The sequence below is a fragment of the Oncorhynchus tshawytscha genome, linkage group LG08, assembly GCF_018296145.1.
Source record: "Oncorhynchus tshawytscha isolate Ot180627B linkage group LG08, Otsh_v2.0, whole genome shotgun sequence".
NCBI classification, from domain to species: domain Eukaryota; kingdom Metazoa; phylum Chordata; class Actinopteri; order Salmoniformes; family Salmonidae; genus Oncorhynchus; species Oncorhynchus tshawytscha.
In genome coordinates, this window is record NC_056436.1 from 20,902,729 (window position 1) to 21,025,064 (window position 122,336).

At 43.3% G+C, this 122,336-nt stretch overlaps 6 protein-coding genes across 15 annotated transcripts; 2 read left to right on the forward strand and 4 right to left on the reverse strand.

Annotated features, from left to right (window-relative positions):
- Positions 1 to 57,521: 57,521 nt before the first annotated feature.
- pnn (pinin, desmosome associated protein) lies at positions 57,522 to 63,554 on the reverse strand. Its single transcript, XM_024430332.2, has 9 exons — positions 63,398 to 63,554; positions 62,684 to 62,752; positions 62,524 to 62,601; positions 60,545 to 60,620; positions 60,375 to 60,469; positions 60,038 to 60,113; positions 59,699 to 59,854; positions 59,384 to 59,522; positions 57,522 to 59,270 (listed from the first exon to the last, which is right to left on the reverse strand). The coding sequence occupies exons 1-9, from the start codon at positions 63,508 to 63,510 to the stop codon at positions 58,015 to 58,017; spliced, it is 2,058 nt and encodes a 685-aa protein (XP_024286100.1). The 5' UTR covers positions 63,511 to 63,554; the 3' UTR covers positions 57,522 to 58,014.
- Positions 63,555 to 64,319: 765 nt separating this feature from the next.
- gemin2 (gem (nuclear organelle) associated protein 2) lies at positions 64,320 to 68,463 on the reverse strand. 2 transcript variants are annotated; one of them, XM_024430330.2, is made up of 10 exons: positions 68,140 to 68,462; positions 67,949 to 68,033; positions 67,749 to 67,838; positions 67,596 to 67,655; positions 67,392 to 67,505; positions 65,537 to 65,581; positions 65,346 to 65,414; positions 64,979 to 65,089; positions 64,764 to 64,822; positions 64,320 to 64,589 (listed from the first exon to the last, which is right to left on the reverse strand). In XM_024430330.2, the coding sequence occupies exons 1-10, from the start codon at positions 68,259 to 68,261 to the stop codon at positions 64,550 to 64,552; spliced, it is 795 nt and encodes a 264-aa protein (XP_024286098.1). In that variant the 5' UTR covers positions 68,262 to 68,462; the 3' UTR covers positions 64,320 to 64,549. The 2 variants fall into 2 exon arrangements, with proteins under 2 accessions (XP_024286098.1, XP_024286099.1); XM_024430331.2 differs by lacking the exon at positions 67,596 to 67,655 and having other exon boundaries at positions 68,140 to 68,463.
- Positions 68,464 to 68,827: 364 nt separating this feature from the next.
- ctage5 (CTAGE family, member 5) lies at positions 68,828 to 98,032 on the forward strand. Of its 9 annotated transcripts, none has more exons than XM_024430323.2 (28): positions 68,828 to 69,088; positions 69,187 to 69,320; positions 69,419 to 69,505; positions 69,652 to 70,459; positions 74,610 to 74,741; positions 74,885 to 75,000; positions 76,591 to 76,722; positions 76,832 to 76,942; positions 77,089 to 77,160; positions 77,314 to 77,424; positions 77,574 to 77,645; positions 77,780 to 77,884; positions 78,147 to 78,269; positions 79,028 to 79,139; positions 81,554 to 81,600; positions 81,697 to 81,787; positions 82,418 to 82,556; positions 89,243 to 89,344; positions 89,573 to 89,633; positions 89,750 to 89,785; positions 89,868 to 89,935; positions 90,057 to 90,139; positions 92,406 to 92,543; positions 93,200 to 93,328; positions 94,566 to 94,688; positions 95,123 to 95,172; positions 95,323 to 95,497; positions 96,169 to 98,032. In XM_024430323.2, the coding sequence occupies exons 1-28, from the start codon at positions 68,980 to 68,982 to the stop codon at positions 96,348 to 96,350; spliced, it is 3,648 nt and encodes a 1,215-aa protein (XP_024286091.1). In that variant the 5' UTR covers positions 68,828 to 68,979; the 3' UTR covers positions 96,351 to 98,032. The 9 variants fall into 9 exon arrangements, with proteins under 9 accessions (XP_024286091.1, XP_024286092.1, XP_024286089.2 ...); XM_024430324.2 differs by having other exon boundaries at positions 74,613 to 74,741; XM_024430321.2 differs by lacking the exons at positions 68,828 to 69,088; positions 69,187 to 69,320; positions 69,419 to 69,505; positions 69,652 to 70,459 and adding an exon at positions 71,132 to 74,428 and having other exon boundaries at positions 74,936 to 75,000.
- A 190-nt stretch (positions 98,033 to 98,222) lies between these two features.
- On the reverse strand, positions 98,223 to 105,883 carry LOC112256809 (F-box only protein 33). Its single transcript, XM_024430329.2, has 4 exons — positions 105,335 to 105,883; positions 104,420 to 104,530; positions 103,347 to 104,014; positions 98,223 to 103,043 (listed from the first exon to the last, which is right to left on the reverse strand). The coding sequence occupies exons 1-4, from the start codon at positions 105,871 to 105,873 to the stop codon at positions 102,778 to 102,780; spliced, it is 1,584 nt and encodes a 527-aa protein (XP_024286097.1). The 5' UTR covers positions 105,874 to 105,883; the 3' UTR covers positions 98,223 to 102,777.
- Positions 105,884 to 110,653: 4,770 nt separating this feature from the next.
- Positions 110,654 to 113,141, forward strand: fam177a1 (family with sequence similarity 177 member A1). Its single transcript, XM_024430318.2, has 5 exons — positions 110,654 to 110,788; positions 111,227 to 111,409; positions 111,530 to 111,596; positions 111,703 to 111,800; positions 111,949 to 113,141. Exons 1-5 carry the CDS (start codon positions 110,720 to 110,722, stop codon positions 112,141 to 112,143), a joined length of 612 nt encoding a protein of 203 aa, XP_024286086.1. The 5' UTR covers positions 110,654 to 110,719; the 3' UTR covers positions 112,144 to 113,141.
- On the reverse strand, positions 112,999 to 121,482 carry ppp2r3c (protein phosphatase 2, regulatory subunit B'', gamma). The gene is made up of 12 exons (XM_024430317.2): positions 121,288 to 121,482; positions 120,946 to 121,067; positions 120,524 to 120,628; positions 120,271 to 120,383; positions 119,529 to 119,626; positions 118,879 to 118,949; positions 116,436 to 116,568; positions 116,149 to 116,280; positions 115,859 to 115,995; positions 115,395 to 115,532; positions 114,744 to 114,803; positions 112,999 to 113,465 (listed from the first exon to the last, which is right to left on the reverse strand). Exons 1-12 carry the CDS (start codon positions 121,352 to 121,354, stop codon positions 113,274 to 113,276), a joined length of 1,368 nt encoding a protein of 455 aa, XP_024286085.1. The 5' UTR covers positions 121,355 to 121,482; the 3' UTR covers positions 112,999 to 113,273.
- Positions 121,483 to 122,336: the final 854 nt, after the last annotated feature.

The window sequence follows — 122,336 nt, forward strand, 5'->3', positions numbered from 1 at the left end:
AGACTTCAGAAAAAAAATTGTAGACCTCCACAAGTCTGGTTCATCCTTGGGAGCAATTTCCAAACACCAGAAGGTACCACGTTCATCTGTACAAACAATAGTACGCAAGTATAAACACCATGGAACCACACACCCATCATACCGCTCAGGAAGGAGACGTGTTCTGTCTCCTAGATATGAGCGTACTTTGGTGCGAAAAATGCAAATCAAACCCAGAAGAACAGCAAAGCACATTATGAAGATGCTGGAGGAAACAGGTACAAAAGTATCTACAGTGAAAACGAGTCCTATATCGACATAACCTGAAAGGCCGCTCAGCAAGGAAGAAGGAACTGCTCCAAAACCACCATAAAAAGCCCAACTACAGTTTGCAACTGCACATGGGGACAAAGATTGTACTTTCTGGAGAAATGTCCTCTGGTCTGATGAAACAAATATAGAACTGTTTGGCCATAATGACCATTGTCATGTTTGGAGGAAAAAGGGGGAGGCTTGCAAGCCGAAGAACACCATCCCAACTGTGAAGCACGGGGGTGGCAGCATCATGTTGTGGGGGTGCTTTGCTTCAGGAGGGACTTGTGCACTTCACAAAATAGATGCCATCATGAGGCAGGAAAATTATGTGGATATATTCAAGCAACATCTCAAGACATCAGTCAGGAATTTAAAGCTTGGTCGCAAATACGTCTTCCAAATGGACAATGACCCCAAGCATACTTCCACATTTGTGGCAAAATGGCATTAGGACAACAAAGTCAAGGTATTGGAGTGGCCATCACAAAACCCTGACCTCAATCCTATAGAAAATATGTGTGCAGAACTGGAAAAAGTGTGTGTGAGCCTGACTCCACCAGCTCTGTCAGGAGGAAGGGGCCAAAATTCACCCAACTTATTGTGGGAACCTTGTGGAAGGCTACCCGAAACATTTGACCAAAGTTAAACAATTTACAGGCAATGCTACCAAATACTAATTGAGTGTATGTAAACTTCTGACCCACTGGGAATGTGATGAAAGAAATAGAAGCTGAAATAAATCATTCTCTCAACTATTATTCTGACATTTCACATTCTTAAAATAAAGTGTTGATCCTAACTGACCTAAGACAGGGCATTTTTACTAGGGTTAAATGTAAGGAATTGTAAAAAACTGAGTTTAAATGTATTTGGCTTAGGTGTATGTAAACTTCCGACTTCAACTGTAACTACACTGACCAAAAATATGAACACAACATGCAACAATTTCAAAGATTTTACTGAGTTACAATTCATATAAGGTAATTAGTCAATTTAAATAAATTCATTAGGCTCTAATCTATGTATTTCACATGACTGGGTATACAGAAATGCATCTGTTGGTCACAGATACCTTTAAAAAATAGTCCGTATCTGGTGTTACCTCCATTTGCCTCATGCAGCACGACACATCTCCTTCACCTAGAGTTGATTAGGCTGTTGATTGTGGCCTATGGAATGTTGTCCCATTCTTCAATTGCTCTGTGAAGTTGCTAGATAATGAGGGGAACTGGAACACAATGTCATACATGACAATCCAGCACATCCCAAACATGCTCAATGGGTGACATGTCTGTTGAGTATGCAGGCCAAGTAAGAATTGGGACATTTTTCAGCTTCCAGGAATTGTGTACATGTCCTTGTGACATGGGGCTGTGCTTTTTCATTTTTTTATTTTTTTTATTTCACCTTTATTTAACCAGGTAGGCCAGTTGAGAACAAGTTCTCATTTGCAACTGCGACCTGGCCAAGATAAAGCATAGCAGTGTGAGCAGACAACACAGAGTTACACATGGAATAAACAATTAACAAGTCAATAACACAGTAGAAAACAAAGGGGGGAGTCTATATACAATGTGTGCAAAAGGCATGAGGAGGTAGGCGAATAATTACAATTTTGCAGATTAACACTGGAGTGATAAATGATCAGATGGTCATGTACAGGTAGAGATATTGGTGTGCAAAAGAGCAAGTAAATAAATAAAAACAGTATGGGGATGAGGTAGGTGAAAATGGGTGGGCTATTTACCAATAGACTATGTACAGCAGCAGCGATCAGTTAGCTGCTCAGATAGCTGATGTTTGAAGTTGGTGAGGGAGATAAAAGTCTCCAACTTCAGCGATTTTTGCAATTCGTTCCAGTCACAGGCAGCAGAGTACTGGAACGAAAAGCGGCCAAATGAGGTGTTGGCTTTAGGGATGATCAGTGAGATACACCTGCTGGAGCGCGTGCTACGGATGGGTGTTGCCATCGTGACCAGTGAACTGAGATAAGGCGGAGCTTTACCTAGCATGGACTTGTAGATGACCTGGAGCCAGTGGGTCTGGCGACGAATATGTAATGAGGGCCAGCCGACTAGAGCATACAGGTCGCAGTGGTGGGTGGTATAAGGTGCTTTAGTGACAAAACGGATGGCACTGTGATAGACTGCATCCAGTTTGCTGAGTAGAGTGTTGGAAGCCATTTTGTAGATGACATCGCCGAAGTCGAGGATCGGAAGGATAGTCAGTTTTACTAGGGTAAGCTTGGCAGCGTGAGTGAAGGAGGCTTTGTTGCGGAATAGAAAGCCGACTCTTGATTTGATTTTCGATTGGAGATGTTTGATATGAGTCTGGAAGGAGAGTTTGCAGTCTAGCCAGACACCTAGGTACTTATAGATGTCCACATATTCAAGGTCGGAACCATCCAGGGTGGTGATGCTAGTCGGGCATGCGGGTGCAGACAGCGATCGGTTGAAAAGCATGCATTTGGTTTTACTAGCTTTTAAGAGCAGTTGGAGGCCACGGAAGGAGTGTTGTATGGCATTGAAGCTTGTTTGGAGGTTAGATAGCACAGTGTCCAATGACGGGCCGAAAGTATATAGAATGGTGTCGTCTGCGTAGAGGTGGATCAGGGAATCGCCTGCAGCAAGAGCAACGTCATTGATATATACAGAGAAAAGAGTCGGCCCGAGAATTGAACCCTGTGGCACCCCCATAGAGACTGCCAGAGGACCGGACAGCATGCCCTCCGATTTGACACACTGAACTCTGTCTGCAAAGTAATTGGTGAACCAGGCACGGCAGTCATCCGAAAAACCGAGGCTACTGAGTCTGCCGATAAGAATATGGTGATTGACAGAGTCGAAAGCCTTGGCAAGGTCAATGAAGACGGCTGCACAGTACTGTCTTTTATCAATGGCGGTTATGATATCGTTTAGTACCTTGAGTGTTGCTGAGGTGCACCCGTGACCGGCTCGGAAACCAGATTGCACAGCGGAGAAGGTACGGTGGGATTCGAGATGGTCAGTGACCTGTTTGTTGACTTGGCTTTCGAAGACCTTAGATAGGCAGGGCAGGATGGATATAGGTCTGTAACAGTTTGGGTCCAGGGTGTCCCCCTTTGAAGAGGGGGATGACTGCGGCAGCTTTCAATCCTTGGGGATCTCAGACGATATGAAAGAGAGGTTGAACAGGCTGGTAATAGGGGTTGCGACAATGGCGGCGGAAAGTTTCAGAAATAGGGGTCCAGATTGTCAAGCCCAGCTGATTTGTACGGGTCCAGGTTTTGCAGCTCTTTCAGAACATCTGCTATCTGGATTTGGGTAAAGGAGAACCTGGAGAGGCTTGGGCGAGGAGCTGCCGGGGGGCAGAGCTGTTGGCCGAGGTTGGAGTAGCCAGGCGGAAGGCATGGCCAGCCGTTGAGAAATGCTTATTGAAGTTTTCGATAATCATGGATTTATCGGTGGTGACCGTGTTACCTAGCCTCAGTGCAGTGGGCAGCTGGGAGGAGGTGCTCTTTTTCTCCATGGACTTCACAGTGTCCCAGAACTTTTTGGAGTTGGAGCTACATGATGCAAACTTCTGCCTGAAGAAGCTGGCCTTAGCTTTCCTGACTGACTGCGTGTATTGGTTCCGGACTTCCCTGAACAGTTGCATATCCCGGGGACTATTCAATGCTATTGCAGTCCGCCACAGGATGTTTTTGTGCTGGTCGAGGGCAGTCAGGTCTGGGGTGAACCAAGGACTGTATCTGTTCTTAGTTCTGCATTTTTGAACGGAGCATGCTTATCTAAAATGGTGAGGAAGTTACTTTTAAAGAATGACCAGGCATCCTCAACTGACGGGATGAGGTCAATGTCCTTCCAGGATACCCGGGCCAGGTCGATTAGAAAGGCCTGCTCACAGAAGTGTTTTAGGGAGCGTTTGACAGTGATGAGGGGTGGTCGTTTGACTGCGGATCCGTAGCGGATACAGGCAATGAGGCAGTGATCGCTGAGATCCTGGTTGAAGACAGCGGAGGTGTATTTGGAGGGCCAGTTGGTCAGGATGACGTCTATGAGGGTGCCCTTGTTTACAGAGTTAGGGTTGTACCTGGTGGGTTCCTTGATGATTTGTGTGAGATTGAGGGCATCTAGCTTAGATTGTAGGACTGGCGGGGTGTTGAGCATTTCCCAGTTTAGGTCACCTAACAGAACAAACTCTGAGGCTAGATGGGGGGCGATCAATTCACAAATGGTGTCCAGGGCACAGCTGGGGGCTGAGGGGGGTCGGTAGCAGGCGGCAACAGTGAGAGACTTATTTCTGGAGAGAGTAATTTTCAAAATTAGTAGTTCGAACTGTTTGGGTATGGACCTGGAAAGTATGACATTACTTTGCAGGCTATCTCTGCAGTAGACTGCAACTCCTCCCCCTTTAGCAGTTCTATCTTGACGGAAGATGTTATAGTTGGGTATGGAAATCTCTGAATTTTTGGTGGCCTTCCTGAGCCAGGATTCAGACACAGCAAGGACATCAGGGTTAGCAGAGTGTGCTAGAGCAGTGAGTAAAACAAACTTAGGGAGGAGGCTTCTGGTGTTGACATGCATGAAACCAAGGCTTTTTCGATCACAGAAGTCAACAAATGAGGGTGCCTGGGGACATGCAGGGCCTGGGTTTACCTCCACATCACCCGCGGAACAGAGAAGGAGTAGTATGAGGGTGCGGCTAAAGGCTATCAAAACTGGTCGCCTAGAGCGTTGGGGACAGAGAATAAGAGGAGCAGGTTTCTGTGCATGGTAGAATATATTCAGGGCATAATGCGCAGACAGGGGTATGGTGGGGTGCGGGTACAGCGGGGGTAAGCCCAGGCACTGGGTGATGATGAGAGAGGTTGTGTCTCTGGACATGCTGGTTGTAATGGGTGAGGTCACCGCATGTGTGGGAGGTGGGACAAAGGAGTTATCAGGGGTATGAAGAGTAGAACTAGGGGCTCCATTGTGAACTAGAACAATGATAACTAACCTGAGCAACAGTATACAAGGCATATTGACATTTGAGAGAGACATACAGCGAGGCATACAGTAATCACAGGTGTTGAATTGGGAAAGCTAGCTTAAACAGTAGGTGAGACAACAGCTAATCAGCTAGCACAACAACAGCAGGTAAAATGCCGTTGACTAGGCAACGGGGCCGACAGATAAAAGGAAGCGCTAGCCAGGAGTAAACATCCGGGGTTGCGGTTTAGCTAGATAGCTAGTTGTGAAGATCCAGCTGAAATGTTCCGTTTGCGGTGGGAGTCCAGGGATGAATCCGGGGATGAAAAATAAATAGGTCCGTTATGCTCTGGTTAGAGTTGCGTTGTTCGAGCTGGCGAGAGCTTTCCGAGCTAAAGGTTAGCTTAGCTGATGACCGGTTAGCTGAAGACCGCTAGCATAGCTGGTGGTTAGCCGGCTAGCTTCAGTTGAGGGGTTCCGGCTCCGAAGTAAATATAAATACTTTAGGAAAAATAGCTACATTGGGTGAGGCGGGTTGCAGGAGAGTATTTGGAAGTATTTGGAAGCTTAGGTTTAGCAAAATGTTTTTGAAGAAAAATATGTAAAAAACGAAAAATAGACGATATATACAAGGGACACGACGAGACAGGGCGACTTACTGCTACGCCATCTTGGACCATCCAGCTGAAACATGAGGTGATGGCAGCAGATGAATGGCACAACAATTTTTATTTGACCTTTCTTTAACTAGGCAAGTCAGTTAAGAACAAAATCTGATTTTCAATGACAGCCTAGGAACAGTGGGTTAACTGCCTTGTTCAGAACGACAGATTTGTTCCTTGTCAGCTTGGGGATTCAATCTTGCAACCTTTCGGTTACTAGTCCAACGCTCTAACCACTATGCTACCTGCCAACAATGGAACTCATGATCTTGTCACGGTATCTCTGTGCATTCAAATTGCCATCGATAAAATGCAATTGTGTTCGTTGTCTGTAGCTTATGCCTGCCTGTACCATAACTCCACCGCCAACATGGGTCACTCTGTTCACAACGCTGACATCAGCAAACCCGCTCGCTCACATGATGCCATACACGCTGTCTGCCCGGTACAGATCGAAGGAAAGCATTTTCCCACTGAAGTTGGTTACGACGCCGAACTGCAGTCATGGTGAGGAAGATAAGCATGCAGATGAGCTTCCCTGAGACTGACAGTTACTGACAGTTTGTGCAGAAATTATTTGGTTGTGCAAACCCACAGTTTTATCAGCTGTCCAGGTGGCTGGTCTGTGGAGGTCCTGGGCTGGCGTAGCTACACGTGGTCTGCGGTTGTGAGGGCGGTTATACGTACTGCCAAATTCTCTAAAACAATGTTGGAGGCAGCTTATGGTAGAGATATGAACATTCAGTTATCTGGCAACAGCTCTGGTGGACATTTCTGCAGTCAGCGTGCCAATTGCACGCTCCTTCAAAACATTAGACATCTGAGGCATTGTGTTGTGTGTTTAGAGTGGCCTTTTATTGTCCCCAGCACAAGGTGCACCTGTGTAATGATCATGCTGTTTAATCAGCTTCTTGACATGCCACACCGGTCAGGTGGATAGATTATCTTGGCAAGGGAGAAATGCTCACTAACAGGGATGTAAACAAATGTGTGCACAAAATTTGAGAGAAATACGCTTTTTGTGCATATGGAACATTTCTGGAATCTTTTATTTCAGCTCATGAAACATGGACCAACACTTTACATGTTGCATTTATATTGTCACGTATTCCTCCGATACTGCCAGCTCCAGAGGTCTACGTCACCGGCCACAACAAACCTACCAAGAGAGGGTCGCCCACCAAAACTCATGGACCAAGCAAGGAGGGCATTAATCAGAGAGGCAACAAAGAGACCAAAGATAACCCTGAAGGAGCTGCAAAGCTTCACAGCGGAGATTGGAGTATCTGTCCATAGGACCACTTTAAGGCGTACACTCCACAGAGTTGGGCTTTACGGAAGTGTGGCCAGAAAAAAAGCCCTTGCTTAAAGTAAAAATGTAACAAACACGTTTGGTGTTCACCAAAAGGTATGTGGGAAACTCCCCAAACATATGGAAGAAGGTACTCTGGATAGATGAGACTAAAATTGAGCTTTTTGGCCATCAAGGAAAACGCTATGTCTGGCGCAAACCCAGCACCTCTCATCACCCTGAGAACACCATCCACACAGTGAAACATGGTGGTGGCAGCATCATGCTGTGGGGATGTTTTCCATCGGCAGGGACTGGGAAACTGGTCAGAATTGAAGGAATGATGGATGGTGCTAAATACAGGAAAATTATTTTGGAAAACCTGTTTCAGTCTTCCAGAGATTTGAGACTGGGATGGAGGTTCACCTTCCAGCAGGACAATGACCCTAAGTATACTGCTAAAGCAACACTCGAGTGGTTTAAGGGGAAACATTTACATGTCTTGGAATGGCCTAGTCAAAGCCCAGACCTCAATCCAATTGAGAATCTGTGGTATGACTTATAGATTGCTGTACACCAGTGGAACCCATCCAACTTGAAGGAGCTGGAGCAGTTTTGCCTTGAAGAATGGGCAAACATCCCAGTGGCTAGATGTGCCAAGCTTATAGAGACGTAATTGCGGCAAAAAGTGGCTCTACAAAGTATTGACTTTGGGGGGGGTGAATAGTTATGCATACTCAAGTTTTTTTGTCTTATTTCTTGTTTGTTTCAAACCCCAAAATATTTTCCTTCTTCAAAGTGGTAGGCATGTCGTGTAAATCAAATGATACATACTCCACAAAAAATCAATTTTAATTCCAGGTTTTAAGGCAACAAAATAGGAAAATTGCCAAGGGGGGTGAATACTTTCGCAAGCCACTGTACGAACAGCATGATCACTTTGATCGTTGTTGCTATAATTCCTTCTCCAATCTTCATGCTCTCCTCCTCTCACCTTTTCCCTTCGCTTGTGGATTTCAATACACAACACATCAGCTGTCAGTGACCAGGCAAAATAATATTTCCAAGCCAAACCCTCGTATCATAATCACTTTGAATATCAATATCACAAAAACGTCTCCCCCCCCCAAAAAAAATAGCAAATATCCATTCTGAATTTAAAAGTAATCCTAGAAGTAATAATCTAGTAATCTGATTACAATATTTTTTTTGCTAGTAATGTACCTAACGGATTACACCATTGTGACATAGCTACACAGCTCTGAAGCATCATTCACATTACCCATACGCACTTAGTTACGTTGTGCCGGATGTTATGCATTTCAATGGGAACGTCCATAATGGAGTGGAATCGCAACATCCCCTTTAGTCCAGCCAGAGTCTGTGGAAGAACAGGAAGTTATCAAACCACAGACGAAGATGAAAATATGTGGTTTTCATTGATGGCTTTATGGGATTTGATTTGGATCTCTTTTAGTCCCCATTTGGACTAATCTTCCAAGAGTCCTTAAACATTCAAATACAATTTATAATACGAACACATTTTCACATTAACACACTATTACAAACATAATGACCTAAAAAATATTGATTCTTCATCTACTGTAGTCCCACAACATTTCTTTGTATTATATTTAAATGGTTTTAAAATAATGTTTAAATTTATATATTGAAAGATTTCTGGTTTACTCAGTTAATTTATTCAATTTCTTTATTGCTCTAAATCGAAATGTTACTTTGCCTATTTCTCTTTTCTGTCTGGATAACGCATAGATGGTGGACAATCTATTCCTAGTATTTACATAATGTCTGTCTCTTATCAACTGAATACCGTTGTGAATAGAACTTGGCCGTTTTAAATTATGTATATTATGAAATAAAATAAGCATGTTTTTTCCAATTATCTTGTCGATTGATGACCAACCAAGAACATTGCTCATGACTGCAACAGAAGAACCATAGCTCCACCTTAAAACAATCCTTGCTTCTTTGTTCTGTGCAATCTGCAGCCTCCGAACTTCACTTGATGATGCATTTCCCCAGACCACAGAACAGTAGTTCACCTGACTCTCAATTTTTCTTGGTAAATATTTAGCTATCCTCCTGATTATGCATGCTGTTTTAATAATTGTTTTACATAGATGAGTTATTTGAGAGGACCATGATAAGCAGTTGTCTGGCTGCACTCCCAATAGTTTGGTTTCTGCCCACTTCTTCAATTTGTACTCCTCCCATACTTAATCGTATCCCATGCTGTTTTGTCCTTTTCCTAGTGGAACAGACCAACATAACTTTGGTTTTCTTGGTGTTAAAAACAAGTTTGTTCTGGCAAACCCACTCCTTGATATTCTCCAAATCTCCTTGTAAAGCTTGCTGTACCTGTTGAACCGATTGTCTTGCTTCCTAAATTGTAGTATCATCTGCAAATATAGTAGCTTGAGTTTCAGCTAAGGCATAGGGAAGGTCGTTGGTATATGTTAAATAAAGAAGTGGCCCAAGGCAGCTGCCCTGCGGTATTCCACAGTTTAACACATGAGGGGTAGAAAATGAACCTTTGATATAGGTGGACTGTTTCCTGTCAGTTAGATATGACTGTACCCAATTCAATGCTACCTCCTTAAAACCATAATGATAGCTATCAACTGGTAAACAATTACCCATTCCTATAAATGAGTATTATGTTAATAGTAACAGCCAAAAGCACACCTCCCCAAAAACTGCAACCAACACATCTCCGGTATGCATTCTCAATTAATTTGAATGTGTTGACAGTTGGAGAAAATGCTTGTGCTGCACTCAGAATTCAAACAGATGAAATCCAACTGTCCAATATTCTAGAACACTGCTGTGTATTGAAAGGAAATACAAAATGCCACAAGACACCCAGAGAAACCGTTTCTCTTATCAGAACTCTGCCACATGCAATGATTGTATTCTAGATTAATGTTTTCCAACAGTGATTCTCAAGACATATTTCACAATCCAATGGGTGTTTTTGCAGACAAGTAAAAGTCTTTACCTAGAGTTTTTCGAAACGTTTCAACTAAGAAAATGTTTTAAAAGCAATGCTCTGGTAGAGTGTTCTGGAGGGCCTTCTCTACTGGGATTCAAGTCTTTTCTTCTTAAAAATTTTCCACCGCAGAGTGTGTTTTTAGAGCCAAACTGCACTACAAAGAGTATTTCCAGAGTCTCGCAGATTGCTTGGAGCCTGTGAAGGGTCTCTCCCCAAAGAGATTGGAGAGCGGCAAAATCTCTTCGGAGTTTATGACTGGGAGTTACAATGTTATGTGAAGGAAAGGCTGTCAAAAACACAGGATATGATGTAGCATGATCTGTGTGTTTGATGTGTGTCACAATGATCAGAAGTCATGTACGTGATGGACTCTCTCCTCTCCTCTCCTAGAGAGAGAACAAGAGAACGAGATCAAGTGTTGGACAGACAGACAGGCAGACAGACAGGTTGGAATTATCATCATCCATCTGTCTGAAGCCTCCCTCTTCCATTTTCCCTCCATCATCATTGAAGCATGTGTCATCTCAGATGCAGAATTCTGTACTTCAACTCTCTTCCTCTTTTCCTCCCCCTCTACCACATACTACCAACTTCACTCCCCCAATGCCTCCCTCCATCTACTCCTCTAGTTAATTGTACAGTCGTTCCCCCCATCTCTTCCCTTTCCCTATATCCACCTGTTTCCACTCGTAGAGATGCTATTCACACATTCATGATAAAACTGGCCTCTGAAAGAGCATGTCTGTGTCTCAAATGGCACCCTATTCCCTACATAGTGTGCTACTTTTGACCAGTCATATATGGGCCCTGGTCAAAAGTAGTGCACTATATAGCGAATAGGGTGTTATTTGGGATGCACCCATGTCTCTCTGCCAGGTTTTATGAACCAGTACCTGAGGGAGTTGGGTCTCATGTTCCAACCACTATTTAATGAGTTCATTAAAACAATCCTTCACTCAGTTCTGATACATAGCTTCTATCATTGTCAACACTTGTTGGTGTATGTTGGTGTATTTGTCATGTAGACTAGAGGTTTGTAATTATGTATCTTCTAGTAAATACACATACCTGCTTTTAGTCTGTTTAATTTTAATTAGTGTGGCAGATTTGACGTCCTTCACACAGGCACTGAAAGAGAACTGATTAACACAGCACCAGTTCCAGAATTCCATTTTCTTTTAAAGAACAGAGCAGAACCAGCAGGTTACTTCCTCCCAAAGTTGGAGAGAACTGGGAGGCTTGTTTGAATGCATGCATTGCATCCCCGCTGCCTGGCCCTATCCCGTATCTGCTACAAATAATATTTACTCAGTTATGATACGCTGCTTTGAAAATCCCCTCCATAAGTCACACTTGGCAGCACGTAGCTGTTTGCAGTGAGAGTCTGAATGGAGTTTATCGCTCGACTCATCAGCAGGCGTCCACTCTCCACTTTGCAGCTGGCATGGGACTGTTGTTGTGTGTGAGTGTGTCGGTCTGACTTGCTCTCTGGGGTTGGTGTCAAAAGCGTTACAATGTGTTCAAATTCATATAAGCATTTCTCTGGTACAGTTTCCAGACCGTGGATGTTTTGAATCAGTTTGACGATTTGTGTTCTTTCACGTTTCCATTTCTCAGGGTTTTGGGCAAGATGGAGAACGAGACCAGAGCTTGCAAAAGGTGTTTAAAGAGGCCTGGAAGCCAAAACATCACCCGAGAGAAAGTAGGTTCAGCCTAAGTATCGTTGCAAATAAATATTGTATCATTCTAATAAATCAGAAAGACTCTTATCTTTGTCTTTAGATTCAGTCTTTATCTTATCAGTCAAAACCAGTCTAAAAACCACCCGTCATAGAAATAAACGAGATCCCAGTGTGAAAGCATTCTTATGAACCATTTCCTTGGAATGTCTCATTTGGAATAGACATTCCACTGAGTACAGATGTCAATTCAACGTATATTCCACGTTGGTTCAACTTAATTTCATTGAAATGATGTGGAAACAACGTTGATTCAACCAGTGTGTGCTCGGTGGGAAGGTCCAACTGCCATAGTGGCAGTGGACAGATAGAGCAGTTTTGCTCTACTATGAAGAAATTACCCTTCTGATTGGTGCAGGGTTTTTTTTGTTGCTAATTACTTTCTATTTTATTTTTAGTCTGTTTCTCTTTTGCAAATGCAACAAATTGTCCATCCAATTGCCCATCCAACTACACTGAACAAATATATAAACGCAACATGCAACTGTTTCTAAGATTTTACTGAGATACAGTTCATATAAGGAAATCAGTTATTGAAATAAATAAATTAGGCCCTAATCTATAGATTTTGCATGACTGGGAATACAGATATAGATATGTTGGTCACAGATACCTTTAAAAAACAGTAGGGCGTGGATCAGAAAACCAGTCAATATCTGGTGTGATCACCGTTTCAAGCAGACCACCATAGTCCCTGTGCCTAAGAACACTAAGGCAACCTGCCTAAATGACTACAGACCCGTAGCACTCAAGTCTGTAGCCATGAAGTGCTTTGAAAGGTTGGTAATGGCTCATATCAACACCATTATTCCAGAAACCCTAGACCCACTCCAATTTGCATAACACCCACAGATGATGCAATCTCTATTGCACTCCACACTGCCCTTTCCCACCTGGACAAAAAGAACACTTATGTGAGAATGCTATTCATTGACTATAGTTCAGCGTTCAACACCATATTACCCTCAAAGCTCATCACTAAGCTAAGGATCCTAGGACTAAACACCTCCCTCTGCAACTGGATCCTGGACTTCCTGACGGGCCGCCCCCAGGTGGTGAGGGTAGGTAGCAACACATCTGCCACGCTGATCCTCAACACTGGAGCTCCCCAGGGGTGCGTGCTCAGTCCCCTCCTGTACTCCCTATTCACCCATAACTGCATGGCCTGGCATGACTCCAACACCATCATTAAGTTTGACGATGACACAACAGTGGAGGCCTGATCACTGACAACAACGAGACAGCCTATAGGGAGGTCAGAGACCTGGCCGGGTGGTGCCAGAATAACAACCTATCCCTCAATGTAACCAAGACTAAGGAGATGATTGTGGACTACAGGAAAAGGAGGACCGAGCACGCCCACATTCTCATCGACGAGGCTGTAGTGGAGCAGGTTGAGCGCTTCAAGTTCCTTGGTGTCCACATCAACAACAAACTAGAATGGTCCAAACACACCAAGACAGTCGTGAAGAGGGCACGACAAAGCCTATTCCCCCTCAGGAAACTAAAAAGATTTGGCATGGGTCCTGAGATCCTCAAAAGGTTCTACAGCTGCAACATCGAGAGCATCCTGACTTGTTGCATCACTGCCTGGTACAGCAATTGCTTGGCCTCTGACCGCAAGGCACTACAGAGGGTAGTGCGTACAGCCCAGTACATCACTGGAGCTAAGCTGCCTGCCATCCAGGACCTCTACACCAGGTGGTGTCAGAGGAAGACCCTAAAAATTGTCAAAGACCCCAGCCATAGACTGTTCTCTCTGCTACCACATGGCAAGCGCTACCGGAGTGCCAAGTCTAGGACAGAAAGGCTTCTCAACAGTTTATATCCCCAAGCAATAAGACATCTGAATGGCTACCTGTACTATTTGCATTGTGTGCCCCCCCAACCCCTCTTTTTACGCTGCTGCTACTCTCTGTTTATCATATATGCATAGTCACTTTAGCTATACATTCATGTACATACCACCTCAATTGGGCCGACCAACCAGTGCTCCCGCACATTGGCTAACCGGGCTATCTGCATTGTGTCCAACCCACCATCCGCCAACCCCTCTTCTACGCTATTGCTACTCTCTGTTCATCATATATGCATAGTCACTTTAACCATATCTACATGTACATACTACCTCAATCAGCCTGACTAACTGTATGTTAGTCATACGGTGTCTGTATGTAGCCTCGCTACTGTATATAGCCTGTCTTTTAACTGTTGTTTTATTTCTTTACTTACCTGTTGTTCACCTAATACCTTTTTTGCACTATTGGTTAGAGCTTGTAAGTAAGCATTTCACTGTTGTATTCAGCGCACGTGACAAATAAACTTTGATTTGATTTGATTTGCCTAATGCAGCGCGACACTCCTCTTTCACATAGAGTTGATCAGGCTGTTGATTGTGGCTTGTGTAATGTTGTCCCACTGTAAGGGATTTCTTCCATTGACGGAGAGGCGGACCAAAGCGCAGCGTGGTTATTTTGATTCATGTTTTAATAAATCACTTCACATGAACAAACTAACAAACTAACAAAAACAAGAAACGTGAAAACCCAAAACAGCCCTATCTGGTGCAAAACAGAGACAGGAACAATCACCCACAAACACACAGTGAAACCCAGGTTACCTAAGTATGATTTTCAATCAGAGACCACTAATGACACCTGCCTCTGATTGAGAACCATACTAGGCCGAAACATAGAAATACCCAAATCATAGAAAAACAAACATAGACTGCCCACCCCAACTCACGCCCTGACCATACTAAATAATGACAAAACAAAGGAAATAAAGGTCAGAACGTGACACCCACTCCTCTTCAATGGCTGTGCGAAGTTGCTGGATATTTGCAGGAACTGGAACACACTGTCGTACATGCCGCCCCAGAGTATCCCAAACATGCTCAATGGGTGACATATCATATCTGGTGCAGGCCATGGAAGAACTGGGACATTTTCAGCTTCCAGGAATTGTGCACAGATCCTTGCAACATGGGGCCATGCATTATCATGCTGAAACATGAGGTGATGGCGGTGGATGAATTGTACAACAATTGACCTCAGGATCCTGTCACGCTTTCTCTGTGCATCAAATTGCCATCGATAACTGCCCCACCTCCACCATGGGTAACTTTGTTCACAACGTTGACATCAGCAAACTGCTTGCCCACATGACGCCATACACACTGTCTGCCGGGTACAGTTGAAACCGGGATTCATCAGTGCCAGTGGCCATCGAAGGTAAGCATTTGCCCACTGAAGTCGGTTACAACACCGAACTGCAGTTAGGTCAAAACCCTGGTGAGGACGATGAGCACGCAGATGAGCTTCCCTGTGATGTTTTCTGACAGTTTGTGCAGAAATTCTTTGGTTGTGCAAACCCACAGCTTCAGCAGCTGTCCGGGTAGCCGGTCTCGGCCGATCCCACAGGTGAAGAAGCCAGATGTGCCAATTGCACGCTCCCTCAAAACTTGAGACATCTGTGGCATTGTGTTGACACAAAAATGCACATTTTAGAGTGGCCTTTTATTGTCCCCAGCATAAGGTGCACCTGTGTAATGACCATGCTGTTTAATCGGCTTCTTGATATGCCACACCTGTCAGGTGGATGGATTATTTTGGCAAAGGAGAAATGCTCACTAACAGGGATGTAAACAGCACACCAAATGTGAGAGAAATAAGCTTTAGGAGGTACTGGCTAATTGTAAGGCTGGAATGGAATGGATGCAATGGAGTCCATATCTTTGATGTGGTTGATACCGTTCCATTTTTTCCATTCCAGTCTTTACAATAAGCACATCCTCCTATAACTCCTCCCACCAGCCTCCATTGCCCCGTGTAATGGACGTTAAATTTTGCCTTCCTCTTTTTCCACATTTTGTTAAATTAACCTTATTTTGAAATGTATTTATTTTTTCCCCATCAATCTACACACAAAACCCAATAATGACAAAGCGAAAACAGTTATTTACTTATTTACATAAATATTCAGACCATTTTCTATGAGAATCGAAATTGAGCTCAGGTGCGTCCTGTTTCCATTGCTCATCCGTGAGACGTTTCTACAACTTAATTGGAGTCCACCTGTGGCAAATTCAATTGATTTGGAAAGGCACACACCTGTTTATAAGGTCCCACAGTTGACAGTGCATGTTAGCGCAATAACCAAGCCATGAGGTTGAAGGAATTGTCCGTAGAGCTCTGAGACAGGATTGCGTCAAGGCACAGATCTGGGAAAGGGTACCAAAACATTTCTGCAGCATTGAAGGTCCCCAAGAACACAGTGGCCTCCATCATTCTTAAATGGAAGAAGTTTGGATCCACCAAGACTCTTCCTAGAGCTTGCCGCCCGGCCAAACTGAGCAATCGGGGGAGAAGGGCCCGTTGGTCACTCTGACAGAGTTCCTCTGTGGAGATGGGATAAACTTCCAGAAGGACAACCATCTCTGCAGCACTCCACCAAGCAGGCCTTTATGGTAGAGTGGCAAGACTGAGCCCCTCCTCAGTAAAAGGCACATGACAGCCCGCTTGGAGTTTGCCAAAATAAACTTAAAGGACTCATAGACCATGAGAAACAAGATTCTCTGGTCTGTTGAAACCAAGATTGAACTCTTTGGCCTGAATGCCAAGCATCACGTCTGGAGGAATGCTGGCACCATCCCTACAGTGAAGCATAGTGGTGGCAGCATCATGCTGTGGGGATGGTTTTCAGCTGCAAGGAATGGGAGACTAGTCAAGATCGAGGGAAAGATGAACGGAGCAAAGTACAGAGAGATCCTTGATGAAAACCTGCTCCAGAATGCTTAGGATCTTGTAGCATCATACCCAAGAAGAGTCTAGGCTGTAATCGCTGCCAAAGGTGTTTCAACAAAGTACTGAGTAAATGGTCTGAATAGTTATGTAAATGTGATATTTCAGTTTTTTTATAAATTAGCACAAAAATCAAAACCTGTTTTTGCTTTCTCATTGTGGGTATTGTGTGTAGATCGATGAGGGATAAAAACCATTTGATCAATTTTAAAATAAGGCTGTAACGTCACAAAATATGGAAAAAGTCAAGGGGTTTGAATACTTTCTGAATGCACTGAATACAATGTGTATTCCATAAAGACGACTTTTAAAACTTCAAACATGTTGCCTCACTTTTTTTTTATTGTTGTTGAGGAGCTTTTTCCACTTTGAACACCTGCTCCATTACCTGTTAGGGAGGCTGTGAATTTTTGCAGCTTTCTGTTAAAAATCACGCAAAATTTCAACGTCCTGCTACTCATGCAAGGAATATAGTAAATGCATATGATTGGTATGTGTGGATAGAAAACACTCTGAAGTCTCTAAAACTGGTTAAGGTAGTTTGAAGTGTTTTGTCAAAGTTAATTTTAAAAAACGCTGTCCGGCGCTACACAAAACGCAGAAATAAAATATAAAACATTCATTACCTTTGACGAGCTTCTTTGTTGGCACTCCTATATGTCCCATAAACATCACAATTGGGTCTTTTTTTCCGATTAAATCCGTCCATGCTCCGTCCATGCCATCCGACCAAACTTTGACAAAACACTTCAAACTACCTTTGTAAACCAACTTTAGGTATTAATAAACGTTAATAATCGATCAAATTGATCACGGGACGATCTGTATTCGATAGCAGCAAGTCTTGAAATCATCGTCCATATTCTCCCTTTCATAACTTCCTTCGGTGGACCCCAAGACAGGAAGTGCCTATTCCTCATCCCACCAAGGATAAACTACAACTGAATTGCCAGTACTGGCGACATCGTGTGGAAGCTGTAGGCATTGTAAACGGGGCTCTATCTATTTTTCCTTGCCATAGACAATACAGAGACTGGCGGATGGATATTTTTTTTGTGTTTTTGGTGAACAGTTTTCCTTGGGATTTTGCCTCCTAAACACGTTCTGTTATAGCCACAGACATGATTTAACCAGTTTTAGAGACTTCAGAGTGTTTTCTATCCACACATACTAATCATATGCATTTACTATATTCCTTGCATGAGTAGCAGGACGTTGAAATTTTGCGCAATTTTTAACAAAAAGCTGCGAAAATTCACAGCCTCCCTATGGTCTGTGCATGGCTGTTACGAATCCCTTTTGGCCCGAGAGTCTAGGGGAGATGGTAACGAGACCCGTAACATAACTCATGCAAATTATAATAGTGAAAAAAGTAAAATAACCACAGACAACTAAATTACCGTCAAACACATGGTTTATTGGAAAACACACGGTAATGGGGGGGAGCAGGAAAAGGGGCTGAGCTGGACCCAAGGAAAGAAACAATAAGCATCCAAAACACCCCTAATCTAGTTCAACAACAGCTAACTAACTAATCAAAAATACAGTGGGTGGTCCGCCCAGTTCTAACTAGTGTTTTTAACAAAGTTTACCTACGGGTAGTGTATGCCCATGGGCGACTTGTCTTGGTTCCCCCTTTTCCCACCAGCAAACAAACACCATAACCAAAAACAATACTCACAGGTGAGGACAAAGTGATATGGAGGTGCTCAATACATAAAGAGCGATAGAGAGACATAATAGGAGAGGGTGAACCAGAGCGATCTACAGACATATGGCATTTACAGAGAGATTGAGCTCTAGAGCAAACAACTGACAGGGTTTTTAAACCAAGGGAAAGGAACTGTGATTGGGTAGGAAACAGGAGGAGGTGTATCTGGTGACTGATTGGGGAGTGATGATTTTCACCTGTGAGGGGAGAAGGAGAGAAAAGAACACAGGATACACACACACAGGATACCTGTATCCGTAACAATGGCCCTGCACAGTGATGACTCATGTAGTCATCTGCCTCACAACAGAGAGAGAGAGAGCGAGAGAGAGAGAGAGGACACATTGAAAATGTAAAGCCTCTAAGCCATCAAGAGTCCATAAAGCCATCAAGAGTCCATAAAGCCATCAAGAGTCCATAAAGCCATGCTTAGTATGGGGCATTAAAGTCAAGGCTCTCAAGGTTTTGTGTCAGTGACTCAAAGAGTGCTCTAACGTAACAGTTATTTAGTGCTCTAACCTAACTGTTATTTAGTGCTCTAACCTAACTGTTATTTAGTGCTCTAACCTAACTGTTAACTGTGCTCTAACCTAACTGTTATTCAATAGTAATTTGCTACTTTGTACTCAAACTTCACCTCCATTGGGTTCACTGTCACACCATTAATTCCATCCTCAGGCACTTTTACCATCTCTGAGAGCTGCATGATGCACATCCAGCATTATTACATTAGACTGCTGTTTCTGCTCTTCACTGAGCATGTGCATTCCCCTCTGGAACTCAATTACTGTCATTAACCATGTTTCCATCCACAGTTTTTACGTGAGAAAAGTGTCACGTTCTGACCTTAGTTCTTTGGTTCTGTCTTTGTTTAGTATGGTCAGGGTGTGAGTTGGGTGGGTTGTCTATGTTCCTTTTTCTATGTTTTGGGATTTCTGTGTTTGGCCTGGTATGGTTCTCAATCAGAGGCAGCTGTCAATCGTTGTCCCTGATTGAGAACCATACTTAGGTAGCCTGGTTTCACTTTTGAGTTGTGGGTGATTATTTTCTGTGTCAGTGTTTGCGCCACACGGGACTGTTTCGTTTGTTTTCGGTATTTCACGTTGTTATTTTGTAGTTTAGTGTTCATGTAAATAAAGGATTGTTATGGACACTTACCACGCTGTGCATTGGTACGATCTCTCCTACTCCTCCTCAGAGGAAGAAGACAAGCGTTACAGAATCACCCACCAACCAAGGACCAAGCAGCGTGGTAACGGGCAGCAGCAGCGATCTCCAGACTCCTGGACATGGGAGGAGATTTTGGACGGCAAAGGACCCTGGGCACAGACTGGGGAATATCGCCGCCCCAAGGCAGAGCTGGAGGCAGTGAAAGCGGAGGTATGAGGAGGCAGCACGGCAGCGCGGCTGGAAGCACGAGAGGCAACCCCAAAAATCTATTGGGGGGGGGGCACACGGGGAGTGTGGCTAAGTCAGGTAGGAAACCTGAGCCAACCCTCCGTGCTTACCGTGGAGAGAGGTGGACCGGGCAGGCACCATGTTATCAAATCAAATCAAATTTTATTTTATTTGTCACATACACATGGTTAGCAGATGTTAATGCGAGTGTAGCGAAATGCTTGTGCTTCTAGTTCCGACAATGCAGTAATAACAAACAAGTAATCTAGCTAACAATTCCAAAACGACTACCTTATAGACACAAGTGTAAGGGGATAAAGAATATGTACATAAAGATATATGAATGAGTGATGGTACAGAGCGGCATAGGCAAGATACAGTAGATGGTATTGAGTGCAGTATATACATATGAGATGAGTATGTAAACAAAGTGGCATAGTTACAGTGGCTAGTGATACATGTATTACATAAAGATACAGTAGATGATATAGAGTACAGTATATACATATACATATGAGATGAATAATGTAGGGTATGTAAACATTATATTAGGTAGCATTGTTTAAAGTGGCTAGTGATATATTTTACATCATTTCCCATCAATTCCCATTATTAAAGTGGCTGGAGTTGAGTCAATGTGTTGGCAGCAGCCACTCAATGTTAGTGGTGGCTGTTTAACAGTCTGATGGCCTTAAGATAGAAGCTGTTTTTCAGTCTCTCGGTCCCAGCTTTGATGCACCTGTACTGACCTCGCCTTCTGGATGATAGCGGGTGAACAGGCAGTGACTCGGGTGGTTGTTGTCCTTGATGATCTTTATGGCCTTCCTGTGACATCGGGTGGTGTAGGTGTCCTGGAGGGCAGGTAGTTTGCCCCCGGTGATGCGTTGTGCAGACCTCACTACCCTCTGGAGAGACTTCGATTGTGGGCGGAGCAGTTGCCATACCAGGCGGTGATACAGCCCGACAAGATGCTCTCGATTGTGCATCTGTAGAAGTTTGTGAGTGCTTTTGGTGACAAGCCGAATTTCTTCAGCCTCCTGAGGTTGAAGAGGCGCTGCTGCACCTTCTTCACGATGCTGTCTGTGTGGGTGGACCAATTCAGTTTGTCTGTGATGTGTACGCCGAGGAACTTAAAACTTACTACCCTCTCCACTAGTGTTCCATCAATGTGGATAAGGGGTGGGTGAACAGGGAGTACAGGAGAGGGCTCAGAACGCACCCTTGTGGGGCCCCAGTGTTGAGGATCAGCGGGGTGGAAATGTTGTTGCCTACCCTCACCACCTGGGGGCGGCCCGTCAGGAAGTCCAGTACCCAGTTGCACAGGGCGGGGTCGAGACCCAGGGTCTCGAGCTTGATGACGAGCTTGGAGGGCACTATGGTGTTAAATGCCGAGCTGTAGTCGATGAACAGCATTCTCACATAGGTATTCCTCTTGTCCAGATGGGTTAGGGCAGTGTGCAGTGTGGTTGAGATTGCATCGTCTCTGGACCTATTTGGGCGGTAAAGCAAATTGGAGTGGGTCTAGGGTGTCAGGTAGGGTGGAGGTGATATGGTCCTTGACTAGTCTCTCAAAGCACTTCATGATGACGGAAGTGAGTGCTACAGGGCGGTAGTCGTTTAGCTCAGTTACCTTAGCTTTCTTGGGAACAGGAACAATGGTGGCCCTCTTGAAGCATGTGGGAACAACAGACTGGGATAGGGATTGATTGAATATGTCCGTAAACACACCAGCCAGCTGATCTGCGCATGCTCTGAGGGCGCGGCTGGGGATGCCGTCTGGGCCTGCAGCCTTGCGAGGGTTGACACGTTTAAATGTTTTCCTCACGTCGGCTGCAGTGAAGGAGAGTCCGCATGTTTTAGTTGCGGGCCGTGTCAGTGGCACTGTATTGTCCTCAAAGCGGGCAAAAAAGTTATTTAGTCTGCCTGGGAGCAAGACATCCTGGTCCGTGATGGGGCTGGTTTTCTTTGTAATCCGTGATTGACTGTAGACCCTGCCACATACCTCTTGTGTCTGAGCCGTTGAATTGAGATTCTACTTTGTCTCTATACTGACGCTTAGCTCGTTTGATTGCCTTGCGGAGGGAATAGTTACACTGTTTGTATTCGGTCATGTTTCCGGTCACCTTGCCCTGATTAAAAGCAGTGGTTCGGGCTTTCAGTTTCATGCGAATGCTGCCATCAATCCACGGTTTCTGGTTTGGGAATGTTTTAATCGTTGCTATGGGAACGGCAGCTTCAATGCACGTTCTAATGAACTCGCTCACCGAATCAGCGTATTCGTCAATGTTGTTGTCTGACGCAATACGAAACATATCCCAGTCCACGTGATGGAAGCAGTCTTGGAGTGTGGAATCAGATTGGTCGGACCAGCGTTGGAACAGACCTCAGCGCGGGAGCTTCTTGTTTTAGTTTCTGTCTGTAGGCAGGGATCAACAAAATGGAGTCGTGGTCAGCTTTTCCGAAAGGAGGGCGGGGCAGGGCCTTATATGCGTCGCGGAAGTTAGAATAGCAGTGATCCAAGGTTTTTCCAGCCCTGGTTGCGCAATCGATATGCTGATAAAATTTAGGGAGTCTTGTTTTCAGATTAGCCTTGTTACAATCCCCAGCTACAATGAATGCAGCCTCCGGATAAATGGATTCCAGTTTGCAAAGAGTCAAATAAAGTTCGTTCAGAGCCATCGATGTGTCTGCTTGGGGGGGAATATATACGGCTGTGATTATAATCGAAGAGAATTCCCTTGGTAGATAATGCGGTTGACATTTGATTGTGAGGAATTCTAAATCAGGTGAACAGAAGGACTTGAGTACCTGTATGTTGTTATGATCACACCACGTCACGTTAACCATGAAGCATACGCCCCCGCCCCTCTTCTTACCAGAAAGATGTTTGTTTCTGTCTGCGCGATGCGCGGAGAAACCAGTTGGCTGCACCGACTCCGATAGCGTCTCTCCAGTGAGCCATGTTTCCGTGAAGCAAAGAACGTTACAGTCTCTGATGTCCCTCTGGAATGCTACCCTTGCTCGGATTTCATCAACCTTGTTGTCAAGAGACTGGACATTGGCGAGAAGAATGCTAGGGAGTGGTGCACGATGTGCCCGTCTCCGGAGTCTGACCAGAAGACCACTCCGTTTCCCCCTTTTACGAAGTCATTTTTTTGGGTCGCCGGCTGGGATCCATTCCGTTGTCCTGGGTGAAAGGCAGAACACAGGATCCGCTTCGCGAAAGTCAAATTCTTGGTCGTACTGATGGTGAGTTGACGCTGCTCTTATGTTCAGTAGTTCTTCTTGACTGTATGTAATGAAACCTAAGATGACCTGGGGTACCAATGTAAGAAATAACACGTAAAAAAAAAAAAAAAAAACTGCATAGTTTCCTAGGAACGCGAAGCGAGGCGGCCATCTCTGTCGGCGCCGGAAGTTATCCGTGAGGTGCACGGTGTCCCTAGTGCGCAGGCATAGCCCGGTGCGGTACATAGCAGCGCCTCGTATCGGCCGGGCTAGAGTGGGCATCGAGCCAGTTGCCATGAAGCCGGCTCAGCGCATCTGGTCTCCACTGCGTCTCCTCGGGCCGGGGTACATGGCACCAGCCCTATGCATGGTGTCCCCTGTTCGCCAGCACAGCCCAGTGCGGGCTATTCCACCTCGCCGCACTGGCCTGGCTACGGGGAGCATTCAGCCAGGTAGGGTTGGGCAGGCTCGGTGATTGAGACCTCCAGTGCGCCTTCACGGTCCGGTCTATCCAGTGCCACCTCCACGCACCAGCCCTCCGGTGGTAGCCTCCTGCACCAGGCTGGCTGTCTCCTCCCTACAGGTGCTCCCGCCTGTCCAGTGTTGCCAGAGTCTCCCATCTGTCCTGAGCTGCCAGAATCTCCCATCTGTCCTGAGCTGCCAGAGTCTCCCGTCTGTCCTGAGCTGCCGGAGTCTCCCGTCTGTCCTGAGCTGCCGGAGTCTCCCGTCTGTCCTGAGCTGCCGGAGTCTCCCGTCTGTCCTGAGCTGCCGGAGTCTCCCGTCTGTCCTGAGCTGCCGGAGTCTCCCGTCTGTCCTGAGCTGCCGGAGCCGCCCGTCAGCCAGGAGCTGCCGGAGCCGCCCGTTAGCCAGGAGCTGCCGGAAATCGCCCGTCACTCCTGCGCTGCCGGAGTCTCCCGCCTGAATTGTGGTTTATTAGGTAGCATTGCGTAATGTGACTGATTTTACTAATTGCATTACTACAGTACAAAGTTAGAGGTACGCTATTTGATAGATTCCCCCACTCACCCTACCTCGGTTTCCAGTGGGGAGACCTGAGGTCAATCTACCACTGCCCCCTCCCCATCTCGTACTTCTGAGTGGGAGACCTTCCCAGGCAGTAGTCTGCCTAGCGCAGAAACTAGAACCAGGGTGCCCACTCCGACAAGGTTAATTGACCCACAGTCCTACACAGTGACATGATATCATTGACGTAATGTGCAATAGAAAACCAATGCACAGATGTCACCATTCCGATATTTGTTGTGCAGGCGCCCTGTGCCGCCCCCAGCAATATGCCTCCCTGGGTGGCTACCCATGTTGCCAATACCTAAATCTGTCAATGTCGATGCTTGACTGCCATTTGACTAATGAAAATATTCTCGCTCTTATTCATAATAATCTCATCATGTAGACTAACCTACCCAGTACTCACTCAGCCTACCCGCAGAGTATCTGCTAGGTGTTTGCTAAAGCGCATGTGTCAAGACCAGAGTTTAGGAACATTTGCTATTACCTATAGGTAGAGTTGAACATACTGACTTTATGCGGATTTCAGAATATTGGCATGAAAATCGGTCCCCAATCGGATGGAAACCTAGCTACTGTAACAAACATCTTGTGTGTCTATGTGCTAGTGTGTCTATGTTGGGATATGTGCTAGTGTGTCGGGCTATGTGCTAGTGTGTCTAAGTGTGCGTGCATGTCCTTCTATCTAAACCAATCTGGTCCATTGAATTTGAAACATTCTATAATGAGAGAGAGAGAGAGAGAGAGAGAGAGAGAGAGAGAGAGAGAGAGAGAGAGAGAGAGAGAGAGAGAGAGAGAGAGAGAGAGAGAGAGAGAGAGAGAGAGAGAGAGAGAGAGAGAGAGAGAGAGAGAGAGAGAGAGAGAGAGAGAGAGAGAGAGAGAGAGAGAGAGAGAGAGAGAGAGAGAGAGAGAGAGAGAGAGAGAGAGAGAGAGAGAGAGAGAGAGAGAGAGAGAGAGAGAGAGAGAGAGAGAGAGAGAGAGAGAGAGAGAGAGAGAGAGAGAGAGAGAGAGAGAGAGAGAGAGAGAGAGAGAGAGAGAGAGAGAGAGAGAGAGAGAGAGAGAGAGAGAGAGAGAGACAGACAGACTTTGACTTTCTTTATTGAGACATTCTCAATTCATTTAAAACTCACCCCCACTCCTAAAATAAAAACCCTCTCCTACAACCGTATATCCAAAACATCTTCCCCAGCAATACAGACAGCCCCCCAACACACCATATCTCCTCAAACATCTCCACACATTTGATCATTTTATAGAACTCAAACTCAACCCTAAGGCGCGCAGAGACCATCCCATTAAACAGTAGTAAAGGGTCTGTTATCCCCCCCACCTTTGACCCTGTTCCTCCTTGTTAGCCAAATAGCTAACTTTGCCTGAGCAAACAGAAAATTCAACAAAACACATTTTTCTTTCTCCTTACTCGAATACCTGTATCCCATTATAAACATCCCAACAGCAAAAACCACCCCCAACCTGTCACACAGACATTCCAACAGAGACATTAATGGCATTAACCTGGTGCACACAGAAAACACATGAATTACAGTTTCTTTCATTTGACAGAAAGGACACCCCTGCCCAATTCCCGGATCAACCCGTGCCAACCAGCTGTTAGTGGCCAGGGCTCCATGAAGAACCCTCCACTGGAGGTCCCCTGACCTCTTTGGTACTGGGGTTTGTAGAGCACCCTCCATCTAAAACCCACCATACTCTCCGCCCCACATACCCCCTGCCACTGATGAGCCTTCACTCCTGTTAGGCTTCTAATGCTCCTAACCTTAACGCAGAGGTTGTAGAGGGCTTTACCTCCCACCCCCTCAAACTCCCCAGGCTCGGAGTGTTAAAATCTAACAAGTCCTCCAGACCCCCTTGCCAGTCTCCAGTCTCTGCAGTCACCTGCAGTGGCGGGAACATTGGTGGCCCCTCTCCCTTTGGCCTCTCAAACACCCCCCTTACCGGCTCAGACAGTGCCTCCTGGACCTCCTCCAGGAATCTCTCCAGCAGCCTAAGAGACGTTATTCCTGTTTGTTGCGCCAAGACCTCCGGGGTTTTCCACCCCTCTCCCAGCAGTCTCAGGTCACCCAGCCTTTGTAAACCCCCTGCCATCAGTTGCCTCTGCAGGGTGGCCGACTGAACCGATCTCAAAGGGATGGCTGGGTTGTGGAAGATAGGCTCCTCCCACACCCACTGCCCAGGCTCCACACCCCCTTCTCGTGTGGGCCTTAGCAGCTGCCAGGCCCTCAGCACCGCAGAGTAAAACTCTGAGAGACCTGCTGTACTCAGCCTCTCCAGCTTCATGAGGAACAGCTGCCGGTCCAACCCTAATCCGCCAGCTCTCCTCAGCAGCGCATGCTGGTTCTCTCCAGCCAACATCAGTGTGGTACAGCAGTCTCTGCACCGCCTTTAGTCGGAAAGCAGCCATCCTGCTCTCCAGTTCCACCAGGCCCTGTCCTCCTTCGTGGACGGTCATGTACAAAACTGCTGCCTTCAGCCAGTGATGTCCCGACCAAAAGAAGTCCACCAGCTTGCGTTGCAGGTCTGCAAGCAGACCGGCGGGGGGTTGAGGACAGCCAGTTTATGCCACAAGGAAGATGCCACCAGGTTGTTGATTATCAGCACCCTCCCTCTATATGACACTTGGGACAGGAGCCACCTCCACCTGGCCAGTCTTGACACCACTGCCTGTGACAGCCCCTCCCAGTTCTTGCTGACCCACCTCTCCGAGCCCAGGTACACCCCCAACACTTTAAGCCCTTCACAACCCCACTGCAAACCCCTGGAAGCAGAGGAGGAGCCCTATCCCCCATGCCCCACATAACAGAGCTTTGCTCTTTCCCCAGTTTACCTTAGCTGATGAAGCTCCCTCGTACACCTTCAGACTGGTCTCTAGTTCCTGCATATCTTGCCCATCCCTGACCATCACAGAAACATCATCTGCATATGCTGAGACTGCTATTCCTGTCACCACATCCATGCCTGTCCAGCACACTCCCCGCAGTCTCCTGCGTAGCAGTCCTAAAAAAGGCTCAATGGCTAGTGTGTACAGCTGCCCAGATAGAGGGCATCCTTGTCTAATGCCCCGTCTCACCCAGACTGGCCTACTGAGCCCCCTCCCACCTTAACCATACATGACGCCCCAGCATACAACAGCTTCACACAGGTCACAAAACTCTTCCCAAACCCAAACACAGACATCACATTAAACAGATACTCATGATCCACTCTATCAAAAGCCTTCTCTTGATCTAAAGAGACCAGTCCAAAGTTCACATTAGAACCTCTCGACAAGTCCAACATGTCCCTAATCAAGAACAAGTTGTCCGTGATTGAGCGTCCCGGTACACAATATGTCTGGTCCTTGTGTATTATAGAGTCCAGGTGGGACTTCAGTCTGTTAGAGAGGACCTTGGCAAAAATCTTGTAGTCCGCACAGAGTAATGCCACAGGCCTCCAATTCTTAAGTTCACACAAGTCCCCTTTTTTGGGCAGGAGAGTCAGAGCCGCCCGACGGCAGCTCATCGGCAACTCTCCTACCCCGACGCATTCACGCAACACGCAAAAGAAATCCTGTCCAATTGTTCCCCAGAATTTTTTGTAAAATTCCACTGGAAGTCCATCGACCCCGGGTGCACGACCGGGGGACATCTGGGTTACTGCCTCTGCCAGTTCATGTGACAACAGAGGAATGTCCATTTCATCCCTCTGTGCCCGAGAGAGCTTAGGGAGTCCTGCGAACAAGACCTGAGCACACATAGGATCACACATTTCTGCCCTATACAATTCAGTATAAAACTCCACAGTCCGCTCCCGCATCTCCCCCACCACAGAGATCACCCGCCCATCAGACAGCCGTAGACAATGCATACCCTTGGCTTCACTGCTCTGTCTTTCCAAACCAAAGAAGAAGGAGCTGGGAGCATCCATCTCCTTGAGCATGGAGAACCTAGCTCTTACAAGTGCTCCCTTTGCTTTAACCTGGAAAAAACTGCCCAGGTCCCTACGTAATTCGGCTAAGTTAGCCTGGAGGCCTACATTGCCTTGCCCCACCATCTCTACCTCCATCTCACTAATACACCGCTCTAGTTCCCCCAATACTCTCCTTGCCTCTGAGGATGAGAGAGCTGTGTACTGTTGACAGAAAAGCCGAATTTGCACTTTCCCCACATCCCACCATTGACTCAGAGACTCATACTCCTCTCTTCGCTGCCCCCATCTTTCCCAAAAAGTCTGGAAACCTGAGCAAAAAGTGGCATCTTGTAAGAGCTTTACATTAAACTTCCAATAAGATGCCTGCCGGGGCCCTGGTGAAATAGACAGCCGAGCCATGGTTATGTGGTGATCCGAAAACCCCACTGGGAGAATGGTAGCACCCAGCAGCCTATTGCTCTGATTCCTGGATATGTAAAAACGATCAAGTCGAGCTGCACTCACCCTAGCCCCAAAAACCTTCACCCACGTATACTGTCTTGTGTTTGGATGTTTTGTTCTCCAAACATCCACTAGGTCAAACTGATTAAAGATATCCCTTAACACACCCACTGACACTGAATGAGGCTCTTCCCCATTTCTGTCTTTTGTAAAATCCATTGTACAGTTCCAGTCACCTCCGATCACCAGCGTCTCCTCAGGCGCTACTTGTGAGAGTTCCTGTCTAAGACTCCCAAATAGAACCCCTTTCTCTCCCTGTGTTAGGCGCATACACATTTATAAAGACAAAACACATGTTGTTAATTTCTGCTTTAACAACAAGCAACCTACCCCTACACACCTCCTTTGAGGAGCAAATTTTACAGCCAGTCCCGGTGCAAAAAGGACTGCCACCCCTGCACTAAGATTTGTCCCATGGCTCAACACACTTGCCCCTTTCCACCAGAGCCCCCAATCAACTTCATTCACCACATCACTATGCGTCTCCTGCAGAAACAACACCTGTACTTTTTTTGTTTTACATATTCACCCAACACACTCCTCTTTCCCGCATCTCTGGCGCCATTTATATTAAGCGAGCCTACCCGAAGAGTCTCCATAAGAAGTGGGAGAAAAGCCAGCAGAGAAATAGACCAATAGCAAAGCTCAAAAAGCCCCAGTGTCAGTAAGAAATTAAACATTTAAAACGTGTCTGAAGGTAAACCTTTACGCACTGTTGTGACCCACTTCCTCAACCTAAACCGTTTCCTGGGTGAGAGGACACCATGCCCCTCATTTGTCATAGCATGTTGTACTGATCTTACAAACTTTCTAGGATCAGGAAAAAAAGCCTCAAGATTAACTTTTTCCCCTTAGTCTCATTCAGGAACCTTGTCAGTTCTCTCAACGTGTACTTAGACCCCTCTGTTTGACTGGCTGTCAGCTCCGGGCCAATTGAAGAGGAGTCTGAAAAAAATAACTCCTCATCCTCTTCCTCAGACTCACTTTCCTCCTCTTCTCTATCTCCCACCCTGACCACCTGCCCTTTCTCTCTGGTTAGGGCCTCACCCACAGCAACAGGCAACATTTCCATGGTGCCTTTGTCCACACCCTTTTTCCTTTTCCTCTTGACACCCTCCTCCTCCCCCTAATCTCTTACACTTCCCCACTATACTCTCCTCATCCACTAGAATAACCTGACTAGACGCAGTATCATCTGCACCACCCTCCATAGCATGACTAGGGCCAGCCTCAGCTACACCACCCTCCATAGCATGACTAGGGCCAGCCTCAGATACACCACCCTCCATAGCATGACTAGGGCCAGCCTCAGCTACACCACCCTCCATAGCATGACTCAGCCCAGCATCATCTGCACCACCCTCCATAGCATGTCTAGGCCCAGCCTCAGCTACCCCACCATCTCTAACCTGACTAGACCCAGCCTCTGCTTCTCCACCATCTCTAGCCTGACTAGACCCAGCCTCCACTACCCTACCATCTCTAGCCTGACTAGGCCCAGCCTCATCTACACCACCATCTCTAGACTGACTAGGCCCAGCCTCTGCTGTCTGCATCTCCTTACCCCCTGCATTTTGACCTCGATTTCCCCCACTTGCGCTTACACCCTCACCTTGTCTATGGCCTTTATGTGGACACGCAAAACTCTTGTGCCCCAAATCCCCACATTCAAAACACCGTAGACTATCTGTGCTGGCAAAACCTGCATAGAGCCCCTCCCCATGCCTCACTTTAAAATGCACATTTAGCTGTTGCTCATTATTGTTCAGAAACATAAACACTTGCCTCCTGAACGAAACAACGTGCTTAACGGCATCTGCCTGAAAACCTGCTGACAGTACACGGAAACCGCTAGCAAACTTACCAAAACGACTCAGCTCTTTCCTAATTTGATCATCCGTAATAAACGGAGGCAAATTTGCCACTACAACTCTTGTTGAAGGGGTAGAGAGAGGTGAAATTGACACCAACACATCCCTTACAAATATTCCGCTAGCAATTAGCCTACCGACCAAATTAGCCCTTTTCATGAACACAACCACAGCTTTGTTCATTCTAGAAGCAGAATGTATAAACTCAGCTCCTACCTGTTCACCGACCGCGAGCAGAACCTCCTCCACCTTAACTCCGTTCTCAGGAACACACCTGAATCCATGCTGTATCGACAGCGTCTCCTCCGCGCTAGGCTGAGAAGCCATTGCGCACACTACACCTTCCAACCCCCAGGAAAGTTACTCTGTCCTCTTCCACCCTAACTTTGAAAAAAAACTTTGGATACTGCTAAAAACAAATATTGCATTAACCCTCCACCATAGAAAATAACATGTAAAGAAAAGAATCAAGAAAGTTAGTTAGGATAGAGCTTTCCACACCAAACACTCAAACTCCAAAACTCCCAGCATGAGAGAGAGAGAGAGAGAGAGAGAGAGAGAGAGAGAGAGAGAGAGAGAGAGAGAGAGAGAGAGAGAGAGAGAGAGAGAGAGAGAGAGAGAGAGAGAGAGAGAGTCTGAGGAGAGAGGAGCTTTTTTCCTCAATCCTTTATACAATATTGATATTAGAGAGTAAAGTACATTGAAAAAATGTAAGTTCCACCTGAACTATTGAAAAAGCTTGGTAGAACTGGATCAGTGACAGTAAATCTGTCACTGCAGTTTCACAAGATGCAGATCAGGTCTGAGTTTTCATATAACAGATGCAGAATGAAACAAGCAGAGTTAAATCTGCAGTGGTGCAAACTGTGTGTAGACTATCTGTAATTAGTTTGTGGCATAGTAGTGCAATAATGAATGAGGTTCAGGTGTCCTCTCCACTCAAAACCCAGTTACATCCTAATCGAAACAAACCCAGTGTCCCACTTGCTTGGGGGTAACTTTGTTGGCTCCTGCCCTCCTGTCTGTGCTGATGTTGTCGTGAACAACATCTTCCAAAATCTGAATTATCCATTCATCTGCATGTTTTAATGCCCGACAACTAGCCTAGCGGGGACACACTAATGCAAACAAGCCTCCCCTCTGTTTCTGCTGGTTTATTTGGAACAGGATGCGATACGGTATTAATTCCTGACACACACACACACACACACACACACTCATAAACAGACATAGGGGGCCTGCACTGCAGCTGTGGAAATGAATTATGTATTTTTTGAGGTGGAAGGAATCAAAACTCTGAGACAAATGAATTCCACACACAACTTAATGACTGTGAACAGGAGGGAAGCAGGGAGAGCACATTCTCTCACTCAGTGTCACTTTCCTTACCCTTCCCTTCCAAAACACACACATTTACATAATGTACATATATTTACACACACACACACACAGTCAAAAACCTCCAGGGTCCCAGCTCTCCAGCAGTGATACTCATAAACTACTGTGTTAAGAGAGCTAACTGACAAGCAGTCCATCTCCCATCTCCCTCTTTCTCTCCATCCCTCCATTTCCATCTTGTTTTTTTCTCCATTCTTCCCTCCATCTCCCTGTGATCTGTGGGCTGTAGAGACTGAGGACTGGCCGCTCCGTTTGCTAGTCTTCTCTCCCTCCCAACCCACAATCTTTCTCTCCATCCCTCCCTCCAATCCGTGGGCTGTAGAGACTGAGTACTGGCCACTCCGTTTGCTAGTCTTCTCTCCCTCTCTCTCCCCTCCCACAATCTTTCTCTCTATCCCTCCCTCCAATCCGTGGGCTGTAGAGACTGAGGACTGGCTGCTCCATTTGCTAGTCTTCTCTCCCCTCCCACAATCTTTCTCTCCATCCCTCCATCCAATCCATGGGCTGTAGAGACTGAGTACTGGCCGCTCCATTTGCTAGTCTTCTCTTCCTCTCTCTCCCCTCCCACAATCTTTCTCTCCATCCCTCCCTCCAATCCGTGGGCTGTAGAGACTGAGGACTGGCCACTCTGCTTGCTACAGGCTTCTCTGTCTCTGTCTCTCCCTTCCCTCAATCTCTCTCCATCCCTCCATCTCCCCTGTGATCTGTGGAGAGGACTGGCCACTCTGCTTGCTACAGGCCTCTCTCTGTACTCTCCTCATTAATGAGAATCACTTCTCTCCTTCCCACAATCCCCCAGGAGTTTATCTATAAGAGCACAATTCATCCTGCAGCTTGTTACTGGACAGCCAGGATCTTAAAGCTACAGTCTGGGATTTGGGGAACTGTTCAAGGGTCTTTTCAATTCTTGATATTTACCCACTGATTCCTGAAGAACATGACTTAGCTGAGCACAAGTGTCTGTCTTTATCACAACCCAAAATATAAATTATTACTCCATTGTTTACAAACAGCAAGAATGTCAACAAACAACGTATACAATGTATAGCTTCAAAATATGATCAAAACAGCCTCTTAGATGTCATGAACTGTCCCTCATTGCACCTACAGTGCTGTATATGGATTTGAGAGAGGTTACATTTCCCTAGCCCCATCCTTCAGATGTATACCAAAAAAAAGTGTCAGGGACCCCATTTTGTTGTTTTTCGAATCTAGGACTGTAGCTTTAGTGTAACGGTTTTCTTCCGTTGAAGGAGAGGAGGACCAAAATGCAGCATGGTTAGTGTTCAACATGTTTAATAAGGACAATAAACATAAACACTACAAAATACAAAACAACAAATGTGAAGGGAAAAAAACAGTCCTATCTGGTGCATAGACAGAAGACAACCACCCACAAAATACCCAAAGAACATGGCTACCTAAATATGGTTCCCAATCAGAGACAACGATAAACACCTGCCTCTAATTGAGAACCAATCTAGGCAACCATAGCCTTACATAATCACCTAGACTAGAAAACACCCCATAAACATACAAAACCCCTAGACCAGACAAAACACATAAATCCCCCATGTCACACCCTGACCTAACCAAAATAATACAGAAAAAAAAGATAACTAAGGCCAGGGCGTGACATTTAGAGAAGGTCTTTTCACAAACCACCAAACAGAGCACTCAGCTCAGAGCACCACACAGACACTGTTGTCCACGGGGCTCCAGTTGTTCATTTCAGCCCTTCGGAGGTGCTCTTAGAGTGGGTCCAACGTCCATCTTAATGTCAACTGCAGAACAAAGCCATTGGAGAAGAAACATTTGACTGAGAATCAGCGACTGGGATTGGATCAATTGATCGGGCTAAACTAGATAATCTAATCAACTGGCAACTCCCTCTTGATAAAACCCACATGTTGTTGTGCTCCATTGCATCTCCAATGAGGACATGCATTTTGTCTTGCCTGCGAAAACAATAGTAGTTACAAAAGGGATTATATTTATTACTACAGCATCATCTGCAGACCGTATTGAGTAGTAAAGCACAATTTATAGTAGAGCGGCTCGGAGGCAGATTTTAGCGGAATTTCACACACAGCTAGGGTAAGCCTGACTAATATTTGGTATGTCAACAAGGACAATCTCTCAGACAAAAATGTTCAACCATACGAAGCAGTAAAGCCCCAGTGATTAGTCCTATTTAGCATGTTATTGAGTTATTTCGATTTTTTTTTAAGTAATAATGGTAAAGGAAGTCTCAAGTGGCGGTGCAGGAGGAGTGAGACAACATGATGGCTGTGAAGTGACAGAACAACCACCACGGGAAAATGACCAGCAACATGAACTTCACAGTGCATGCAGAAACACAAAAGAGGATCATTCGCTCTAATTATCCTACAGTCTTTAACAGGGGAGCTACATTTCATTCTCTACGCAACAATTCATTATCTACGCTACAACAGGCAGCACACTACTTTATATTACAACCCTCCTCCTCTGTCAGAGTCAGACCACCACATACTGTCTGGTGACCTTTATCTTAAAAAGAGGGCATGAAGTACTGTACTGTGGCTAAAACATCACAGCAGCTCAAGAAGCCAGCACTTAAAAAACAAAAAAATATATATATTTAACCTTTATTTAACCAAGTAGGCCAGTTGAGAACAAGTTCTCATTTACAACTGCGACCTGGCCAAGATAAAGCAAAGCAGTGCGACACAAACAACACAGAGTTACACATGGGATAAACAAACATACAGTCAATAACACAATAGAAAAATCTATATACAGTGTGTGCAAATGTAGTAAGATTAGGGAGGTAAGGCAATAAATACGCCATAGTGGCAAAATAATTACAATTTAGCAATTAATCACTGGAGTGATAGATGTGCAGAAGATGATTGTACAAGTTTATTTATTTATTTATTTTACCATTATTTAACTAGGCAAGTCAGTTAAGAACAAATTCTTATTTTCAATGATGGCCAAGGAACAGTGGGTTAACTGCCTGTTCAGGGGCAGAACGACAGATTTGTACCTTGTCAGCTCGGGTATTCGAACTTGCAACCTTTCGGTAAGAGTAGAACACTAGTACAAGTAGAACACATATGATTCTTGGTGATGGAATTCCCCCTTGTTTTAAATTCCGTTCATGCTGAATGTATATTAAAGTAGGAATATATTAAACAAACAGGGCTTAGGCCAAACAGTCACAGAGCACTCTGTATCCACCTTTATTCTATAGAAGTGGCACTACTTCTTTATGCAGTGCTACTGAAAGCAAAACACTCACAGCCCGGGCCAGACAACACACTCTGGATCCAAACATCTGCTGTTTGAATGTGGGGAGAGAAAGGGAGGAGCAAGACAGAGATAGAGAACATCACATCAGAAATCAGCTCAATGTAATTGAAGAATCCATAGACTAACCACTTCTGGGAAAATTGGAAAACACTAAACAAACAACAACACAAAGAATTATCTATCCAAAATGGAGATGTATGGGTAAACCACTTCTCCAATATTTTTGGCTCTATAACAAAGAACAAACAGCAAAAACATATACATGATCAAATACAAATCTTAGAATCAACTATTAAAGACTACCAGAGCCCATTGGATTCTCCAATTACATTGAATGAACTACAGGACAAAATAAATAAAAAAACAAAAAGGCCGGTGGTGTTGATGGTATCCTCAATGAAATTATAAAATATACAGACAACAAATTCCAATTGGCTATACTAAAACTCTTTAGCATCAGCCTTAGCATCTTCCCCAATATTTGGAACCAAGGACTGATCACCCCGATCTGCAAAAGTGGAGACAAATTTGACCCCAATAACTACCGTGGGATATGCGTCAACAGCAACCTTGGGAAAATCCTCTGCATTATTATTAACTGCAGACTCGTACATTTCCTCAGTGAAAACAATGTACTGAGCAAATGCCAAATTGACTTTTTACCAAATTATCATACGACAGACCACGTATTCACCCTGCACACCCTAATTGACAAACAAACAAACCGAAACAAAGGCAAAGTCTTCTCATGCTTTGTTGATTTCAAAAAAGTATGACGCAATTTGTCATTTGTCTGCTATACAAATTGATGGAAAGTGGTGTTGGGGGAAAAACATACGACATTCTAAAATTAATGTACACAAACAACCGGTGTGCAGTTAAAATAAGCAAAAACACACACATTTCTTCCCACAGGGCTGTGGTGTGAGACAGGGATGCAGCTTAAGCTCCACCCTCTTCAACATATATATCAACAAATTGGTGAGGGCACTAGAACAGTCTGCAGCACCCGGCCTCACCCTACTAGAATCTTAAGTCAAATGTCTACTGTTTGCTGATGATCTGGTGCTTCTGTCACCAACCAAGGAGGGCATACAGCAGCACCTAGATCTACTGCACAGATTCTGCCAGACCTGGGCCCTGACAGTAAATCTCAGTAAGACCAAAATAATGGTGTTCCAAAAAAGGTCCAGACGCCAGGACCACAAATACAAATTCCATCTAGACACCGTTGCCATAGAGCACACAAAAAACTATACATACCTTGGCCTAAACATCAGTGCCACAGGTAACTTCCACAAAGCTGTGAGACAATCTCAGAGACAAGGCAAGAAGGGTATTCTATGCCATCAAAAGGAACATAAAATTCGACATCCCAATTAGGATCTGGCTAAAAATACTTGAATCGGTTATAGAACCCATTGCCCTTTATGGTTGTGAGGTCTGGGGTCCGCTCACCAACCAAGAATTCACAAAATTGGACAAAAACCAAATTGAGACTCAGTGTACAAATATCCTCAGTGTACAACGTAAAACACCAAATAATGCATGCAGAGCAGAATTAGGCCAATACCCGCTAATTATCAAAATTCATAAAAGAGCCGTTAAATTCTACAACCACCTAAAAGGAAGCGATTCCCAAACCTTCCATAACAAAGCCATCACCTACAGAGAGATGAACGTAGAGAAGAGTCCCCTAAGCAAGCTGGTCCTGAGGCTCTGTTCACAAACACAAACAGACCCCACAGAGCACCAGGACGGACAGCAACACAATTAGCCCCAACCAAATCATGAGAAAACAAAAAGATAATTACTTGACACATTGGAAAGAATTAACAAAAAAACAGAGCAAACTAGAATGCTATTTGGCCCTAAACAGAGAGTACACAGTGGCAGAATACCTGACCACTGTGACGGACCCAAACTTAAGGAAAGCTTGGACTATGTTATGTACAGACTCAGTGAGCATAGCCTTGCTCTTGAGAAAGGCTGTCGTAGGCAGACCTGGCTCTCAAGAGAAGACAGGCTATGTGCACACTGCCCACAAAACGAGGTGGAAACTGAGCTGCACTTCCCAACCTCCTGCCAAATGTATGACCATATTAGAGACACATATTTCCCTCAGATTACACAGATCCACAAAGAATTTGAAAACAAACCCGATTTTGACAAACTCCAATATCTATTGGGTGAAATATCAGTGTGTCACGCCTGCTCCCGCTCTCTCCCGCCAGCGCTCCAGGGCGCCAGACTACCCTTCATTATACACACCTGTCACCATCATTACATGCAGCAGCGCTCATTGGATTCCTTCCCTTTGTTGATTGCCCCATCTATAACTGTCTGCTCCCCCGTTTGTTCCCTGTGTCTGCATTAATGTCGTTATGTGTTCATGTCGACACTGTTTTGTCCTGTTCCATGTCTGTTGGTAATTAAATGTTCACTCCCTGTACCTGCTTCTCGTCTTCCAGTGTCGATCCTTATACAGTGTGCAATCACAATCACAGTTGACCTGTTGCCACAAGAAAAAGGCAACCAGTGAAGAACAAACACCATTGTAAATACAACCCATATTTATGTTTATTTATTTTCCTTTTTGTACTTCAACTATATCCACATTGTTACAACACTGTATATAGACATAATATGACATTTAAAATGTCTTTATTCTTTTTGGAACTTTTGTGAGTGTAAATGTTTACTGTTCATTTTTTATTGTTTATTCAACTTTTGTTTATTATCTATTTCACTTGCTTTGGCAATGTTTCCCATGCTAATGAAGCCCCTTAAATTGAAATTGAGAGACAGAGAGAGAGAGCGACAGAGAGACAGAGAAAGAGCGAGAGACATGGAGAGAGAGAGACAGAGAGAAAAAGACAGAGAGAGAGCGAGAGAGAGACGGAGAGAGAGAGAGAGACAGCAGTACTCAAACAAATGAGTCGCACCAGACAGCAACTCAACTCGGTAGTGTTTTACATCAGGTTTATTAAAACATTATTAAACACACCAAACCAATTGGCATTCTGTGTGAATATCTGAATATCGTAGAGACAACAATGCACATAATTTCCATCACTACAAACAACTATAGATTGACTGTTTTCATTATCAGAAGAAAGAAAAAAATGCATAATTTTTTATTTTAGACTACCATTTTCATACAGTCAAAATGACCATATTTTTGTTATTTTGGCAGCTCAGACCAGAGGGACACACAACACAACAGATCCATCAAGTAACTCATAACACGAACTGTGTCTGAATCTCCCTACTTCGGCTAAGGTAAATGAACAGACTAGAACAGAACCCCCTGAATCAGCATAGGACTGTAATTAGGAAGGGAAGTTCATTTTTCACCAGGTGACAGTGGAGCGATTAAGGCTGCCAGATAGTGCTTGAGGTGGCTGGCTTGTCGACCCCCGGCTGAGGCCCTAATGGCTCTGAGAGCCTGGGAGCAGCCTGGGAGCAGCAAAGGTAGAGAGAGGATGAGGACAGTTATGTGATTCAGTGCCACAACAAGAGTCTTACCACCAGATCAAAGTCTCCCTCCATAGACTATGGGGCAAGAGTGATCAATTGGCCTGAAAGGACAAGGTAAACAAAGTGAAGGTTAAAGGTTTGGAAAGCAAAGGCACTTCCGTTCAATTACCGCTGTTGTTGGAGGAGCAGGGTGTTTTCAAGTGGTGATTTTTCACACGTTAACTAAATGCATGAACATAGTCATTTGGGTCTATTCTTCTATCTGGCTCTTTCTACAAACATTTTACTAGAGTGGCCTACAAACATTTTCCCAGCCTCACAGTTACTTCTTACTTCGCCTCGCAGTTTATAATAGGGGAACAGAGTACAGAGAACAGAGATCTATCCAAATCACATCATCTGCTTGTGGAGATCCATTCAAAAGCTATTTTATTTTATTTCACCTTTATTTTAACAAGGTAGAAGTTTTCATTTACAACTGCGAAACCTGGCCAAGACAAAGCAAAGCAGTGCGACAAAAACAACAACACAGAGTTACACATAAACAAACACAGTCAATAACACAATAGAAAAATCTATGTACAGAGTGTGCAAATGTAGAAGAGTAGGGAGGTAAGGCAATAAATAGGCCATAGAGGCGAAATAATTACAATTTACCATTAACACTGGAGTGATAGATGTGCAGATAATGATGTGCAAGTAGAGATACTGGGGTGCAAAAGAGCAAGAGATTAAGTAATACCATGGGGATGTGGTTGTTGGGTGTGCTATTTACAGATTGGTGGCTGTGTACAGGTACAGTGATTGGTGAGCTGCTCTGATAGCTGATGCTTAACTTTAGAGAAGGAGATATAAGACTTTTTGCAATTCGTTCCAGTCATTGGCAGCAGAGAACTGGAAGGAAAGGCAGCCAAAGGAAGTGTTGGCTTTGGGGATGACCAGTGAGATATACCTGCTGGAGCGCGTGCTACGGGTAGGTGCTGCGATGGTGACCAGTGAACTGAGATAAGGCGGGGCTTTACCTAGCAAAGACTTATAGATGACCTGGAGCCAGTGAGTTTGGCAACGAATATGAAGCGATGGCCAGCCAACGAGAGCATAGAGGTCGCAGGAGTGGGTAGTATATGGAGCTTTGGTGGCAAGACGGATGGCACTGTGATAGACTGCATCCAATTTGCTGAGTAGAGTGTTGGAGGCTATTTTGTAAATGACATTGCCGAAGTCAAGGATTTATTTATTTATTTCACCTTTATTTCACCAGGTAGGCTAGTTGAGAACAAGTTCTCATTTACGACTGCGACCTGGCCAAGATAAAGCATAGCAGTGTGAACAGACAACAACACAGAGTTACACATGGAGTAAACAATAAACAAGTCAATAACACAGTAGAAAAAAAGGCATGAGGAGGATCAGTAGATAGTCAGTTTTACAAGGGTATGTTAGGCAGCATTTTTTAAATTTTACCTTTATTTAACTAGGCAAGTCAGTTAAGAACAAATTCTTATTTTCAATGACGGCCTAGGAACAGTGGGTTAACTGCCTGTTCAGGGGCAGAACGACAGATTTGTACCTTGTCAGATCAGCGATTTGAACTTGCAACCTTCCGGTTACTAACCCAACACTCTAACCACTAGGCTACCCTGCCGCCCCAGCATGACTGAAGGAGGCTTTGTTTTGAAGTAGGAGGCCGATCCTAGATTTAATTTTGGATTGGAGATGCTTAATGTGAGTCTGGAAGGAGAGTTTACAGTCTAACCAGACACCTAGGTATTTGTAGTTGTCCACATATTCTAAGTCAGAACCGTCCAGAGTAGTGATGCTAGTTGGGCGGGAGAGTGCAGGCAGTAATCTCTATAGGGCTAGATTGAACAATTTACACAATCCACAAAACTGAAATAGGAAGCCGATTCTAGATTACATTTTGGATTGGAGATGCTTAACGTGAGTCTGGAAGGAGAGTTTACAGTCTAACCACACACCTAGGTATTTGTAGTTGACCACATATTCTAAGTCAGAACCGTCCAGAGTAATGATGCTAGTCGGGCAGGATGGTGCAGGTAGAACAATTGAACAATTTACACAATCCCCAAAACTGTACAAACAGATCATCAGTGACCTGCCCAGAACAAACAAGGAGAAAGAAAAAACAATGTAAATCCATTTTCAACCACTTAAAAAATCTCTAGAGTGGAGTGTGATGTATAACTTAACAGTGGTTTGGTTTCCAAGGCAACCAGCATTATCTGTCTCTTTGATAGGAGTTGGCTGGCTGGCTTCTGTCTATTTGGTACAGGAATGAAACTCACCTGAGGCTCTCGGATGTTTAAAAATAGAACGCCATTAGAAACCGTATGCAGAATCTGCCGCGCGGGCGGGAGGCACTCAGAAAATAAAAACTGACGGCGCCACAGTCAGAACACCTTATCAGATGTTAACGTCAATACACTAGAGTCTCAGCTAGAGAAATATGGTGAAGACTCAAAAAATAATGGTCACTTTCTTCAAGCAGCTGTGCTACTTTTCAGACCAAAAGGCAAAAGGCAGAAATAACAAAGTATAGGTATTATATCATATAAAACACAATTTAGACAGAAAAAGTCATGAGAGGTGCTGTACTGTATGAAAAACAATAGAAAAGTTATGTAGAACTAACACTCAACTTGCAGCAATAAGATAACAGGGATTTGTTTGCCACTCACGGTTCTGATATGAGCAGGAAGTATCTGATAGACTGCCAATAGACCAATAGTTGTTAAGAAAACACTCCCATTCCTCAGAGGAGACCTGAGCTCAAAAACTTTATCCCTGGCCAACATTCCACAACAGCCCTCACTTCCACAAATGTAAATCCTCACAAAATAACCCTTTCCTCTCTATATTTAAAATATTTTGCTTCACTGAAGAGAAGCATCATATTTTTCACCTGAAAGCCTTAACTCTCAAATTAAGATAAAGTAACCTGGGGAGTATGGTTACGTCCCAAATGGCACCCTATTCCCTCTGGCCAAAAGTAGTGCACTATATAGGGAATAGGTTGCCATTTGACACCCTATTTGGCACCCTATTCCATATGGACTCTGGTCAAAAGTAGTGCACTATATAGGGAATAGGTTGCCATTTGGATTCTTCATGCAGCCCTCTGAGGATGCCTGACATGAGACAGGGACATGGTCACAAGATTCAGATTAGAACCGCACAAAATGACTGTTCTTATCCTAATATTAATCCTGTAACTGGCTGTGACACAGCTCTGCCACGACACAAAATCCTTGCCCAAAATGAGTTAAGGAATAAGAAACTCAGTCATTTACAACTGGTAGATATTCTCTGTGACAAAACCCACAGACCCAACGAGACTTGCTAAACTCTATTCCAAGGTGAAAAGAGCACTTGGTCTGGCAGCTCATCTTTTAACACTTTATGTCTCTCCAGCTACAGCACTGTGCACAACGCAGCTGTCTCCATCACTCACTATAGGATATTACTCTTTGGCTGATGATGTAGATCCATCACACATTGTACATAGCATAATGTATGGATTCATTTTGTTAATATTTCAATGCACACTGAATGCAAACATGCAGATAGTGTTAAGAATTTGTAGCTTTCTCTGTCCTCCTCATTTCACATTGAGCACAGTGCTTTATTCATACAACTGTTATGTTTACACATAGACACAATGGTAAGCATTGGTATTACTAACTGCAAGATGGACATCAAATGGACATTGTTCTATGAAAAAGCTAGCAAAAACGATATCGCCAACTAGAGCTGAAAAAAAGCAGTGTAGTAGCACAAAAGTACACAAGGGTTTTTCATTCTAACATCCCTCCCTGATACTGTAAATCAAATGGTAGCTCAGATTATCCACACTTTTCTCTGCTATCCTACTGCCACTTTCCTGACTTGGTGTCTCAGCCCAAGTGGTCAGAGCAGAGGATAGGCTACAGTACCCCCGGATCACATGGCTCAGCCACAGGCTTTGATTCACATCCCACCAGACAGGCTCAGCCACTGGGTTGTAGGTGTGTTTGTATCCAGGCTGCTGGCTGCATGCGGGGACCAGTCAGGCCCAGGCTTTGTAGTAGGAACTGTCAGAAAGACAATGGGAACATGAGTAACTCCTACACTCTGCCTGTCTGGTGCTGCCCTTTGTGTAAAAGGGACAATACTGCCAACCTACTTCAGCTGGCCAACACTACAAATGGAATAGGATATTCATGTCTCTCTTCCTCTCTTGAGTAATTGAAGGCCTGTGTGTATGCATGTGTAATGCTAAGAGAGAGGTAATAGACACAATTGAGAGTGGTGTGTGTGTGTGTGTGTGCACGTGTTGCTGGGTGTAAGTTATGCATGGGGAAAATGCACATTTGGAATATTAATGGGTTATATAGATTCACTGCCAAAACGTGTGGCCCAGGAATCCATTTTACTAAATACAGATCGCTGCAGTGCTTCAATACAGCATCATATGATTGGTGCACTTCATTGGAATGTTTGCTTGGCAAATAACATTATTTCTGGAAACATTTTGATACTCACAGGCAACATAAGACCATAATAGTGTTCCATACCTTACATCCACACTCTCTGCTAACATGTTGGTGCTGTAGCACTTTTCCGCTAACAGCTATAAGTGGAGCTGATCTGAGTGCCTCCGCACGCAAGGGAAGCCGGTTAGGTATAGTAAGGATGGATGATAATGGGTGGTACAAGTCAAGGAAATGGTAGCCTTTTATAGTCACAATCCTGCTGTTGCCATGGCACTGTCTGCAGGTGATGTCTTCATCGTTCTGTAAGGTCTCCAGGAGTGTGTAGTGCAAATCTGTTTTTATCCTTTTAACCAGGGAAGTCACATTGATATTGATATATCCTTTCATGCTGAGCCCTAATTTGAAGTGTGACCTAACCCTATGGGCCCTGGTCAAAAGGAGTATGCTATAAAGGGAATAGGGCACAATATGGAACATAACAAAAATGAATGTGTGATGGGATCCACCAATTCCCCACTGGTCAGCATATACAGTGCATTCGGAAAGTATTCAGATCCCTTGACTTTTTCCCCATTTTGTTACGTTACAGCCTTATTCTAAAATGCATTAAATTGTTTTTTCCCCTTATCAATCTACAGTCGTGGCCAAAAGTTTTGAGAATGACACAAATATTAATTTTCACAAAGTCTGCAACCTCAGTTTGTATGATGGCAATTTGCATATACTCCAGAATGTTATGAAGAGTGATCAGATGAATTGCAATTAATTGCAGTCCCTCTTTGCCATGAAAATTAACTGAATCCCCAAAAAACATTTCCACTGCATTTCAGACCTGCCACAAAAGGACCGTCTCCTAAAGTTGATTCAGCTGCGGGATCGGGGCATCACCAGTACAGAGCTTGCTCAGGAATGGCAGCAGGCAGGTGTGAGTACATCTGCATGCACAGTGAGGCGAATACTTTTGGAGGATGGCCTGGTGTCAAGAAGGGCAGCAAAAAAGCCACTTCTCTACAGGAAAAGCATCAGGGACAGACCGATATTTTGCAAAAGGTACAGGGATTGGACTGCTGAGGGCTGGGGTAAAGTCACTTTCTCTGATGAATCCCCTTTCCAATTGTTTGGGTCACCCGGAAAAAAACTTGTCCTGAGAAGACAAGGTGAGCGCTACCATCAGTCCTGTGTCTTGCCAACATTAAAGCATCCTGAGACCATTTATGTGTGGGGTTGCTTTTCAGCCAAGGGAGTGGGCTCACTCACAATTTTGCCTAAGAACACAGCCATGAATAAAGAATGGTACCAACTCCTCCTCCGAGAGCAACGTCTCCCAACCATCAAGGAACAGTTTGGTGACAAACAATGCCTTTTCCAGCATGATGGAGCACCTTGCCATAAGCCAAAAGTGATAACTAAGTGGCTCGGGGAACAAAACATCGATATTTTGTGTCCATGGCCAGGAAACTCCCTAGACCTTAATCCTATTGAGAACTTGTGGTCAATCCTCAAGAGGTGGGTGGACAAACAAAACCCCACAAATTCTGACAAACTCCAAGCATTGATTATGCAAGAATGGGCTGCCATCAGTTAGGATGTGGCCCAGAAGTTAATTGCCAGCATGCCCGGGCGGACTACAGAGGTCTTGAAAAAGAAGGATCAACACTGCAAATATGGACTTTTTCTCAAAACTTTTGGCAACGACTGTACACACAATACCTCGTAATAACGAAACAAAAACAGGACTTTAGAAATGTTGGCTAACTTATTACAAATAAAAAACTGAAATATTACATTTACATAAGTATTCACACCCTTTACTCGGGACTTTGTTGAAGCCCCTTTGACAGTGATTACAGCCTCGAGTCTTCTTGGGTAAGACACTACAAGCGTGGCACACCTGTATTTGGGGAGTTTCTCCCATTCTTCTCTGCAGATCCTCTCAAGCTCTGTCAGGTTGGATGGGGAGCGTCGCTATTTTCAGGTCTCTCCAGAGATGTTCGATCGGGTTCAAGTCCAGGCTCTGGCTGGGCCACTCAAAGACATTCAGAGACTTGTACTGAAGCGACTCCTGTGTTGTCTTGGCTGTGTGCTTAGGGTCGTTGTCCTGTTGGAAGGTGAACCTTCACCCCAGTCTGAGGTCCTGAGTGACCTGGAGCAGGTTTTCATCAAGGATCTCTGTACTTTGCTCCATTCATCTTTCCCTTGATCCTGACTAGTCTCACAGTCCCTGGCGCTGAAAAACAACCCCAAAGTTTGATGAGGCCTTCACCATGCTTCACCATAGGGATAGTGCCAGGTTTCCTCCAGACATGATGCTTGACATTCAGGCCAAAGAGTTCAATCTTGTTTTCATCAGAACAGAGAATGTTCTCATGGTCTGATAGTCTTTAGGTGGCTTTTGGCAAACTCCAAGGAAGCTGTCATGTGCCTTTTACTGAGGAGTGGCTTCCGTCTGGCCACTCTACCATAAAGCCTGTTTTGTGGAGTGCTGCCAAGATGGTTGTCCTTCCGGAAGGTTCTCCCATCTCCACAGAACTCTAGAGCTCTGTCAGAGTGACCATCAGGTTCTTGGTCACCTCCCTAACCAAGGCCCTTTCCCCCGATTGCTCAGTTTGGTCGGGCGGCAAGCTCTAGGAAGAGTCTTGGTGGTTCCAAACTTCTTCCATTTAAGAATGATGAAGGCCACTGTGATTTTTTTTTTCTTCTGTGCCTCGACACAATCCTGTCTCTGAGCTCTACGGACAATTCCTTCGACCTCATGGCTTGGTTATTGCTCTGACATGCACTGTCAACTGTGGGGCCTTATATAGTTAGACATGTTCCTTTCCAAACAATGTGTAATCAATTGAATTTACCACAGGTGAACTCCAATCAAGTTGTAAAAACATCTCAAGGATGATCAATGGAAACAGGATGAACCTGAGGCCAATTTCGAGTCTCATAGCAATGGGTCTAAATACTTATGTAAATAAGGTATCTGGGTTTTTTTATGCATTTGCAAAAATTCTAAAAACCTGTTTTCACTGTCATTGTGGGGTATTGTGTGTAGATTGCTGAGGATTTTTATTTATTTAATCCATTTTAGAATAAGGATTTCCCAAAATGTGGGAAAAGTCAAGGGGTCTGAATACTTTCCAAAGGCACCGTATAGCTAGCAGCATATCTAGTGTGTTCCAGCTTCTTCGGGGTGGCTTTAAGGGACACGCAGCACCTTCTAAAGAGCCCTGTTGTCTCCTTAAGCCCAGCTCAACCCCACTGGCTTTGAAGCTTGAAGGGAAGAATCTCGCTATTGATCTGAAAATCGGACTACTCTCCCTAGAACAGCAAACCGCTGACCACTGAGAAAGTACTGCAGCGAAAAGTACACCTAAATGCAAGTCAGGAGGATTACATAATTACGTTCCTCTGCATATGACAAAGGGCCAAGAAGAGAAGTATCATAACTTATTATTAACCTCTGAAATTACTGTTGACATAGTTTTTCCAATACGCAGCATACAGTCATTAGCTTACATCTTTCACACAGTCACCTGAACATTTTGGCAAGTACTTGATTTTGTAGGAAGGCCGGGAACCAAATACATAAAGTAAGTCATCAAAAGAGTATGTCTAACATATATTGTATCTAATGTGGTGGAATGTATACATACTTGGCATAAGTTGATGGTAACAGGCTTCTCCTGTCACTCACTGCCTCTAGTTTCAAACGCAGTGTACGCACATCCAATAACTTGCAGTTGCTTGGAACAAAAAAGATCACTGTCCCTCCCTCCCTGGCCCTAGCACCTCTCCGCACCGATGGGCAGCCCTCCAAGAACTATCCGTAACCCACTCCTGTTCCTCCCTCACACAGCATTTCTCTGCCCCTCTTCCGCAACACCCATCTCCTCCAGTGGGCAGCACTCCCAGAACAAACCTGTTCCTTAGACTACTCTACTCCTGTACCATTCATACCTGGGTTCAACTACTATTTCAAATCTTTCAAATACTCTAGCCTGCCTGGAGTGGCGGGGTGCAGTTATTGGACTATTCTATTGGTTCCACTGTGCCAGGCAAGCTCAATCAAGCTTAGATAAAGTATTAGAAAAAATATCAAGTATTTGAACCCAGGTCTGGTAATGTTTATACAGCAGCTTTCCTCCGGTGGGTCAGTTGGTGGGCCGTTAGGTGGAGGGAGAGAGGGAGGATGAGGATCAATAGAAGGGCTTCCTCGTCCGGTCTCATCCGAGACGCAGGACGCTAATGAGCCGAGAGAAAGAACAGCTGACTACTCACTTTCCGTCCCGTATACACCCCGGTCGGACCACAGGGGACTCGGACTTACACACACATGCACACACTGTACTGGGACAAAGTGAAAGCAGATTGCAGGGTGATATGCAAATGAGTTGCTGCATGGATCATTGACTCATATCGGAGCGAACCATGGAGGAACAAAAAACATCATGCAGCCACATTCCTTTATTTAACCTCTCACTACCCCACTCCACAATGCATAGCAGTAGCCTAGGAATACTATAAAGGTTTTAAAACATTTAATGGAATGCAGGCCTCTCATTAAAATGAAAGTTAGAAGACAGTTATTGTAAGAGTGTTGTTAATAAATAGAATTGAAACGTGTGTCTCAGTATGGTAATTGGTGATATAATTATAGCCAGTTATAATTGTAATAGCAGATAATAAGAAAAGACTATAAGTATTTACCTGGCTAAAAGAGAAGGAATATAATATCTATTGTTTACAGGAAACTCATTCAACAATTTCAGATTAAGTTTTGTGGAAAAGGGACTGGGGGGGGTAATATATTTCTCCCATGGGTAAAGAAATTCAAAAGGGGTGATGATATTAATTAACAGTAATTTTGATCCAAATGTGCAAATTGTCCAAACAGATCTTCAAGGTAGACGGATTATTTTAAATATGTTATTGGACCATAAACAGACATGGCTTATTAACCTATATGGTCCAAATAATAATTGATCAACTCTACAAGCAACACAAGACTATATTATTATGGTGGGAGATTATAATATGGTTTTAAATACCTCTATGGACCATAGAGGAAATAAATGTCATGGATATATTGGAATTAGTGGATATATGGAGGCTTAAATACCCTGACCTAGTGAGATATACATGGAGGAGGCTTAATCAAGCTAGTCGTCTTGATTACTTTCTTATGTCATTCTCTCTGGCACCAAAAGTTTAAAAAGTGTTGATAGGGGACAGAAAGCAGTTGGACCATCACATAATTGGCATATATATTACTCTTACAGAATTTCCACGTGGGCGAGGATATTGGAAATGTAATCAAAGCCTACTGGATGATAACTTGTTTTTAACTAAGACAGAATAATTTATAACTGACTTTTCCAACATAACATAGGTACAGCAGATCCCCTTATTGTATGGGACACTTTTAAATGTGCCTTTAAAGGCCATGCAATTCAGTACTCATCTATAAAACAAAAGCAATTTAGGTCAAAAGAGTCCATATTAACAAAGGATATTGAAGGACTAACAGTACAGATAGATAGCAATAAAAACCTGTACTATAGAGGCTCAGAGTAAGTTAGAGGAAAAGCACAAATAAATGGAGGAACTTATTCAAGTAAAAATAAAGCGAACTGGATGGAATATGGGGAAAAATGCACCAAATTATTTTTTAATCTTCAATATGGAAATGCTACCCAAAAAAATGTATTGAAACTTCTTACAAATGATGGAGTCACTCATGATTCACCAAACTACACTGCTCAAAAAAATAAAGGGAACACTAAAATAACACATCCTAGATCTGAATGAATTAAATATTCTTATTAAATACTTTTTTCTTTACAAAGTTGAATGTGCTGACAACAAAATCACACAAAAATTATCAATGGAATTCAAATGTATCAACCCATGGAGGTCTGGATTTGGAGTCACACTCAAAATTAAAGTGGAAAACCACACTACAGGCTGATCCAACTTTGATGTAATGTCCTTAAAACAAGTCAAAATGAGGTGTGTGTGTGTGGCCTCCACGTGCCTGTATGACCTCCCTACAATGCCTGGGCATGCTCCTGGTGAGGTGGAGGATGGTCTCATGAGGGATCTCCTCCCAGACCTGGACTAAAGCATCCGCCAACTCCTGGACAGTCTGTGGTGCAATGTGGCGTTGGTGGATGGAGCGAGACATGATGTCCCAGATGTGCTCATTTGGATTCAGGTCTGGGGAACGGGCGGGCCAATCCATAGCATCAATGCCTTCCTCTTGCAGGAACTGCTGACACACTCCAGCCACATGAGGTCTATCATTGTCTTGCATTAGGAGGAACCCAGGGCCAACCGCACCAGCATATGGTCTCACAAGGGGTCTGAGGATCTCATCATGGTACTTAATGGCAGTCAGGCTACCTCTGGCGAGCACATGGAGGGCTGTGCGGCCCCCAAAGAAATGCCACCCCACACCATGACTGACCCACCGCCAAACCGGTCATGCTGGAGGATGTTGCAGGCAGCAGAACGTTCTCCACGGCGTCTCCAGACTCACGTCTGTCACATGTGCTCAGTGTGAACCTCCTTTCATCTGTGAAGAGTACAGGGCGCCAGTGGCGAATTTGCCAATCTTGGTGTTCTCTGGCAAATGCCAAACGTCGTGCACGGTGTTGGGCTGTAAGCACAACCCCCACCTGTGGACGTCGGGCCCTCATACCACCCTCATGGAGTCTGTTTCTGACCGTTTGAGCAGACACATGCACATTGTGGCCTGCTGGAAGTCATTTTGCAGGGCTCTGGCAGTGCTCCTCCTGCTCCCCCTTGCACAAAGGCAGAGGTAGCGGTCCTGCTGCTGGGTTGTTGCCCTCCTACGGCCTCCTTCACGTCTCCCGATGTACTGGCCTGTCTCCTGGTAGTGCCTCCATGCTCTGGACACTACGCTGACAGACACAGCAAACCTTCTTGCCACAGCTCGCATTGATGTGCCATCCTGGATGAGCTGCATTACCTGAGCCACTTGTGTGTGTTGTAGACTCCGTCTCATGCTACCACTAGAGTGAAAGCACCGCCAGCATTAAAAAGTGACCAAAACATCAGCCAGGAAGCATAGGAACTGAGAAGTGGTCTGTGGTCACCACCTGCAGAACCACTCCTTTATCGGGGGTGTCTTGCTAATTGCCTATAATTTCCACCTGTTGACTATTCCATTTGCACAACAGCATGTGACATTTATTTTCAATCAGTGTTGCTTCCTAAGTGGACATTTTGATTTCACAGAAGTGTGATTGACTTGGAGTTGTGTTGTTTGTGTTCCCTTTATTTTTTTGAGCAGTGTATATAGCAAATAGAAATCAAACTGGGTGGACATCAGAAATAGAGGAAGGCCAGGACTAAAACAAACAAAATATAACTATTGTAAAATAGATTGTGTCTGTAAAATGTGTATAGTATGTATACGCTGGAAGTAGAAGCCTAAGTGGTGCTGGTTATTAGTTTCCTCCAACTGGGGGAGGGGTGGTTGGGTTTGCAGGGAATACAAAAGGAATGTATATATTTTTATTGAAGTGTGTGTATTATGTATGTATGTATGTGTGTATATATATATATATATATGTATATGTATGTATGTGTGTATATATATATATATATATGTATGTATGTATGTATGTATGTATGTATGTATGTATTTATGTATATGTGGGTATGTGTATGATATATATATATATATATATATATATATATATATATCAATATATAGTTGAAGTCAGAAGTTTACATACACCTTAGCCAAATACATGTAAACTCAGTTTTTCACGATTCCTGACATTTAATCCTAGTAAATATTCCGTCAGAAGTCAGAAGTTTACATACACTCAATTAGTATTTGGTAGCATTGCCTGTAAATTGTTTAACTTGGGTCAAATGTTTTGGGTAGCCTTCCACAGCTTCCCCCTATTCCTCCTGACAGAGCTGGTGTAACTGAGTCAGGTTTGCAGGCCTCCTTGCTCACACACACTTTTCAGTTCTGCACACACATTTTCTGTAGGATTAAGGTCAGGGCTTTGTGATGGCCATTCCACTACCTTGACTTTGTTGACCTTAAGACATTTTGCCACAACTTTGGAAGTATGCTTGGGGTCATTGTCCATTTGGAAGACCCATTTGCGACCAAGCTTTAACTTCCTGACTGATGTCTTGATGTTGCTTCAATATATCCACATAATTTTCCTGCCTCATGATGCGATCTATTTTGTGAAGTGCACCAGTCCCTCCTGCAGCAAAGCACCCCCACAACATGACGCTGCCATCCCCGTGCTTCACGGTTGGGATGTTGTTCTTTGGCTTGCAAGCCTCCCCCTTTATCCTACAAACATAAAGATGGTCATTAAGGCCAAACAGTTCTATTTTGTTCTCAGACCAGAGGATATTTCTCCAAAAAGTATGATCTTTGTCCCCATGTGCAGCTGCAAACCGTAGTCTGGTTTTTTTATGGTGGTTTTGGAGCAGTGGCTTCTTCTTTGCTGAGCGGCTGGGTCTTTCAGCATGACAATGCTCCCAAACACACCGTCCGGGCAACGAAGGAGTGGCTTTGTAAGAAGCATTTCAAGGTCCTGGGGTGGCCTAGCCATTCTCCAGATCTCAACCCCATAGAAAATCTTTGGAGGGAGTTGAAAGTCCGTGTTACCCAGCAACAGCCCCAAAACATCACTGCTCTAGAGGAGATCTGCATGGAGGAATGGGCCAAAATACCAGCAACAGTGTGTGAAAACCTTGTGAAGACTTACAGAAAACGTTTGACCTCTGTCATTGCCAACAAAGGGTATATAACAGTATTGAGATAAGTATTTGGTCAATAACAAAAGTTTATTTTCCATCAGCATTTGCATATAAATTCATTACAAATCCTACAATGTGATTTTTTTCTTCTCATTTTGTCTGTCATAGTTGAAGTGTACCGATGATGAAAATTACAGGCCTCTCTTATCTTTTTAAGTGGGAGAACTTGCACAATTGGTGGCTGACTAAATACTTTTTTGCCCCACTGTACTTCCATATTTCCAAGACCTATTCTTGAAGTTCAAGGGGTATAACATTTATTGGAATTCTGAAAGACTTTCGTTTTTAATGTAAAGATATAATTTAATCGTATTATATGTAGTAGAAAGCGTTGGGTTAGAAGAAGCCGACAAAGTAAAATTTAACATCCATATATGGCCATGTAAACTTTATTTTATGTAAACTTGAACACTGATAACTCCTGCAATAGATGTTGTTCAATTGGTAACATACATTGTTCTCTACTCTAATGCCTTTTAAAGGGAAAGTATTCCAAAAGTAAACAGAATGTAATCAGATTACATTACTGAGTTTGGGTAATCCAAAAGTAATTACTGATTACAATTTTGGACAGGTAACTAGTAACAGATTACATTTAGAAAGTAACCTACCCAACCCTGAGACCTCACTCTCCATTTGTAGCCCCAGTAAACCATCTGTATCCTTGCACTGACCCCAAATCAAAAGTATATTTATTTTCTATACTATTAAAGATAATGAACAATGTTGCAGTTGGTTATACAGTCTAGCCTAGTGATTCTAGCAATAATATTGTTTGTCCATGAGTGCTTAGTGAGCAAGGAAAACGCAGATGGGGCTTTGGGTTTTATACCCCTGGGGCACTACTGTCACCAAGTGGACATTACAGCTACTGCACCTCTGGTATAATTCATCAAATCAAATTTAAATGGTCACATACACATGGTTAGCAGATGTTAATGCGAGTGTAGCGAAATGCTTGTGCTTCTATTTCCGAAGGACTACATAGAACCCTCAAACTCAACTCTGGACCTCGAAGCCAGTTCCACTGCATTTTTTTATTGTCCCGTGACACTAGGTGTGCAATTAATAATCAGGTAGAACAGAAAACCAGCAGGCTCCGGACCTCGTAGGGTAAGAGTTGAGTACCCCTGGCATAAAACATCCAAAACATCCGTCTTCGCATTCTTGAATTTGACATTGGAGAGAGACTGTGAAACCTTGTGTCCAATGTGATCAGCAGTAAAGGTTCATTACTTTTTAATCTAGTCACTGTCAAACTGTCCTGTTATCATGAGCTTCATTGTGCATCACCTGTATATTTAGTATCGGACTCGATCCAAGTCACTTGAGCAGAATAATATAATTAGCATTACCATTTGCAACAACATGACTCTTTGCCTGCAGCATGTTCAAAACCGGACTACCTTTAATCCAAGTCATTTTGCAGGACGCAGTATATAAGGGCTGGGCAGTATGGCAGTGAATGACATATTACAGGTTGAATGTGCAGTGCCTTCGGAATGTATCCAGACCCCTGGACTTTTTCCACATTTTGTTAGGTAAAAGCCTTATTCTAAAAATGTAATTATTTTCCCCATCAATCTACACACAATACCTCATAATGACAAAGCAAAAACTGTTTACACATTTTTGCAAAAGTATTAAAAATACAACTGAAATATTACATTCACATAAGTATTCAGACCCTTTACTCAGTACTTCATTGAAGCACCTTTGTCAGCGATTTCAGCCTAGAGTCTTCTTGGGTATGACGCGGCAAGCTTGGCACACCTGTATTTGGGGAGTTTCTCACATTCTTCTCTGCAGACCATATCAAGCTCTCTCAGGTTGGATGGGATCGTCGCTGCACAGCTATTTTCAGGTCTCTCCCCAGATGTTCGATCGGGTTCAAGTCCAGGCTCTGGCTGGGCCACTCAAGGACATTCAGAGACTTATCCCGAAGCCACTCCTGTGTTGTCTTGGATGTGTGCTTAGGGTTGTTGTCCTGTTGGAAGGTGAATCTTTGCCCCCCAACCTGCTCCAGGTTTTCAGCAAGGATCTTTGCTCTGTTCATCTTCGCCTCAATCCTGACTAATCTCCCAGTCCCTGCCGCTAAAAAACATCCCCACAGCATGATGCTGCCACCACAATGCTTCACCGTAAGGATGGTGCCAGGTTTCCTCCAAACGTGACACTTGGCATTCAGGACAGAGTTCAATCTGGTTTCTCATGTTCTGAGAGTCTTCAGGTGCCTTTTGGCAAAGTCCAAGTGGGCTGTCATGTGCCTGTTACTGAGGAGTGGCTTCCGTCTGGCCACTCTACCATAAAGGCCTAATTGGTGGAGTGCTGCAGACTGTTGTCCTTCTGGAAGATTCTCCCATCTCCACAGAAGAGCTCTGTCAGAGTGATCATCAGGTTTCTTGGTCAACTCCCTGACTAAGGGACTTCTCCCCCAATTGCTCAGTTTTGCCGGGCAGCCTGCTCAAGGAAGAGTCTTGATGGTTCCAAACTTCTTCCATTTAAGAATTGAAGCCAAACTGCAAGAATTTTTTGGCACCCTTTCCCATACCTGTGCCTGGACACAATCCTGTCTTGGAGCTCTATGGACAACTCCTTTGACCTCGTGGCATGCAGTCAACTGTGCGTCTTAAATAGACAGGTGTGTGCAAGCTTTTCCAAATCATGTCCAATCAATTGAATTTACCACAGGTGGACTCCAATCAAGTTGTAGAAAAGTCAAGGATAAATCGATGAAAACAGAATGCACCCGTGCTCAATTGAGTCTCATAGCAAAGGGTTTGAATAATTTGACGCATATCTTAAAATCAAACATTTGTCGTAAGAAAGACACCCAAATCTTGGAAATCAGCTTTTGTTTTTACCACTCAAGGGAGGTGATGGTAGTAAATTGGATAATTATCAGCCCATCTCTAAGCTCTCCTGTGCTGCCACCACAATAACTATTTTGCCCGCTTTGAGGACAATACAGTGCCACTGACACGGCCCGCAACTAAAACATGCGGACTCTCCTTCACTGCAGCCGACGTGAGGAAAACATTTAAATGTGTCAACCCTCGCAAGGCTGCAGGCCCAGACGGCATCCCCAGCCGCGCCCTCAGAGCATGCGCAGACCAGCTGGCTGGTGTGTTTACGGACATATTCAATCAATCCCTATCCCAGTCTGTTGTTCCCACATGCTTCAAGAGGGCCACCATTGTTCCTGTTCCCAAGAAAGCTAAGGTAACTGAGCTAAACGACTACAACCCCGTAGCACTCACTTCCGTCATCATGAAGTGCTTTGAGAGACTAGTCAAGGACCATATCACCTCCACCCTACCTGACACCCACTCCAATTTGCTTACCGCCCAAATAGGTCCACAAACGATGCAATCTCAACCACACTGCACACTGCCCTAACCCATCTGGACAAGAGGAATACCTGTGAGAATGCTGTTCATCGACTACAGCTCGGCATTTAACACCATAGTGCCCTCCAAGCTCGTCATCAAGCTCGAGACCCTGGGTCTCGACCCCGCCCTGTGCAACTGGGTACTGGACTTCCTGACGGGCCGCCCCCAGGTGGTGAGGGTAGGCAACAACATTTCCACCCCGCTGATCCTCAACACTGGGGCCCCACAAGGGTGCGTTCTGAGCCCTCTCCTGTACTCCCTGTTCACCCACGACTGCGTGGCCACGCACACCTCCAACTCAATCATCAAGTTTGCGGACGACACAACAGTGGTAGGCTTGATTACCAACAACGACGAGACGGCCTACAGGGAGGAGGTGAGGGCCCTCGGAGTGTGGTGTCAGGAAAATAACCTCACACTCAACGTCAACAAAACTAAGAAGATGATTGTGGACTTCAGGAAACAGCAGAGGGAACACCCCCCTATCCACATCGATGGAACAGTAGTGGAGAAGGTAGTAAGTTTTAAGTTCCTCGGCATACACAGACAAACTGAATTGGTCCACCCACACAGACAGCATCGTGAAGAAGGCGCAGCAGCACCTCTTCAACCTCAGGAGGCTGAAGAAATTCAGCTTGTCACCAAAAGCACTCACAAACTTCTACAGATGCACAATCGAGAGCATCCTGTCGGGCTGTATCACCGCCTGGTACGGCAACTGCTCCGCCCACAACCGTAAGGCTTTCTAGAAGGTAGTGAGGTCTGCACAACGCATCACTGGGGGCAAACTATCTGCCCTCCAGGACACCTACACCACCCGATGTCACAGGAAGGCCATAAAGATCATCAAGGACAACAACCACCCGAGCCACTGCCTGCTCACCCCGCTATCATCCAGAAGGCGAGGTCAGTACAGGTGCATCAATGCTGGGACCGAGAGACTGAAAAACAGCTTCTATCTCAAGGCCATCTCAAGGCTGCTGCCAACACACTGACTCAACTCCAGCCACTTTAATAATGGGAAATTATGTAAAATATCACTAGCCACTTTAAACAATGCTACCTAATATGTTTACATTATTCATCTCATATGTATATACTGTACCTTTATGTAATACATGTATCACTAGCCACTTTAACTATGCCACTTTGTTTACACTGCACTCAATACCATCTACTGTATCTTGCCTATGCCGCTCTGTACCATCACTCATTCATATCTTTATGTAGATATTCTTTATCCCCTTACACTTGTCTAAGGTAGTAGTTCTGGAATTGTTAGCTAGATTACTTGTTATTACTGCATTGTCGGAACTAGAAGCACAAGCATTTCGCTACACTCACATTATCTGCTAACCATGTGTATGTGACAAATAAAATTTGATTTGGCTAAAATTCTAGTCATTGGTGAAAAAGCAACTACAATCTTTAACTGTTAACACTTTAATAATCAATCTGGCTTCAGACCTAAACACAGTACTACTACGGCCACTGTACGTTGTAAATTACATTACTAATGCCCGAGATAAAGTACTGTGCTGCCTTGTTCATACTCATCGAAAGCTTGAGAGACTGTAGACCATGCCACTAAACTTAAGACTTGTCCATTTTAAATATTTAATCGATTTTTATTTTTGTAACGCTTGCAACTGTTTCGGGTAATGCAAGTTCTTGTGCTGTTAGGGCAATAACCCATGTGTAAATGTAATCTATTGCTGTATTATGTGATCGTTTTATTTGTCTTATGTAGTTTCTTAATCATTGTACCTAAATTGTATGCGTAAACATGTATATGCAGGGACCAGCTGTAAGAGACCCTGGTCTCAGTCTGTGTTCCTTGTTGAAATAGAAGTATAAAGTTAATATTTTTGCAAAAATTCATAACCTGTTTTTAATTTATCATGGGGTATTGTGTATAGATTGCTGATTAAAATCATTTTAGAATAAGGCTGTAATGTAACAAAGTGTGAAAAAAGTGAAGGGGCTGAACATTTTCCAAAGGCACTATGTCTGGAGCATCATGCGTCACGTATCCATTCTAAAAAGGGTACTGGTCTGCCAGAGGGTGTCCACCAATTATATAAAAACAGGCTTTTAAATCAGTTAACCTAAAACCATTTACATTGAATATGCATGTGGTTTAAGTAGTTCTGCATCATAACCAACAAGTAGCATTTAATTACCATTAGGCTATAAGAAATCATTCAGATGTGAGCCATTAATGACAAGAATATGACCGCTTTTTCTTTCTTTTAATTGATGCTTAGATTTCATTGGATTTTTTTTAATTTTTTACATTACTTTCAAAAACAAGTGTCATGCACAATGCAGAGCTAGACATTGCTTTGAGGCAATGGATGAAGGCTTTGGATGAATAAAAAAAGCTGCATGTTACACTTCAACATTACACTACTACCTTAACCTTAACACTGGAGTCAAAGAAAACGCATCCTCTTCACATTGCACCTGTTTAGGAACAATTAAAAACCAAACAATAAAATAAAATAAATCTAGGTAGAATAAGTCCAGACCCCGGCGCAGCAGGGCTGTCAACTGAATGGGGACTAGAGAAAGAAAGATTTGATTAAAAACCCACATTGTTCCAAGAAATACACTAAGGCAGTTAAGTTTCCCTACCCTGTGGAACTCCATTTATGGAAATCCACAACATTTCACTTATGAAAATGTATTTATCAAAAGGATAAACAAAATGACAGAAGAACCAACTTTAACGTCTTTTTTCCTTCCTATCAGACTTGCGATCCCGGTCACTGCGAGAGGACATCTTCCCTGACCGGCAGCCTTCAGAGCTGGTCCTCTTCCTGTCAGACTTAGAGCCCTTCTCTTTGGAACCTTTGGATTCACGACCACTGGCCATGGACGACTTCTGGCTCTTGTCACCACCTCCCTTCTTCCTCTCGGACGGCTTCCTCCTGTGCTTCCTGTCCTTCCTCCCCCGGCTGCGGCTCCTGCTAGAGGAGCTGGAAGAGGAGCTGCTCCTGCTGGAGGAGCTGCTCCTGCTGGAGGAGCCGCTAGAGGAGCCGGAGCTCCCGCTGGATGAGGAGCCAGAAGAGCTACTTGAGGAGCTACTGCTGCCACCACCATCTACCTTCTTGTCCTTTGACTTGGACTTTCCACGTCCCCTGCTTGATTCCCCGATCAGAGGCTCCAGCTCCTTGGGGGCAGCATCATACTGGGCAGGCTGGACATCAACAGTCTGCTTCATTGCACCTTGATCAGCCTCTTGGCTCTGCTCTGTTGTGAGAGGCTCTGTTCCAGCCTCCAGCAGGGGGATCTGAACCTCGGGGGCTATAGATGCTCCATCAGAGACTTCCAGACTAGGGTTGGGCTCTGAGAGCAGGGGTATGGACACTTCTGTATGTGGCTCTTCATCTTCAGTTGGTTGCATTTCAAAGCTTTTCTCCTGGTCGTCTGACACAGCTGTGGGGTCCTGATTCTGAAGCGGCTTATTTTCCTTTTCTACCTTAACCGGTTGCTGCTGTTCTGCTTCCTTCTCATTATCTACCTCTGCCCCACCTATCACCAAACTATCCTCCATCTTCTTATCCTGATCCCCGACCTGCCATTCAGCCTCCCTCACCACTGCAGTAACCTCCATCTGCTCTTCCACCTCTCTGAACTCTATTATTCTAATGTCTTGACCATTTTCCTCATTCTCCCCCTTCTTAGGTGCCTGCTCCCCCTTCTTAGGTGCCTGCTCCCTGACTTTCTCTCCTGGCTTTTTCTTTCTGTCCTCCTTACGCTTTGCACCCACATCCCCCTCTAGTATTGCCTCGTCCTCCATCTCCACATTAAACCGATTACCTGTCGCTTTGACTACCTGACCCGTGGGCTTACCCTCCTCTTGTTCTTCTTTCTTCAGGTCCTTACCCAGAGCGTTGTCCCTCAGAGACTGGCGTCGAGGCCGAGCCTCCATCTTATTCAGATACTCGGCAAACGCCTCGCATCTCTCCTCAAACATAACTGGAAACAGGGATAAAACAAAAACAGATTCAGTGACAGACAACGCAAACCAAGGACGTGTATTATTGCCACTTGTCGAGTGCAGAGGAATGGCTAAAGGCACAATTGCTTACCATTCATTTTTTTCTGCGACTCATCAAAGAGCTTCTGAGTGGCTGAGCACATCCTCCCAGGCAGATAGAATATGGGTGGCTTGGTCTTTGTGCGGATGTACTTGACAATTTTTGTATTGTGCTCATTCCACTCCTCTTGCTAGAATACAAAAAAGTTCATGAGCACAGAATCTCCTCATTGACATGTGGGGAAAACACATGAGGGTTTAATTTCATCTTACTGCAATGTTCCTACTGGTTTAACATTTCCTTAGTTTTTCTAAGGCTACACCATAACCAATAAGATTGAATATTGCTTTCAAGAAAGGTCCTTACCAAGTGAGCAAGCTCCACTTTCTGTTCCAACAGTTTTAGCTCTGTCTGCTTGGCACGCCTCTCATCAAAGAGCTCTCGTCTTTCGCCCTCTACTTTCTTGCGTTCTTGTTCAGCTTGAACTTCCAATTTCTGTTCAATCTCAATGCGTTTCTTTTGCTAAGATGAGATAAAACATTAAACAAAAATGAATTTCCCATTGGGAAATATTCCAAACTATAGCTTAATGGATGGAATCATTTTCACCAAGCATAAAGCTAAGGCCAATTTTTATGCATTTACAGTATTCGAACAGCAGTGATTAGTTTTGATGCACATATTGGAGTAAAGTGTTATCCCTACCCTATCTGTTGCCACATTAGATTCCTGCTTAAATTTCTGTAACGTTCCCATCAACAGGCCAAACATGCGTCGATTCCTATAGGGAAAAAGCAAAAGCAATGACTAGCATGATAACAGTTAGATGATTTATTGGAAATAGAAAAGTTCAATTTAGCACATGCTCTTACCCAGAGCAACTTAAGAGGCGGAATTAGGGTAAAGTGACTTACTCAAGGGCACAGATTAGCACCTAGTCGGCTAAGGGATTCGAACAAGCGACCTTTCGGTTACTGGCGCTCTTAATCACTAGGCTACCTGCCACCCACTTATTCCTTACGCATACGTAATGATGCATTACCTTTGTTTTCCCCTCTCATCCATGGTCTGATCCTGAATCAGGTCTCGACGCGTACGCTCCTTGGAGGTAGCTACTACTGATGACTGCAACGCTGGCTATGTATGGAGAATGGCAAGCAGGGAGTTAAAACATTGAGGGAAAGATTAGACATTCAGTGTACAATGATTTACCTTCTTGACATCGTCATCATCATCAGCGTCACTGTCACGGCGTGAATCTCTCCTCGCTCGCTGGTCACCGGCCAGCCTATACAATGAAGACACGCAAGAGGACAAATTCCACACAAAGCAAATATGATTGAGGATATTTATTTTCGGTGTATTTTCTGACAATTTCTTCTTATTGTAATTATTTAAAAATGAGCCAACGGCTGACTAAAGGAAACGCAACTACACTCCCTAAACAAATCACAATCAGAAACACCAAGCTCTAAGGCCAGGGAGAAAGCCCCCTGCAGTAATGGATAGCAGATTCATGCTGAAAACCAAACAAATTAGGCCTGGCTATATACCCTACATTGCATGTGATTTTTTGCTGTGAAGGTGTATCCAAGGCTGAAAAACATTGATGCAATTCTCTGTCAAGGGTGAGATCTGAACCGCAGTCTTCAGCTCAGGAAACCAACCAAAACAGTAGTAAAGGTATCACCCGATTTACTTAGAGGCACGTCAATAGAGCAACAATGATTTTGAAGTTGCAGGTAGAGACATCACTTGAGAACTCACTTCTGTCATCATGAAGTGCTTTGAGTAGCCAAGGATCATATGACCACCTTACCAGCCACCCTAGACCCACTTCCGTTTGCATGCCACCCCAACAGGTCCACAGATGATGCAATCGCCATCACACTGCTCTTACCCATCTGGACAAAAGGATTCAACACCATAGTATCCTCCAAATACATCAGCAAGCTGGGGGCCCTCGGTCTCAACCCCTCCCTGTGCAATCGAGTCCTGGAATTCCTGACGGGCCGCCCCCAGGTGGTGATGGTAGGAAACAGCATCTCCACTTCACTGATCCGCAACACTGGGGCCCCACCTGGGTGCGTGCTCAGCCCCCTCCTGTACTCCCTGTTCACCCATGACTGTGGCCATGCACGCATCCAACTTAATCCTCAAGTTTGCAGACGACACAACAGTAGTGGCCTTGATCACCAACAATGCGACAGCCTACAGGGAGGTGAGGGCACTCGGAGTGTGGTGTCAAGAAAACAACCTCTCACACAAAGTCAACAAAAAGGAGATGATCCTGGACTTCAGGAAACAGCAGAGGGAGCGCCCCCCCTAGCCACATCAAAGGGACAGCAGTGGTGAAGGTGGAAAGTTAAGTTCCTGGGCGTACACATCACAGACAAACTGAAATGGTCCACCCAACAGCACCTCAACCTCAAGAGGCTAAAGAAATTTGTCTCGTCACCTAAAACCCTGACTAACTTTTACAGATCCACTATCAAGAGCATCCTGTCAGGCTGTATCACAGCCTGGTACAGCAACTGCAAGGCTATCCAGAGAGTGGTGCGGTCTGTACAACGCATCATCTGGGGGCAAACTACCTACCCTCCATGACACCTTCAGCACCCAATGACAAAGGCTGAAAAGATCATCAAGAACAATAACCACCCAAGCCACTGCCTGTTCACCCCACTATCACCCAGAAGGCAAAGTCAGTACAGGTGCATCAAAGCTGGGGCCAAGAGACTAAAAAATAATCTCTCGACCATCAGACTGCTAAACAGCAATCACTAACAGAGGCTGCTGCCTACATTGAGACCAATCACTGGCCACTTTATTAAGTGGATCATTAATCACTTCATACAATGCACTTAAATGTATACGTATCTTACATTACTCATATCACATATTACTCATACCACACTATTTTATACCCTCTATTGCACTTGGCCTATGCCTCTCAGCCATTCCTCATCCATATACTTACATGTACATATTCACAACTTTAGATGGAGTAGTTGGGGGATTGTTTGATTACTTGTTACATATTACTGCACTGTCGGAACTAGAAGCACAAGCATCTCGTTACTCAAATTATCATCTGCTAACCATGTGACAAGTAATTTGATTTGAGCAGAGTGAGTACCACTTATTTTTACTGCAGCAGGAAAAGGGCCAGATCTATAGATTATTCTAACCTCAGAAGGGCCCCTTCAATGTCCCTCTGTTTAGCTGGGGGTCCTCCAGGTCCTCCACCAATGTCGGAGAGTCCACGTCTGTAGACAAGTATGAATGTTACATAAAGCTCTGACAGAGGTATTGACACCAACTGATGGAAAGTAAGGCAAAATGTTTTACCTCAACAAGTTGATTCCTCGTCCCCTACCTCCAACGCCTGGGATGGTTGGCCTTCTAGCTTGGCCAGGTCTGAAAGGAAGGTAGAGAGATTAGTTACTTCTTATGATTTAGCTGTAACATACATAGATGGACCAGAGCTGTAGTCATAGCTAGCGATAGATTTGAGAAAACCTAGCTAGCTGACGTTATATAGGGGTGTTAATCCATTTGGAATGGAGATAGACAATAAATCCGTGTGGAAAAGCTAACTACCGTTACTTCTACTCCGATAAATCTGGACATGAAACTGAATCGAAACTAGCCAACTCGTGGCTAGTAGTTATTAATTAGCAAGCTAACGTTAATGGGAGAATAAAACGTAACTGACAAGGACTGAGTAAATTAGCTTGCTAGCAGAAAAAAATATGATAATATTACTACTATCTCGCTAACGTTACTTCGCCAGTTCAACAATAATGAATGTGCAACCGCAACCACCCAGCTGTCACCTACCGGTAAGTAAAAACTCCAGTAAGCCATTTAAGTATATGTACTTCCATTTAACTAGACAACTACCACAAGGCCGACTCGATTATACAGCACGCACCCTGGTTGTCCACGAGAATGGGAGATGCCATTTTTTTCTTGGGACTGGCGTATTGCTAGATAACGTTAGACGAATAAAGGCTGACACATATAATACAATGTTGCGTTTCAAAATGCAGTATGTCTTACCTCAATTCATTAGGATCCCGGCCAGTTAATTTACGGATATTATCGTCTACATTTTTCAAACTCTCTTTAGCTTTCTCAAGCTGGGCTTGCAAAGAACCTACCGCCACCGCCATCTTAGCTAACTAACAAGCTTTCCTCTCACAGGTCACTCGCCGCAATGCATCATGGGGTGTGATAAACGCGTTTCACTACGTTGATTGACAACTCAAATGCCCAATTGGCAAATTCATTAGCGTAGTTAAACGCACACGTCCATAAATTGTGGGTTACTGTTTTCCGAAATCCTTGGGACATCCCTACCCCAACCATTTGCAATGTTTACTGCAATGGGGGTAAGGACGTCCCAAGGATTCCAGAAAGCAATCGCCACATGTCCAGTATTTTCTTGACGATAATCAAATATTTTCTTTGGGCGAAATCGTTTGCATGGCACGGTGCCCCGGGACCATTCCATTGGTCCTTAAGTGAAATCTCCACCCGGACACCGGTCCATGCAAAACGAACTCGCCCATTGATTCTGACTCGGTCCTGTATATTGTTTAATGAGGTCACATGACCTTGATTTGACGCTTTTTCATCTAACTGTCCTGTTTTCTTTTGGTCAGCAGCACCATCCTCAGACACTTACTTTTACTTTTGGTCCAATTCTCATTTTTGTAAAATACTTCAAATAAAGGCTATAATTCAGGTCATGTCACATTATTAACCAAAACACAGGGCCCTAATAATGACAAATAATAATAGTAATTTGGTTGTTTTGATCCTAAAGTTACACCACAGAAAAGTGGCATTTAAAACATCTGGTTACTAAAACACTCCTTCAGAACAATGGATTTATGTGTATGTCTGATGTCTGTATGGCATACAGTTTTTCTTTAAGGTACATAGCAGTGGTGGGCTTGTAAAGATGAAAACACAACAATTGTGAAAGCAAACATTTTATTTAATTCCAACAATAGCAGAAGTTGAATACTAACTATAATAGAAAAAAAGTCAAATTTCACCATTTATTGGGTACATTTTCTTCACAAATTACCACAGTGCAACTTCCCATGGATCCCAAATCTGAGCATGATGATGGGTTCATAGAGCTACAGTTCATGGTGTGATCAGTTTCAGCCTCAAATCGTGGATTTCACCACATTAACCCATTTAGTCCTCCTTATCGGCCAAGTCGTTCTGATCAAAGTACCTATGTAAAAAAATATATATATATATATATCAAACTTGTCGTTTGATAATCATATCAATATATATATATATATATATATTTGATAATCATATATATATATATATATATATATGATTATCAAACGACAAGTTTTCCTGGCTGTGAGTTTTTGTGAAGTCAAATAACGTAGCTTACCTAGCAACAAGGCAGATCATCAAGTTTAGAGGAGACAACCTTTCATCTTCCTGGCTTTCCTGTAATGGTAAAGAAAGAAAAAATTATACCCTGTTCATCCTTATCAAACATTTGAGCATCTGCTGTATTTGAACAGTTGAATTTTACCCATAAGGAAGTTGGTTTGTAACCTCTCATCTCAACATCCATTAATACCAGCCACTATATCATCCTACCAGATTGGCCCGCACTTCAGAACTCCGTCTGGCCAGCTGTCTTATTAGGGAATGTGCTTCAGGGAGAAGAGGTTTCTCAAGGCAAGCCAGCAGTGCATACAGCCATCTTCCCTAGAGAAGTTGAACACATATTAGCCATGAAAGCATCATGGTTGGGGTCAATTCCATTTAAAATTCCAGTCAATTCAGAAAGTAAACTGAAATTCGAAAGTCAATTCCAAATTCTCTTCAATGCTTTTTCATTAGAGGCCATTTGGAATTGGGTTTACTTTCTGAATTTACTGGAATAGATATGAAATTGACCCCAAACATGGAAAGTATTAAAAATGCCAAATTGTGTTGATGACATTAAAGAAACTGAACTTACCAACTGCGGGACAAACTCTCTCTCTTCAAACCAGTTTATCAAGTACTCCAAAACTGCAGAGATTGTGGCCTAGTAGGGAAGATATAATTGAGTGTCAAACACGAGTACCGTCATTGAAGTCATGATTAGAAGCATCAACTGATGAGGGAGGATTGCAGTGAGTGCCATGTCAATGCTGTGAAAACACTCACCTGATTTAATCTGCTCACTATACTAAGGAAAGGTGGAAAACCAACCTGGTGAAACAAGTGGTTAAATATCGCATGATTAATGGCAAACTCTTTATACAAAAATCTTACATGATGTATATTATCTATGGTCAGATATTTCCACTATAACAAGGGTTCTTAAAGGGGAACTCTCAATCCCAATTTCAGCATTTGCCCAAAACCTTCAAATAATAAAAAATAAAATGCATTCAGATGAGAAGTTGTGGGGGGGGGGGGTCAGTCAACCAAGCCATAGACTGTTCTCTCTGCTACCGCACAGCAAACGGTACCAGAGCACCAAGTCTAGGTCCAAAAGGCTCTTTAACAGCTTCTACCACCAAGCCATAAGACTGCTGAACAATTAATCAAATTATTTTACACTGCTGCTACTCACTGTTTATTATCTATGCATAGTCACTTTACCCCTACCTAAATGTACAAATTACCTCGACTAACCTGTACTCCTGCACATTGACTCAGTACCGGTACCCCCTGTATATAGGCTCCCGATGGCACAGCGGTCTAAGGCACTGCATCGCAGTGCAAGAGGTGCCACTATAGTACCTGGTTAGATTCCAGGCTGTATCACATCTGGCCGTGATTGGGAGTCCCATAGGGCGGCTCACAATTGGCTCAGTGTCGTCCGGATTTGGCCGGAGTAGGCCGTCATTGGAAATAAGAATTTGTTCTTAACTGACTTGCCTAGTTAAATAAAGGTTAAATATATATTTTTTATCTTTTAAAAAATATAGCCTCGGTATTGTTATTTTATTGTGTTACTTTGTATTTTATTTTTTACTTTAGTTTATTTAGTAAATACTTTCTTAACTATTTCTTGAACTGCATTGTTGGTTAATACCTGTTGTATTCGGCTCATGTGACAAATACAATTTGATTTGAACTGTTTCATAGGAGCACCACCAATCAGTCATCACAACTGAGGAAAAAAAACAAATACTTTGACATGACCACCACTGTCATCTATTTCTTGTTACGATGGATGTAGACACGAATATAAATGTATAATCCTCATAGCCTACATGTTTTTTTCTCGTAAAATCAGTGTATAAAATGGTAAGCAAAAACATTGAATTTGGTCATGTGCGGAAATGTGCCTTACTGCATTTTGAATTTAGTGTAAGGTCAGTAGTTTAGTCATGGAAGTACCATTCAAAATATATTGGCACACTCCACTTAGCAAGACCATTGCCAAATTAGTCAAACTTTCACCTGCTTTTATAGTAAGCCTTGAGGTGGAACCCCCCAGCACATCTTGAAGGGAGTGTATTTCATACCAACCCCTCCCTTGAGGTGGGACCACCCAGCACATCTAGAAGGGAGTGTATTTCATACCAACCCCTCCCTTGAGGTGGGACCACCCAGCACATCTAGAAGGGAATGTATGTCATACCAAACCCTCCCTTGACATGACGTAGAGGCACCTTCTCAAGGTGCCTCTACATCACGATTTCAATGGTAGAGTTGAACCACTATGGGGAAAGAGATAGATTTACTGCTAAACGATTTCACTTTTGCAACAAACAGTCAAAAATGAAGACAATAAATGACATATGACTATACTATACTCCAAAACATCTGGTTTAATTAAATACATGTTTTTTCATAAAAGTTACTCTTTAAACTTTTTCAGCTCGAGCCCCAAATGAGAAATGTACCATCCTCCCATGACCCAAATCGTCCTCCCATGACCAAAATTAAGAAAAAAATATTGTGAGACTATAGATGTATTCTCATAACTCGTGACCCACTGCTCACATGCCCAGGGCCCGCTTTGGGTCTGGACCCATAGTTTAAGAAACCTGGTCTAAAAGATTACCTTCACATAATCAAGGCCTTGATCTTCAGTACCAGGGTCAATGGGAGGGGAGTTCAAATAAACATTTTCACCCAGGCAGAACTTTTTCCATTGTTCCTCCGCGTCCTGTTTTGGCTGGAGATAGACAAAACACATAGTTAGAGAGTGTATGTTGTATTTTACAATTCACTTTTACCAATAACAACAACAAAAAATCATAATCACCATTAACACATTGTCATCCAATGCATGACCACTCCAGTGTTGTCTATGCTTACTGATACTCTGCAAGTAGTAAAACATGATCAGAATAACTCACTTCAACCCAACGTGACAAATAAATGGAAATGTATAGGGGATAATAAAATCTATAGTTACCTGTCTTATTTCTGAGAAGTTGCTGACTTGCTGTCGCTGCCATTTTAAACTCGGTGAAAATCCTTGAGGAGCAGCTTCGCAACCTGTGAGCTACCAAATAAAAGTTGACAAGAAATTATACATACATAGTCAGATAGACTGTCTGTCCCTCTAGTTACATTTTATTTGTGGCAGTGGCCTACCTACATGGTGAAACTTACCGACACGTTCACTGATTGTTTCTTTCTCAATTTCTTTGGATCAATCTTCGCCACCACAACATCAGGACAGAGAGACGCCTCTAATCTGAAAAAAAAAAGACAAAGGCAGCGTATTTTTTTTATTACATGAATGCGTGTTTCCTGGGAATATGCGTGAAAACTATGAAAAGACAGTGCTATGCGGGACTTACTGAACCTGTCTCAAATACTCCTGGGGATTTCTTGGAGGCTCGTTTAGATTGAAGTCTTCGCCAGTGTCGCATGTTTCCACAGGCAGAAGCCTGGGCATCAGTTCCTCCACATCGGATTTCATGCTGAAACTCCAAATTATTTGCTCAGTGTCGGATTGATATACTGTTAGATTAACAGGCAACTAATGACACTTGTATTTACTACTGTACTTCTGTTATCACGTTATAAAGGTTGTTTTGTTGGATAAGGACACAAGTCTCACATCAAATTAAACTTTGACGCCATTTTGTTTCAAGTGCGAATCATGACGCGTTTAGAATGTGCCCGTTGCCATGGTGATTTAAAGACAACGCTACATGTGTATTTTGGCATTCCAAATTCCACAGGTCAAGGTCTACAACATAATTTTCCACGCGTTGCTTTCCAACATAATGACCAATAACATATTGTTTTTACAACAAAATATACTACGTCATAATTACTGTACAAATAATTAAAATCACCTGAAGGGAGATACTTCTCCAATAAACATTGATTGTTTGTATTGCTTATAGATCAGCCCTTGCCTTGGTAAATAAAATCATTCTTGTTGCAAGCACTGTTGCCACGTTAATCATTACTCCTCAGTTACCTTGTATCTTGATTCCCTCCTCATTTAGCCATTGAAACATGTTTACTTGTTGAGATGTGACTGCAACAACTTGAAGGCCAATGTTCATTTGGCACAATGGAATTCAACGCAACATGACTATTCAACTTGGAACACCATTTCACCACAGTTTTTTAACTACCCAGTTTCACTGTGGACCATTCTACATGACTGGACTTCCAGGGTCGATATGGCTGCTTCACAGATATACATTTGGACATTTACTATTTTCCTTTTTCCAACTCTAACTTGGGGATTGCTGTCTGACTTCAAAATTTGTGGCGACTCTGAATGTGAAAGTAAGTAGATAACAAGAAAATAAATGGTTAGGCTATGTGCAGCACATATTACAAATTAATTATTCATACATTACCTTATGTGGCTTTTGTGTGTATAGGCTTGCTGAGTCGGGTCAGGGCCACAAGAGATCACAGAGGAAAGGATTGTAGATTCCTCAACTTCAAAAAAGGGGATGTGATATTTGTTTACCACAAACTCTCTGGCAAAAGAGATGATTTATGGGCAGGAAGTGTAAGTGTTTTTTTTGTCACTGAAATCCCATTGAATAACATATATTTTGTTGTATGTTTGTTATGCAATAATGTTTTGTGCCCTATGCTGTATTTCAGATTGACAGACGATTTGGTTATTTCTCAAAAGACGCTGTGGAAGTTGATGAAATTTATTCAAACACAGAGAAAGAAGTGGCCACACAGGTAATTTTTCCACTTTACTACTCTATGAATTTTAGGCCTATTTAATGTATGGTTATACATGTGTATTGAAGGGTGAATAAGCAGTGCTTTAAATTATTTTGTTAAACACATTCTGTTAATTAAAGGTACTCTTATGTTCCTTTTAGAAACAAGACTTCTTCTGCATAGATGAGTATGGCTCATTAATTGATAATGACTCCAGTGAGTGGGACAATGAAGAAAATCTAGTTTCAGAATTTCAGGAAATCGCAGCCAATGATGCTCAGGATTCTAAAACTTCCAAAGATGCCTTTCTGTCCCAAAGTTTTGCACAGAGCAGTGATGAAACAGGAAACAAAGATGCCATTCAGGTCGTAATGGAACACTTCTCTGATGATACCAAACCTGAACCTAGCGAACAAGAAGGGTCTCAGTGGATTGGCTCTACAGTAACTGGATGGCTTAGTTTAGGTGGTGAAAACCCAGATGATAATCCCAAAGAAGACAATCCAGAACAAGAGTCTTTCAGGAGCAGGAAACTTGCTTTGGACATTGATGTGAACCAATTGAAGGAAGAGAAGAAAAATGCTGAAAACTCTGGCTGGTTTGGAGATGGACTGACTAGCGCCTTTGGTTTTGGTCAAAAAGCTCCAGAGGAGGAGAAGCCCATTGAAAAGGAAGTGGAAGAGCAACCCCCACCCTCTAACTCCTGGCTGAATATTGGCATTAGAGATGTCTTACATTTTGGTCAATCTAATCAGGATAAGGTTGAAGAGATAATAGAAGCAGCAGGCAGAGACCCACAGGATCTTGGCACAAGTCAGTCTCATCATGATGCCACAGTGGAGCAAATAAAAGAAACAGAGCACCAGAGAGATGATACCACTGGTAAGAAGGCAGAGAGAACAGAGACACACCCCTCAAAACCTGTTAAGGATTATAACCAAGAGGACCGTCATAGTCAGGAAGAAGATGGTGAGTTAAGAAAAGAAGAAGATGCAGGGTGGTATGGTAGCATCTATAACAATATTGTAGGCCTTTATGGAGAACAGGGTTATGTTGAGGAGGAGGAGGATATACTTATAGCTGAGGATGAAGAGGATAAAGATATCAGCCTTCAGTCAGAAACAGAGTCACAGTCTGTGTTCTCATCCATGTTTGACACTCTGGTATCACCGTTTCAGGCCGATACAACTAACAATTATAAAAATGCCCAAAGTGATGAGGTAACAGGTATAAAACCGGCAGAAGCAGATGGAGATACAGAGACCTCCCTTACTTCTCAGACGGCTATCCCATATGATTCTACCGAGGCTTCTGTAGGTAGGAAGGATGATAATGATGGTAATGACAGCAATGAGGTTCCACATCCCCCTCCATTAGATATAGATACGGTTCAGAGTGCCAATAAAATACTTGAAACTAGCAAGTATATGTCTTTGTCCCACAACCCTCCATTACAAGACACAGCTGGAATAGTGAATCTTGAAGTTGATCCTGAAAAAGCTATAGCTGAGATGGAAGTTGTTGATCAAGAGGAATTTCCCTCCTCTGATCATTCCAAGAAGTGGCACGTTGAGACCGATCCCATAGATAACACAGGGTTTATAAACATTATCCTTGACCCAGTGTTAGACTCAACTATACTAAATGCTGACGCTACAAGTAACAATCTTCTGTCTGATAAAGGTAATGATGATGGGGGACGTTATATTGTGGACAAAGCATCTGAGAGAGAGGAAGCAGATTCAACTAATGAAGTTACTGAGACAGAGGGGATAGAACCAAAGGAAATAGTTGAAGTTGAGAGAGACCACGGGGATGAAGCTACTTTCTCTACAGATGTCTTTGAATATACACAGAGCAATTCCGGACCCAATGCTAAAATTGAAATGTATCCTGACAGCTCAGATCTAGTTCCCCCTGAGACAGTAACAGGAAATGAACAGAGACAGACAGAAATCCTTGAGGAGGCAGACACAGAAAACATGTTAGTGGAAGATTTCATTCATGTCCACTGGGTGTCCCATGAATCTCAAAAAGACAGTGACGAGAAAAACGTCCTGAATGATAGATCTGGGATGACGGATGACCAGACGACAGCAAATGAGGACAGTAATCTGCCGCTAAATGACAGAAATCATACAGATGACAGTAATGAAATGCTGGAGGCATTCAAACAGCTACTTGGAAATAGCAAGTATATGTCTTTGTCCCACAACCCTCAATTACAGGACACAACCGGAATAGTGAATCTTGAAGATGATCGTGAAAAATCTATAGCTGAGATCAATGAAAATGATGAGCACGATTCTGCAGGTAGATTAGAGATAGATGATGTCACTACTAATGAACCTGTCAGTTCCCAAGGAGGTGTAGAGCCAAAGCAATTAGTGTCGGACCCCAAACCAGACAATGAAGAGGATGTGAAAATATCAACTGTGCTCCCCGAAGCGCTTTTGCATGATAGTGATGAGAATGCCCTTAATCACCATCAAGAGAGTCCTGCTGCTGACCTTGCTGAAAATAGCCTGGATGATGTTGAGACTGATCATTCAGCTGGTCAGGATGCTTTAGAAGGATCAGGGATTCCAAATCTCTCTGATTCGATTCCTATTCAGACAAAAGCAGAAACACTGACAGAGGAGCTACCTAATGTATCAGAGGATACATCTGTAATGCATGCTGAGGTGGAGGACATTGACATTGACACTACAGGTATTGAAGTGGTATCCTCCAATCAGAAAGGAGATGACAGTATTCTAGTGCCTCAGAGCCCAGCAGAAGAGGACAATGGGGACAGAGTAGGGATGCTATATAGTCAGACAAGCATGCCAGGTACAGAGGATGCTTCAGTGCTGCAGGAGGTCACACAGACACCTGACCCCCATCTGCATAATGCCCAGGACCCTCACATAGCTGAACTTGTCCTGAACTTATCTTTAGTTGAACCTGTCAGAGTTGATCCAGTCATTGAAAATGTACCAGGAGAGGAAATACATCATTTGATTACCTCAAGTGGGGATGAGGAAAGTAAGGACAAGAATGAGAATACATTAGAGGTACCAGATAAGAATGTTCATTTTGGAGACATAGATTCAGTTTTGCTGAAAGACTGGTTATCTTCTAACTATGAGGAAAGTAATTCCAATGTAATGGAAGTTGTTGATCAAGAGGAATTTTCCTCCTCTGATCATTTCAAGGAGTGGCACGTTGAGGCCGATCCTGTAGGTAACATAGGGATGATAAACATTACCCTTGGCCCAGTGTTAGACTCAACTATACTAAATGCTGACACTACAAGTAACAATCTTCTATCTGATAAAGGTAATGATGATGGGGGACGTTATATTGTGGACAAAGCATCTGAGATAGAGGAAGCAGATTCAACTTTAGAAGTTACTGAGACAGAGGGGATAGAACCAGGGAAAATATTTGAAGTTGAGAGAGACCATGGGGATCAAGCAACTCTCCCTACACATGTCTTTGAAAATACACAGAGCAGTTCCGAACCTGATGCTAAAATTGAAATGTATCCTGACAGCTCAGAGCTAGTTCCCCCTGAGACAGAAATTGGAAATGAACAACGACAGACAGAAATCCTTGAGGAGGCAGACACAGAAAACATGTCAGTAGAAGATTTCATTCATGTCCACAGGGAGTCCCATGAATCTCAAAAAGACAGTGATGAGAAAAATGTCCCGAATGATAGATCTGGGATGACGAGTGACCAGACGACAGCAATTGAGGACAATAATCTGCCGCTAGATGACAGGAATCACATCTCATCAGTCAGTAGCCAGGAAGTATATTCAAAAGGGACCAAAGGATTGTATAATGAGATCACTCTAGAAAACGAGAGAGCACAGGAATTAGGCCTACAGGATAGGGAAACCAATGATGGACGAAATAGCTTTGATCAGTCACATGCAGTTAGTCAGCTTTCCCCCACTGATGAAGTTTATGATGTCATTACTCAATCAGAGAGAACAATAGACCATGATACATTGTATTCAGGTGAGAATTTCCTCTCAGACAGTTGGTCTAATGATCAAGAAGCAACAGATGTAAAGAGCACAATTAGTGATGAAGATAGGCAGCAGGATTTTGAAAACGTGGACGTGATTGAGAAGGTTGATTTTGAGAAAATCAGTTATAGGGATATTGAATCTATTCACAATGTTGAAAGAGAGGGTGAGACTTCCACTTCTCACAGTGAACCCCCTGAAAAGCAAGACATGCCATCAGATCAGATAGTAGGCCTAGACCCCACTCAAGAAGAACTTGTGAACAAATCAACTTCTCACAGTGAACCCCTTGAAAATCAAGACATGCCATCTGACCAGTATTCAGTAGGGTCCCATCAAGAGGAAATTACAGACACATCAGTCAACAAGGGTACTAGGAGTTTCTTTGAAAATGCAATGGACTTTTTGATCCCAAGCACTGACTCCAAAGACTTAGAAGACCCAGAACCAAAGGGGCAAGAAGAGGAGGAACAAGAACCCCCACCTGATCTTCCTTACCTGGACCTCCATGAACCAGAACCACAGTCTCAGTCAACCCCAGTAAAAGACTCGGTGAAAGCCACAGCATTTTTGAAAGAATACAAGAATATCCAAAAGCAAATCAGCACAGATGAAATAACTACTTTGTTGGACATGTTTGGGAAGCACAAATTCCTGTGGCTTGACTACAGCCTAGGAAGCTCAGAGACTTTTACTGATGGCCAAGATGGTGATAATGACCTAGCTATTATATCAGACTTTGAAAGGCTCCTGCAGTATCACATTGATGAGACAAAAACTCCATCTGGTGGAGTACTGGAGGATGAAGACCAATCCAGAAAATTTGTGTCATTACGAAAACTAGAAATACTCTTGTCAAACATAAAAAACAGATTCACCCAAGTGAAAGCACCTGTCAGTATAAAAGACAATCAAGGTACTACTCAAGTAGTATGAGAAACATTTATTGATTTTGGTTGCATGTCTCTTCCATGTCTTTTGCATGTCAATATTGAAAAGGTTAGCAGTTGTCAAAGTGTTATATCTGACAACCATTTATTGACAAGGTCTTACATGTTTTTTAAATGATTTGGTATCATAATGTCTATGTTATCCAGCAGAAACAGACAAGACAAACTGCATCAATGATGATTGTTTCACTCGCAATGAAAACGAAGACCTAACCAACCTGAAAGGAGAACATTTGTCTGGGGAGGGAGACATCCAAACCCCAACACTAACAGACAAATGTAATGCATTTATGTCCATTCTTAAAAATAACATACTAATTATATAGATGAAAATAGTTCCATCTGTGGCTGGTAAAAATATATGATCAATTATTATGACACTCACTATTGTGTTATGTATACCTTTTAAATACATTTAACAGATAAACCTGAGCCTGCAGTGATGGAATATCTTTTTTCTTCTGCACGTCAAGTCACTGGTGATGCTGTTGCTCATATGCTGACAGTTAAGGCTCTTCTAAAATGGCTCACTGTACAGGTAAGAAAGTTATATGACTACTATATCCCCCTTGTAATCTATTGAGATTAAATTAGCTAAACAGCCCATACATTTAAAATGATTGGACTGCGCTATTGATGTCTCCATCATCCTCAATAGAATGTCATATTTTTCCATGATAGGGAACTTCGGTTGTGGCATTGGACAGACAAATACAGCACAATACACATGACAATAATCATTGACTAGATAGCTGGAAAAGCTGGTCCTTTAAAACCTCTGGTATGTGTCTCTGGTATGCAACATGTCATCTGCACTACCCCTATGAGTCATCCAACACTTTGAGGAGTTGTAGTTGGCTCTGGCTTCGGTGACAAGGCTTTTCCCCGCACTATGGTAATGCAATAATAACATGACTTTAAATTGAGAATACAAATGGAGGTTCAGGATGTTGACCAGGTGAGTAAAGGGTAGTGTTTTGGACACTGGGGACAGCACTGAAAAGCTACAGGAAAGGTCAACACCCAACCAACAACAACAACTTGGCCTACTCTGATAGGGAAAGGCAGTTGACAGCAGAGGGACTTTGGTGACAATCTGTCTCAGCTGGAGAAAAAGGTCAATTTTTCCTTGACTATTTAAGAATAGCGATGGAGGTTGACGAATATGTGTTGTTTTCCCACAATTTGCATGTTTCGTCAGGTTCAGTGTTACTTTAAATACGCCTCAGTCTGCCAGTGTGGCGTTCTACGATTGGTGACGTTGAGAATATACCAACTCAACGTTAGGCAGGAAGTGGGAGTGTTGTAACAATTACAAATAACTCTTTTGATTGAAAAGTCAGATAACATATATTATTGTGTAGGATTACAATTATATAAATCAATAAATATTCGTTTTAGGGAAAAATAACCGAAAGTGAGTCGTTTAAGTGAATTTGGCGTGCATAAAATAGCAACAACCTCCACCGTACGTTTCAGCGTCATGACGTTACCCGCTACTACTATGAGGTCCAAGTAACAGCTGAGCATTCGTTTTTTTCAATGTTAGCTAACATAATCCTGAAAATAATATTTAAATGAAATATTCGACAAATGGAAGATCAAACAAGTGGCGAGACAGTCGCTACTCAAGTGACTGATTTCAAAATGACAGCAAGGACCTATTACACTATTGCCTTGGAGAAAGCGAACGATGTGAGTCACGTGTCATTATATCTTACGTTAACTTGGACCCATCACTGCTAAAAACATCAACTGGTGTTATCAAGCAAGCTAGCCAACTAACGTTACTACATCATTTAATTCGTCAGAAAAGGCTTATCTAGCCAATGTCTCGTGCCTTGTTGGCTATGAGAGCACTGTTGCCTGGTAAGCTAGCTAAATACTTAGCTAGATAACTAGCTAACGGTTGTAGTTAGCTATCTATCTAAGTAGCTGGCTAGCTAGTTAGCGTATTGAGGCTCCTAAAAGCATTGACAATCACTTTACGTTTGAACTGTCATGTATCCACAATCCAGGGCCTGAAACAAAAATCTATAGCAGATCTATAATGATTCTAAGTTATTTCTCTGATTTAGTTGATACTTTTTCAAAATTAGTATTATTATTATTATTTTTTCCTACCTAGGTCCTGTCATCCCTTCCTGATGACATAAAGCCAGGTCCTAACCTGTATGGACTGCCATGGGAAGCGGTCATCGTCACTGCCTTACTAGGGTTGGGCACCCTCCTATTGTTCAGCTGCAGGTTCTACCAATGTGTAAGTTGGCATATTATTATCAGCATGCAAGTATAGGGATGAACAACCACATTCTTAATTTTGATTGGAGAGTGACCAAGCTCACAAAATTGTTCCATTGTTTCCACAGATAAAGAGCAGACTGTATTCAAGCAAAGAGAGGCGGATGGGCCTGAAGGTGGCTGAACTATTAGATGAAAAGTGCAAAGTCCTTGAGACTTTGCGTGAGGTTCAACAAAATGTGAGGCCTATGTCAAATAATCCTGTGTGTGACAGACTAGATTTGCAAACTATTCAATGCAATTCCCTTTGAAATTACATGTTTTGTATGGATCTGTGTGTTATGAATGCCTTTGCTACTGTTTGTTTATTTCTGTACCTTTTTAGTATGAAGAACTGGAAACTGCCCTGCGGAATAGTGGTGTTTTGGCTCATGTCGCAGAGAGAGAGAATCTGGAGGTAAGACAGGGATACTACATGGTATGATTGTTCTCAATACTGAAGAGACATTCCCATATATCACAGCTAAATAACACTGCCAAGTAGTATAAAAGGACTCGGTGTGCGTGTGACTTTCAAGTCCCAGTAAAACTATAATGGTGTCCTCCTCAGGTGATGTCCCAGAGGCTGAAACAGTCAAATACACAGCTTGGAAATGATATAGAAAAGTTAAAGGAGGACCTGAATATCCAAAGAGCGAGGAGGTTGCAGCAGGAGGAGACAGTGAGTTTGACTTAGGACTTTTTTCTCATCCCCTTTTCCTGTGTTTTGATGTTTATGCTTTGACATGTTTCAGCTATTGTTATTATTTTCCTCTTTGCTCTCATATTTCAGTTTGTTTTTGAGATATGGTGTTGTGTGCAATTCTTCAGATTGCAGATATGCAGTTAACCTTGAAAACCTTAGAAGAAGAAACCAGGGACCTCAAGTCCCAGACAGAACAGGTAAAGTCTGATGTCCCCATTACAATGTTATATATTATGAACAAAATGTTAATTGTAATTCCTTCCCATAATGCATTTTAAATCTGACACAGTCAGAGCCAGGTTAGATGTAACTCATTCTGTTATCATTTCAGGCACAGACAACCCTGAAAATATTTGACATGAACAGTGAAAGGAATCAGAATAATCTGGAGGCAGCAAAAGAAGAGAAGGTGTTGCTCCAGGAGAAAAATGGCCAGGTATGTAACCTGACATCTAAAATGTCACTTTTCATCTATATCTAGGCCTATTCACAAATCAGAGCCATAGATACAGTATCTATGTGGGTGGCTCTGTCACTAATAGTGGTGTATACTCCAGTTCCATACCAGCCTTTGTTGCCATTAATGCAAAACAAAGCATTTGAAGTTTATTGTTACACAAAGAACCTGTATGGGTTGTCCTAAGCAGAAAGAGTCTTATAGTCTGGTGGGGTCCTCACCCTCTCCCCTCTTCCCACAGCTGGTCCAGGAGGCAGAGGGCTGGGGGGAGCGGATGAGTGAGCTGGAGGAGGAGATGAGGATGTGTGAGAGCTCCTACACTGGAATGCTGCAGGATGCTACCAACAAAGATGAGCGCATCAAGGTTTGCATTCATATTACTGCACTGGCAAAAACCACATGTCTAAAACAAATATTTGTGTACCGTGCCCTGTACTGGAAAAACCAGTCAACACCCACTATGAAGATTACTTGGGGTTTCAACTGACCATAAGTTAAACACCCTAAATGACTCAACCTATTTGAGGCTATGATAATCTTCATAATGGAAATCCTTTATTGCTTGTTATTTAATTATAAATTGTATGTACTGTGTTTTGTTGTGTATGTATGTATGTATGTGGACACCCCTTTTGAATTAGTGGATTTGGCTATTTCAGCCACACCTGTTGCTGAAAGGTGTATAAAATTGAACGCACAGCCATGCAATCTCCATAGACAAACATTGGCAGTAGAATGGCCTTACTGAAGAGCTTAGTGACTTCCAACGAGGCACTGTCATAGGATAGCACCTTTCCAACAAGTCAGTAAGTCAAATTTCTGCCCTTGGTTTGTCAAGATTGGTGTGGAAGAACTTTACTGGCCTGTACAGAGCCCTAACCTCAATCCCATCAAACACATTTTGGATGAATTGGAACAGAAGAGTGGAGGCTGTTAGAGCAGCAAAGGGGGGGACCAACTCCACGTTAACGCCCATGATTTTGGAATGAGGTGTTCAACAAGCAGGTGTCAAAGTACTTTTGGACATGTAGTGTGTGTTCTGTTGCATGTATACAACACATGAAGTTCTCAAGACTAAAATAAAGTTTGAGTTTGAATGGTAAAGCCTTCTCTCTCCATCAGTCCTTGACAGACTGCCTGTTGAAGATGAAGGACTGGGACTCGGTGCTGGAGGACGGCGCCAACAGAGAGGAGAGGAGTGGGACACAAGGGACAGAGAATGGAGAAGGACAAGGTGAGATTCTCTTGATGTTCACAAGGCTGACCCCATTTTATTTTTATTTAACCAGGTAGGCCAGTTAAGAACAAGTTCTCATTTACAACTGCAACCTGGCCAAGATAAATTCAAGCAGTGCGACATAAACAGAGTTACACATGGAATAAACAAACGTATAGTTAATAACACAATATAAAAAATCATGTTCAGTGTGTGCAAATGAGGTAAAGTAATAAATAGGCTGTCGTGGCGAAGTAATTACAATTTAGCAATTAAACACTGGAGTGATAGATGTACAGAAGATAAATGTGCAAGTAGAGATACTGGGTGCAAAGGAGCAAAATAAATGACAGTATGGGGATGAGGTAGTTGGATGGGCTATTTACAGATGGACTATGTACAGGTGCAATGATCTGTGAGCTGCTCTGACAGCTGATGCTTAACGTTAGTGAGGGAGATATGAGTCTCCAGCTTCAGTGATTTTTGTAATTCGTTCAAGTCATTGTCAGCAGAGAACTGTAAGGAAAGGCGTCCAAAGGAGGAATTGGCTTTGGGGGTGTCGTGACATTGTATTAGTTAACGTGACGACTGTTGCTCATCGAATGATTAAAGGTTTTTAATTGCGTGATTAACTGAATCAAGCAATTATTAACCTGGGGCACCATGGGAAAAGTTGTTTTATTGAGTTTCTGTTTCCCAAATTAACTCAAAGAATATCAGAATATCGATTTCACAACAGCCGCTAATTAACCAGTTACCTCTACAGTCTTGCTCTGAACGTCGCATAATCCGGGAATCTGCACGGACCCGGGTCTCACCAATGAGTTCGTACCACACCAATCTTAGTTGAGTATTTATTTACTAGAAAGCTAAAATGATGATAAAAGATACACATACACAAAAACACATTCTAGGCTATTGATTAGGACTTAGTATAACGGGCCAACACACTATGGCGCGTGTTACCCAAAATGGGGATTTAAAAGAGAGCGAAAAAGAAAGTACACGGGAGACATACATTTGGGTGAATTTGTCAACTATGCTTATTCTAACCGTAGCCTTGCCCCAAACTGCTGCTCTTATGGGTCAGAATATAATGATGTAATTACGTGGGGAAGGACTCCGTGGATTCTCCGCGTGGACCTTTCAGGCTGCTCAATGACGCACTTCTCCGGCGCAACTCTGGTCGTCCTCACGATGTCAGTGTCCTTTGGGCATACCAAGTTAAGAGGCAAGGTCTAGATTTTACTCAAATCCAATTTTAGACTACTAACTTCACATTTCATCTTTACCAAAACATTCTCTTTGATTTGGACATTTTCCATACAATGTATTAACATCAAACATATACTAGGTAAACTTTTGACGTTACAATGTTTTCGTAATAACGTCATCTATTAATAACAAAACAAAAATGACATTTTCATATTCCATCTATCGTCATGACCACCATTGTGGCTGACGGAAACCAATGTTCCAAAGTCCCTTTATTTCATGTTTAAGGTTCTCCATAGTAACAGGACAAAAGGAATTTGTCTGTGGCCTAAGAGTTACCAGGGGCGTGAGGGGTCATAAAACCCCCACATCTTCAGACCCCTAGATCTCTCCTCCTATGTTGGGGTTGAGAGATAATCTGTAGGGTTGTGGTCTCCTGTAACCTGACCTGATCAGGACAGTCATGACAGTGGTGACCAGTGAAATATACCTGCTGGAGCGTGTGCTACAGGTGGGTGATGCTATGGTGACCAGTGAGCTGAGATAAGACTGGGCTTTACCTAGCAAAGACTTGTAGATGACCTGGAGCCAGTGGGTTTGGTGACGAATATGATGCGAGGGCCAGCCAAAGAGGACATACAGGTCGCAGTGGTGGGTAGTATATGGGGCTTTGGTGACAAAACGGATGGCACTGTGTTAGACTGCATCCAATTTGCTGAGTAGAGTGTTGAAGGCTATTTTGTAAGTGACATCGCTGAAGTCTAGGATCGGTAGGATGGTCAGTTTTACAAGGGTATGTTTGGCAGCATGAGTGAAGGAGGCTTTGTTGTGAAATTGGAAGCCGATTCAATTTTGGATTGGAGATGCTTAATGTGAGTCTGGAAGGAGAGATTACAGTCTAACCAGACACTTAGGTAGTTGTCCACATATTCTAAGTCAGAACCGTCCAGAGTAGTGATGCTGGGCAGGTGCGGGCAGCGATCGGTTGAAGAGCATGCATTTAGTTTTACTTTAATTAAGAGCGGTTGGGAGGCCACGAAAGGAGAGTAAGGCATGGTCAGCAGGCTTTTGCTCACCATCTCTTTGGATCATTATGCACAGCCATCATTGGACTTTAAATTTATTTTTAAGGAGTCAAGATATTGACTGAGGGATGTGTCTCTACATATGTGTCTTCCCAGATTTAACTTATTTGTTTGTATTTTTTTGGTCCACAGATAACCATCAACGACGAAGAATACAGAAACTCATTCATGCAGCCAAGGTATGTCTTCTCTTCAACAACTGAAATTATGGCTTAAAAACAAAACTCTTATCAGCGATAAATGGAAGATATGAGACTTTTTTTTCTTCTCTTTAGATGAATGCAGACTTGAAGTCGGTGGATGAAGACAAGGATAGGGTGTTTGCTAAGCTAGCAGATGAAGTCAAGGCCAAGGAGGACCTCCAAGGTAAGCAGAGTAGTCAGCTGTTCAATAGTAATTCCTCTGATCACGGTGGGTAACAAAACAACGTTTGTTTTATAATGTACATAAATGTAGGTCTATTGAAAGATGCTTCAATAGCTGTTTTCATGATAACAGACAATTTTTACATTTTGGTAATTTAGCAGATGCAATTATCCAGAGCGACTTACAGTTAGTGCATTAATCTTAAAATAGCTAGGTGAGAACCACATATCGCATTCATAGTAAGTAAACGTTTTCCTCAATTAAGTAGCTATTAGCAAAGTCAGTGCAAGTAAGAAAAGCCAAATACTAGGGTTAGTTCAAGAAAAGCGAGGGTGTTTTGGGAATAATCAAGATGTAAAGACAAATGGTCGGTTTCCCAGACACAGATTAAAGGGATACTTAGCATTACTAGTAGATACCCATAGACTTCCAGTTATTGCACTAAAGCTAGTTAGCATTGGTTCGTGAAACTACCTCAAACTTCCTTCATACTAGACAGATTACATAAAACTGGTATCCACAAGTTCATCTGACTTTGGGGAAGTCGATTTAAAGGGCCTCATTACCAAAATCCCAAAGTATCCCTTTGAGCCTAGACCTGGATTTAACAGCTTTACTGTTGTGTTGCAGAGGGGATTAAGAAACTGGAGAATGAGAAGGCCTCTCTGCAGACAGACAGTGAGAAGTACACGGGCCAGGTGCAGAAACTCCAGCAGAAACTGCAGATCATGACAGAGATGTACCAGGAGAATGAGCTCAAACTACACAGGTACTGTACGGGAGCCACACCAACGCTGACCCAAATGCACAGCTTCATCTATAAACATTCAAATCGAATAACATTTTATTGGTCACATACACGTGACTGGCAGATGTTATTGCGGGTGTAGCGCAATTCTTGTGCTTCTAGCTCTGACAGTGCAGTAATATCTAACAAGTAATATATAAGAAATTACACAACATATACACACATCTAAGTAGGAATGAATTAAGACTATATACATATGGACGAGCGATGTCAGAGCGGAACGGATACAGTAGAATAGTATAGAAAAACAGTATATACATATGAGATGAGTAATGCAAGATATATAAGAATTAAGTGTCTAAGATGCCGTAGAATAGTATAGAATACAGTGGGGCAAAAAAGTATTGTCAGCCACCAATTGTGCAAGTTCTCCCACTTAAAAAGATGAGGCCTGTAATTTATCATAGGTACACTTCAACTATGACAGACAAAATGAGAAAAAAAATCCAGAAAATCACATTGTAGGATTTTTAATGAATTTATTTGCAAATTATGGTGGAAACTTTTGTTATTGACCAAATACTTATTTATCTCAATACTTTGTTATATACCCTTTGTTGGCAATGACAGAGGTCAAATGTTTTCTGTAAGTCTTCATAAGGTTTTCACACACTTGCTGGTATTTTGGCCCATTCCTCCATGCAGATCTCCTCTAGAGCAGTGAGGTTTGGGACTGTTGCTGGGCAACACGGACTTTCAACTCCCTTCAAAGATTTTCTATGGGGTTGAGATCTGGAGACTGGCTCGGCCACTCCAGGACCTTGAAATGCTTCTTACGAAGCCATTCCTTCGTTGCCCGGACGGTGTGTTTGGGATCATTGTCATGCTGAAAGACCCAGCCACGTTTCATCTTCAATGCCCTTGCTGATGGACGGATGTTTTCACTCAATCTCACAATACATGTCCCCATTAATTCTTTCCTTTACACGGATCAGTCGTCCTGATCCCTTTGCAGAAAAACAGCCCCAAAGCATGATGTTTCCACCCCCATGCTTCACCGTAGGTATGGTGTTCTTTGGATGCAACTCAGCATTCTTTGTCCTCCAAACACGACGAGTTCTATTTTGGTTTAATCTGACCATATGACATTCTCCCAATCTTCTGGATCATCCAAATGCTCTCTAGCAAACTTCAGACGGGCCTGGACATGTACTGGCTTAAGCAGGGGGACACGTCTGGCACCGCAGGATTTGAGTCCCTGGCGGCGTAGTGTGTTACTGATGGTAGGCTTTGTTACTTTGGTCCCAGCTCTCTGCAGTTCATTCACTAGGTCCCCCCGTGTGGTTCTGGGATTTTTGCTCACCGTTCTTGTGATCATTTTGACCCCATGGGGTGAGATCTTGCGTGGAGCCCCAGATCGAGGGAGATTATCAGTGGTCTTGTATGTCTTCCATTTCCTAATAATTGCTCCCACAGTTGATTTCTTCAAACCAAGCTGCTTACCTATTGCATATTCAGTCTTCCCAGCCTGGTGCAGGTCTACAATTTTGTTTCTGGTGTCCTTTGACAGCTCTTTCTTCTTGGCCATAGTAGAGTTTGGAGTGTGACTATTTGAGGTTGTGGACAATACTGATAACAAGTTCAAACAGGTGCCATTAATACAGGTAACGAGTGGAGGACAGAGGAGCCTCTTAAAGAAGAAGTTACAGGTCTGTGAGAGCCAGAAATCTTGCTTGTTTGTAGGTGACCAAATACTTACTTTCCACCATAATTTGCAAATAAATTCATAAAAAATCCTACAATGTGATTTTTCTGGATTTTTTTCCCTCATTTTGTCTGTCATAGTTGAAGTGTACCTATGATGAAAATTATAGGCCTCATCTTTAAGTGGGAGAACTTGCACAATTGGTGGCTGACTAAATACTTTTTTGCCCCACTGTACATATGAGATGTGTAATGCCAGATATGTAAAACATTATTCAAGTGACTAGTGTTCCATTCCTTAAAGTGGCCAGTGATTCCTAGTCTATACCTATAGGCAGCAGTCTCTAATGTGCTAGTGATGGCTGTTAGAAGCTGTTTTTCAGTCTCTCGGTCCCAGCTTTGATGCACCTGTACTGACCTCGCCCTCTGGATGATAGCGGGGTGAACAGGCAGTAGCTTCGGGTGGTTGATGTCCTTGATGATATTTTTGGCCTTCCTTACTCCCCGTTCAAAAAATGTAGAACCAAGAAACCGATATAGCCCTTGGTTCACTCCAGACCTGACTGCCCTTGACCAGCACAAAAACATCCTGTGGCGTACTGCATTAGCATCGAATAGCCCCCATGATATGCAACTTTTCAGGGAAGTTAGGAAACAATATATACGGGCAGTATGGAAAGCAATAAACAAGTTCTGGGACACTGTAAAGTCCATGGAGAATAAGAGCACCTCCTCCAGCTGCCCACTGCACTGAGGCTAGGAAACACTGTCACCACTGATAAATCCACAATAATTGAGAATTTCAATAAGCATTTTTCTACAGCTGGCCATGCTTTCCACCTGGCTACCCTATCCCGGTCAAAACAGCCCTGCACCCCCCACAGCCTCTTGCCCAAGCCTCCCACATTTCTCCTTCACCCAAATCCAGATAGCTGATGTTCTGAAAGAGCTGCAAAATCTGGACCCCAATAAATCAGCCGGCTAGACAATCTGGACCCTCTCTTTCTAAAATTATCTGCCAAAATTGTTGCAACCCCTATTACTAGCCTGTTCAACCTCTCTTTCGTATATCGTCTGAGATCCCCAAAGTGTGGAAAGCTGCCGTGGTCATCCCCCTCTTCAAAGGGGAGACACTCTAGACCTAAACTGCTACAGGCCTATATCTAACCTACCCTGCCTTTTCTAAGGTCTTCGAAAGCCAAGTTAACAGATCACCGACCATTTCAAATCCCACCATCCCTTCTCCGCTATGCAATCTGGTTTCTGAGCTGGTCATGGTTGCACCTCCGCCGCGCTCAAGGTCCTAAACGATATCATAACCGCCATCGATAAGAGACAATACTATGCAGCTGTATTCATCGACCTGACCAAGGCTTTTGACTCTGACAACCACCACATTCTTATTGGCAGTCTCTCAATAGCCTTGGTTTCTCAAATGACTGCCTCGCCTGGTTCACCAACTACTTCTCTGATAGAGTTCAGTGTGTCAAATTGGAGGGCCTGTTGTCTGGACCTCTGGCAGTCTCTGTGGGGGTGCCACAGGGTTCAATTCTCGGGCCGACTCTCTTCTCTGTATACATCAATGATGTCACTCTTGCTGCTGGTGATTCTCTGATCCATCTCTACGCAGACGACACCATTCTGTATACTTCTGGCCCTTCTTTGGACACTGCGTTAACCTTTTGCGACTAGCAATCCGGGAGCGTAATCATAGCCTCAAACGAATTAGCATAACGCAGTGGACATAAATACCCCTAGAAACTTTTCCTATTCATGAAAATCGCAAATGAAATATATTCAAACACAAGCTTAGCCTTTTGTTAATCACACTGTCATCTCAGATTTTCAAAATATGCGTTACAGCCAACGCTAGACAAGCATTTGTAAGTTTATCATGGCATAATGCTATGCTAGGCTCTGCTGGCAGCAGGCAACATTTTCATGAAAATAAGAAAAGCAACCAAATCATTTACCTTTGAAGAACTTTGGATGTTTTCACTCAGGAGACTCACAGTTAGATAGCAAATGTTCCCTTTTCCAAAAAGATTATTTTTCTAGGCGAAATAGCTCCCGTTTGTTCATCATGCTTGGCTGAGAAATCGACCGGAAAATGCTACCACTACAACGGCAAACTTTTTTCCAAATTAGCTCCATAATATCGACAGAAACACGGCAAACGTTGTTTAGGCTCAATCCTGAAGGTGTTTTTAACGTATATATCCGTCGAGGCAATTGGTTTCTCATAAGAAGCGATTGGAAAAATGGCTACCTCAGTATTTTAAAGATTTTCTGCGGGAGACACCATGTGACCACTTGCTAAATATGGTCCCTTACGGCTATTCTTCAACGGAAATGCGTAAAAAGACGTCACAATGCTGTAGACACCTTGGGGAATACGTGGAAAACGTAAGCTCATTTGTAGCTCAGTCACAGCCATATAAGGAGTCATTGGCATGAGGCGGTTTCAAAAAATGCGGCACTTCATGATTGGATTTATATCTGGGTTTCGCCTGTAACATCAGTTCTGTTGCACTCACGTCAGAGTGTTTTCTATCCAAAGCTGTCAATTATATGCATAGTCGAGCATCTTTTCGTGACAATATCTTGTTTAAAACGGGAACGTTTTTCATCCAAAAATTAAACTATCGCCCCCTAGTCGCAAGAAGTTAACTAACCTCCAGACGAGCTTCAATGCCATACAACTTTCCTTCCGTGCCCTCCAACTGCTCTTAAATGCAAGGAAAACTAAATGCATGCTCTTCAACCGATCGCTGCCCGCCTGTCCAGCATCACTACTCTGGACGTTTCTGACTTAGAATATGTGGACAAATACCTAGGTGTCTGGTTATACTGTAAATTCTCCTTCCAGACTCACATTAAGCATCTCCAATCCAAAATTGTATTTAGACTCGGCTTCCAATTTCGCAACAAAGCATCCTTCACTCATGCTGCCAAACACACCCTCGTAAAGCTGACCATCCTACCGATCCTCGACTTCGGCGATTTACAAAATAGCTTCCAACACTCTACTCAGCAAATTGGATGCAGTCTAACACAGTGCCATCCGTTTTGTCACCAAAGCCCCATATACTACCCACCACTGCGACCTGCATGCTCTCGTTGGCTGGCCCTTGCTTCATGTTCGTCGCCAAACTCACTGGCTCCAGGTCATCTACAAGTCTTTGCTAGGTAAAGCATCGCCTTATCTCAGCTCACTGGTCACCATAGCAGCACCCACCAGTAGCACACGTTCCAGCAGGTATATTTCACTGGTCACACCCAAAGGCAATTCCTCCTTTGGCCGCCTTCCAGTTCTCTGCTGTCAATGACTAGAACGAACTGCAAAAATCACTGAAGCTGGAGACTCGTATCTCCCTCACTAACTTTAAGCACCAGCTGTCAGAGCAGCTCACAGAACACTGCACCTGTACACAGCCCATCTGTAAATAGCCCATCCTCACTACCTCATCCCCATATGGTTATTTTATTTATTTTGCTCCTTTGCACCCCAGTATCTCTACTTGCACATTCATCTTCTGCACATCTATCACTCCAGTGTTTAATTGGTATAATGTAATTATTTTGCCACTATGGCCTGTTTATTGCCTTTCCTACCTCATTTGCACACACTGTATATATACTTTTTCTATTGTATTACTGACTGTATGTTTGTTTATTCCATGTGTAACTCTGTTGTTTGCCGCACTGCTTTGCTTTATCTTGGCCAGGTCGCAGTTGTAAATGAGAACGGGTTCTCAACTAGCCTACCTGGTTAAATAAAGGTGAAATAAAAAAAGATGACATTGGGTGCTGTAGGTGTCCTGGAGGTCGGGTAGTTTGCAAATCCCAGTAATGCGTTGTGCAGATCGCACCACCCTCTGGAGGGCCTTGCTGTTGTGGGCAGTGCAGTTGCCATAGCAGGTAGTGATACAGCCTGACAGAATGCTCTCAATTGTGCATCTGTTGAAGTTTGTGGGTTTTAGGTGACAAGCCAAATTTCTTTAGAGGCTCTGTTGTGCCTTCTTCACCACGCTGTTTGTGTGGGTGAACCATTTCAGTTTGTCTGTGGTGTGTACACCAAGGAACTTGAAGCTTTCCACCTTCTCCACTGCAGTCCCGTCGATGTAGATGGGGGGGTGCACCTGCTGTTTCCTGAAGTCCACGATCATCTCCTTTTTGTTTTGTTGACATTGAGGTTGTTTACCTGGCACCACACTCCCAGAGCCCTCACTTCCTCCCTGAAGGCTGTCTCATCATTGTTGGTCATCAAGCCTACTACTGTTGTTGTCTGCAAACTTGATTGAGTTGGAGGCATGCTTTGCCACGCAGTCATGGGTAAACAGGGAGTACAAGAGGGAGTAGATGTGATGTTTCCTTCCTTCACCCCCTGGGGGTGGCCCGTCAGGAAGTCCAGGACCCAGTTGCACAGGGCAGGGTTCAGACCCAGGGCCTTGAGCTTAATGATGAGCTTGGAGGGTACTATGGTGTTGATGGCTGCGCTATAGTCGATAAACAGCATTCTAATAGGTATTCCTCTTGTCCAGATTGGATAGGGCAGTGTGCAGAGTGATGGCAACTGCCTCCTCTGTGTCTCTATTAGGGTGGTAAGCAAACTGAAGTGGGTCTAGGGTGGCAGGTAAGGTAGAGGTGATATGATCCTTGTCTAGTCTCTCAAAGCACTTCATGATGACAGAAGTGAGTGCTACGGGGAGCGATAGTCATTAAGTTCAGTTACCTTTTGCCTTCTTGGGTACAGGGACAATGGTGGCCATCTTTAAGTACCAGCCAGCTGATCTGCACATGCTCTGAGGATGTGGCTAGGGATGCCGTCTGGGTGGGTCTAGGGTGGCAGGTAAGGTAGAGGTGATATGATCCTTTACTAGTCTCTCGGCCACAGAGAAGGAAAGCCCACATTCAAGGTTTCACTAATTAGAGTGGGGCTATTGAACTGTACTATGCCTGATAATGTCTGTCTGATACTGGGTGTTCTCCCCTGGTGTCAGGATGTTGACTGTGGAGGAGAGGGAACGTCTTCAGAAGGACGAGAAGCTGACCAAGGCTGACAAGAGCATCACCCTGGCCGTGGAGGAGCTCAACAGCTACAGGTCAGTTTCTGCGTGGTATTTGCCTTGGCACTAGACCGCTGATTCCAATAACTCATCAAACTTTGATTATTTGAATCAGCTGTGAAGTGCTAGGGCAAGAACCCAAAGCGTGCACCCCAGAGGGAGTTCTTGTCATTCAAATAGATCCATTGTGTTCTATGAGACTCTACTTTGCTGGGTGTTTTTGTTGTGAGTGCTTGTCTCAGGGTGCAGTTTTCACACATACAGGCAAAGGGCACAAGACCTGGAGGATGAGCTGGAGAAGACTAACCAGGCCTACAAAACCCAGGTGGGAGATCTGACACTGTTGTATCATAAGAGACTGGGAGAGGGCAAAAACATTCACCACGTGCAATGATGATGTATGGCCAATAACTCATTTAATATTCTCTTTCCATCTTTCAGATAACTTCTCAGGAAAAGAAGGCACACAATAACTGGGTAAGTACATAGTTGCATCATACATACACTATGGAGCACACCTCAGGCAACTCATCTGTAATTTCTGTTGTCTGCATTGTAGCTAGCAGCACGAGGTGCTGACCGTGACCTGGCTGAAGTTAAAAGAGAGAATGCACACCTCAGGCAGAAGTAAGTACTAAAGAATACTTTTCTATTGAAGTCAGTTTCACCAGACATGGCAGTTGTCGCTACAAAATAGTATTTCCCTGTAGTGAGAAGTATTCTCCAGCTGTGGTTTGTCTCCATGCAGATTGACTGATACTCAGTTCAAGCTGGATGTTGTGGAGAAAGACCCCTATACTCTGGACAACATGGACAGACCTCTGTTCAGAGGTGAGTCTCTAATAAACCTCCCTAACTGGAATAATATCTTCTGCTAAATCTCAGCTCGCCCGGTAACCCCTACTCCATACATTGAGAGGGTTGGATAGGGGGAAGCAATATGGTGACAATCCAAATGCAAGATGAAGTTAACACAACTGCTTATAGCATAAAACTGGTTATGGGCGACAAGTAGCCTAGCGGTAAGGACAGTTGGCCCAGTAATTGAAAGGTTGCTGGTCTAAATTCCCGAGCTGACTAGGTGAAACATCTGTCAATGTGCCCTTGAGCAAGGCACTTAACCCTAATTGCTTCAGGGTCACCATCAATAATGGCTGATTCTTGGCTCTGAGGGGGGGGTGTAATATGCAAAAAATACACATTTCTAATTCACACATGCACTTGTACATGTGTGAAATAGGACAGATGTAAGCACCCACCTAATTATTATTTGTATAATATCCATCCTCTCAGATCTACAGGAGTGCATCAAATCAAATGTTATTTGTCACATGCTTCATAAAAACAGGTGTAGACTAACTGTGAAATTCTTACTTACAGGCCCTTCCCAACAATGCAGAGAAAAAGAATAACAAATACACAATGAGTAATGATAACTTGGCTATAATTTTAAAATCTATATACACTGGGTACCAGTACTGTGTTGATGTGCAGGGGTATGAGGTAATTGAGGTAGATGTGTATCTGGAAAGTATTCAGAACCCTAGACTTTTTCCACATTTTGTTACGTTACAGCCTTATTCTATAATTGATTGGTGAGGGGAAAAACCTATGCAATAAGTCTCCTTGGGTATGAAGCTATAAGCTTGTCTCATCTGTATTTGGGGAGTTTCTCCCATTCTTCTTTGTAGATCATATTAAGCTCTGTCAGGTTGGATGGGGAGCATCGCTGCAGAGCTATTTTCAGATCTCTCCAGAGATGTTCGATCGGGTTCAAGTCCAGACTCTGGCTGGGCCACTCAAGGACATTCAGAGACTTTTCCCGAAGCCACTCGTGCACTGTCTTGGCTGTGTGCTTAGGGTCTTTGTACTGTTGGAAGGTGAACCTTTGCCCCAGTCTGAGGTCCTGAGCGCTCTGGAGCAGGTTTTCATCAAACATCTCTCTGTACTTTGCTCCGTTCATCTTTCCCTCCATCCTGACTAGTCTCCCAGTCCCTACCCCTGAAAAACATCCCCACAGCATGATACTGCCACCACAATGCTTCACCGTAGGGATGGTGCCAGGTTTCCTCAAGGCTTGGCATTCAGGCCAAAATCAGACCAAAGAATCTTGTTGCTCATGGTCTTGAGTCCTTTAGGTGCTTTTTGGCAAACACCAAGCGGGCTGTCATGTGTCTTTTACTGAGGAGTGGCTTCCGTCTGGCCACTCTACCATAAAGGCCTGATTGGTGGAGTGCTGCAGAGAGGGTTGTCATTCTGGAAGGTTCTCTCATCTCCACAGAGGAACTCTGGAGCTCTGTCAGTGACCATCGGGTTCTTGGTCTCCTCCTTGACCAAGGCCCTTCTCCCCCGATTGCTCAGTTTGGCCAGGCGGCCAAACTTCTTCCATTTTAAGAATGATGGCGGCCACTGTGTCATTGGTGACCTTCACTGCTGCTGAATGTTTTTGGTACTCATCCCCAGATCTGTGCCTCGACACAATCCTGTCTCTGAGCTCTACGGACAATTCCTTCGACCTCATGGCTTGGTTTTTACTCTGACTTGCACTGTCAATTGTGGGAGCTTATATACGGGTGTGTGCCTTTCCAAATCATGTCCAATCAATTGAATTGACCACAGGTGGACTCAAATCAAGTTGTAGAAACATCAATGGAAACAGAATGCACCTGAGCTTGATTTTGAGGCTCATAGCAAAGGGTCTGAATACTTGTATAAACAGAAATACCTCATTTACATATTTAAAAAAAGTTCTAAACCTGTTTTCACTCTGTCATTATGGGGTATTGTATGTAGATGATACATTGTAATGTAATCCATTATAGAAAAAGGCTATAATGTAACAAAATGTGGAAAAGGTCAAGAGGTCTGCGTACTTTCCCACTGTACATGTAGGTAGGGGTAAAGTGACTAGGCAACAGGATAGTTGGACAGTAGCAGTCAAAGAGTTAGTGCAAAAAGGTATAATGCAGATAGTTAGTCCTTGTAGCTACTGGTTAACTATTTAGATGTCTTATGGCTTGCCTATCATGTTCTGGGTGTTGATTTAGAATTTCTGTCATTCTGTACGTTGAACCATATGTCCCTCCCTGTCCTGCAGGTGAAAGGTCACCGTATGGCCCCTCCCCCCTACATCGCCCCGCCTCTGAGAACAGAGCCTTCCTGTCTCCGCCTACCCTGATGGATGGCCCACTCCGCCTCTCTCCAAACTTCCCCCCCATGGGACCAGGAGGCAGAGGTGACCTCTCTAGTCCACGCCAATGCACTGCAGGCCTGGGTCATTCCGGTCATACAATAACACCACAGCTGAATTTACATGTCTTGTGACATGTGTGCCCTTTTACCATCAGTGCCATGTTATACTCCTTGGAATGGCGTGTTATGAGTTTATATTTAGCATAAATATTTTTACCTTAGTATTTAGTACCAATTTCCTATGTGCCATGACCTTGTAAAAATGACATTAAGAAATGATCTGCAGGATATTTTAAATAATTCAATGATATTAGAGTTTTGATTTTATAGTCTTCTTATTGACTAAAACAACGCTGAAAACCTGTTCATAAGCACATAATACAAATGCGTACCAAGTCTTGATTGGCACAACATCTGTTAAAGATGCTTATCTTTATAGTCTAAATTGCCTTGGCAGTGAGCCTGCAGCACCATAGCATTTCCTATCACCTACAGTGAGGGGAGTGTGGTCTTTGCACATGTTTTGGTCTTGTCATCCATGCTTCATGAACTCATTGACATTATGCTGGCTCTCCCTTTCTTACTCACCAACCACTCCCACATATCTCACCTCTTTCTCATATGCTCTTTGTCATGCTCTCTCTTTCTGCCCTCCCTCTTTCTCTCCACCCCCCCCCTTTCTCTCTTCCCCATAACCAGTATCCCGAGGCCTGTTAGATCCCCCTGGTGGGGTGGACTCTGATCGTAGTGGTGGTCCTCACTCTGACAGCGGCTCGATATCTCCCACCTGGGAGAGGGATCGCAGGGGCCCACCTATACACCCTCCAGGTACAGTGATGACCACCCGCTATCGCCCCCCCCTATGATCTCAGGCAGCAGCCGCTCCAATCACAATAGACAGAAGTTATTCTATCCTTCTGATATTCAAATCTTCTAGTCTACTCTTTGACACATTCATTTGTTTTTTAATATCAGCCCTAAAGGGTTTGTGTTCTTTATTTACTTCAGTGTGTTTTACCATCTTTCTACGTAAAGAGGCCCTGACTTTCTTTTGGGTTTTAGATAACTCACTCTAACCTGATTACTAATTATGTTTGTTAACCAACTGTCAGATTTTGTTCACAGCAAAATATTTCCCCTCAGTTGGGTTACTATTTCAATTTCACGGTGAAGTCTACATCTGTTGTATTTGACACGTGACAAATACATTTTTATATGATTTGATTGTGGTGCTGTAGTGTGGTCAGCCGGCCCTGTGAAAGGTTTGAGATTCTGTCTTTTGGTTGTCAGTCTGTGAGGCATAGGTCAGTGAGTGTATGACTACTATTTGTCCAGTACTGATGTGGTCGGTTGTCGTAGTTCCAACCTCACCTCTGAGTCATGTGACAGGACCACAGAGATGGGCAGAGTCAGCAGGTTGGGCACACTGACTGCAGACCACTGCATTGAGGAGCCTGAGCCTCCACTGGTTTGTTCCAGAGTTTTCCCCCACCCACACTTTGGCCTTTGTCACCTGGGCCCCTACGCTACTCTAACCCAAGTCTGGCCTCAGCCTGGTTTGAGATGTCTAATATTCACTTGAGTTAGGAACTATAATTTATTTAGTTGAGTTATCATGGGGGAGCAATTAGCATGTGGCATCACTGTATTTTGATTATACATTGACAATTCCATCATGCCCACCCTGCCTACTAGTGTCACTGTTTTGATGTGTACTAACTCAATGCATCATGATTTAAATGTGTGCTTGTTTTTTGTTTCTGATATGATGGGGAGAGGCTTTTGCTTTTTGCTCCAATCCCCTTTGGACGAAGGGAGGATGGCTCATAATAATGGCTAGAATGGAGTGAATGGAATGTCATTAAACACATAGAAACCATGTGTTTGATATTATTCTGCTCCAGCCATTACCATGAGCCTTTCCAATTAAGGTGCCACCAACCTCCTGTGCTTTGTACACTTCTGACTGTGTGATCCCCTCCTTCGGCTCAGCTGGTCTAAATATATCTGATGAAACAGTGCTCCCTCTTTTTTTTTCTTTTTTTTTTTCCCGTTCCTCATAAAGGGTATATGTATCTAGACACAGGCCTTCCCTACAGGAGACCTCTGCCCGGAGCCCTTCCTATGGGCCCCCTTCCACCCAGGGGCCCCGGTCCTGCTGAGCCCCACAGCTTTGGCCACCAACCTGGTAAGAACCTTCCTTTCTAACATGTATTACAGGACCATAGATTTAGTTTTAAAATGTCTGAGATTATTTTTATGTCTGCACTACAGCCACTCTGTCAAATTAACTTCAAAAAGGTGTTTAGTGCTAGGAGTATGTAACTAAAGTGATTAAATATATTTCGAAGACAGGATCTTTAATGCTGACGTGATTCAGACCGATCTCCTTCGTCAGCAGTGAATAGTAGGAGTGTCGATGATTAGTATACCCCTGAAGAACAATCCAATGTTAGAGAACGGGCAGGATATTGTGCCTAATCTGGAAACTCCCTTGGTTTAATAGAGTTAAGCTAATAGCATTATCGAGGCATGAATGAGCCCTTTTCATCAAATAAACCCACCAAAGACGGAAGTGGATCTAGCTAGGTTATTACTGTTTTTCCTCTTGTGTTCTTACAGACTCGTCATTTATGGGAAACAGTATGGGTCCTGGTGAAAATGAAAGAGACGTAAGTTTTCTCACCCTTCTACTAACAATAAGGGTCCAGTCATGCACTCCCTCTTTCTCATATTTATATATAACTAATTTCCCCATGGGGATAATAGTGTTGTACCACTAGTGCCCTCCATTATTTGGTATTTGAAATGTGTTCCCTCAGTCCCATCTGTCAGCACCTGGAGATCTGCGAGACATGAGGATGGGACCTCCTCTCTTAGTACCCCCTGGTATGGGTCCCCTCCCACCCATGGACCACAGGGACTCTTACTTTGCACGCAAAGGCCCTTACGGACCTCCAGACTATTTCTCCCCACGAGGTCCAGCCCCCATGGGCAGTAAGTATGCTGTTTTCCCTACATAATAAAGGCATTACGGGCCTTCCGAGTGGCGCAAGGCACTGTATCACAGTGCTAGCTGTGCCACTAGAGATTCTGGGTTCGAGTCCAGGCTCTGTTGCTGCCGGCCGTAACCGGGAGACCCATCGGGCGGCGCACAATTGGCCCAGCGTCGTCCGGGTTAGGGGAGGGTTTGGCCTTGTCCCATCACGCACTAGCGACTCTTGTGGCGGGCTGGGCGCAGAGGACACTGACACGGTCACCAGATGTACGGTGTTTCCTCCGACACATTGGTGCGGCTGGCTTCCGGTTTAAGTGGACATTGTGACAAGAAGCAGTGCGGCTTGGTTGGGTTGTGTTTTGGAGGATTCACGGCTCTCGACCTTCATCTCTCCCCCGAGTCTGTACAGCAGTTGCAGCGACGAGACAAGACTGTAACTACCAATTGGGGAGAAAAGGGGGTATATTAAAAATAAACATTTATAATGCATTTAAACTGCAGGTTAAGTAGTATTACATGTTTTTATGTCATTTGTTTCTATAAAGTTTTGGGTGGGAGATGAAGATTGTCATTCCATACATAATTTTCTACATCTTGCAGATTAAATGTCTCTGCCTTTATACTGTTAGACTGACTAAATGTAATCCTTTCCCCCTTATTTCCCCTGTAGTGCGAGGACCACCTCCCCCGGGAATGTTCGGGCGAGTCCCCCCTCCACCACCGCAGCATATGGGGTACCCTCCCATGAGGCCCCACCCAGACAGTTTTCCCCCTGGACCCCCTCCAAGGCCCTCCCCACCTGGCAGTGAAGTGTCTTCTGACCAATCTCTCTCTCCACATGATGTCATCTGAGCCATCTCTCTCTCTGTGCGGGAGTAACTCTCTTGGCCTGCTTCCTGTGTGAAACTTCATTTCCTGTTGTTGTGATAGTAGTGAGCGACTGAGCGTGTGTTCAGGGACTGTTTCCTGAAGTGTAACTTCAACATTCATATGACTCTTTCTTCCTTTTTCTAGAGGCTGGGAGTGGAATTGTTTCCCCCACAGTCTGTGTGCACACACAAACATGGATCACTGTGTCTTAGGACTTAATGAGAGAACAATACAGTACCACTAGGAGTACTGAGCGATCATTTATGTAACAGTTTTTTTTGTAGATTCACATAGCTGTATGAGTCATAATACTCATAAAACCTAGCAGTCAAACAGGGAATTGTTTCCAGTTTTTCCAACCATTATTCCCATAGGGGATTTTAGAAACACTTAAAATGGATGAATCGAGGCAAAGGTAAGAATCTCTATTAAAGATCTAATTTTCACTAAATGTATACTGAACACAACATGCAAGAATTTCACCTGAGGAAATCAGTCAATTCAAATGAATTCATTAGGCCCTAATCTATGCATTTCACATGACTGGGAATATTGATATGCAACTGTTGGACATAGTTACCTTAAGAAAAGGGCTTCCTGATCATGTCATGGTATTTCTGTGCATTCAAATTGCAATTGATAAAATGCTATTTTGCTTATGCTTGCCCATACCAAAACCAAGTTCACAACATAAACATCAGCGAACTGATCACCCACATGACACCATACACATGGTCTGCGGATGCCAAATTCTCTAAAACGGGAGAGGCGGCTTTACTGGTGAGAAATTATCTTGAAATAGCTTTGGTGGGCATTCCAATTGAACGCTCCCTCAAAACTGTGGCATGTGACAACTGCATATTTTAGAGTAGCCTTCTATTGTCCAATGATAATGCTAATCAACTTCTTGATATGCCATTCAGGTGGCTGGATTATCTTGGCAGAGGAGAAATGCTCACTAACATGTGTGCAAAACATTTGAGAGAAATAAGCTTTTTGTACATCTGGAGAATTTCAGGGGTCTTATTTCAGCTCGTGAAACATGGGCCCAACACTTGTTGCGTTTTATATTTTTCAGTGCAGTAATAAATTGGCTACATTTCTGTAAACTCCTGAGCAAGTTTTAAATTGACATTACCTGTCGGCAAAGGTGTCACCTAAAGATGATGTTCAGGGGCTTGCAGGGATTTTGCATGATGTCTAGTAATTAGCATTTTTGAATCTGAATAAATAGAGCTATCAAAATGTCACGCCAGGGTAAGCCTACACAGCGTTTCTGAAATCCCTACAGGAAAAGTAGAAAAATGATTTCTCTGACCACTAGGTGTTATGGGTATGATGAATCTGCCTTGTTCTGAGTGGCGACTTAGACTAACTTGAAGAGTGCGTTTGCTTGTATTTTTAAAGGCCTTTTAAATCAATCTTATGTCCCTTGCATTCTTGACATGGGTATATAGAGATTGTGAAGGAATTGTCTAAATTGAGCTAAAAAATAACTTTTTTAGCATTGAGGTCTTGACCGTCCATAGTTTGATCATTAAAGGTCATGGAACATGAAGAGATTTAATGTAAAATGTTATGCTCAAGTAATTCAATTGTTGCTGTTGTAATGTTCATATAGTATCAAATGTTTCATTAAAAATGACATTGGTCCTATTCAGGTATAGCTGTAACCTCATGATCTGAACCATAAGCTGTGCCAAGTCACAAACGTCCAACGGTGTCTAGCTCTGACATGTTCCTGTAAAGTCAAATTACACCTGATGAATATTAAGGGTGAGATGTTGCACAAGATTAAACACTGCAATAAAAACTAAGAATCAGAAACACTAATGAATAATACAAAAGACCATGTGTCTTTATAATGCTTTTATTCACTGATTAAAAGAAGCATTCAACATTGATTCAAATCAACATTCGGCTGGTTTACCCAATCTGTCAGTTAGGGTTTTTTTCATAGGATTTTCCTTCTTTAGCTATCTTAACCTTGGATCACTTTTCTAAATCAATAAAATTCTCTCCACACCTGGCATTTTCACACATGCGCCAGTGGATTTCCCATTAGCAGATGTACATATAAAATCCAATGCTATGTGCTCACTTGAAACAGAACACACCTGTCCAAATATTTAAGATGGTAACAAACCTTGTTCATAAATAGAACCCAGACATGTTGCATAAGAGTATATGTATTGATATATACAAATATGCAATGAGTTATTTTCTTCCCCAAAAATGTATAAGGACGCAGCCCAGGTGTTCGCACTGCTCGTGCCCCCGTGGTTGCCACTTGTAATGTATGACTTATTTTATTGCAAACTGTCCTGATTTTAAACAAATGCACGACATTCGTACCACTTAACTGGGGCCTGCTGGCCAGTCTCATAGAGACCATGTCTGTAACCCACGGTTGCCTTTGAAACAGTTTGGCTTCCGAAGAATCAAGATCTTAAAACAATAATAATTGTAATAAGGCCAAGTATCGTAGCAAGTTATTTCCATTTGTAAGTGACAAAAAAAAAAAAAAAAGCCACTGGATTATATGCATTCCACTTGCATAGTTTGACTGCTGTAATGCAAGCCAGCCATTAAGAGATGTGGCTTGTTTTAAGCTCGCCTCCCTCCTGACCCTCACAACAGTGGACCTGTGGTATTACAGTGGTTCAGGTTTTTAATAATGGAATAAAACCAAAGACAGAAAACATCAGTTCTCCTCACTCAGGTCTCTTAACTTCAAGCATTTACACTCTTAAGGCTGGCATGAGTTCATTTAGCTGTAAGGTACTGTAGCTTTCTGAGTGCAATACGCTTCTATAGGCAACAGTTAGACCTGCCCTCCAAGCAGCTCACTGTAGCTACACAGCTTCATCCTACTCAAGAGAGATTTGGATTGCAAATGCATATAAAAAGTGTTCAGAAATAATAAAACAATAGCAAATAAAAAAAGGGGATCCAACCTCAGTTGTAACCTACAAATAACCCAACTGGTCTTTTTGTCCTTAGTAACAAAATATCCCCAGTCTGCTCTCCTGTGCCTTTTAACATGCAGAAAGACTGGGCTACACAACCTCTATGCAAACAATTATTTTCATCAAAAGACCAGTTGTGACCTACCTACTGGATCCCGTTACCCTTCAAAACAAAGAATAAAACAGTAAAAAAAATAAGTCATCTCATGCAGACATTTGGCCATTTTGTTTGTTTTTAACTCCCCAGTGGAATGTTCCTTACACGTTTCTTAGCAGCGTACTGGTCTGATAGAATCAACCAAACTTGATTTTATCTATACTTAAATTACATTCACTCTTCACAGTGATACAGGTGCATTTGTAAAGAGAGAGAGCTCTACTGTTGTTGACCAAACCACAGCTCAGCTGTGCACCACATGTGGTCCAACTTCACCCCCTATTCAGTAAGTATATCATATTTCTAGAAGTATAGTAGTAGTTGTAAAGGAGTAGTCGTAGTAGTACATCACGGCTGATCAGCCATGGGCCCTGCCCTCTGCCAGCATGTGGGCACTTTAAGAGTTGTTTCACACCGTGATCTTTGGCAGCTGACGCAGACGCGCTGACACAACGTTTTTAAAATCCAGTGACTTGTTGGAAAAAAGATTGATCCTAACTTTCATTATGATGTTGAGGCCTGAGCGATGGAAATCATTTCCTCCTCTCCCACAACTGACAGTAACCCTGAGAAAGGCTGTTTCCTGCTCACTGGTGAGAAAGTGGTACACCATGTTTTACTTCAAACACACCATACACCCCCTTCTCTGATGTATGCACTTTTGAAACTTTAAACAAAACACACACCAAAAAAACAAACACTGATGCGTAAATGAGCTATGCTTTTGTAACGGTAGTCAAATGCGGTACTAGACAATGAACTGGAAACGAACGCAGAACAAATGGAACATTTGAAATTAAAGCTCCTCTGGATTTAGGCACAGCATGAATGCAACATTAGGATGTTTTACACATTGTAACAATTGACTGGCATTCGTCATCCTCTAACAAGGTCTTAACCTACCCCTGTTCAGCACAAACAAGTTAACTCCAAATATAGAATATTATCTATCCTTTTTGGTGTGGTACTAAAAATAGACAGGACTTGAACACTTTTAGAATCCCTCTTAACATGCATATAGTTTCAATATTACTTTTTCCCCATATTGATGCTTCTCATGCATAAACCGTAGATAGACTAAGTTTACTCCGAGTGGAACCTTGCATGCAGGCTCATATCTGACTGCAACAGCTAAACAGATTAGTAGTGGATTCCACAGGCTGATTGTGACATTGTTTGAAACATGGATCACACACATACTTCTTGCCATCTGATGTCAGATGTTTCTATGCAAGATCATTTTTTCCTCAATATACAGTACTTTATCTATTCTTTAACTGAAATGGCTGGCTTTGGTAGTACCAATGAAAGTCATGGGCACGGAGGAACACAACAAGAAGCAATAGCCGACCGACGGCTTCATAACCACTCAAGGTCAAGAGATGTAGCCTACTCTCGTCTCTCTGGAATGTTACAACATCTCAGCAGCACAGAACAAGCAGAGGCCTACCAGAGAGGTCACCTATTCCAGGCCCCACACACTGTACTGCCTTATCAGTCAAGACTGGTTCCCTAAGCTTTACAAGCGAGGATAAAGAAGATATTCGTACGTAGGGGGAATTCTGGATAGCAGACAACTTTACACATTAAAAAAAGGTTGTTAGCTTCACATTTACATTCTACCACTGAGCAACCAACTTCAGATTCCCTCTACTACTCTGAGCTCTAAAACAGCAAGTACACAACAATAGAAAACGTCATTAAAAGTCTTTTCACAGACGGACATCACAGATCTTAACCTTCTTAAAAGTTCAATTGAGGGAACGAGGCGGGGCTAGAAAAATAAAACCAACAACCTCTGGTGTGCGTTGTGTTGGAAGATTTCTTTCCCCAGTATTAGTATCCAGTATTCAGTCCCACCACCACGCACACTGGTCCTTAGAATAACAGATAGCTTTGCATTAAAATAAAGCCTTCATTGGAAAAAAGTACAGAAAGTGCAAAAATCCTGAGATATGGAACAAGCAAATATATGCCTCCCTCCATCCAACGCTCAGCAGGTGACACTGTGGCCCTGGAGTCAGTCAACACAGCAAGTACTTTGCCCTAAAACTGTGAACAAGAGAAATACGTGCAAGGAGTAGTTTGCCATTCTTTAAACTCTTTCAACACCTTAATCTTAAAACAAATGTACGACTAAGTTTGTTTACCCCGTGGTAAAAGGGGCAGATTTGATGGCAAAAACGATTGAATCCAGAACACAAGGGGATTTCCAAGGCAACTGTGACTCAAGAAAAACTGGATTAAACTGACAGACTAGCTGATTGTTTCATAGTATACATCATCATCATCCCCCCCACCACCATCTTCATCATCATCATCATGTTTTGCCTACCTGAGACAGACAGAGGATTTTTCTGAGAGCAAACTGCAACACATAACTGTCAATGCTGACCCCTGACTAAAGTACTGCAGCTGTACGTAGGCAGCTCAAAGGGCCTCAGCATGAGTGTGTCAGTGTGGAAACCTCAGCAATTGGTTTCACCAACAGAACTGTATCACATCCCACCTCTAGGCTGAGAAGAACCAGCAGGATCTTAGTCCCGTAACATAGCAATCATATTATCTCCAAAACACAAAAGTAAAGAGCAGACAGGAAGGGAGGGGTTAGGGGGGCCTAACAGTCCACCAGCACTGTCCCTCCCTCTGCCGGAAGACCACTGGACTAATCTCCCCTTAAAAAGGTGAACAAACAATTACAAAGGATTCCGTCATTGCAAAAAGCCAAGGTGGATTAACTGATAAGTTAGTTTACGGTAACTCAGCACTCGCTAAGAGAAAAACAACAAACAGACAAAACCAAAAAGAAAACTTGCAATACAAGTAAGCTAGCTGTGTAAAAAAAAGCCCCCTCCATACACCAATCGCTCAATTAGCTACTAATCAAATACCCAACTATACTCTCCTATTCATAAGCAGGATATATATAGATAGATATAAATAGAGCTAATACTGATTAAACACAGCACATATAAAGGATTAGTTCATTCTACAAAGAAAGAAAATATAAACTAAAAATAAAGTATGCAAATGATATAGGACCCATAAGGTTTAGATTATATCATCATGACAAGCACTGAGCATGTGCAGCAGGCCAGACCAGGGTCGTGTTCTTTAGGGCACGCAACAGAAAACAATTCAAAACGTTTTGCAACAGAAAACAGAAGATGAGCGTTTCTTACTGGACAAGTCCGGGTAGTCCCTCCCTGTCTTGTTTTCTTCCGTTTGGTGCCTAATGAACACGACCCAGATGGAGGTCCGGCCTGGCGGTTGTAGCTTTAGTCTACATGCCCAGGCTGAAGCTCTGCATCTCCCTGTGGAAGTGCTGGGTGGGCTCGCTGAGGACCAAGTTGGAGTCCATGGAGGGGTGCCAGATGCGCCCCAGGCCCTGGGACACCTCCTTCACCAGGTTGTGGACAGGGTCACCCTCCATGAAGACCCCCTGGTCCGGGTCGAAGTCGATACTCTCCTCGGACACAGCCAGGACCTTGAGGCTGGAGCCACGTAGACGGGAGATGGCCACCAGGTTGTGGGACCACACAGTGTAGCCTGTGGTGTTCAGACAGAGGAGAATTACATTGAACACCACTGTAGAAAAAACATACTGCATACTGAATGTAAACCAACTCCATTTGATCTGTGCTATACAAATCAACATGCTGCCAATATGACCTCTACACATACACACACTAGACATAACATTACTCCTATAGAAAAGATCTATAACTGGTTATTTTATCTGCGCAACTAGAACCCATGATATTTGAAATGTAAATCACTCCCATTAAAATGTTAGGCTACACTAAAAGTGTTGAGCTATGTAATACTAGCTTTTGACCCAGGCTGACTCACCATGGATAACCAGGACAGAGAGGTGTACGCAGCGCCAGGCTAGTAGGACCAGCGGGTCCTCGTTGCGGTTGACGCTGAGGTCAGGGAAGCCGGTGTCATCCCTCATCAAGACGAAGTGGCTCAGGGTCTTGTTGTACTGCTGGGAAATGAGCTCCAGAGTGCCGTCTGTGACCAGGGTGGAGTAGCTGTCCAGGTGGATCCTCTCCAGGGGCAGGCTGGGCTTGAGCACCCTCAGCAGGTCCTGGCTGGACACATCCAGGGCCATCATGTAGACCCGCAGGTTAGCGCAGCGTCGGACTAGGGCCTTCCAGTCATCCTCACTGGCGGTGCAATCCAGCGGCTTGGCCTCCAGAGCAGCGCCATTCACCATCAAGGAGAGGCGGTGTAGTGGAGCACGGTGTCCTCCAGCCAGCAGGCGGCACATCTCAGAGGTGAAGTCACAGAAGTCGAGGGCCAGGGAACGCAGGTGGACAAGGCGCTCCAGCTCCACAGGGGAGGACAGGCAGGGCAGCTGGTTGTCCAACAGGCTGAGGTGCTCCAGGGAGGCAGCGCTGGGGTTGGACAGAGAGGCCAGGGAGCAGGGGGTCACCACACCCAGCATGAAGGCTGAGGACAGCCACTTCATCTGCCTGCTGTTAGACAAAACTTCCACTAACAGCTGCTGGATCCTATTTCAGGCCAGAGGAATACAAACAAAGACAGAGAGAAAGTTTAAATCTTTATAACGTCTAACTCTCATATCTGCAAATAAAAGCCTACTCTAAATGAATACAGGAAAAAAAAAAACTAGGCAGAACATAAATCCTATTAGGTTACCTGGGGCAGCAGGTAGCCTAGTGGTTAGAGCATTGGCCCAGTAACCGAAAGGTTGCTAGATTGCTAGATCAAATCACCGAGCAGAAACGGTCAAAATCTGTCATAAGGCACCTTCATTGTAAATAAGATTTTCCTAATCAAATAAAGGTTAAATAAATAACCTAGTTATGTAATTCTATGAGGCAGAATTTCAACTGAGGACAGTTTGTACTATGATTGTGATTTTGTCAACTTGGGCAAGATATAAAGCCACTCACTCTTTGATTTTCACTCCTCCTTGGTCAACCTGGTTGAGATAGGCACTGTCCAGAATGCCCTCATCCTGAAGAATGCAGGTATCCCCATACAGACTCAGCTTCTGGAGATTTCTAGAGCGAGAAAGTAGTGAGCTTTAGACAAAACCAGACACAATCAGACATAGTGGAGGTCAGTGACAGTATGTTCTAATTGTACACTGCAACAAACACGACTGCAAACAAGCACATCCTCACCAATTTTCCAGAAGGCCTGTGACAATCAGCACCTTTCAACATCACTGGTGTACACCACAAACTCAGCATTCCTCATGACTGTACAACCAACATCTCTAGAGCTCTCTTTCACAAGTGTGCTGTTGTTGAATGAGTACTGGAATGAACTACCAACAAAAAAATGCCTCAAGACAGCTTTAGTCTCCCTATGTGGCAATGCAACTGGAACTTTTCAGGACAGTACGTGTCCAAAAGATATTGGCATATTGCTAGTACAGGTTCGAGAAGCCGGACTTGCAAATTAAAGCATGCTGCCAATGTCATTGCTGACCTTAGTGGTTCCGTTAATAGATTACCTGAGCTTGACCACCACTGCTGCAGCAATGCAGTTCAAATTATAAACATGCCATAGCAACATTTGCATACCAGGCAGAAAAACAGACTTCAGACTGACATGTCCTATATACCAAGTAGCTAGATTATAGCTTGAATAGGCGAAAAACGACACGTCAATCAGGCAGTATAAGCAGAAATCCGTAGAGAACGACATGGCCCGATTACGTAATGACATGGTGGGTTTGTTTATAGTTAGGCTAGCTAAAGGTTAGCTCACTGACTACGCAGACCCAACACACTCAAATTGTCGAGTATGGCGTAGCTGACGCACTTCGCATTAAACATTATGTTGATGTATCCAACTACCTGTTGTTTCGAATACATCCGAGGACACACAACACCTGGTCCAAATAGGTGATAATTGCCTCTTTCCAGCGGCCAGGGAACTGAGGGTCGCTTTCGACAGATTCCATCCTGCCCTCCACGCCATTCAATGGCCTTAGATATCCTTCAACTGGGGCAAACTCGAGCTGTAGCTCGCGCACGAAGGAGCCAAACTTCCTCATGAGAAAGTCTAATCTTGGGGTCTGTTCGGAGCCATAGCCTCCCCCATTCGAGCCACCTCCGACACGCAACTTGAGCTCCATCCAAAGCGATGGGTAAAACAGACACTCCCTCCAGCGAGAGCATACGGACGAGGCCCGAAGCTTGTCACGGTCGGACAAGAATGAAAATATGTGGACGATAAGCTCGCTTGGTAAAGCCATGGCTCCAACACCCCCGCACAGAGCCATGGCGCAGGCCACTAAACTATTATTCGCAAACAAAAGTGTAAATATAACCGTTGTAAGATTGTGCGACAACGGTACTGTTCCGCTACTCTCTGTGTGGAAAACAAACAACATTCAGCAGCTTTGCGTTCAATACTATTGGATCATACCACTTCTATGACTACGTGGGGATGAAAACAATACTCTGCAAAATCCCACTTATGAAACAGGCCGACATAGTTTGTTTTCCTTATGAAAATACATCTGTTTGATACACTTTTAGTTTCCCTATAGTATGTTGTCCATTTAGTTGTACTGACGACATCTTCAAATGTAGTATTATTTTATCAAGCCATTTAGAGAAATGGTTTGACCCAAGTGCTGTTATTTTTGCCATACCGCTCAAGTGCGCAAGGTGGAGGACTTTCATTGCAGTTGAGCACCGCACTTACATTGCAGTTGAGCAGGGTCAAATAATAATAATCACAGTGGTTGTAGAGGGTGCAACAGGAGTAAATGTAAATGTCAACCTCAGGAGTAAATGTCAATTGGCTTTTCATAGCCGAGCATTCAGAGCTCGAGACAGCAGGTGTGGTAGAGAGAGAGAGAGTCGAAAACATCAGGTCCAGGACAAGGTAGCACACCCTGTGAACAGGTCAGGGTTCCATAGCCACAGGCAGAGCAGTTGAAACTGGAGCAGCAGCACAACTAAGTGGACTGGGGACAGCAAGGAGTCATCAGGCCAGGTAGTCCTGAGGCATGGTCCTAGGCCTCAGGTCCTCCGGGGAGGGAAGGGAGAGAGAATTAGAGGGAGAAAACTTAAATTCACACAGGACACTGGATAAGACAGGAGAATTACACCAGATATAACAGACTGACTCTAGCCCCCTGACACAAACTATTGCAGAATAGATACTGGAGGCTGAGACAGGAGGGGTCGGGAGACACTGCGGCCCTGTCCAATGATACCCCCGGACAGGGCCAACCAGGTAGGATATAACCCCACCAACTTTGCCAAAGCACAGCCCCCAACACCACTAGAGGGATATCCGCAAACCACCAACTTACTGCCCTGAGGCAAGGCTGAGTATAGCCCACAAAGATCTCCCCCACGGCACAAACCCGAGGGGACGCCAACTCGGACAGGAAGATCACGTCAGTGACTCAACCCACTCAAGTGACGCACCCCTCCTAGGGACGGCATGGAAGAGCACTAGTAAGCCAGTGACTCAGCACCCGTAATAGGGTCAGAGGCAGAGAATCCCAGTGGAGAGAGGGGAACCCACCAGGCAGAGACAACAAGGGCGGTGCATCGCTCCAGTGCCTTTCAGTTCACCTTCGCACCCTTGGGCCAGACTACACTCAATCATAGGACCTACTGAAGAGATGAGTGTTCAATAAAGACTTAAATGTTGAGTCTGCGTCTCTCACATGGATAAGCAGATCATTCCATAAAAATAGAGCTCTATAGAAAGCCCTAGGGACAATAAGGAGGCCTGTGTCTTGTGACCGTAGCGTACATGTAGGTATGTACGGCAGGACCAAATCAGAGAGATGGGTAGGAGCAAGCCCATGTAATCCTTTGTAGGTTAGCAGTAAAACCCTGAAATCAGCCCTAGCCTTCACAGTTTAGAGAATCTAGCACTGGAGTAATATGATCACATTTTTGGGTTCTAGTCAAGATTCTAGCAGCCATGTTCAGCACAAACTGAAGTTTATTTAGTGCTTTATCCAGGTAGCCGGGGAGTAGAGCATTGCAGTAGTCTAATCTAGAAGTAACAAAAGCATGGATTAGATTTTCTGCATCATTTTTGGACAAAAAGTTTCAGAGTTTTGCAATGTTATGAAAATGGAAAAAAGCAGTCCTTGAAATAGTATTGATATGTTCATCAAAAGAGATATCAGGATCAAGACTAACGCCAAGGTCCTTCACAGTTTTATTTGAGATGATTGTACAACCATCAAGATTAATTGTCAGATCCAACAGAAGATCTCTTTGTTTCTTGGGACCTAGAACTAGCATCTCTGTTTTGTCTGAGTTTAAAAGTAAAAAATATGCCCCCATCCACTTCCAGGGAGGGCAATTTTGGGGCTTTGCCATATTTTATCGAAATGTAGGGCTGTGTATTGTCTGCATAGCAGTGAAAGTTAACATTATGTTTCCGAATGACATCACCAAGAGGTAAAAATATATTGTGAAAACAATAGTGGTCCTAAAACGGAACCTCGAGGAACACCGAAACGTACAATTGATTTGTCAGAGGACAAACCATCCACAGAGACAAACTGATATCTTTCCGACAGATAAGATCTAAACCAGGCCAAAACTTGTCTGTGTAGACCAGTTAGGGTTTCCAATCTCTCCAAAATAATGTGGTGATTGATGGTGTCAAAAGCAGCACTAAGGTCTAGGAGCACGAGGACAGATGGAGAGCCTTGGTCTGACACCATTAAAAGGTAATTTACCACCTTCATGAGTGCAGTCTCAGTTCTTTGATTGGGGTCTAAAACCAGACTGAAGCGTTTCGTATACATTGTTTGTCTTCAGGAAGGCAGTGACTTGCTGCGCAACAGATTTTCCCATTTTTTTGAGAGAAATGGGAGATTTGATATAGGCCGATAGTTTAAATTTATTTTCTGGGTCAAGGTTTGGCTTTTTCAAGAGAGGCTTTATTACTGCCACGTTTAGTGAGTTTGGAACACATCCGGTGGATAGGGAGCCATTAATTATGTTCAACATAGGAGAGCCAAGCACAAGTAGCTCTTTTAGTAGTTTAGTTGGAATAGGGTCCAGTATGCAGCTTGAAGGTTTAGAAGCCATAATAATTTTCACGAATGTGTCAGGAGATATAGGATTTTAAAAACTTGAGTGTTTCCATTGATCCCAGGTCCTGGCAGTGTTGTGCAGACTCAGGACAACTGAGCTTTGGAGAAATATGCAGATTCAAAGAGGAGTCCGTAATTTGCTTTCTAATGATTATGATATTTTCGTTGAAGAAGTTCATGAATTCATCACTGCTGGAGTGAAAGCCATCCTCTCTTTCTGCTTTTTAGTTAGCTTTGCGACAGTATACATTTTTTATTTATTTTGGATTGTTCTTATTCTGCTCAATTCGTTTGGAAAAATAGGATGATTGAGCAGCAGTGAGGGCCCTTCGATATTGCACGGTACTCTTTCCAAGCTAGTCGGAAGTCTTCCAGTTTGGCGGAGTTCCATTTCCATTCCAATATTCTGAAAGCTTGCTTCAGGCCTCTGGTATTTTCTGTATACCAGGGAGCAAGTTTCTTGTGACAAATGTTTTTTGTTTTTAGGGGTGTGACTGCATCTCGGGTATTACGCAAGGTTAAATTTAGTTCCTCAGTTAGGTGGTTTACCAATTTTTGTACTCCTTGGGTAGGTGGAGGGAGTCTGGAAGGGCATCTAGGAATCTTTGGGTTATCTGAGAATTCATAGCACGGCTTTTGATGATCCTTGGTTGGGGTCTATGTAGATTACCTGTTGCGATTGTAAACATAATAAGATGGTGGTCCGATGGTCCAGGATTATGAGGAAAAACATTAAGATCCACAATATTTATGCCACAGGACAAAATTAGGTCCAGGGTATGACTGTGGCAGTGAGTAGGTCCGGAGACAAAACCCACTGAGTCGGTGATTGCGCCGAAAGCCTTTTGGATCTGTGGACTTTTCCATGAATATTAAAGTCACCAAAAATGTGAATATTATCTGCCATGACTACAAGGTCCGATAAGAATTCAGGGAACTCAGTGAGGAACTCTATATATGGTCCTGGAGGTCTGTAAACAGTAGCCATAAAAAGTGAATGAGTAGGCTGCATAGATTTCATGACTAGAAGCTCAAAAGACAAAAACACAGCCATTTTGTTTTAGGTATATTGAAATTTGCTATCATAAATGTTAGCAACACCTCCGCCTTTGTGGGATGCGTGGGGATATGGTCACTAGCGTAACCAGGAGGAGAGGTCTCATTTAACACAGTAAATTCATCAGGTTTAAGCCATGTTTCAGTCAAGCCAATCACATCAAGATTATGATCAGTGATTAGTTCATTGACTTTAACTGCCTTGGAAGTGAGGGATCTAACATTAAGTAGCCCTATTTTGAGATATCATAATCTTTTTCAATAATGACAGGCATGGAGGAGGTCTTTATTCCAGTGAGATTGCTAAAGTGAACCTAGATCGAGGCACAGACACGGTCTCAATGGGGATAGCTGAGCTGACTACACTATGCTAGTGGCAGACTCCACTAAACTGGCAGGCTGCTGACAGCCTGCTGCCTGGTCTGCACCTTATCTCATTGTGGAGCTAGAGGAGTTTGAGCCCTGTCATTCCTCAGCAAGCCAAGCTTGGTCCTGTTTGTGGACAACCGATTAGACAACATGTTGTGGATGAGTCCCAGAAAGAGGGCATGTTATCTACATATTGTATCTTTTGGGTTGCACAGAAAACAGTTTTCAACCAGCGATTGAGTTGTGAGACTGTTGTAGAGCTCATCACTCCCCCTAACTGGGAGGGGGCCAGAAACAATTAATCAATGCCGACACATCTTTCTAGCTAATTTACACGCTGAAGCTATGTTGTGCTTGATGACCTCTGGCTGTTTCATCCGAACATCGTTGGTGCCGACGTGGATAACAATATCCCTATACTCGCCAGTTTTAGCCTTAGCCAGCCCCCTCTTCAGATTCGTTTTAACGTCGGTAGCCCTGCCCCCTGGTAACTTACTTATGCGTTACATTTATTGTCCTGTGTAAGTAAAAGCAGGAAATGCATCACCTATGCCTTTACTGCCATTCATTCCAATTCGACAGGTTTTGGATTTCTCCCTGACCAAGGTGGCTGCCATTGTTTCCATTCTGGATCTTTGAGGGTTTATGAAAAATCCGTCTTGTAATTTAATAGGATCTCTATGGCCAAACCCCTATCTACGTCACTTCCGAAATTTGAGAGAGAAGTGAGATGGCAGAGCTGTCGCTATATCTCACTAATGTCAACATCTCTTTGGGGAAAGCTATGGACGCTGAAAAGGTGCGATTGTGTCATAATTACAATTTTAGACCTGTTCTCATGAGTTTAGCCAATAACAAAACATTGTGTGTTGTGTTTGTTTTAGCTAGCGATCTAACGTTAATACTTCCTTGTAGCATCAGCAGCTAGCTATATATCTAGCTATCTCGAACATGAATAAATATGTGCATTCTGTAGGTTATTTGTTCACAATTATAACACAGACAAAGCTGGCTATGAATCAATCACTCACAGAAACTGCTTGAAAAACCTGTTGGAATGTTTTCATTCAAATGGTGATTTACTAACCTCAAAATAACGTGAGACAAATGTAAACAGCCCTATAATGTAGCTGCTAAGTTTTCTAGCGCTAACATGATAGTAAAATCCTGTTTCTACCAGCTGTAACCAGACATGTTTTGAGAATATACTGTTTTTGTTGGTGATGATGATTGACAGAGCTCCAATATGGTGAAGGAGTTTGAGAGTGTGGAGCTGGGAGACATAGGGATGAAGAAGCAGAAGGTGCCCCGAAGAACAATTTACTTTGCCAGTGGAGAGACCATGGAGGAATACAGCACAGATGAAGAAGAAGAGGAGGAAGTGCAAGCTTCTATAGCTGTTAAGACCTCAGCTGACCCTGTTAGTTTCTATGTCCTTATAAATTCAAATTGGACTTTACTCCATGACATGAGCTTGAATAGAATGAAATATTCCTGCGTTTTGTTAACTTTTTCTTATTGTGTCATAATTTTGTTATAGTCCAGGTTGACTTGGGGTCCATATTTTTTGTTTCACATGTGGAGAGTGGCAACCTCCACTATTTCAGGTAAATGTAGTATTAAAGATACACACATATGAGTGTCAAAATATATCCTATATAAATGTAATGTTTTGTGTCTTGGTAATACTGTGCCTCTGCCATGTGCTTTCAGTTTGTGACTATCTTGGGGAGAGAATGGCCTCATTGTTTGGCATTACGTCACCTAAGTACCAGTATGCTATCGACGAGTACTACAGAATGAAAAAGGAGGTACGTTGTCTTGTCAATGGGGAAGCATCTACTGGCAGACCTTGGAATGCTTAATTACTACTTATGTGTTACCACTATTTTCACTACTTGTTACTACTCCAAGGTGTAGTTTAGTATCCCTGCTCCTCATTCATGTTGTGACTGACAGGAGGAGGAGGAGGAGGAGGAGAACCGGCTGTCTGAGGAGGCAGAGCGTCGTTTTGAGGAGGAGCGTGAACAGGAGATGCAGCAGCCAGCCATGGAGCAGCCGGAGGGTAAAGCCTCCTTCGTCAACGTCACCTTTGAGCTGGATCAAGATGCCACATCTGATGCCAACAGATTCCCTGCCCCCATCCCCACCTAACAGTTCAATTAAATGGACATCTTCACATTTCACGATGTAGCCTCAGCATTTTTGCTATAGTGTAGTTCTTATTTTTGTATCATATTGATCATGTTCTATTAATAAGTCAGACATGAGACAGAATACATCTTTTTTAGTTGCTGCGTTGTCAATATGCATTAACTTTTGTGTGCAATGAACATTGCTGTGCGTCAGTGAATGAGCACACACATTATAGATATGATGCTGATTTTAACTATTTGCGGGTTTAAGAGATCTGATACATTTTTTCAGGTACTTAATAACATTGTTATACAATAAGTTAGCAGCGAGATAAGTGACCTTTCTAAAACCATTCCAGAGGTGCATAATGTTATTGGAATAGTTTATTTATTTCAGTTGGAAATTGTTTTTTATATTAATTGTCAACTGTGACAATTTTCCCCTTAAAATACCCACAAAAATCTTATTGTTTTACTATGACTAGTTCTCCAGTACTTTTCAGAAAGGTCATCAAAATGATGTTGAGAACTGTCCTCCAGTTGTTTGTTGGCATCTGTGCTCACACTTCAATCATTACTATTGTCCAGAACCATACATTTAGAAATAGCTTTGCTGAAGTTGATCTGCCATGATCCCTTCTGAGTGTGTGTATAAGGCTTGAGAAGGAAGCCCAAGGTAAAGCGAAACATGTTTAAAAAATATCTGCTGCTTTTCTTTTGAACAGCAGTATTGTCAAGATAACTACTTTTCAGTCCCCAAATAATATGAAATGCCACTTTAGTAGGGCTGGTTGTATAAGGAAAATATTTTCCCATCCTACGGTATTCACACTACACACCTTTACCCAAGGAAAGAAAAACTGAAAGGCCAACATAATTATGTAAAATCATTTTATGTGTTAATGGAAAAACAGTTTAATTTGAAGGCTTTTTATAGTCATTTTTAGAGTAAAATACATAGTATTTTCATTTTCTATAGTATGTACACTACATTAATAAACATTTAAACAGGTCATACAACTGTTGTATTTCGAAGTCTTGACAAGTTATTTTTGAAACAACTGAGTTCCAGTGAGTGTGTCTAGAATCTTTACCATAACATTTATCTTCTTCTTGCTGAGTCTAGTAGTCCCCAGTTTGACTGAAGATTCATGTATCGTCAAGGTCAGCTGTGTTGCTGTCGTTGTCATTAGCAACCAGAACTTCCCTGTTTTCATAAGTCCAGAATCCGTTGAGATCAATGAGGATGCTGGTTACTGTGTCTCCTTGGCTGCTGTTCACTAGATCCTGCAGCGTGATCTTGTAGGGATCCTTTGGCTTCACCATGTCAAAGATCTCATCCTGAAGGCACAACATTGCAACTTTTTTAAAAACGACTTATTAAAATCATTTGACTTAATTATTGAAATCATTATTAAAGATGGAATCCACAGTGGGGAAAACAGCGCCACTGTCTGCCCCACAGCAGTTTTTGTTTTGTTGAAGCAGAGCTGGGGAGCATCACACATCATGGTAAAAGAAATGTCAGAAGATATGCTGCTGTTCTATCACGCATGCAATGACGTCCGAGGGAAAAAACTGTTCTTTGCAGTAACTTCTTGTAATATTGCAAACGGACGTATCACCATTAAAGATTCCAGTTTTAAAAACAAAATCCCTACTAGTACAAATGAGAATGCAGTTTGAGACTGTAAAAAGCATCAGGGAACTTCGATTTTATGGCATGACAAATTTGCATCAATGTAAAATTTGTATAAACAAACAGAATAGAGCTTGGGGAAACACTGAATACCTACTGAGCACAATACCTTCTACAAATGCTTGATGCCCACACTAACATGCTGACCAGAACAATCACGTCGTGTGCGTTCCAAAATAAATGGACACGCATGTTATTCAATAATTTCACCCACACTGCTCGTGCACGCCACCGAGCATCTGCGTTGCCAAGCGCTAAAATAGAAGTCAGTTCTATTTGTGACACTAAAAGCAGTGCAATTCCTGCCTCTCCCATCTCCTCATTGGTTTATAGAAGCATATACCCATGTGCCATCTCCTTGGTTATACCCACGTGGGTAATTGAAAGATGAACTGAGGTTGGTGGGTCAGTTGTGGTAATACACCTTATTATGAAAGCTAGATGCCAATCGCCATATAAAGTCCAAAGAAGAAATACCCTGGAAGGAGGAGAGATGACTAGAAATGATTCAGTTGACCGTTTTATGTGTGGATTAATTGTTGGAGTAGATGACCTTGTGTATTTCAGGTAAAATAACAACTCAACGTTTATATCCCAGGACAAATGAGCTAACAACAGCAAGCTTGCTAAATTGGACAAATTTGCTAGCAACTGCAAGCTAGCTAGCTAAATTGCCATACATTTTTCATACTTTTTGACCTCTCTTCAAATTAATATAATTGCTTCAGAGTTTGTTGTGATATTTCAACCTGCGAGTTGTGATCACATTTGGTGTGGGTGGACAAAATCAATTTGCATGGTGTAACCACACAATATTTCTGAAGGAAATGGATACTTTAAGCTGATTTACAGTAACCAGTAGTATACTTCAGAGTTACTTCCTCCATGGTGAATACGGTAACGGGACAAAGTCCATTTACCTTGACATCCTGGAAGGACACCGACTCCTGGCCATGGATTTTCATCTGCTCCTGAATGGCCTGGTGGAAAATACATGAAGCAAAAATACATGATTACAACAGTTTTCAGATGTAGATCAATTATTATTATTCTCATTGATTGTTTTGATAAAGTGACTTAATAAATAATAATTGTTCACAAAAAAAGTTGATAATTGATATATATTTTTTGTTTTCTCCCCAATTTCGTGGTATCCAATTGGTAGTTACAGTCTTGTGTCAGCGCTTCAACTCCTCTATAGACTTGGGAGATGCGAAGGTCGAGAGCCATGCGTCCTCCGAAACACGACCCTGCCAAGCCCGGCCCACCACAAGGAGTCGCTAGAGCACGATGAGACAAGGACATCCCGGCCCGACAAACCCTCCCATAACCCGGATGACGCTGGGCCAATTGTGCGCAGCCTCATGGGTCTCCCGGGCACTGCCGACTGTGATACAGCCTGGGATCGAACCCGAGTCTGTAGTGATACCTCAGCACTGCCATGCAGTGCCTTAGACTGCTGCGCCACTCGGGAGGCCCATGACAACACTTTTTATTCAGTGGGCAGGATTTCAGATGGAGAGGTCCCACTGTCTACTCTGCTGTCTCTATTTATCCCTCTGATGTCTCACCCTGAAGAAGTAGTTGAGTGCGAAGACGTTGAGGTAGCCCTTATTCTCCATGTCCAGCAGCTTGAAGATGTACTGCAGCGCTGCAGGCTCCTTCCTGTTCTCCAGAGCCAGGACAAAGTCCAGGTACGTCTTATAGTCCTGTGAGACACAGAGTCAAGACCAGATTAAGCATCAAATCAGGTCATAACACATTTCGCACTTACTGTGTCCTTTGATAAAATCTTAGAATGACTATGTGATAATGGTCTTATGCCATGTGGAATCTGAGCAATTCTGAGTAAGTGTGTTTTAGATGGTTTCGTACAATTCAAAGTCATTGTATTTGGTTAAACTATTTTAAATTTAGACAAATAAAGAGCTATAAACCTGCAAGGAGAGTCTTTGCAACACACCGACATCAATCATCTATTCTAAGTGCGCACATGTATAGTAAAATAGGTCAGAACAGCAGGCAAGGTTCTTACCATCTCTCCGTCGTAGGTGAGGCACTCCTGGTACACGCGGTCCAGAAATATGCTGGTCAGAGTGCCAGTGCCGTAGCGAGACAGCTCCTCCTTACTGAGCATGCCGTTGTGGTCCTTGTCAAGATTCAGGTACTGACCTACAAAAGGGAACACATGATCGACCATCTTACCAAGAGGGCAAGGACAAAGATCATCTAGAATCTCTTTTTAATTTGAACATTCAGGTGTTACTGGCTTCAGATTAGCCTAATGTCTGAGGCATTTTTTTAAATCAAATAGCTGCTACATACCATAAACTCTAAGAGCAGAGGGTGCAGAGAACCAGTTGGATTCCTGACTCTCCTTGGAAAGCTCCTCATCTCTCAGCTCGAGTAGATCATCCAAAAAGCTGCAGGCCAAGATGTCTTGAATCTTAATTTTCCCTGAGAATAAACATGAATAAATGGAACAAGATGTTATTTTGTCAGAGCAGGCAGTGACAAACAAGTTATAGGCATGACAAAGGAGTTATAGGAATCTTACAGAAATGTGCACATTTGACAAATATATTTTTGGTTAGTTATCATAAGTAACAAACCAGTCCGTAGGGGATCCAGGAAGAAGAAAAACTTGCGGACAGCGGTGCAGACATAGAAGGAATAGAAGGACTTCTCCAGGCCATCCAGCTGAGGGAGTGTGGGAATCAGCTCTAAAATGTAGTTTTCCAAGTCCTATTACATTACAAAACACACACATATCATCTCAACAATAAGTCAAATCTGAATTCTAAACAGTCTGATGTTCAACCTATAGTGAATCTGGGGCAACTTGGACCATTTACACCCCAAAAGTCATAATATTTGTCGCTTTGCTGGAAAGAACAAATTAAATTAAATTTTATTAGTCACATGTGGTCGGAGGCAGAGCAGTTGCCATACCAGGCAGTGATACAAGCAGTCAGGATGCTCTCGATGGTGCAGCTGTTGAACCTTTTGAGGATCTGAGGACCCATGCCAAATCTTTTCAGTCTCCTGAGGGGGAATAGGTTTTGTCGTGACCTCTTCACGATTGTCTTGGTGTGCTTAGACCATGTTAGTTTGTTGGTGATGTGGACACCAAGGAACTTGAAGCTCTCAAACTGCTCCACTGCAACCCCATCGGTGAGAATGGGGGCATGCTTGGTCCTCTTTTTCCTGTAGTCCACAATTATTTCCTTTGTCTTGATCACATTGAGGGAGAGGTTGTTGTCCTGGCACCACACGGCAAGGTCTCTGACCTCCTCCCTATAGCCTGTCTCGTCGTTGGCGGTAATCATTGGCAAACTTAATGATGGTGTTGAAGTCGTGCCTGGCCACACAGTCATGAGTACAGGAGGTGACTGAGCATGCACCCCTGAGGAGCCCCTGTGTTGAGGATCAGCGTGGTGGATGTGTTGTTACTTACCCTTACCACCTGGGGGCGGCCCATCAGGAAGTCCAGGATCCAGTTGCAGAGAGAGGTGTTTAGTCCCAGGGTCCTTAGCTTATTGATGAGCTTTGAGGGCACTATGGTGTTGAACGCTGAGCTGTAGTCAATGAATAGCATTCTCACATAGGTGTTCCTTTTGTCCAGGTGGGAAAGGGCAGGGTGGAGTGCAATAGAGTTATTAGAGTTAGAGTTATTATAGTTATAGAGTTATTATTTATTGACGCTTTGCCAGTTTGATGGTTCGTCGGAGGGCATAGCGGGATTTCTTATAAGCTTCCGGGTTAGAGAGCTCCTTGAAAGGGGCAGCTCTACCCTTTAATTCAGTGAGGATGTTGCCTGTAATCCATGGCTTCTAGATTGGGTATGTATGTAAGGTCACTGTTGGGACGACATCATCAATGCACTTATTGATGAAGCCAATGACTGATGTGGTGTACTACTCAATGCCATCAGAGGAATCCCAGAACATATTCCAGTCTGTTCCAGGGCTTCCTCTGACCACTTTTTTTATTGATCTAGTCACTAGTGCTTCCTGCTTAAATTTTTAGAAGATAGAATTATGGTCAGATTTGCCAAATGGAGGGCGAGGGACAGCTTGGTATGCATCTCTGTGTGTGGAGTAAATGTGGTCCAGATTTAACATGCTGATAGAAATTTGGTAAAACGGATTTAAGTTTCCCTGCATTAATGTCCCTGGCTACTGGGAGCGCCGCCTCTGGGTGAGCATTTTCTTGTTTGCTTATGGTGGAATAAAGCTCAGCTTCTGACTGTGGTGGTATGTAAACAGCTACAAAAAATACAGATGAAAACTCTCTAGGTAGATAGTGTGGTCTACAGCTTATCATGAGATAAGGCGAGCAAGCGTATAACCAGACAACTGTATGTTGATAGTGTCGTCATTCAGCCACGACTCCATGAAGCATAAGATTTTACAGTTTTGAATGTCCTGTTGGTAGTTTAAATCTGCGCGTAGGTCATCAATTTTATTCACCAAAGATTGCACGTTTGCTAGCAGAATGGAAGGAAGTGGGGGTTTATTCAATCGCCTACAAATTCTCAGAAGGCAGCCCAGCCTCTGGCCTCTTTTTCGCCGCCTCCTCTTCATGCAAATCACGGGGATCTGGGCCTGTTCCAGAGAAAGTATTATATCGTTCGTGTCGATCTCATCTGACTCGTTAAAAGGAAAAAAGGATTCTGTCAGTCCGTGGTGAGTAATTGCAGTCCTGATAAGAGATGGTAGCGGCAACATTATGTACAAATTAAGTTTTAAAAAATCAGTTACAAACACAAATAAATTAACAAAAAAACACCATTGGTTGGTTAACCAAAGGCAAAAGGGTCACTGAGAAGAACATGTCACAGAGAAGAACACCATCCTGTAACCAGAGATGCTTCACAGGAGGGTGATTCCTGCATCATGGTCATAGTAAATATCATCTTTCACATCTCTGAAAAGCACAAATGGGCCTCAATAGGAATCATGAGAAAGTAGGGAGGGAAGGAATATCCCTATTTCACTAAGGAGCCACCAACACAAGATTTTGGTGTAAAAGTAAAGTAGTGAGAGTGCTTACAGACTCACGGAGGTAGCCCTGTCCAGCCACGTCATAGAGACTCAGTCCTATCCTCGTCTGGTGAAGCCACACTGGAAGAAGAGACATCAATATCAAAATCAGGACAAGGCACTTATCGAACACTGTTACAAAATACCAACTTCACTTTCCCACCAAACTCAACACATTTTCACTTAGGGCCCTCAAAAAGTATGGATGTGGGTTCGCAGACCCACAAGCCACTGCGGCCCTCATGATGAGTTCCGATTTTTTGTGGCTCCCACCCCATCAAAGTTGCCCATCCCTGATGTATAACATGCCATTACACCAGACTTAGTTAGATAGCACATTTTATGTGATAATTTTCTTCTGTAGTCCCTAGGCAGAAAACAGCAATATAACACTAATATACAATAATAGATAATATAATGATAATATTTTGTTTAAAGGTATCTGACATCTTAAGTGTAGGAATGTATTAATTTTCACATGACTGGTTTGTCTTTCGCCACTTTTTCATGTTTGCTTTGATGCTAGTAAAGGTACTGCACTCTCTTGGTTGGCAGGGTGTTCCATTATCCAGATGCTCTGACTGAAAAAGTTGTCTGGCCAAATTTGTTGGACCTAAGTTATGGATGCAAGACAATAGGAGACATGGATAAGAAACTGACCTTTTCTCATGACATAGTTAAAGAACTGCATAATTGATATCCTGCCATATGGATCATTGTGGAGAAGTTTGGCATACACCCTGGCAGTGAAGAACTGCCTAGGAGCGAAAGGCAGGACAAAAAAAACAGTTAGAAGAATTCTACGTTCCATTCCAAGATACGTCAAAAATGGTTAATGAGCTTAGTTTTCCATATGCTTGTGACACACATAGTCCTGGGGTGTATTCATTAGTTGCTCACCATTGCAAAACGTTTTACACTGCAAAAAAAAACACATTTTACAACGGAAACATTTACTCTAAACCAGGGATCATCAACTAGATTCAGTTGCAGGCAAATGTTTTCTTGAGCAGATGGTAAGTGGGCAGAAACATAATTACAAATCATTTGTAGACTGCAAATTTACAACAAGAAACTAATATAATATTAGACTAAAGCAAAATATTTTCAAACCTTGCTTACATTTGTATACAATCACATATCCTGTAACTCTCTATTATTCGTGGGAATACTTTGGAGCAGATTTACAAAATAAAAATTACTACGGTGCAAAACGTTTTGCTACGACTAATAAATCCACCCCTAGTTTACACATACAGTATGTCTCATTATGGTATTCATGTTGCCTTTTCACACCAGCTAAAAACATGCTTTTGGGCTAATATGAATGTAAAGTGTTAATTCTGCTCAAGTGATTAGCACAAAATGTGTGGCTCCAAAACGTAATATGCCGAGTACTCACTTGCACTTAACTCCTGCTTTTTCTCCAACCTTCAGAAAACTGTCATAGCTTATCATTGCCTCCTCTCCTGTCATGGGTGGCACTTGATGTTTGTCCAGCAGAAACCACAGATTCTATATAACAGAAAGAAGGTGTAGGTTAAATAATTAGGTTTGATTACTTTAATAGTGCCATGGACTTACCAGATTCCAGTGCTTGTAAATCTTTCTATTTCACTAAATAGTTGTTTGATCGAACCAGATGTCAGTCTCACCTGTAACTCCTCATTGTCCAGAAGCTCCCGGCTCTTCCTCTGCAGAAAGACGGCTCTGGACTCCTCTCGCAGCTTCTGCAGGAGAACTTCATCCTCTGCAGGAAGCTATAGGGATCACACAGATATATAAGACTTCAGAAACCATGATCCTTTCAGCCCCTCACAAAAGCACTTCAGTCCTGTTTGGCTCAGTTGGTAGAGCTTGGTGCTTTGCAACTCCAGGGTTGTGGATTCCATTCCCACGGGGGAAATGTATGCACTGATTCTGTAAGTCGCTCTGAAGAAGAGCGTCTGCTAAATGACCCTAACATTTCTTTTAAAGTGACACGTTGTGAATATCACAATTGCTATAAAGATGTCAAAACACCCCCCAAAAATTATCTGATTAGTTAGCTAGAATGTTTGTCAGAATGTTCAATTGCCCTGTAGTAGAAGCGTGGAATGTTCCTGTAGTTCTCTCTGTTGCCTCCACCCCTCCACTCTGTGTAGTATTTAGTGAAGAGTGCTGTCTCCTCTGCTTTCTTCTCCTCCTCAGTCCTCTCATCTGAACAGAAATGGATACACGTTGACACAACAAGGCTTTGTGAATGTTCAATAATTGAGTGGGTAGATTGCTAGTTATCTAGTTTTTCTAAACACGAAAATAAATAAGTAGCTAACTAGCTATTCATAAATAGGACTAGCTAGCTGAAATGAGCCTAACGTTAGCTAGCTAACTTGCAATCTAAATAAACACAACAGATCTAGCTATGGACGTAGAAAACCTTTCTTGGAGGATGCCAATCTTCTTTTCAAAAGTTCCTTCCAGTGTACTACCGTCTCGTTTGACATTTTAACTTCTGTTTATTCCTAATAACATGAAAACAAGCTAATGAATGTTATGATAACTTATTTTTTCAGCTTCTCTGAAATGTCTAAACAATCGTTAGCTCGCTTGGGATTGGTCGGCTAGCGACTTCTTCTTATTCGGTGGGGTTTATCGGCGCTTGGCATCCAATGTTATGGTGCATTACCGCCACCTACTGTACTGGGGGTGTAGACCAGAGACGGAGAAACAAAATTCTACCTGCCCCATTGCTCTTAAAATATATAAAATATTTGAGACTATATCTAATGACGTTCTAATCAATATACTCTTTCAACTAATTTCCTGTATCCCCTTCTCCAGTGTCACTACAGACCCTGGTTCGATTCCAGGCTGTATCACAACCGACCGTGATTGGGAGTCACAATTGTCCCAGCGTCGTCCGGGTTTGGCAGGGGAAGGCCATCATTGTAAATAAGAACGTGTTCTTAACTGACTTGCCTAGATAAATAAGGGTTAAATAAAATAAAATAATTAAAATTCTCCCTCATACTTGATCTGCCCACACTGTAGCAATACATGCTCCACCATCTCTGTTTCCTGGCAATAATCACACTTTCCTGTTGGATGCTTTCCTATCACATTTAAGGACTTATTCAACAGGCTGTGTCCCACCCTTAATCTTGTAAAAATAGCCTCCTCTCTTCTGTCCCTTCCTGCCGTCCTCCCCTCCCTGACTGAATACCAAAAGAAGAGGGCTGAGGCGGAATAAAATAAGAAGTCTGGTTCTTCCTCCCTGAACCAGACTTCCCCAGAAAGAATAAGAGAGTGGAACCCCCAGACCACCCTCTCACTGCCTCAGAATGGGAGTGACTCAAATTGACTTCACCGAACCCCCCATCGCTTTGACGATGATGGCATCAATGCTCATAAAGGACTTCAGCCGATCAGAACGCTGGAAGGAGGCGCTATCACACCCATCAAGAGGGCCATCACCGCGTAAGTATG

Bases quoted from the DNA above. Each gene is read 5' to 3' on its own strand.
- fam177a1 (XM_024430318.2), top strand. From the start codon at position 110,720: ATGGCAGAGCTGTCGCTATATCTCACTAATGTCAACATCTCTTTGGGG. The intron at 110,789-111,226 runs GTGCGATTGTGT...GATGATTGACAG, and splicing joins AAGCTATGGACGCTGAAAAG to AGCTCCAATATGGTGAAGGA. The intron at 111,597-111,702 runs GTAAATGTAGTA...ATGTGCTTTCAG, and splicing joins GGCAACCTCCACTATTTCAG to TTTGTGACTATCTTGGGGAG.
- gemin2 (XM_024430330.2), bottom strand. From the start codon at position 68,261: ATGAAATCCGATGTGGAGGAACTGATGCCCAGGCTTCTGCCTGTGGAA. The intron at 68,034-68,139 runs GTAAGTCCCGCA...TTTTTTTTTCAG, and splicing joins GAGTATTTGAGACAGGTTCA to ATTAGAGGCGTCTCTCTGTC. The intron at 65,090-65,345 runs GTAAGTTCAGTT...CAACTTCTCTAG, and splicing joins GAGAGTTTGTCCCGCAGTTG to GGAAGATGGCTGTATGCACT.
- ctage5 (XM_024430321.2), top strand. From the start codon at position 71,377: ATGTATCCTGACAGCTCAGATCTAGTTCCCCCTGAGACAGTAACAGGA. The intron at 89,634-89,749 runs GTGGGAGATCTG...TCCATCTTTCAG, and splicing joins ACCAGGCCTACAAAACCCAG to ATAACTTCTCAGGAAAAGAA. The intron at 94,689-95,122 runs GTAAGAACCTTC...GTGTTCTTACAG, and splicing joins CAGCTTTGGCCACCAACCTG to ACTCGTCATTTATGGGAAAC.
- pnn (XM_024430332.2), bottom strand. From the start codon at position 63,510: ATGGCGGTGGCGGTAGGTTCTTTGCAAGCCCAGCTTGAGAAAGCTAAA. The intron at 60,621-62,523 runs GTTAGAATAATC...TTCATTGTATAG, and splicing joins ATTGAAGGGGCCCTTCTGAG to GCTGGCCGGTGACCAGCGAG. The intron at 59,855-60,037 runs GTAGGGATAACA...ATCTCATCTTAG, and splicing joins CTAATGTGGCAACAGATAGG to CAAAAGAAACGCATTGAGAT.
- LOC112256809 (XM_024430329.2), bottom strand. From the start codon at position 105,873: ATGTTGTTTGTTTTCCACACAGAGAGTAGCGGAACAGTACCGTTGTCG. The intron at 104,531-105,334 runs GTAGTTGGATAC...TTCTCGCTCTAG, and splicing joins GGATGTATTCGAAACAACAG to AAATCTCCAGAAGCTGAGTC. The intron at 103,044-103,346 runs GTGAGTCAGCCT...TGAACACCACAG, and splicing joins CTCTGTCCTGGTTATCCATG to GCTACACTGTGTGGTCCCAC.
- ppp2r3c (XM_024430317.2), bottom strand. From the start codon at position 121,354: ATGTCAAACGAGACGGTAGTACACTGGAAGGAACTTTTGAAAAGAAGA. The intron at 120,629-120,945 runs GCAATTGAACAT...TGATCCCTATAG, and splicing joins TTCCACGCTTCTACTACAGG to CTTCCTGCAGAGGATGAAGT. The intron at 116,281-116,435 runs GTTTGTTACTTA...GTTTATTCTCAG, and splicing joins CCTGGATCCCCTACGGACTG to GGAAAATTAAGATTCAAGAC.